The sequence below is a fragment of the Amblyomma americanum genome, chromosome 10 (assembly GCF_052857255.1).
Source record: "Amblyomma americanum isolate KBUSLIRL-KWMA chromosome 10, ASM5285725v1, whole genome shotgun sequence".
Classification (NCBI taxonomy): domain Eukaryota; kingdom Metazoa; phylum Arthropoda; class Arachnida; order Ixodida; family Ixodidae; genus Amblyomma; species Amblyomma americanum.
The window spans coordinates 44,659,902-44,796,021 of record NC_135506.1 but is presented as its reverse complement, the minus strand read 5'-3'; the positions used below and the strand labels follow the sequence as shown (position 1 = coordinate 44,796,021).

The window sequence follows — 136,120 nt, the reverse complement described above, 5'->3', positions numbered from 1 at the left end:
AACAAACTGAGCGCACTGAAAAATCTTGTCATGACTGTCTTTGTCTGGTGCTTTGCGTCCAGTGCTGCAGACATTGTTTGTAGCAGACAGGCGTACAGAGTAATCCTCGTGGCATTTCATGTGTGGAAGATCATCGCCAGCCGCAGCCTGACTGTGCCAACTGCAGGGCAAAGGCCTCTTCCGTGTCACTCCAATTAACCCTGTCCTTTGCCAGCGGCGGCAACCCTATGCCCTCAAACTGTTGATCTCATCCCCGTACCTAACTTTCTGCATTCCCCTGCAACGCTTGCCTTCTCAAAGAACCAACTCCGTTACCTTTAAGGACCAGCGGTTATCTTGCCTTCGCATTACATGCCCTGTCCAAGCCCATTTCTTCCTATAGACCTCCTTCACGCCGCGACATCACGAAGATGCGGTGGCGCTGATGTCATTAGCGAGTTTCGCATGGTAGGCAAAACCGGTTCCGCCTGCCCATGCCTACCGCAGCTGCCACAGCTACCGGCCGGTGGATCATTCCTGCGCACTGCAGAAACATCATGTATTGACCAGCTGCGCGTCACTGCTGGATCCGTATAGTAGCATAAAAGGAAATTTAAATTAGCCTCGACAGTTTCTCGTAGATAAATACCCCATTACGTAACTGGCTAACAGAGAATGGGCCGCGGTAGTAAAGCGCGAAGTCTGGGAGTCGATCGGCACTACCACTCAATGTACTTACTAGCATGCAAGTTACTGCGCCCATTAACCTGAACATCAGCATAGTGCTCTTTTAACTGCGCGAGGGAAAAGAGCACATATATCGGTGCACACGTAGTTATCACCTTGAGCCGGTGTTCGCAGGGCGCCGGCAGGTTCACTCATCCCCACGGATTGCGTTGTTTTGTTAATAGCACAGCACGTTTAATGGCGCGTTTTATGGCATTTATTATTTACTATAAAGTTTTTTTTAATATGACCGACATAATTATTTTATTCGAGCATAAAGAAGTCTGGTAAGTTGTGCCAATTATGCGCGGTCCCGTTGGCGTGCTTAGAATAGCGTATCTTAAGTGGACTAATAGCCACATGATTTCCATTGCAACATGCATGTGTCATGTTTCATGATGTAGCCCATGATCGCGAAGCTCGTTTGGAAAGAAGCAGCCACTGGCGTCCTACTAACAGACACGTGGCGAGATTAAGAGCTGACGCGGCTATGAAAAGCGTATTCGTTATTTATGCATGCGAGCTGTAGCTAAATCTGGTGCAAAGATGAAATTGCTACGCTAGCTTCAGTAATGCGTTTTATATTTAGCTATACCTTGTGCAGTTCTAGGGTGATTATAATTAACACTCTCGTTGGTCACCCCAAGGTCCGAAATAATTGAGTAAAAAGTGCGCAAATTTTTTTATGCCAGCACGTTCACAAAGGCCTGTTTTCTATCATGAGGCTATAAGTTCTTTTTTTAGATGATCAGTATTTATGCATGCATAGTTACATGAAAACGCTTCTTACAAAAATAACTAACATAGTACAGCACGTGTAGGAAAAAAATCCGAGAGATTTATTGCACTCCTCCTTGTCTCCGGAATCCCTTGTGACAAATGGAATCATTCAATGTCATGAGTTACACAATTACGAAGATGTGAGTGGTGCCTACCACGTTTATTCTATGGTTTATGGCCTGTTCGCTTGCGCTTTGGTCAAAGAAATGCGGTACTGAACTGAAAGAAAGCCTCAAAGAAACCAAAGAAACTACCTCACAATTTGGACGACCACGCATATAAAAAGCGTATTTTATAAATTTTACTGAATATTTTGCTATAACTTTTCGGCACGGAACACGAGACTCCAGGGCTAAGAACGAAAATAATTCTAGAAATAAAAAATTTTCACCAAAACGACCAGTTAAGTTTAACAAGAGGAGAGAGAACTCGGCCTGGCTGGTGCATGATCCTGCGGCTAAAAAAAGCGACTGCAGCGCCACCTCGTATGTGTGCAAACATGCAAAAGGTCGACTGATTTCGACATCCTCGTCAAACTCAAAAGGAAGGAGACAAGACCGCACAGAACGAAGCCGTCATTGTGTATGGTGGTATCTACATAAAATGGTTCAGGGTTCTCAGAGCACGACCAAAGCAGAGGTAACGTTTATAATTCGAGCGCAGAGTTTTTTAAAAACTTGGGGTGGTTTGAAATGCGCTGCCTTATTCTACTTCTCGTGAAGACTTGTCGAATGAAAACGAGACATGCAGCTGTGAATATCTGTTGGCGGTTCGTGCACTCGGGATTTATAGCAGCCTCCTTAATGGGGCACATGCGGGCCGCTATCGCTGTTCTTGCGAAGGGCTTTCCGGGATTGGCTAGTGATTAGCCTACCGCCAAGCTCAGCTTAAGCAATTCTGGCAGGCAAAGGCAGGACATGCGAGTGCTTCAGACAGTCTATTTTGGATTGACTTTAGGACATGAAAAGTGGCCTCAAAGGGAATAAATTTTGCAAAATATGCGAAGGTAGCGGCTGATTACTGTGGCCTGTGGCGTAGGGTTCGCCTAATTATAGTGCCGCCGCGGTGGCTCGGCCAGACGCGAAACACGTGGTTACGATCGCGGTCGCAACAGACGCACTCCAACTGAGGCGAAATGTTAGAGGGTCCTGTTTTGAGCGATGTCTGTGCGGGTTAAAGAACCCCATATGCCTAAAATTATAAGGATCATCCACTGCGGCGCCCCTAATAGGCTGAGTCACTTTGGTACACTATATCAGATTATACCAAACCTTATTTTAGCTTTTCTCTCGTTCTCCAGGCAAGCGCTTGACAGCAGAAGGCCACGTCTGATGTTGAAGACGGGCACACATTTGGTTACGGCGGAGTTCAGTCCTAATCGAACCGTCTTGAACGTTTCCAAGCTACCTTTTGCCGCTAAGGGTTAGTTAGAAGAGAGAGGACTTTGATAGCACTTTATATTCGCAATTTATATTCTGCACTTGTTCCTCAGGTACAGGTCTGATTTAAGAATCTGTTTGATGTTGGTGTTGCTTTCACGCAGTCGCGGTCTGTCACTACGGAACATGATCCACATATCCAAGTTCCCAAGGGCTGGAGACTAATACAATGGATGCGGTTGCTATGGAAATCAAAAGACTTTTATTGGTGTTGAGTGCATCTTCTAGAAAGTTACCGGTAAAAGAAGAGCTTTAGTGCAGAGGAGGTGACCAACTGCACTGAGTGTACGCCGCTTACAATACCACGTTGTTCCTTCGAATGTCTCGCGCTGTCTATTGACTTTTACGCATTTCCAAAGCGTCTTTTGATTCAAAAGAATAATTTACTTTAACTATTGGTGATTCCGCGCTGTCGCCGGATGAAACAACCCAACAGTGGGTGTACAGTCCCGGCCATAATATTACGGAGCACACTTCGGTGATTCAAACTCTTCCCACACCTTACCTAAGGAAAATTAAGAGGTACTTCTTACATAGCTTAGCACACGTCCCTGTCGCGTTCGCGTACGATCAGAAGACACACTTTTATCTCCTCTACAGAACACTTCAGAAAAATCTCAAACGCAGAATCATGCTGCCTAATATTTCGGCCGCCCCTGTACCTGTGACATTGGAATCTGTATGCAGGCTCTTATTCATTTTACCTTAAAAGCGATGAAAAATTACGGAAGCTCGTCCGAAGAATACGGTAGCATAGTTTAGCTATAGACTGTCTTCTTGCTTCTCGGGGCGCAATAATTTCTGGTTCATTTTCGTGGCTGTGCGAGCACCATTGTGCATACGTGCCAGTGCTTTGCAATGAAGCCTCCGTTTGAGCCAAAAGGTTAGCGTTCTCATAAATATATTTCGTTAGTGCATATTTGCGGCCTCCTTAATATAACCATTGACAAGTACTGCATTTTGAACTCCTCGTTTTCCGAAACGTCATCAAAACTACTTTGTACAGAGATTAGTTTTCACGTTTTGTGTTTTCCGGATTGCTAGGTCGCAGTAAGACAGAATAATCACACCCGCCAAAGTCGACTTTTGAACACAGTATGAAACGTACCCCAAAATCATTGGATGTGAATATATTCCACGGGACCACGTGTTAAAGTTAATACATGACCTATCGATGTGGCTATACAGTGCTACAGTTGTAAATGGGAAAGTCAGGGTGTGAAAAACTGGTTTGCTTCCTGTCAGAAAAGGTTTATTTATGCAGCCAACTCCAAACGTTTTGCCGTGCATGCCAGTCCACTGCTTTCTGCAAACACTGTTCTCATGAACATATGTTTGGTTTGGATTATGGGGGTTTAACTTCCCAAAGCGACTCTGGCTATGAGGGACGCCGTAGTGAAGGGCTCCGGAAATTTCGAACATTTGACGTTCTTAACGTGCACTGACATCGCACAGTACATGGGCCTCTAGAATCTCGCCTCCATCGAAATTCGTCTGCCGCTGCCTCGGATCGAACCCGCGTCTTACGTGTCAGCAGCCGAGTGCCATAACCAGGAGGCGCATGAATATAGTGAGTCTTAAACATCACTACTACTTGTATACGTCATCACCTCTTTTAAAGCTGAATTTGCTTAAAGGAGGCGAACAATTCTGCTTTCCAACACATTTTTATTTTGCACAGGAGGACCTTTCTCTGGACTTGAAACCAAGGCTGAGACAAATTCTGAGCGAACGCCTGAGAAAAAACCAGAAAAGGCTGAGACAAATTCTGAGCGAACGCCTGAGAAAAAACCAGAAACAAAACCTGAGGCTGAGCCTGAGAAAAAACGGTAAGGAAATTTTTACCAATATTTTTTTTGTGTGTTCTCCATTTCCAGCCGATGCACGCGTTATTTCAAAGGTGTCCCTCTTTCCATATAAAGTGCGCACGTACTCCAAATGGTAGAGATCTTACTGTGATTTGGAGCCAAAATACGACAATATTTATGTGCCCGGAGGGAGAATACTTCCAACAATAAACTCAGAACATGTATTGAATATTTAATTGCGGTAACGTTTAGGCTCGGTCTGAGCAGCCTTTCGTGCTTAAGACCAAAGGAGCTAACGCGGGGTAATCTGCCGGATAGCACAGATGGCGCGAACCAGGAGTGTTCTTTACGACGTGATAGTTAAGAGCGTTGTAATCGCAACTTGCACAAGAGGAGTACAGGTTTCCAATTTTGTGTCGTTTTAAGTGGTCAAAAACAACAGAGCTACGCTAAAGGTTATCTCGTTTTAAATAACTGATTGGCACCTTTTTCGTGACACTAAACCCTTTTAAGTTCGCAGCAGACTGCTTCACAAGAATCACCAATGAAATAGAGCGCATGATTGAGTTAAAGTCAAAGCCAAAATCAGTCAAATTTATTTCAATATCAACGTCAACTGTACACGTGCGATGTTGAAGAGCGGCAAGCAAAAACCCTAAGAAGGTTTGACAAAGGCCTGTACCCCGTTTGCAGTTGGGGGAGTGACGAAGAAGCTGATATGATAAAAATGCATGCAAGTTGCGCAAAATAACCAAAAAATAAAAAAGCACATGTCAGCAAAAAGAAAAACTATGCTCATCAACATTAAGGCAAGAGTTACAATGCAAGTTAAATAATGCCAAAAAATGTGTGGCAAAGCTGTCAGTAAGGTAAGGCTGATACGAAGGAATTTCACAGGATTGAAATCTCTAAAAAAGCAATAATATACATTTAAAATAGAATCACAGAGAGGTCATATAAAGCGAACAGGAGATTTTTGGAAATGAACATAATGTTCAGAAATTTAATACACTCGGCAAGGTGTACCGTAGCATCTGGTGACCGTAATTTCTCCGTTTGTGTGGTAACTGCCATCGTTCTGTGTTTCTTGTGTTATGGACACTGTGGCGTATTTCCATAGCTGCAAGTTATTTGAGATAAGGGTCCTCATTTTTCATCATGATCTGATAGCATGACGCAAGCCCTGAATTGTGGAGATGTGTTAATGAGATGAGGTTCAGTTTTTGAAAAATATGCTTGGTGTGCGCGTCGTGAACCTCATTCGAAATGATGCGCACTGGTTTCTTTTGTAACTTGTATATTTTATTAAGGTTGGTGGCAGTAGTCGTACCACAAAATAAGTAACAATATCTTTGTGCAGAAAAAATGAGGCTATGATAAACCATTAACTTTATGTTTTGGGGTAAAACGAATCGCAGGCGCGATAAGATCATAACTCTACGAGATAATTTAGAGCAGGTCTTCTGAGCGCGAGTGTTCCACGACGTTTTCGTGGAAACGAACACCAAGATTTTTCACGACGGATACCATTTCTACTGTGGATCCAGCTTGGCTACGATTTACGTTTACGTTTACTGGCTTGTTTTTGGGGTGCAACAGAACTCCTTTCGTTATAGAGACATTTATAATTAAAGGGTTTACCATGCTCCAATTTTTAACAGCATAAGCACATCATTGGCTTTAGATTCGAGCTAACTCAAACTAGGCCCTGGAAAGAATAAACTTGCGCCGTCGGCAGATACGATTAATCTAGTTTCGTCATTAATTTCTACTATGTCATTTATGTACATGTTGTATAGCAGTGGCCCGAGAATACTGCCTTGAGGAACACCACTCAGGAGATGCGTGAAATTAGATGTGTAATCATTTATTTGTACTTGCTGCTGTAGATTATTTAAGTAACTCTGCAAAAGATTGAAGAATGTTCCTCGAAATCCGTAATGTTCTAGCTTGGTTGCAAGAGTAGTGTGATTAATTCGGTCAACTGCTTTGGAGAAGTCCACAAATATTCTTAGCGCGTAGTATTGATTTTCGAAAGAGTTCAGGACAATTTCGATTTGTTTTAGTAACGGTGTAGCGGTTGAATGGTGCTTAGTGAATCCAAGCTGAAACGGTGGTAATATGTGGCGTTTAGCCTGAAAACAGTTAATTCTTTCGTGAATTAATTTTTCAACTCCCATAGAAATGACTGGTAACATCGATATTGGCCTGTAATTTGTATTGTTGTTTTTATCGCCTTCTTTAAAAATAACAGATACTTTCGCCATTTGTAAGCGGTGCAGAAAAAGCCCTGTCGAAAACATCAAGTTCACAATGTGTGCTAACAAAGGCGCTAAAATGTCAATGGCATATTTATTTGGATGGATCTGCAAGTCATCAACATCAACGTACTTACTGGGTTTCATAGACAAGAACACTTCTTTGACTTCCGGCACAGTCACCAGAAACAAAAATGCGCTTTCTCGTTCTCTGTTCTTCAAATAACTGATGCACTCTGGGTCATGCTTACTGCACGCCACCGAGGCAAAAAAAAAATTATTACAGACTTCAGCGAGCTCACGACTGGTGAGGACTCTCTCCCTGATAACAAATAGACTGGAAAGTCTCGATGGTATGAGTTACGGCTTAGAACAGAATTTCGTCGCCTCCAGATTTGGTCTGATCGCTTGGATACGTCATTATTGAGCAGGTCTTCAAAGTAATGTTGCTTACTTCTGCGAAAAAGTTTGTTCGTTTTATTTCTTTGTTGCTTGAATCATTTAAGATCTTCAGGATTTCTGGTCTTTAAGAAGTGCTCAAACGGAGAATTTTTTTCGCAGAATCGCCCTGAGACATTCGAACGTAACCCATGGCTTACGCTCTAATCGTGGTCGCATATTAGTCACGTACGGAAAACAGCTACTTTAGGACGCTTTTTTTTTCTATGAGATTATCATTAGCCTTGTCAGCATCTGTGGAAGAGTAAACTTCCTGCCAACAATTTTAGATAGGCAACTGGAACAAAGGTTCATTGTTCTACAATTTATATCTCTAAATGTGTTTACATGCGCCCCTGGCTCTTTTGACTGGGGCGGACGCCCTCTAAGCACTAAAAAAATTGGTAGGTGATCAATAAAGTGTACAGCTAAAGCACCAGAGCAATGCGGTGTGTTTTTAGAGCGCGTAATGAAAATGTCAAGCAGCGTTGACGTGTTAATGTTTATGCTAGTTGGAGTCGTGATAACATTTGTGCATGCATGAGCTGTTAATAAGTTTTAAAGCTGGCCTCGATGGCGTGAAGGGCTCAAAAGATCTATGTTTTAATCGCCACCTAGAATAAAATTGTAATTATTCTCATTATTCCAACCTAATTGTGTGTCAAGAAACAATAGAAAAGCCTCCATATTTACTTCGTTCGGAATGTATATAGTCGAAAAAAATACCAAATGGGCTTTTTGTTGCCAGCACTTCGCAGTCAGATGCAATTTTTGATATGGAGCTAACCACTTTGCAGTCGAAAACGTTTTTAATTATTAGCATAACACCACCGCCTTTTCCTTTACAGCGGTTTGAAAAGAACGACATATAGCCAGGTAGTTTTAACACTTCGCAGTCATCGCGATACCATGTCTCAGTGTCCATTAAAACATCGAAACGGAAATTAAATCTAGCAACGTTACGATCGTGTCTCCTTTGCTTCGAGCTGACTGAGCATTAATGTGCAAGCACGAAATCTGCCCTTTACTGGTGGTGACTGGTGCTATCAAATCATGCGGCGTCAGGAGGTCAGTAGGTACAAGCTTATCAGTAGACATGGAGTAGGATTTCAAAGGTCGTTCGTTTCTTCGAGGAAGGTTTACAAACACTTCCTCTAGTGTCGTTCAGCTTCGAAGATGAACAGGAGGCGAGCTTGTAGATGATGACAGCAGAGCATATATTTACAGCATAGATATACAGAGAGTTAAACTGGAAAAAGCAGAACTGAATTTACAAAAGAACAAACTGCGCTACTTTACTCATCGACCGGGCAGGTTAGAGCCTAAGTAGCATCACGTTACATGCTAAGCATGGAGCCCCAGCTCAGACTGGACTCGACTGCATCCGTTTACATACACTTTTAAGCACTTAATTAACAAAGGACTAAGGGCGGTCTTTTTCAGTGGCCCGCCCTAAGAATCAATTCTCCAACCAAAAATAACATGAGAGATGGGGACAACTCCTTGGGTTGGGCTTAGCCTCGAACACAGGGTCTTGTTAACAACACAACCTAAATAAAAAACAAATACGCCACCACTCTCTCTCAAGTGAGAGTATCCACACGCTCTCCCTTCGGAGCTAATCCTTGTCTCAGGCATACCGCCACCCATCATCGGTCCGCGTCGCCCGTCAGCAACAGAGGAGGGGTCGAAAGGGCCCACGATGCTGCCGCGCTACCAACGGCGGGACACAGCTGATACGCATGAAGGGGTTTGTCTGTCGCTCCGGGAAACCAGATTAAGGATCACCCCTGTCTTCCCACATTCTTGGTGAGCACTGACTGTCCGCTATGACAGGTGTCCGTCACGGCCCTCCTGTATTCGCTGTTGTTCACGAGGCACGGCGGGACGCTGCGGTTGCCTTCCCGGCGATAGCCCACGTCGTTAGGGGGGGGGGGGGGGGGGGAGGGGTCCGTGCGTCAAGCGACCATTTACGTTCCCCGTATGTACTAGGGGACTCTCGCTTATACTGGGGAGCGGATTCCGCGTGTGCCGGCGTCCTGCTTCCTGCAAAGGTATGCAGCTGGAAAAGAGGGGCGGCCTTACACATGGGTCCTTCTATTGAAAGAAAAATTGTAACGGTTTAAGCACTTCATGGTAGAAACAAAGGCAGTACGAGCATAAAATACGCCACCTTTGCGGCGGCATAGTATTTTAGTGAATAGCATGTTCATATTATTGTGCTCAAATCTTCTTTGTTAACTTGAGTTACTGTAGCACCTTCCGTCTTTCTGACCAAAATGCTCCCATTTCTAAGCCAGACAGCGGTATTTCTTTTCTTTTGCTCGAGTTTTCGCTTCCAGAGAAGCTTCTTTACAGCCGGTGTCAGTTTCTCGTTTAAGTAAATTTTATTATCTTTTTCCAAAGGTACAACTCTTTTCTTCCATTCATTTTTCCTTGGTTTCCCGCCTTAAAACCGTACTATTATTGGAGGAGCTGTGTTGTCTTCGTCTTTAATTCGGTGTACTGCCTCGCCGTCATCATGACTTGGAGCATCTAACCCGAGTTTCCGTCAGATCCTCAGTAGGACTTTGTTTTACACATTGAATCTTCAAGTTGTTTTTCTTGAATATAGCTCCAATCTGTCCTCTGTAACTTCTAAGCTAGCAATTTCTGCAGCTTTATCAAGTAGCAGACTTTACAAGTCGCGTCTTTTTTTTTTTCATGAGATCTTTTATGTCTTCCTTCTGAGAGCTTAGAGTGGACAGTACCTCATCATAGGCGTGCATAACAGAAACTACTAGCGGTTATTGCTTATGACGACTAACAGCGTTCATTTTTTCATATCGTAGAACTTTTTGAATTCATAAAACATTTGTCCAGGTCGGATGGAATGGCTCGTTCAAAAAGAGTAGACTGGGGAAAAAGAGGACATATATTGCAAAACGAAACAGTTTGTTGCTTCGTTTCACCGAACATTGCGCCAAATAAACAGAATAACTAACTTGCTGGCATAACCACCAAGTGGGCGCACGTGAACCCCTTAAACTCACAATAATGCATGACTTTCTACAAGCAGAAGAAAGGATTTTTGTTCTGAGCTTTGGCGAAACAAATTCATCGAAAGAGCTCGACTTTTTGGATGTTATTTTATTAAGGACTGTTCACCTCAACCAACCATACTTTTGAGTTAGTATGAAGTATTCTATTACCAGAATTAATTTGCGTAATGAAATTTTTAGGCGATTGTTTCGATTGTTTCGAACTAGGCGACGCGCTCTTTATGGGGAGTAAAATTGCTACATGGACCATGGGGCAGGCTCGGCTTAGGGTGACTAGCCCTCTCACTAAAGTGCTGATGTTACACCACTGTGAACCGATTCAAATCGCATGTATATTGAACAAGGACGAAGCGCAACAGCAATAGTTGTGACATTAAAACTGAAAAAAAGTGGCCATGAAAGCAGAAGGATAAAAACAACCAAGAAGCCGGCCTATACACTACCTCTGGGTGCAGCATTAGCTGGCCTTTTCAAATGTATCAATCATGACAGCAGGACGATAGCAGATAATCGTGCAATATCTCTTGGTTGATACCGTGAATCCCAGGAGGAAGGCAATGTTTTGGAAATATCTGTAACGTTTTGCGTCAGCCTCTTCCTTATTATGTTTGTTGACAGATATTTGAAAGTATGTTTGTTCTTTGTGCTTCGCATGCAGAAAACTTAGAGAAGCAATAACAAAAGCCCTCAAGGCAAATGACATCTGCAAGGACGAGGAGCTGCTGGACATAATGGAAGTCGTCGAAACTCTGGGAGTCAAAGTAACGCAGCACTTTACATTTCTTAAGACTGAGCACCTCGTATCAGAAGGAATTCCTCTGGTGACTGCACACGTGCTCATGAAAGCATTCGGTAAGTTCAGAAAGTAGGCTCTTTTTGTACAATAAATGCTACGAGCAGGTTGCACGCCTACAACGCATTTGCGTATTCTGAAAGGCGTGTTCCCGAGCTGGCACTTGTAGCTCAAAATTCCTAACTGGCAATGTGACAGCACAAGTGATACTGCGTGCAGGTGTTTACGCATTTTAAAAGAAATTTGTCAGTGGTTCAGTAACCGCTCCCATGGAGCACAATCACCTGCAATATTATGTCTGCTGCTCTCGTGGTTATTTATTTTTACTGCGTGTAAGCGAACCTTGAGAGTGTTCACCAGTGCCACCTTCGTCCATAGCGGTGGACGTAGCACATCCTGTATTACCGCGAGTGTGACGTGGAACGTCATCAAAGGGCGAGGGTGGAAACGCTCAAAGAAAATTGATTACAAATAAGAAGAAAAAAATTGGCGGTGGTTTAGCTTTCGTTAAACCTGGAGTGAAGCGATAGCTATCGCTGGCCAAGTGGAACTTGGTCACGTTACCAACGACGTGACGAACCACGTAATCAGCTACGGCGCCGAGCCGCCGGCAGCTGCTCCGCACCATGTGACCATCCACGTGACAGCGTGGCGGCGCCGCCACCGCCATGGCGCCCCCACGCTGAAGGCTCGAAAGGCTACCGTAATGTAACTATCGCTACAAAACCAACTTCATGCTGCTGCTAGGATCTGTACACACACAGCCTCCAAATTCCGCGCTAAGTGTTTACCAACTGAGCAACGGCGGCAGCTCTCCAATATACTGCTTTCGGGGGTATCTATGTTGCGTATGACCTAACCTTGCGAGTGCTCAGCAGAGCCACTCTCATCTATATCGGCCGACGTAGTACGCCCTTTGTCAAAAGTTTCGAGCCCAGAGAGTTTGCTTCCGAGCCACACCATGTGTCTCGATCGTAATGCATCCGCACCGCTTCAACTTGCCTGAAAGTAATATTCTAATTTTGCCCACTCCGATGAGTACGAGTCCCACGAACGCGACAGGAGCCCCTCTACACAGCTTTGAAGGGAGCCTCTTGGACTCTAATCTTCTGACAAAGGCTGCACGTACTTTATTAGCGTTAATCAACACGGTCGGTACGCCTAATAAAGGCCAGTTCGATTTCTCCGCAAATATATTTGAAACTTACATTTTAAATTCTAAGAAATTCGTGCTCTTTAAGTCTTTGGTGGTGATAATTTGTGTCTGGTCCTCTCAAGCGAATTATGTGGACACGTTCCTATCAGCGATGAGCACTTAAATCTGCGCAACGCTTGCTGTCTGGAAGAAGTGGCGGGACGCCGAGGCACGTGCAGTCTTCATTACAGCTGCGGGCATTTGTTGCCTGAATACAGTGTTTCCAAAATTCTTGACAGTTAATCAGAAGCTTCAGCTCGCTAAACTTTTTAAGCAGAGGTTCTCTCTGCGTTTCGCACGCCAGTTCGTCAATCGTATCTCGGTGCATGCTAGCGGCAGCCTTTGAGGCCAATCACAGCCCGTTGTAGCTAACGAAGGGGATTTCTCTTTTTCGGTTGACCCACTGGCGCCGGACTAGGTTTCATTCAGCTGCTACCACGTGGAGCTATAATTTCCGAGGGAGCCTTTTCCATAAGTAACTTGGCGTCAGGAGGCTAGAAAGAAATGTGCGCAGAGATCAGGCGACGAAGCCAGTGGTGCGCTTTCAGTAATACTGTGCAGTGCTATAGGAGCTGTCGAGATAGCGCTGCCAAAGGGTAGGCTGAGCTGAAATAATCGTCCTCGTGGCAAAATCTTCTTGTTATTTGGAATGCATTTCTAATAGATAAATCTCAAACGCGCCGCAATCTGAATAAGAGGTACAATGGCTGCCAAAAACAACATGTCTATTCCTACTGCCCTTTAAGCTATAGGAAAACTCATCCCTATGGCCAGGTGAAAAGACATGCGACAGGTTCGCGTTACGCATCACATCGTCGCGGCCGTTGAGGGCTGGTGACTGTTGTGTTGCTGCTACGCTGGAAGCCCGTTCACTCCGCTTCGCTCTGCATCCTGTCTGTGTCAAAGACGCTACATGTCGCCAGGTCAGCGTAGTGGGCGAAGGTCAACATCTTTTTCAGTGCGTTAAAAACCATGCACTCACACTGTTTTTGCCGATGGCTTTCCGAACTGGGCCGCTGATTGGCTCATTACCAGACAGCTTCTGGAGTGTTGGTCAACGGCGACAGGACATATCGTCGATTCAAAGAAAGTTCGGAATATGCCCTTGTTATTGTCAGAACGCATGGAAATTGTTGAAGTATATGTTAAACAAAGGCCCTCATAACTTTTTCGTTATTACGTTTGCTGAAAGGCATGTGTCCCCGTATCCGCTGAGACTTGGGCATCACAAATAAATGCCTTCTTTACGTGCACCATTCAGACAGTGCTTCACTAAGTTCCAGGAAGGTTGTTTCGATTAACGTTGAAATCCGTGCACAATCTTAGAGTGTTTTTTATGTCGCCCACGATTCACTTAGGCCCCCAGTGTATGAGGTTCTCATCGTAAAGGTCTCCATGCACAAAGAAACGATGTATCATTGTACGACTGGAATCTCGTAGTTTTAGCAAAAATTCATTTCAATTGAGATTTAGTCGTGAGCTATGAAAGCAAGCGCCAACGCGCCTAGCAACAGCCACGGCTTACGAAAGGCATGATTAAAAATCAGTGTTCTTTCTCCTCACCACCTGGCTTCTTCGAGGTGCACGTTGATTTGGCGTTGGACGCGTAGCAGGCAGCTACACGTTGGACAGGCAATTACACGCGGAGAAACAGACGGGCTGGACTGCGAAAATTTCAACTATACATATACATACACACACAGAAGAAACAGAAGATTCACTCTACGCTACCAAACCTGACTGAACTTCTCAGCTGCCCAAGCTGACAGAATAAGTAACTCCATAGCTCACTGCTCGCACATCTGGCGTTCTGAAAGCCGGGGCCTGTACACAAACCTGCCGCGTACACAAACCGAAAGTTCGTGTGCGCAGTTTCCGTGCATTCTTCTTTCGCGGTATGCACCACATTCGCGACAAGCCCGAGTTCTTTCGGCAGTAGTAGTAGTAAAGACTTTTATTCGACCATAATTTATAGGCCGAGCATGTCGACCGCCTGGGCGACCAGAAGCCGCTGTTCTTCTTCCCCTTCAGCGCCAAGCCAGTCGAGCCAGGTGGTGATGGATAATGTGGGAAGTTATCTGAGGGGTCTCTTTTGAGCACTACACTGTCCAGGTGCCGCACACAAGCATACACACAGGCATGCTCAGCCATGCGCAGGCGAGCAGGAACGTTCATATTCCTCGGCGCAACAAGACTCATGCTCGCATACAGAGCTGTACCTGTACACATGGTCAACGGAGTTGGGCAGGTCCATCGCGTTTTTCCTGTCGCGTGGATTTGCGTGCATGCTAACATTTCGCTCATCCTCGAAGGGAGAGCTCGACGCGTTACAGAGCGCCTCGGGTTCGGGTTCCCCATCACATGCGGTCGTTGACAATGCGCCTGTCCTGGCCCCGACTCGCCGTTCGCGATTTCTGCCTGGGTGGCTTTTAACGCACTAGAAAGAAAGGGAGACACATTAGCGGTCTTAATGCACGCGATGATTTCCGCTGCCTCGCCTTGCGCGGCGACGAATTGAGCCTGCATCGCAGCCTCATGCGTTCTCTCTTGTCCGCAAAACGCATCTGATAATAGCTCAGACGTCTCAAGTGGTGCGACGGCCTCTGCCACCACAGCTGCCATGGTGCCAACCGCGTCGTTCGAATTTCCGGACTGCGTTGCTCCGCACGCGCAATCCGATGCCCTATGCCCGACCGAGAGCGTCTCGTCTAGCTCTTCGACCGCAGTAGGTTACAACTGCCTGCTTATCGAGGCACATGTGCAGCCGTTCTATCCACCTATTTCCTCAACAGGCATTTTAGCGGTGTCATCGCACGCAGTCGCTTCTAAAACCTTGGCTGTCCCGGCACCCGTCGCGCTGCCGATGACACGACGATGATGACAAATGAAGAAAGGAAATGAACTTTGTGAAACTTCGATACCAATCGAAACAGATGCACACAGTAGAAATAGAAGCTTCACTCTCCGCTACCAATGCTAACTGAAGACTTCTCATCTACCGAAGCTGACACAATTAGTAACACATAAGCTCACTGGTCGCACATCACGGCTTTCCTAAAGCGGATGCCTACCTACCTGCTTCCTTCTACGAAGCCTAACCGAGGACTGTCTAACTCTACTCGATACGCTTTTAAAAAAACTAGAAGTACGCTTAAGGTTCTCCCTAAAGGTAGACGCGATGGCGCCTTTTCCTTCTTTTCGATTTTTTTTAATTACTATAACATCAGTGCACATCACCAACACACCTCAATCTCACGCACTCCACAACGCGTTCACTTGGCGCCCCTCAAATACGCTAGCACCAACGACTGTTTGTGGCATATGCGCTGCGTGCCCGCCTGTCCAGTAGTGGGCCTGAGCCCAAACCCCAGTGCCGGCGAATTTCTTTATTCATTTGAAACTTCCGGGAATATTTCCGTCACTTTTCTGTGGCCTTCCTGCCAATGCTAGGTCACGGTGACGGCTTTTCGACCGAACGAGCTGCATACGCGATCGCGTAAAAACAATGCCCACAATTTCGTGAAGCAGATGGAGCGCTGAGAAAGAGATTCGGCGCTATAGCATGCGTTAAGCCGTGTGTCCCTCCCCCTGTCTTCTTGATAGGGCTCAAACAATCTGGAACCTTGCTTTGACGCGCCACCGGGACGCACTTGCGGGAGAGCGCCCCGTTAAGAGCGTTCAGGAAAATTCGTTTCCTTCTTTTTAATGCGAAAGCCTTAAACGGCTCATACTGTTGTCCGTTCGCAGAGGGCGCACATGTTTAACTCGAGAACTAAAAAATGATAGCAGAAAAATAATAGCTGCTTCAGACAAAGGAGGAAAAATGAACCTAGAAGCCAAGTTTAATGACTGTGGATTAATTAGTTAATTAATTATAGGCAAAAATGTCGAAATTGCATTGAAATAGCGCGGACGTCGGTATAACTACAAAAACGTTGTGACGTCACACCCACCGGACGTCGTCACGACACAGTGAAAATTGTAACAAAATAATCGCAAAAACAGGATGTGTAATTGTGATGTCCGAGCCCCGCGCGTTGCGGGCGAGCGCCAGAGAACGAACAGCCAACACAGAGTCCGGTGAACGACTGACTTTATTCATGTTCGCGCGCTCCGCGAACTGTGCAGTTAAGCACAGCAATGGGGCGGTGCCGCCATCTGTTGGACTCTTGGCCAAATACGACACCCCTCCCCACCCACGCAAAGAAGGTAACGTGAACAGGCCTCACGGCGAATAGCGTACATTGGGCCGTCTTGCTCTTGAGCTTCTTCGCAACGGTGGTGTTTGCGGCTCACACTTGGGAAGCTCTGGATCAACCGGCACACCCAGTGCTGAATTATCCCTTGGTGGAGCCTCGTGCTGTACAGATCCGTCCTCGCTGCCGGCATTCAGGTGTGATTGCATGGCAGAGGTCTGTTGGTCATCTGCACTCACATCACGTGTACCGACTTGATGTTTTGCTGCAGCCGGCGGAGACACTTCTGTTGCGGAGAAATCATGTCGCAGATGTTCTTGATGATCCGTGACACCCTACTTTATCGCCGTAACTACAACTCCGAAGGTCGCAAGTGGCTGCTCGTTATTCCACGTCACTTACGCTCGGAGATATGCGCATACTTCCATGCTGCCCCCCACAGCGGTCACGCGGGCGTTTTCAAGACCTACACCCGCATACGGCTGCGCTACTACTGGCGCGGAATGTACACCTTTATCATGAAGTACGTGCGCGCATGCATTCCCTGCCAACGTCGCAAGACACCTCCCAATCGTTCTGCTGCTGAGCTGCAGCCGTTACCATGCCCTCCACGCCCGTTCGACCGCGTTGGCATTGATTTATACGGTCCGCTTCCCTACACTGCAGACGGCAACCGTTGGGCTATAGTAGCGGTGGATCACCTTACACGATATGCCGAAACTGCTGCCCTTCCGGCTGCCACAGCGACGGACGTCGCCTCCTTCATTTTGCACCGATTCATCCTTCGCCACGGTGCACCTCGTGAACTGCTCAGTGACCGAGGCCGCGTGTTCTTATCTGAGGTGGTGAAGGCGCTTCTCAAAGAGTGCAACACGATTCACCGAACTACCACCGCCTATCATCCGCAGACCAATGGCCTCACTGAGCGATTTAACCGCACACTCGGAGACATGCTCTCCAAGTACGTCGCTTCTGACCACACGAATTGGGATCTCGTCCTTCCGTACGTTACTTATGCGTACAATACCGCTACGCAGTCTACCACCGGATTCTCTCCTTTCTTCCTACTTTACGGCCGCCAACGCTCTGCTACTATCGACACTATCCTGCCTTACCGCCCTGATGAATCCGAATATCGGCCTGTTTCCGACGCCGCGCAACACGCCGAAGCCTGCCGCCAAATTGCCCGGTCACTCACCACTGACACCCAGCATCGCCAGCGCTCCCGCCTCGACCAAGACCAAACCCCACCGAACTACACTTCTGGTGCACTTGTGTGGCTCTGGATCCCTTCAGGAACTCCCGGTCTCTCCTCAAAATTTCTTGCGAAGTACCATGGTCCCTACCGTGTGCTGGAGCGCACCTCTCCGGTTAATTATATCGTGGAACCCCTCACGCCGTCTCCTGATCTCCGCCGCCGAGGACGGGAGACCGTTCATGTCCAGCGCCTCAAGCCCTACTACGACCCCGCCGTCTTGCCATCATCCTAAGTCGCCAGGATGGCTCCTCTTGTCCCCGGGGTGATTGTAAGGCTAAAGAAGAAGATGCGTCTGATGATTTGAAAAGACGAAGACGAGGTGACAGTGTTCTCGAGAGTTTTTTCCAGCGCTACGCTTGTGTGTCTTTTGCCGATCTGATCCCAGACTGCTGCCGTTGCCGTTCCCGTCGCCCCAGTACCTCGTAACAAACCCCCCGTTACATTAGATAGAAAATGTGTAATTAAGCGTAATTAACACAGAAATTTCCTAAATATGTATAATTTGGGTACACATATAGCCACAAAAACAGTGTGACGTCACATCCACCGGAAGTCGTCAAGGCATATTGAAAATTGTCACAGAATGGTCGGCTTTCGCCTCTCAACACTTTAGTTGCCAAAGTGTCTCCTAATTTTTCTTCGAAGGCCGTCCTGCAGTCGCCCTGCGGTAGTCATAGCGTCCTTACAGCACATATGGGCCCTATATTCGTACAAAAGACGTGAACACTACGCAGTAACGCGATATTGTACCGTCTTTGCAAAAAGTAACCGAACAGCCGTGTCGGCTTTATATTTTACTCCCTGAGTGCAGGCAACAAACGCCCCTTACGCTCCATTTCAATCAACAGAAGCCTGCTGCTTCTGAATTCTTATGCCTTCGAACATTGTTGCTCTATAATCACAAATATGCCTGAAGACAGTTCCAAACACTCGAAGGTTGATTTCGTTTAAACCAAGTCTAAAAGGGTTTTATAAACGTCTCGGCCACCTTAGCTGCGGTCCGGTGCCTTGAGAATCCGCCTCGTCTGTGGCAGGCGTTTTGATAGAAACCAGCCGTCGGGCACTGACCGGTAAACAAGCGCACAAGCGTCCTAAGACGTGGCACCTGGCGTGTCATACGTGTGTGCGCGCGGAAGAGGCTTCGCACACCTCGCTGAGTCATTTTGGTAGAAAACTCTAGCAAAAGTTTAAGCCTGTAAGGATGGTTTGTTGGACCGTGTTACACGGTGGCACCTCACTTCGAATTAGAGTTCGTGTGCTTCAACCATTCTTATAGCGACGCAGCGGTGGCCTTGTAGTTTGATCATTCTCCTTTCAAGCTGGAGGTACAAGCTTCCATCACGAGTACCGCAGGGTACCTACCGAATTTGTAATGTGTGCAGGCTTTTACCTTTACTGGAGATGGGCTTAGTCAGGGACTAAATTGCCCTCTCGCTCCAAGTTTTTTTTTTTCTCCCCGCCGCGGTGGCTCCGTCGTTAGGGCGCTCGACTACTGATCCGGAGTTCCCGGGTTCGAACCCGACCGCGGCGCCTGCGTTTTTATGGAGGAAAAACGCTAAGGCGCCCGTGTGCTGTGCGATGTCAGTGCACGTTAAAGATCCCCAGGTGGTCGAAATTATTCCGGAGCCCTCCACTACGGCACCTCTTCTTCCTTTCTTCTTTCACTCCCTCCTTTATTCCTTCCCTTACGGCGCGGTTCAGGTGTCCAAGGATATATGAGACAGATATTGCGCCATTTCCTTTCCCCCCAAAACCAATTATTATTATTATTATTATTAAGTTTTCATGTCTGCTTTTTCTTCTCCTAGGCAACTAAACATGCGCCCGAATGCTTGGACAAGAGGTGCACCAGAGAAATATCGGTTCGACAGTTCGGTTATTTAAGTGAATAATTTTCATCGATCTAATTTGGTATAGTCCAATCAGGCATTGTGATTAAGGAAGCTCGAAAAAGGGGTTTGCTGCTGAACTAGTGCAGCAGGGCTTGAAGAAGCGCAGAACATAAGTGCCGGGTCTTGTGAAGCATGCATCGACTGCGACAAATTACAAGTGATTACGGCTTATCATTTGTGCCACTGGTTGCTTCCAGAAGCCAATTGCTCTGTGCGCACCTTCTGCCGTCTAAGGGGCGCGTACGTGAGGTCAATATTACTCTTGCGATTGCTTGTCTGAAAGCGACACTACATTGTATTACTTTCTGCACGTTTCATTCCGGCTAGCATTGCAAGTTAGCAGATAACAAATGGGCAACGAGACACGGAACAGGAGCAGAGGGATATTTGCCTCGTCCTGTTTTGCTTTTCATGAGTTGTTTTAGGCGCATTGTACGGTTGTCAACTCACCAGGATCTTCGGCGATTGTGCGCTGCAAAGAACCTCGACTGTGATGAGATGCTTGCATAGCTTTGGCTTGGCCGTCTGAAGTTTTGTGTACTCAAGTATATAATGCAAGTTGCTTTGGTAATATTTGTTCGGTTATGATTACCATGAGAAGAAACGGAACAAATCTTTTCACATAAGCTAGCATCCAACCAGGAGTTACTCCAGGGTACTTAAAGGGGAGACTCCTCGTTTGGCGTGCAGGCAGACATTTTTTACTAATAAGTTGAATGACGCTCATGCGAAATAAGCCAGAGAACAAAGAGAGCCAAGTCTAACAATAACCACGGACACATTTACACACCGCTGTGGGTCTTAGCGCCATGGGGAATGTTCTCGACCAGATTATGATCACTTCCCGTGAGTTTGGAATGGAACAGGCATGTGGTGGGACAAAAATTGTCGCAGTTCAGATTTCAAAGTCATGGCTTTTTCCGGGGTCGTAGAAAGCAATGTGTATTATGCAGATGCTCTCAACTGGCTGGGGTCCGCTCGATGGTCCATATATTCCGCCTATCCGAGTTTCAAGAATGCCGGGCATTTACTGAAACGTGCTGCTAGAATTTACTGGAAATGAAGCCCCCGCCTTGTACTCACACTATTTCGTTCGAAGTTCGAGGATAACGACAGGGCTTCAAGGCAGAAGATTGCTTAAGTTTATGCGATCGACATCTGTTACAAAACCCGTTAGAGCTGTGCATCCCATCATGAACCTTTTTAGCGGTACACATCGCCTTGTTATTCTGAACTGCATCTTTTTTCTTCACGTGTGTCAAGTCTTATTGATGGTTCTGTTTCTGTAATGAATCTTCTGATGTACGGAAAGTTTATAATGAAAACCCGCACGGCCTTACCCTCGCAGAATTGAACGGTAACCCAGCGGAACTTCTGGCAACATGTTGGCATGAATGAAAACACAAATTCGCGTTAGCCTAAAAGAACTGATGCAAAAATTCGAAAGTGTGTACCAAGAGAGCTGCTGCGCTTGTGTACGTAGGGTTGCATTCTTGCCGTTCGACAATCTTTTTTTTTGTGCTTTCATCAAGCGCCATGGGCCTAACATGCCATTACTTGAGGCATATAGACGCGCAAGAACAAGTTGTGGGTCTGATAGCAATGCTTCGTTCGTACAGAATATGGCATTCCAATGTAAGCATTCGGCTATTCGGAGCTTCGGAGTCGCCTTGCACGGGGCCCATAAACTACTTAAAAAAAAACTTTTTGGGTTGCGATGTGATCTGGATAGCTACACCGCTCTAGTGTCAGTTAGTGAATTTAGGCTCATAGCTCTTGATAACTGCAAATATTTTATTACCCGTAACCACGAGTGTTTAATTTTCTACACAACCGACTCATTGACGTGAAGACGGCAGGGTTTAATGGTAACAACATACATTATCTTTTGCGATAGTTTTTCCATCATAGGCTGTTAAATTTATGCAGCCGCCCAAAAGCATTTCGACACGCAGAACCTCATCAGCTCTGAAGAAGAAATCTTGTCTTGAGAGCTGAGATCTAAACATTTATGACCATTTTAATGCGCCATAAGCACAGTCCTAGACTCTTCGGCTTCAAAAAGGTGATTTACTGTAATTCGAGATGCCTTTTTTTTTCTACAGGAGGACCTTGCCATGGGTCTGCGGCAAAGCTGGAGACAAAGTCAGAGGCCGAGCCAAACACACAGGCAGACGGACGGACCACTTCGAAATACGAACGCAGTATTTGGGGACTTTTCGGGTAGGAGGATATTGTTGCAAGCTTCTCAAATGCCTCTCATGCACCTCATATTCGTATGTCTCTCATTGGTCTCGTACTCATGTCTCTGATATCTGTATGTATATCATTCTCCTGGTACTCATGGACCTCTCGAATTTCCTTCTTCATTTCCATCCACTTTGCTCAAGTCTGTTTTCTGCCGTCTTCTTTCGTTGCGCTGGCCGGTTATTTGTTGCAACAGTCAAAGAATTTTACATATTCCTGTGTTTAGGATAAATTGCTGACACTAGTCAGCTTCATTCCTGGAAGATATGAATTCTGAAATTAAGGGAGCATATGCTGCTCCGTTTGCAGCCGCACCAAAATTGTCTACAGTTGTGCTTGCTATTCAGTTTAAGCATGTATGGTAGATGATGTCGAATAATTAAAGCTCTTATGTGCACCATTCCTTTTTATTTTTAGACAGAAGGATACTTAATTCTTGCACGGCTAGTCGCATGCATAAAGAATAACGGCCACCAGGCTAGCAGCTGCCAGCGCCAAAAGAAACTGGCGAAGCACGAGAGAATTGCAGTTGCTGCTTTTAATGTTGGGGGCAGAAGTAACAGACCCCCCTCCAAGTTCTTAACCATGCCCCATTGAATGCAGGCATGGTTCGAGACTTGGAGGGGGGTTAGGTACTTTTGCCGTCGATAGTGCGTAGTCCAGCGCCGGGCTACGCGGCGAAGCAGCGTGGCCAGATGCTTGTTTAAGGATTCTAGCCTGTTAGCCTGAGTGCTTTCAGGTTGGAGTTCTTTGCGATGTCTTCCCCATAAGCACGTGCAAAAATAAATCAAGCCAGAATATTTCAGTCAATAGTGCCAGGAACAAGAATATATACATGCATTTTTAATTGTTTATTTATTTGTACATATTGCGGTGCAATTGAGCGCTATGACCGGAGCGGGTAAGAATACACATAAATAAAAGCATCCAGTGCAGTGTTCATCCATACAATCCACTAAAAAAACAAAAAAATACAGCCTACATCTACAAATTATGTACAAGTAACGATGCGCATGAAACAACAAGAACAACAAAAAGAAAGGACAAGAAGAGCGGAATACATTATTACCGGCGGGTTGCAGGCATGAATATGAATGATTATGTGTCTTCAATATGGTTTCCAAGTAATGCATTACAAAATTCAATACTGCGTGGAAAGGCGTCAAGTTAAGCTGATGACTACTTGTGGCTGATGTTTTTAGAGCCATTGCTCCAGAAAGAAGTACATTGATGGGATGAGAGCGTGACTGAGGAATTTATTATGCAATGCAAGACTTTCACTGATTAGATGCGGTGACCTGCAGAAAGCTTCGTTAGTTTTAGGGTAGGAAGTGCCGAAGATAGCGTAAAATAGCGGCCCTAACGGCGAAAAATAACCCACCCAGTTTTTTTTTTGACGGCCTCGAACCTTTTAATCAGTGATAGTGTATACAGATTCGAAACTAAAGAAAAATAATCTAAAACTGGACACATTAGTGATCTATACATTAAAAGCTGTATGTCTCTAGGAGAGTCAGTTAATGTTCGCCGCAGAAAGCCTAACTTCTTAACTGAGATATCCGTGATATCGGCCGATAGTTTGACAAAACTTGTATCACCAGATTTATAAAGAGGAATCACTCTGGATAACTTCCATAAGGAACGAACTGTGCCAGATATCAAGGTCTTTTTTGAATATGACTGATAAATATTTCGATGACCACAATGAGTACCTTACCAGAAACGCGTTATAGATACCACCGGACCAGCGCATTTCTTTAAATTTAAGTTTAGGATAAACTTAAAGTGCCAAAAATTCTTATTTCTGTGTCTCCAATCGACTCAGGAGAAACTATATCAGTAATTGGCAGCATGAGGTTTTTATTGGAAACAAATATGGACTGAAAATTCATATTGCCACCAGATGCCCTGTGGGATTACCAGTTAATGATAATCAAAGGTTAATGTTTGCACATGCGCCCCGAGAGCTCTCCTGGGAACGCTGGCGACGAACGGTGTCTGGATCCTTGGTTCAGAGACATGATTTTGGTAGAGTGCGCCGGGTACTTTCCTGGCCTATGTCACACACCCATCCTTGCACCGCAGAACTCGGGGCTCTGCCGTTCGACGCACCAGTTCACCGAGTCAGTCGCCAAAACCTAGGACTGCGCCTCTAGCACGGTCAGTTGGACTCTACCTCGGCGGTAGCGCCTCGACCAGTCATTAAAAATACTAGTTATTACACCCTCCTGAACGAACGAGTACCGAAGTCCTTCCGCGGCACTCAGCTTGAAGACGTAGAAGTCGCGTTCAGTTTGAGCGCGTCGCCTCGTTATATAAGTGGGACGACGCCGCGAAGCTGCGGAGTCTTCTTTGGCCTGGAAGACAGCGTTCGTACGCGGTACAAAAACCGTGGAGACGTTTTTTACATCATGGAGTGAGTTCCGCCGTCGACTGCTCGAGACATAACCAGCCCGGATCGTCAGGAACAAGCTGAGCGGGCTCTGCAGTCTCGGATTGAGATTCCCAGCGAGACGGTCGCTTTGTATGTCGAAGACATGACGGGGCCTTTCCCGCGAGCTGACCAAGCTACGTCGGAAGCCAAAAGCTACGCCACTTAGTGTGCGGCGTTAGAACAGCTTTTCTCTGGCCTCGTGAGCAACCCCCTGCTACAAAAAATTGGTTGTTGGAGAAAGGAAATGGCGCAGTATCTATCTTACATCTCGGCGGGCGCCTTAACCGCGCCGTAAGGGAAGGGATAAAGGAGGGACTGAGAGAATCACAGGAGGAAAGAGGCGCCGTAGTGGAGAGCTCCAGAATAATTGCGACCACCTGGAGATCTTAACCGTGCACTGACATCGCGCAGCACACGGGCGCCTTTACGTTTCGCCTCCATCGAAACGCGGCCGCCGCGGTTGGATTCGACATCGGGTACTCCGGCTCAGTAGCCGAGCGGCCTAACCTCTAAACCACGCTGCGGGTACCCCACTGATACTTTCGCCGAGTTTTTGACAAAGGTGGTTACGTTGTAGAAGGTCCTTCAGCAGCGTTCATTTGTATACGACAGTCTAGTACTTGCTGCTTCAGCCAGGGAGCCCTTCCCGGCATTCGGAAGCAACCCTGACTTCCTCCAGGGCGTGACCCGCTCGATCGTGCGTGAAGAGATCCAGAAGTTTTGCTGTGCTTCGCGACCAACGGTAGGCTCCGTTGCCAGCGTCATCCGCGAGTAGGTGCAGCAAGTGATTAGACCTTCGTTACTGGGAGAAAAACCTCAGCCTTTCAGGAATGACTTCCAACGCCCGACATACGCTGACGCTCTGCGACGCCCTGCTCCAGCTTATGCGTCATTTGTTCCCGACCATCCCTTCCCACTACCTCCTGTGCAGTTAGCGCGGTACTTGCCGAATGATCGACCACATTTGCGTAACGCGGGCGTCTGGCGTTGCCCTGACAGAAAAGCGTTAGTGCTTCCACTGTGCAGAGCCCGGACATCTGTTCCGCAAGTGCCCATATCACAAGCTCAGCCTGTAGGAGTTCTCCACCGACGCGCTCTGACCCCCATTTGCTCAACGACCCTGCGATATTGCAGAGTACGTGGGCCTACAGCGTCTGCCATTTTCATAATGACGGCAGTCTAGATCGCCGTCACCTCGCCGACCGTAGCGAACACCGGCAAGCCGGCACTTCTCGCGACCGGTGCAAGGATGGTCGCCAAGCCCTCGCCAGAACAACTAAAGACAACGATTTCTAGAGGCCGGGTCGCTGGAACTCGACATGCTAAAGGCGGCCCCACGACGCGGACATCGGCTGACAATAATTTAACACATCGACCCCCACAAGCGATTCAAACTAAGATTTTAATGTATAGTTATTAGCGAAAATTGCTAAGTCACATTCTGTCCGGTAAGACAGTGGCTTTATAGGTAACAAGAAAGACTCTGGCCATAGATGCAATGTATCGGAAGGTAGCAGCTTATAAGTGCACATAAGGTACCTCGACGCCCCGATCGCATATTGGTGCCTTAAACATCGGGTTCCCGATCTTATTCATAGCGGAATTGTTTAGACTTGAACATAAGCATAAAGGTAACCACAGAAATAAAATTTTGCAATGAGCGTTTTCTATTTGGTTTTTCGCTAGCTTTTAAGAAAGGCAGGCTGCAGTTGTAGTTTAATGGCGGAATTTTCTGATGAAAAGCACTCGGCTAGGACATTAAGACTGCTTACTTGTGGGAAGGCGAAAGCATGTCATGTCGGCTGAGACATTTGGTTGCGGTTTGCGAATTTGGTTTCATCCAAGCAATCAGGCAAAGTTCAAGCACCACGAACAAACACAGACATGCGTTTATGAGACCACTAAGAACGCTGTACGACGAACGGTTGCACCGCAATTTTCGTATGAATGTCACCACATCAATGGCGCTTCATGAAGATCGGCCAGTGGCAGGTATATATAGACGAACGGCAAGTATAAGATTGTCTGAAGTGGCGGTGCTTGGCTTGCCGTACGCGTCCTTCGACAGCTTGATGACTTCACCTTTTTTCTGGCCATCGCTGAGATTTCCTGTACCATCTCGACGACACACACACACACCGTAGGCGTTTCTCGTAATGGGACTAGTACTTTACTGGCATTAAATAAACTGGCATTAAATCGGAATACAACACTCTCTTCTCTGCATGATCTATGGTAATAAACAATACAAGACGGCATCATCCCATGAATATACCATATGCAAATTTCGATCTGTACAAAATTCTTTTCAGTTGTGTTTTCTGTGTTCTGTAACATGTGTTCAAGGCAGCTTCGTGTTGGCAAAGGATAGCGCAATAGAGTTCTTCATTATCAGGGTGTTCTTAAACATTCAAAAGGATATAAAGCTTAAACATTCTTCAAATCATTGCCAAGTGGACGCAGAACATAGCGTCCATTCACAAAGAACACAAATAATTCGCATGAAATATTTCACTCAGTACAGTGAAAAAGCGCAATCACTCTGCCCCACTGCAGGTGCCAAGAAAACAGAATTCATTGGGCAATATGCACTTTTGTACAAACTACAAAACGATCATCCGAAAGTCTCATCTCACACCTCGCACTAAGCCATTATACGACACTTTCTGGCTGGTATAGGCACTCAGTTGCAAAGGCATACCGCAGTACCAAAGCTACAGTACCACCCTATCGTTGTAATTCCAGCGCAGTTGTTCGCACACATTCGTACGGAGCACCAGTTATTGTCGTGGTATACGCTCTTCGTCTCGAACAATACCGTCTTTCTGTAGGTCGCAACGTCCAAACTCTACGACTGGAACTGTGGATCGTATGAACAAAAAAAAACAAGAAAGTGCACGTTGCCGTCAGGAACGTATCAAGGGGGCAAAAAGTAACAAAACACTTGAAATTAAAGCTGATAAAAGGCGAGCAGCCGCACGCAACTGACTCGCGAGGTGAAGAGATACGCATGCCGGCAACTAGCGGTAAGCAAGCCGCAGAATGATAACGGTGGCCGGCATAAGAGTCGCTGCCCCTTTGCTGGCTTCTACTTTCCAACAATACCTACCCAAATAAAATACATTTTAAAGCAGTAATTGTAGTGGTGTCGAAACAATAAAAAGAGCACAAATGTAAAACCAAACATTTTTCTTTCATATCTGTCCTCCTCCTCAAGGCTGTCCACACCGACAAATTCGGCGCTTCAGCTCCATTACCCAGTTGATGTCGCTGGAACTTGGTTCTAGACTGCTATCGAGCTCTGCCTTCGCGACCTTTGTCAACTGACCGTGGTCCGGACTGCTGTCAAATCACGCAGGAATTTTACGGGGTTTGTACTTTGTACTGCCATGTGGGCTGGCAGCCTGAGCGCTGGATTTGAAAGGCATTGGGAAGTCCGCGAGGTGTAGGCGCTAAGCTTTTAGCGTTACGCGGGTCACTGAAAAGATTTTAGTGAAAACTGTTACAATATCTCAGTTAGACCTAACGCGCAGCGCTGAAAGTCTCTCGCCCTCACCTCGCATACATCACATCGCCGTTTATATCTATCGCGCTTTCTGCCAGGTCATGTCGCAGTACGATGCTCATCCGGGAATCACGCCGGACATGCTGTTGTGCTGCTACAAGCACTGATGTCTAAGACAAGTTTTCAGTTTCATTTCTACGACAAATTTTAAGAATGCATAAACGCATCTGCTTTCACAAGGCACACTTCCTGAAGCTTTATGTGGCAGTTTAATGGCTGTCAAATGTGTTAAAGGCTATGCTTTACTCAAAGGTCTGTTTATTTTTTCTTTCGAACCTCGTTCTTTCTGATTAATTCAGCTCAGTATTTGTGCTGTCTATCTTCCCAGTGAGGAGCTGTCACAAAACTTGTTAAGAATAGCGGGGTATCGCTGAGACTACTTTTATCATATCTCTGATATGCGTCGATATAACTGCAGGCGTGAGTAAATAAGATTAGAAACAGTGACGGGCCACCGGTGCGGCAGACAACAACACTCGACGCTGATGTTACAAACGAGCCGCTAACAATAGCACAAGAGTGCCAGACACGTTCGGAAGCCGTGCTGCCGCGTCAGCTACCCAGTGTTATTTCGCCGTTCCAGTGGCGTCATTTTGCTAATCACTCTTTTTTTAATTTTTATCACGCCAATACCTCCATCTTAACGCCGTTAGGAGGTCACGTGGGCTGAGTCAGTGACAGCTCTGTATCAAAGTTTGACCTTTAGGTGTTGAAGGCAGTAAAGAAAATGCACGGTTCAAAGAAGTGTTTCCGAGCTGTGACTTCTAACTCGGCTGATACTGCTCAGTTTTGCTGACAAAAATGAACCGAAGCTGCGGCTCAGTGAACTTATATGTTCCTAGTGTACAAGACACTCGGTTTTATTTGACTTGGAATGGTTATACAGTTCTTGATCATTGTCTATTCATGTGGTGCTATACTTTCTCAAGGTAATTAGAACCGCGCTTGTAAAAGAGAGGTTTCACTGTATTTTAAATAATGGCAGTGACCTACCTTGCCCTTGACTTTTTGTACATTTGAGGCGTTGCGCAAAATACCTGACAAGAAAATCAATGTCTGCCTACATAAAAAGACAGCTCTGAACACATTATGTAAAAGCCAGCAACCTGCTGATTGTTATTCAGGCATATTATCCATTGTTACTGTTATTAATAAAGGAATAAGAGAGTAAGATTTTTATCCTTCCTTCTTATTTGGCTTTTAGTTAGAAGATGAGAGTTAATTAACTCAGCATAGGAATTTGGTCCGGTATTGGATAGAGATAGGTTCACACTGGTTCTTTGTAGGACCAGCTTTTGCCAATATATTTCTAATATTGGGTCGCTTACCTGTGCTGCTTGGGAAGTTATAAATTGATGCAACGTTTCTACCACAGCAAAGCAAATATGTAATGTTTCACAAAAAGTTGTGAACATCTGTGTAGATAAAATGTGTACGTATTGTAGAAGCATGTCCTTTTATTGCTCTGGTTCGTAAAAAGGACCAAAACTTTTTTTCAGCCCTTTTAAAGCAGAAACGCATTTTCATTACCTAATCGCGAAACACTTGTCGCGTAGTTCTTTCAGCAGCGCATTCACAGAATTAAAGATAAGTTCTCAACATATTTGAGCAGGGTCATTTCAACTACGCTCAAAGTGTAGCAACCCTAGTACCTCTAGTCTTTTCATTCATTCACATTTTCCACTGGCATATACTCGTGTAGACAAATTAATGGTGGTTTTGTAAAATCCACACACCTGCGCGACATGTGGTTCGATTCTGAAGTGCATATTAGCAAAAAACAACAGCTCGTGCTGCAGCGCACGACCGCTTACTTGAACCTATGAAATTACTTCAGGAAGCCGTGCATATGCCATTTGCTGTCGGTTATTAATTTAAATTCGCATGCGGTTCGGTCAGTTGCTTGCTACTCTTTGAAGTGCAGTGCTGTGCTATACTTAGTGTTGTACATAAGTAGCACCAAATGAAAAAGGGGCGGCCGGGGAAGGCCAACATGGATGCGCAAGCATTCCACTTTCCTTGGCCTCTCATTTCCTTGTATCGCCGTTATACCACGTGTTAAAGTGAAGGTGAACCAGAATTTTTAAAAATAGGCTTTTCGAGGTACGGAGGTGGCTTCTTCAGCTCAATAATCCTATGTTGGCTAACATCAAAAAGCAAACGAATAATGTTAACTACTCAGTCACTTATCTAATTTCCAATGATTAACATTTAACTATTGGAGTTTGGTGCCTGGTTGCAATTAGATATTTGTAGTCGGTCGTTGCTAAACGCCACACCAGGTTTCAGAATTTCGAAAACGCGGTTACCCTTAGCGCTGTGGCTTGACAAATACCGGCTATTTCGACTAGTTACGTGAAATGGAGGGGTTGCGTCACCTGCATGCTCTTCGGACGCACATGTATTTTTCACGATGTAGCCAAAATTTATTAGGCCACAGTGCCGAATGTAATCGCGTTTTCGAAATTCCAAATACTGATGTGCGTATTACTAATCACGGGCTACAGATATATAATACCAACCGGGTTTTAACTTTATTAGTTCAAAAGTTAATTACGGGAAATTCGGTTACCGGCTAAATAGTTACCATTATTCACCTGTTTTCTGGTTGCCGCCAAAGCAGGTATTATTGGGATGCAGAAATTGCCTTCGTACCTCAAGAAGCCTATTTTAAAAATTTCTGGTTCACTTTTGCTGAAATACCCGATACATAGAAGAGGGTAAAACTTCAGGGCTTATGGCTGCTGGTTAAAATGTTGACTCCATGAAACAAAATGTAAAGTTTAGATTGTCAAAATTTTTAACATACATTTTCACTTTTGTATTCTTAATTCTACATGTTAATAAATGACAAGTGGAGCACTATGAATAATCCGCGAAAGAATGAGGGAGGGGAGGCATTCATTTTTTGTTGCAAAGCGACTTTTTGTTTATTTGCTCAGCCTCTTCATTCACCAACTCTCAAATGAATTCCATGCATAGGTTTAAATATAAGGTTAGGGAACAGCTATATCCCATTTCAGAAAAATCGACACAAGAACATGTCTTTTATGGAGCTGCGATCAGATCCCATCTAGGACATGGGATGTTTACACTGACGAGAGCTCGTGGCTGCAATGAGATTCCTCAATGATATAACGAGAAGAATGAAAAAAGCGTAGTCTCCGTACCGAAGAAAATGAGTTGAAAACTTACTGTCAACGAGAAATATGAGAATGTCATAGTTCTCGAGATTGTCGTTGTTTTTACTGACGCTATGATTCTATCTCATTCACATTTCAATGAGGATCTCATACGACTCGTACGACATAAAGATCTCGTCAAATACCCGTTATCTCTCATATTAACCTGTGCTGCTCATACCATTGTCATATGACTCGTACTTGTATTACACTGTTCTCATTATGATTTTTCAGGAGGCAGTCAGGGACAAAGGAAGAGACGAAGCAAGGGACAAAGCCAAAATCACATTTAGAGACACAGCCTGCGAATAAACCGTAAGCTTCTAGGAATTTTTATTTACCACAGGTGTCACCTGTTTGGTGGCCTATATATGTACAATTTGAAAAGCCTGCTTCTCTATTCTTTTTACTGCGGGCTCCAGCCAGCATCCGGCGTTTATATACCGGATGAATTACACGAGGATCTATGAAGAGGCAACATGTAACTTAATATCTTACTGCGGTGAGCGTTCAACGCTTTGTCAGCCACCACTAGGGCTTAAAGGGACACTGAGGAGAAATTGAAGTTGGCTTGTATCGATAGAATAGCAGCTCCTGATCACAAAAACGCCACTCTTCCTGAAAACAAAGCTCTTGTAACGTAGAAAATAGCAGGAACCAAAATAAAGGTATCGCCGCCACAGGCCAATCTCGCAAGTACAAGCGTGATGACTGGATGGATGGATGGATGGATGGATGGGTGGAAGGATGGATGGATGGATGGATGGATGGATGGATGGATGGATGGATGGATGGATGGATGGATGGATGGATGAATGGATGGATGGTTGGATGGATGGATGGATGGATGGATGGATGGATGGATGGATGGATGGATGGATGGATGGACGGACGGACGGACGGACGGACGGACGGACGGACGGACGGACGGACGGACGGACGGATGGATGGATGGATGGATGGATGGATGGATGGATGGATGGATGGATGGATGGATGGATGGGTGGATGGGTGGATGGATGGATGGATGGATGGATGGATGGATGGATGGATGGATGGATGGATGGATGGATGGATGGATGGATGGATGGACGGATGGATGGATGGAAGGTAAGAGCATCCCCTTTGAAACGGGGCAGTGGTTGTTGCTACTATGCTCAGTTTTTTCCTTTATTTTTGTTTACTCTGCTGTAAGTTGTTAATACAATTCGCCATTTCCTTTAAAAAAACGTCTTCCTACACTTTAAACCTTATGTCACCTCTCTGCTTTTGTGCCACCAATCCTCCGATCGCTTTTTGCTAATTTCCACCGCAGATTTATTTACATGACTATTGTTATCTCTAAACCCTAAAGCCTCAGGAAGAGTGAATGTGCCTGCATCGACATCGGGATGGATACCATCGCATTTTAGGATGAGGTGTTCTATTGTTTTACAGATTTACCACACACAGCACATATGTCATCTTCGCTAAATTTTTTTCTGTAGCTGCGCGTTCTAAGACACCCTGACCTAGCTTCAAAGAGTAGGGCACTGCTTCTTGAATTATCATAAAACGTTTCCTTCCTGATCAGTCTTTTCAAGCATCGATATAGTTCTACACTATGCTATGGTTAATTTCGATTCTGGTTAATATCAGAATCAGCCAATCTGGAGTTCTGTGCTGTGCAGCATAGAATGCACTAACCTTTCGTCATCTTTATCATATCGTAGTTAGCAGAGAGCCTGTAATCACGGCCTACACAGCAGTGGTACTGATATTTCATAGTGACAGTTTTTATGCCACAAAGAAAAGGCTTAAGCTGATGCTATCTCGTTTTGGACATCCGGGTCCTAGCTCTCTTGCAGTAATCTAAAGCTTTTCGATCGCCTTCTAAGTGCTTAGACTAACATGTAAACAGTTGCTTAAAAACATCTATGAAATATTAGGTGTACACATAAAAACTGGTGACCGTTATTGCACGTCATGTCTAACAGCTCTCCCTTATTTGATCACGTAGAACTGTTAGCGTTCCTAAAACTATTATTTGGAACGGCTGCGCAGATGTCATAAATTTCTTCAACTATATGCATGTTTTTTTGTCGCTTGTCATTTCTGCGCAGGAAATTGACAAAAAAAATACTCAAAGTCCTCAAAGAAAACGGCATCAGCACAGATGAGGTATTGGGAGTGGAGCTAGTGCTCGAATCTCTGGGCATCAAGTCTACGCAGGACTTCGCTCGTCATACTACAAAGGATCTTGTTTCAAGCGGAATGGTGCCCAACACTGCGCGTATCTTTATGGAAAAATTCGGTAAGCTAACCCAGTAAGCCGCATTCGCGAAACATTTGCGTCAAGAATTGAGTCCGGGTGTGTGAACAACAGAAGCGCTTTGGGGCGTTCTGAGAGACGTGCTTCCGAGATGGCACTTTTAGATGAATATCTATGGCTGGTAACGGGAGCCCGCAGGTATTATTCTATGCGACTGTTTGTGCATATAAAAAGGTTCAATTAACCTCCGCCTTAAGAGCATGACGCAATAGCGCTAATAAGTCCCGTCAGGGGAGTGGGGTCCCCTCTGCTTACCGCTTTGCAGATACAGGTCGTTTCCTACTTTACATCCATAGATTGCGGGTTGTCCCAATACAAGCTCTGGCGCAGTGGTACAACGATTGAGCGATGTGTCACTGCCCCGGCAGGCGGCTGTTTCAAACACAGCCACCGCCCACCACCCAGGTTGCTTTTACGACCAAGTTTCTCTCACAGGTTGCTCTCCTCGTGGTGGCCCTGGCGACTAAAGATTATATACCTCCTGCCACGCTGGCAGGTGGCCCCGTGGAGGCGTGACATTTTTCGCCCCAGTTGCGGGCGATGAAACCGACTATGCCGTTTTTTTTTTTTTGCAAAATGGGAGACTTAACACTGCCGCGTTAAAAATTTCTCAGCTGCTCAGTGGCCGCTCTTAAGGCTGAACAATACTTACATGTAATTTGCATGCGAATTCATTTCATGGAATAAAGCAGAGATTAGAACTAGTCTCCTTTTATTCGACTCAACCTGTTGAGTTATTACTTAATTTATCAAATATGTCGGAAGCGCTATTTTGCAGTGAAAAGCATAGAATCTGTGCATGACGCCCTGAGACCTGATACTGATGCATCCTCATTTACTTACACTTTTGCCTTTACGCGTCTTGAGCGTTTTAATAACGTTCACGTGTGAATTGCGCATCACCACATGAAGGCCTAAGTTACATGAGCGTTGCTGCAATGCCCTCGCCCAATAAAAAGGCAGAAAATTCGGCATGCCCCTAGCACGTGGCATGCAAGCAAGCGAAGATTCATAACAACCTAAAAGTGATGCAACAGTTGGAAAGCACTTAACAAGAGAACTGTCGGAACGCTGAACTCAAGATTGCTGATTTTGTACGCAGGCCATAATAAGTTTGGTTGGTTTTTGCTGACGTAGGAGCTCCATCGCACTCAATTGACTTTTCCCGATACATGGGAATTAACAATAATTAGCTACATTTTTTTATAGATATACCTTATTTGAATTTTTCTGCCGCCTTCCACACGCAACCATCAATATCGAGCTATTTGTTCTGCAAGCCTTTATCGTGTGCCAGTGACTACTTTCCCTAAATAAATTGTTGCATATTAAGCTCGATATGCAATAATGAATGAGACCTCTCTTCCGGTGCCCGGGATGTAGCCACCCTCGTAGCATGGGATAATTTCTTGGTATTTTGTTACACATCCCTACAAGTATTAAATTACCTCATAGTCGACTTCTCGATACAGACAGGCAAGGCTGGACGAATCCGTTCTATTTGCAAGGGGAATATTTTTTCATTGTGTCATTGTGATGATGTGGATAGTGCTACTGTGCGGCTTCGAGCAGACAACTACAAACTGTTGCCGCGAGCCGGGCGATGCGGTGCTCTGGAAGGCTGGAACTTCGGAGCTCGCCGTCAAGACAGTCTTGGCAGTGTGGGGCTGTGGCGCGAGACGTTCGCTTTGGAGTTCGGAGTTTTAAAAGGCCAGCTGGCCTGAACCGGCCGGGCCCTGAGGTCCGGGGTCTGGCTGCCCGCGCAGCACCAGACTACCTGCTGCAGGCTCACGCCTGCTCTTCCGTGGCCAGGCGGTCTCCCGACACGGACATTCCGTCGCTCAATTGCCAAACCATGTAAAACAACAAAAAGGCTCCGCCTCCAGTGGTGATGATCAAAATATGGGGAACGCGCTTCAGCCTTTAACGGGAAGGATGCCAGTTACGTAAACATTAGCGGCAGGAAAACACGTCTGCGTTTTTAGAGACACGGGCAGTAATGCTGTTGTTATCCGGCGGAGTTTGGTTCCGAAGAACTGCTTGACAGGACGCACAGGGACGCTATATGTCCAGGATGGTACCGCCACCCGTTTAGCCTAGGCAAGAAGGTGTATGCGCCATACTCCTCTGGCAACGGTGAAAGAAGTTTTCAGACCTCGTGCTCGGAAACATCCCAGGTGCCAGGGAACCTCATAACTCGAACTCAGACTGGATGAATGCCCCCGTTAGCAAGCATGACATGGCAGTAGTTTCCTGAGAACAGTATCTACCCGAGAAAACGCCGCGCTGTGTTACCGCCGTGGCCAAGGCACAAGAGGAGAAGTTATGCCCGTTGCATGTGACACCTATTCGGTCCTGTGACGTCGCAAAAGACCAGCTAGCTGAAGAGTAGCGCAAGGATGCATTGCTCAAACGGCTCTTCCCTAAGGTCTATAAAAAGTTCATAGCCGGCATGAATCAGAAATAGTTCCGTGAAGAAGGAAATATTCTTTCCTGGCATTACTCGATGGTAACTGTCAGGAGTGCCAAACAGGCTGTTGTGCCCCAAGCATTCAGGACGCGAATTTTAGAGATTGCCCATGAAAGCATTATGGCCGAGCAGCAAGGATTACGACGCACGACCGTGTACTAGATTTTTATTAGCTTGAACTACATGTAGGTGTCACCCGATTCGTTAAATCTTATGATGAATGCCAAATAACAAACTAGAGAAAAGTTTTCATTGCGCCGCTCGGCAAAATGCCACTGATCACAACTCCTTTTGAACGGGCTGCCGTCGACCTCATCGGGCCTTTCTCACCCAAGTCCGACAAAGGCAACCGATACGTGCGCGCCCTGACGGACATCGCGTCACGTTACACTGACGCCGTCGCCCTTCCTGCCATTGGCTCCATGGACGTTGCGGAAGCGCTCATCGAAATGTTTTCCCTCACCGGTATACCAAAGGAAATTCTGACTGGCCAGAGGGCCACGTTTACGTCGGACCTCATGAAGGAAGTCAGCCGTCTTCTCACCATCCAGCTCCTCCAGCCGTCACCTTGCCACGCGATGGCGAATGACCTGGTGAAGAAATTCAATGGAACTCTCAACACAATTCTTAAGAGAATGTTCCATGTAGGCCGTAGGTCTTGAAAAAGCTATCTGGCACCGTTGCTCTTTCTTCGCTCAGCGTGAAGTTCCAAAGGCGAGCCTTGGGTTTTCTCTGTTCCAGTTGATCTACGTACGGACTTCATGTGCGATGCCACTGAAAGTACTGAAGAAGCGCTCGCTCAACGTACACCTATATCATCGACCTCAGAAACCACCTGGAAGACACGTGCAAACTTCTTCACGAGCAACCGGTGAAAGCACGCCGGCCATGTTATTTTTCAGCAACTGATGGCAAGCGTGTTGCAACGCATGTCAATAAACTACTCTGAGCAAGCACGTTACCTTTAAGTTCTGCTATCTCAAAATTTAATACCTTTAAACGTTATCCCTTTTTAAAGCCGAATGAAGTTCAGAAGGCAATGATCGCAATTTTGGTATCTCGTTCTTCCAAGCGGACGCCGTTGATATGTGCTCGAAACAAATCCTGAGATAAAGCCAGGGACAAAACCTTATGGTAAATAGTAAAGCTTCTGTGTTAACGGGTGTTCCTCATTTTCTGACCGAACACATTCATTCTTTCCAAGGGCTGCTTCTCTGACCCATGAAAAGAGCTGGTTACGTCCGTTCAGTCACCTGTTAGTTCGCCCCGAATCCGATATTAAACAATACTTGTATACCGTAGGATGCGTAATGAGTTGACAGCAGGGTACCTGAAACAGAAAGACCGAGGAACTTATAGAGCATACGTACCGTTTCACAGTAAGAGAGGAAAATGCAAATATAAATGGAAAAGTAGGAGGCCGCATGAAAGTGTAAAAAACTTTGCAGGCATAGGTGCACAGCAGGATGTGAAAATTGTGAGCTGGGGTACACAGAGGGAGATCTTTGTTCAGGAATAAGAAAAACCAGATCATGTTAATAACTGTAAAATTGTTGATAATGACTGCGTTGAAATACTCTTTCATTGCAGGTTCGGCAGAAGATCCACCAACGTGCCCAAGCAGCGAGTCACACCTGACACCGTATCAGCACTGTGAATCTTGTAGCATATCTTGAATTTCTAGGCTAAGAATCATGAAAGATTATTCCGTATTCCATTCTATTTTCTCGGTGCATTGAAGCCATTGGTAATAATTATCTTTGGAAGAATACTTCAGGTCTATGAAAACCGGAGCTTTGGCTTGTTGGGGTTGCGTCTTGGAAGCGCGTTAATTAATGATTTCGCAATAAAATAGAACTCATACCTTTTAAAGGCGCCTTAACGCGTACACTTTGCACGAACTGCATCGCATGTACACGATATGCTTTCATGCAGATAGCATGAGAAGCCTGTCTGTGTTTCAAATAAACGTTTTTTTAAACTCAGAGGTTTTTGTCTCGGCTTTCCCGCCCTGATCTTTGGATTCTGGACTGATAACCAGATGTGTCGTTGTTTGGTGAATGATGACAGTTTTTTCTCTTAAATATTCTGTGCTGTATGTTCTTCTACCAACCTCAATATATCGCTGTTTTGAACAAGAAATATCACTTTGGTGTCTGTAATATCTCATGGAGAACACTTATTTTACATTCTGTGTTCACGTCTTTATGATTAACAACTCCTTCGTTGCACTGTGTACATGACGTATTATAATGAGGTCCTGTATTGTTTCTCTTGCTTGCCACATTGTGTCATTTCCATCTGATTTAATTAATAAAAATGCCTTATAATTTTCGTATCTATAAATCATTGATGTTACTGGTCTATAGAATTTCACCCTATGCTTTACTGTTTTAATGAGTACTGTTTGCTGTCTGTTGCCCTGTAAAGAGCTCCGCACCTAGTAAAAGTATTCTGGGATTAGCTTTTTGCCCAACGGCCTTTTTCGCCCTTAGAGAAAAAAAAATGGCGGAGGTTTAGCTCTGGTTAAACCTGGAGTGACTCGATAGCTACAGCTGGCCGAGTGGAACTTGCTCAGTTGAATTGCAAAGTCAGCCTTTCGCCGCTCTGTTTCCCTAGGCGTTCCTTCTTCATCTTCGTCCCACTTGACACGGCGCATGCGCACATCTGTGGCAGCTCGGTTTCGCCGGCGCGCGGCGCCACCGACAAGAGCAGCTGCTCCGCACCACGTGGCTGGTCACGTGACCAACACGTGACGAACACGTCATCAGCCACGGCGCCGGCAGCTGCTCCGCACCCCGTGACCAACCACGTGACAGCGTGGCGGCACAGCCACAGGGTGGGGTAGCCGCCTCCGCCACACTGAAGGCTCGAAATGCTACCGTAATGTAGCTATCGCTACAAAAGAATGTGTTCTTGTAGTTCTCTTGTTCGCTGACTTGTCGAAGCCTGACTAAACCACGACAGTCACAAAAGGTATATTTACTTGCTGTAAACCTCAGCGTGTTCCTAATAAATCCAACTCCCAACTTCTGAAGGTCTTCGACAGAGATCATTATTAAACACTACATGCTTAAAGCAACAATTTTCTGCAAACTACGCATCAATGATCTGCTGAAATGGCGGCGAAGCTAAGCATTAAAATAAACTTGCAATAACGCGAAACCTTTAGAAATGCTCCACACGAAGAGTATCGAGAAATAATCTTTACCAGCCCGTTGCTTTGAGCACCATCCGAGCCAACGATTGAGTATACGCGGTATCTTCGTTTCCGACAACTTTATTCATAGCCGGTGCTTTTTTATCTCTCAAGTTATTTAATAAAGCTTTAAGGCATACGGGTCGGAGCAAGACTGGGTGCCTGCGCAGCCTCTTTAGAAAGCACCCAGCTGATAACTTGCACTCCAATAGCATAAAAGACCACGCAGATAAACACAACCTAACTCCGCCACTCCTTCACTACCTCTGACTATATGTAGTTAATTAGATATATGACTGACTAATCATTATATCGCAACCGTTGCCGCCTTTCAACCGTTAGTTTTACGTTTCCTAGCGTCGGACCAAATGGCAGTCCGTGGCAGTCCTATAGAACAGAAGGAGTCAAGGGACACGAAGGCATGCATATGCTGCGAGTGGTAGCTTTAGGTCATCGAACATGAAAATGGCAAGGCGTCCAAGGCACCCGAATGTGTCATTGAGACCGAAGAAAAAAGCAAGACTGCACGATACCCAACAATTCTTGACAAAAATATTTTTGAGCGGGAAACCTTCTATGAACGCAATTTTTTCACATAACGTAATATTTCACTATAACAATCAATATTGCGGCAGATCACCCGGCGGCAGTCTTAATTTTTTCTAATAACGTTTTCACTATCGTTAAAAGCGTTCCCCGCTGGCTTTCTATGGCCGTCTTAACTGTTCGATGCGATCGGTGGAAACACTTCGAAAGAAATATTTTGCTACGTATAAGAAGAATTGACTATTGCCTTCAATATGTCCACAACAGTATCTTAGTATTTCCAAATTTTCACATTTTTTCTCCGAGAATGTTGGACATGGCCAAGCAGCCAATATGGGGCAGGATAGTCAACGTGCTGGCCAACCCGAATTCTAGAGACACCAGAACACAGCTGCACGACTAGGAGTACGAGCTTCGAGACGCGCCGAGGAAGCTTTGCGCAGCTGGTAGAAAAGCAGCCGATCGCGGCAGCTGCTCGAGCCACAAAAGCAGCCATAGAGAGGAAGCGAGCTGCCCAGCTGTAGTTCGAATACAGACTGCGACTATTTGTTTCACTTGCTTGGAAACGCCTCTTTATTTATCACTGCATCGGCACAGCTGATTCCATAATATATCACCCCATTTCTGATGGGAAGCAGCGATCGCTGAATTCGTTCACCCCAGAACTCGTAATATCAGCCAGTGACTCATAGGATTAAATCATATCCTACTTGAAGGAATGCATGAACCGCATACCTCGCTTGTTCGTGACTGCAACTTTGCGAGTCGAAGAAAGCGGGCAAAAGCCACTTCACGCTTGTACTTTTCTGCGCGCCCTGGTAGTACAGCCGCCTCGAGATTGCGCTACCATCGATGTGAAAAAGCAACCAGAGCTGAAAGCACACAAAATATAGCTATTCAGTATGACCTAGTGGGGATGGGTGTTGATCCAGGGCATGCAATGGTGCCGAAAGAATTATCATACTTTTTTTTCTCGGTTCGCGGTGTGCTGTCCCTCTCTTCTTCAGCAGCAATCGTATGCTCCCACCGTTGCTTGCTAGGTTCTGGCCGCTAAATGGTGACTGGGGCTCCTAGAGCCTGTCTGTTGTATATTTCTATAGACCAGAACAAGAGACAGATTTGGGAGCCGTTTTTTTTTTTTTAAAGCGCTGTGCCCTCATCTGTTGATCGCTGAGAGAAGTACCTGTTTGGGGGACTACTAGAGGCGAGAGCAGACAGGGCGCATATGGGAGCAGCGCCAAACGGCACTTTTCAAAACGTTGAACGACGCCATAATTAAAGACGTAATTTGCTGTCATGGATTTTATCATGATCAGACTTTCAGAGAGGCGGTTGTGTTCACTGGCGATGGTTATTGCAGGCCCCTTGTCTACCACCGCAACGAACGCCTTCGGTAAGGGCTGGTTAATGCAAGAACTTCGCGCGCAATTTTCTCAAACTACATATTAAAAGTGTGCGAAAACGATAAAGCTAAAAAACGATAAAGGCTTCGATAAAGCAGGAGCATTGCTACAAACTGTTCAAATGCTCGCTTTTGTGCCGTGTGTACAGATAGCAGCACGTCTGATATGGTTTTGTCAAGGCACGATCTGGAACCTTCCGAGGCTGGCACTTGTTGCGAACTATCAATTACGCACGTGTGGGCCCGCGGTGTTACAAAATTTGGGGCATACGATGATTCGGGCAACCTTAATTAAGCGTTATCCATTTATACAGCACTTGGGCTAGAAACGCAAGCGAGGCGGTTACAACCAATATTTATTTATTTATTTATTTATTTATTTATTTATTTATTTATTTATTTATTTATTTATTTATTTATTTATTTATTTATTTATTTATTTATTTATTTATTTATTTATTTATTTATTTATTTATTTATTTATTATCAGTGCCTAAAATGCCCCGAAATTGCACGAGGGATGGGCCGATTGATCATTTGAGGAATGATTCGATGGCTGATTTGAATTGAGATGGATTATAGTGGTGCGCAGAGTCGACTGGCAGGTTGTTCCAGTCCCCAGCAGTTTTGACAAAGAACGAGCAAAGATGAGCTGTAGTCTGTGCTGGAGGAGGGTAGACGGCATTGTGATGTCTGATGCGAATTGATAAGTGATGAGCAGGTAGATGACTGAAATATCTTGTGAGGAATGATAAAGTTTGTGAAAAAGGCAAAGGCTAAAAGATGCAATGTCTCAATTAGAGATTAGTAAGGTGTCTTGAGATTTAAGAGCAGTTACGCAGGAGTGATAAGTAGTCTTAAAATAGATCTAGCTGCATGATTTTTAACTGATTCGAGGATGTTGAAAAGGTTGATGAGAATCCCAGACTGAGCATGCAAATTCTTTAGCTTAGGCCGAAGAAATGTGAGATACGTTAACGTTTTAGTGGAGGCAGGGGTGAGGCGGAAGCTTCTAAAGAGATAGGCAAGAGTGCAGTTAGCATCGTTAGTAATGTTCTTTACATGTGCAGACTGAGTAAGTGCGCTAGAAAAGGTGATGCCAAGGTATTGATTTGAGCGGGCAGACAAAATTTAGGAGCCACAGATGACATACCTGAAGGTTTAATAGCACTGGCATCGATAAAAAGAGAGTAAAGACGTTTTATTAGTGTTAATGACATTAACCATTTCTCGCACCAGGCTTCAACACGTTTAAGGTTGCCTTCAGGTATGCGAGAGTCAGAACTGTTTTGATGGGATGGTAGATGACGCAATCGTCAGCGAATAGGCGGATGTGATAAACGATACTATCAGGCAGATCGTTAATGTAAATTAAAAAGTGCAAACATCAAAGTATAGTGCCTCGGGTAACACATCAGTCGAACAAATTAAACAGCCTTTGTGGGTCACCGCCACCATGATATTTCAGTGCGACCACATAGATGGATGCCGCCAGCGTATAAACACAAAAAAACAAACGGAGTAGGCGTGGGCTGCACTTGCAATTCTTGTGCTTTCGTTGAGAAGCATTGGCACAGACTTTCACTCGGTCAGTTTTGAGGTTACTACGGCGGATATAGGCCATCGACCAGCGTGACTTCGAGCATCGAGGCCCCGACCAGCCGTCACCACACGTGAAGTAGGGCACCTTTGCGGAGCACATAACCTCGCAGCAAGGAAACCGGCTTCTATACCAACAACGGAGACGTTTATTGACGTCACCCGCCCGCGACACACCAGCTGCCCCGTCCCGAATGTCACCAGCATGCCGCCATGTTCCCAAAACGCGGTCATTGAATGCTAAATATATTGCGATGGCCACGTAACTAGATCTACCGCTTCAAACACAGTACTGATTAGTGTTTTCGCACTTGCCTCGTTACTCGTTCTATGCACTGCAGCGATCTATATCTGGCGCAGGTAGGAAATTTTAACACCCGGTGTAAACGACGCAGGCTGAACTCTCCGCGGCGTCAGAGATGTCGACACATGTTGCGCACAGAGCATGCAGCGCTCCACAACACGGCTGCTGCTTTTCTTTTGGCTGTTACATGATACGTAAACAGCGCAGCGATGCCCAGATGACTTTTTGTACTTGCAGAAGGATGACAGGGCATATATAAACAGTCTCAGATGTTACAAAGCGTGCTTGTGCGTCGCGCAAAGACACTGAGGAGCGTTCCAGAAGCCCAGTGAAAAACGGCACCTGATGCCCAGGCTTGAGGGTATACGCGCGAACCGGTCCGTCCAGTTTTACTTCGCCTCGTCGCCAGTAGCCTCCACCTTCACTCGTGCCAGGAAGCCCACGTAGTGTCCCGAGGAAGGCATGACAGTGCACACCTGGACCGTACCGTGACGAATGGGTGAAAAGAACGGAGGTTTAAAGCGTTCGCAATGTGTGAACAGAGCTTGCGCTTATATTCGCGATTCACGCAAGCAGTGTAAACGTCGTGAATTTTTGTTAAAAAGAATCATATGTGTGTTTCTTGGGTTATAATGGCACATCGGCAGCTATGCCCACCATGCGCCAAGCACAAGGTATAATTCAATTGAATTGAATTGAAGTTTATTTTGGAATATTTATACAAAGAATGTTTTGTGCTCAATTTTATATAAAAAAGTGATCGGTAGAGTATATGGCATAAAACGTTGGTTTCAGTGCTAAAAGTTACGAAAGGGAAGTAATATTAAAAATGGCCACTAGTAAAAGCTTTAAAAAAATTAAGGTAACCCCTGAAATCATACACGGCTAGACAAAGATGTCGAGGCTACCAAGCAGTCAAATAAAGACCTCAGCCTTTTTCTCAAGACTGAGGGAGTGGTTGAAGTGCGATTAAAATGTCTGCTTAGTGTAGTAAGTGACCCTATGTTATCAAATACACAATATGTTTAAAATACCTGGTGCCTTTAACAACTTAAAAACCTGTGAAATGTGAACAAGTGCATGTTTACCTAAGAGTAAAGTTGGATGGAATGGTATATGTTCATTGTAAAAACTCTAACATGCTTTTTTCCTTAGTGTTTCGTGTTTTCTGCATGAACGTAAAATACGGTTTATGGTTAGCTCGTCTTCGCATAGTTCACATTGATGTTTTTCTTGCTTTCTTAGTAGAAAATTATGTGTGAGGTGTGCCTGACCTATACCAAGGCGGCAGATAATCACTTTGAAATGTTCCTCTTGGGACCAGGATTTCTATTCTGCTAGAACTAGTTTTACAACGTGTAGTTTGTTATTTTCTTCTTTGTTCCAAGCTGACTGATATTTTCCTTAAGTTAAGGTGCACGAAGTGCAAGCAATCTTTAAATGGTGCGTTTAGTTTTTTTATTTGCTTGTCACGATCTTGAGCAGCGCAGAAGTCTGCTCTCTCGTTGCCTTTAATTCTGATATGATTCTTCATCCAGCAGAGCTTTATCCAGCAAGTCCTTGAGCTGTGGCTGTTACAGTATTGCGCATGATGTCACCAAGTATAGGAATGATTGCATTTCTATAGCGGAGAGCACTAAGTAAGCTTAAGGAGTCCGAGTAAATAATGCTATTTGCGAGGTTCTCGTTTACTATGTGGTCAAAACACAGACGGCGTAATATTCGGCAGTGGAAATTGATGCGCACTGTGGAAACCTCACTATTTCGTTCCAGCTGCCTTGTATACAAGTTAATACAAGAATTTCTTGCGATTAAGGAAAAATACAGTGCTTTCACACCTGCATATGGCTCAGAAACAGATGTTTACGTTGGAAGCGCAGTGGGTACACCACTGCGCTATGTTGATGTGGAGTTTTTCTTTTACGTAACGGTGCAAGAATAAAATCACAGATTGCAGAAAGGCGGTACTATGGAGTCAGTGGACCTTACCTCCTAGCAATGCCAGGTAATGTGTCCAGTAGGCCGACGTTTTGGCACATCTCTTCAAAACGCAAGAGCAGTGGCCTAGCAGACTGCGGTATGTTGTTAAATAGCGTTCTGTAAGACTGGCCATCGGCTCCAGAATCTTCAGAGGCTGGCGCTTGACGAAGAAGAGGACGAGAAGCGCCGAACGCTCCGTCCCTCGGGCGTGCTCGGGACTGACCGCTGCCTCTGGTCTGTGCCTGGACTGTACCGCTGGTTGTTCGCGACGTAGTGCTTTGCCAGACGCTCCTAATTACAAGTGGTGGAGGTGCGGGGTGTATGGGCACTTTGTGACTATCTGGTGACAGGTGTGATTAGGTAGTGAGCGGATTTTCAGAAAACATGAAGACGTGAACATCGTTCTTCTGTCTGTAAGTGATGGCTCGTTAGTTTCTTCGTAAAGACTGCCTATGGGCGACGTACTGTATGCACCAGTAGAAAGGCGAAAGCCTAAATTTTGGATCGGTTCCAGCCGTTTAAGATAGGATGGTCTCGCTTACTCATACACTGTGCATCCATAATCCAGGGTAGCGCGTACTACAGAGCGGTAAATTTGTGAGGCATGCCCTGTCGGCACCCCACTGTTTTTGCGACAGCACGTTGAGAATGTTCAGGGACTAAGAGACTTTCTTTTTCAACGAGCTTATGTGACACAGGAAAGTGAGCTTTCTGTCAAGTGTTACGCCTAGAAAGTTATGTTCACTTTTCACGAGTAACTCTATTTCGTTCGGGTATAGGGTGGATTGTGTGTTGTATTTTATGGCACATAGGCAACTGAGGCCATCATGCGCCAAGAACAAGGTATAGGAAAAGTCTTTTGTTGAATATTATAGAAATGCAAAAATAATCCTTGCTCTAGCGGCCCTCAAACATTATTTTACCCAGTGAACACATATACAAATTTTATAAATGGCTACAAGTAAAATCTTTAAAGAGGGCCGGGTAACCTCAGTAGCCTTTCTTGGCTGCGGAAGGACATCGAGGCTCCCAAATTGTAGGTTGGGATCTGCCTGCAAGCCTCGTTTCAGTAAGAAAAGAATGGCCACCAATTTCTGTGGAGAAAAGTGGAGACTATTTTTGTCTGCCCATGTTGCCAGTTTTCTTATAGTTAATTGTATTTGAATATCTCGTGTTGATATAATGGAGGATGTGCAAGCTATCTGAAGGTCGTCCACATAGACGGAATGCATAACGAACCTTGGGATGATTTTACTAAGACAATTAGTTTTTACAACAATGAGAGTTGCACTAAAATACACGCCGGAGGTACTCCTTTTTCCTGAATGAAATTCACCGAAAGGGTTGCACCTAGGCGCACATAGAATGAACGGTTAGATAAGAAGTCTTTAAGGCAGTTCAGCATTCTGCCTCGAATTCCAAGCTCGGCGAAGTCTTGAAAAATCTCGAACTTCCAGGTCGTGTCTTATACCCTCTATAAATCGAAAAGTACAAGAAGACCGTGTTGTTTATGAACAAAAACATTTTGTACAGTCATTTTAAGACAAACTGGCTGAACTGTAATGGATTATTCTTTTTTAAAACCACATTGATGAATGTCGAGAAGTTCACAGGATTGAAGGACAAAAGGTAATCTTATATTCAGGACACTTTCAAAGGTAAGAGGTAAGGACTATGGGTCTATAACAGCTAGGAGAGGTTAGTGGCTGCCCGGGTTTAAGAAATAATACAACATTAGCTTTTTTCGAGGCTTCGGGTGTTTTTCCCGATACCCAAACTTTTTCAAATAATCTTAAATGTGCCTCTACAGCAGGCTGAGAAAGATTGGCCAGCATTTCATAGTGTATTTGGTCGGGTCCTGGAGCAGTTATTTTTCTGGCAGACAGTAGTCTGTATATTGTTATTCATAAATATCTATTGTATTGCTCATTAGCACCTGCACTTGATGGGAGTCTTTGTTTTTCGGCTATTTTTGTGTTTTGAAAAAGACTGCGTATAGTGTGACGACTGGGAACTTCAGGGAAATGTTCCCTTAAAATGTCTGCCGGTTCTGTTGTGTTTATTTGTTTGCCAAGTGTTGTCAAAAGAGGAATTCTGAACGATGAGAAATTGCCATTTAATTTTCTAACCTGTTCCCAAATTTCTTTAGTTGTGATTTGACTGTTTACTGATGAGACATAGCTCTGTCATGATGCTTTCTCGGCACTGCGACCGACGTACCGAGCTTTTGCTAAATTTACGAGGGTCTCTTCTGTCGGGTAGCGACGAAATGCACCCCAAGCTCCATTTTGTTGTTTTCTGCTTCCTTTTAGTCTTGTGTACACCGCACTTTGTCGTTTTGTCCCACCACTCCCGAAGCCTGAGGAATATAGCTAGATGTGCGGCAGTTATGGTACATTCTGTGAACTTCTCATTTATCTCATCGATACTGAGATTTTCTAAACCTATACTTTGTAAAATAGCTTGTGCTTTAAAAAGTTGCCAGTCTGCTAAATGAAGCTTCCAACGTCACGGTTTTGTTAGGATGATCCCCGATTTAGATGATAAGGTGGTTAGCCCAGAAAGGTAATTGCTGCCATATCGGTTGTTGATGACATCCCATTTAAAATTGCTAAAAACAGATGGTGAATTAGAAGGAAAATCTAGACACCTCATTTTTTCGTAGGTTGGCGAGTAGTATGTCGCCTTCCCCGCATTTAAAAGACAAACATTATCTGTGAGGATAAAAGCTTCTATAGTTTGGCCTCTAGAGTCACTGCGTTCGCTTCCCCAAAAAAGATAGTGAGCATTAAAATCCCCAACTACCTGATATAGCTCTGGAATTTCATCGATCAGTTCTTCTAGATCACAGACTGTTAGTAATAAATGTGAAGGAAGATATACAGAACAGATTATTATTGTTTTGTAGCTGACGATGCTGACAGCAACCGCCACAAGTTTTGTTTTCAGTTTGATTTCTTGAGCAGGGACGCAACGACAATCGCGACGCCTCCCTAGATTCTATTTCGTTGCTCGCGATCGCATCGGAATGTTATACCATGTCTCAGGATATTCACATGTTGCCGACCAAGGTTGGCTTCCTGAAGACATAAAGCTACAGGCAGCATTGACCCTGGAATATGTGTTGTCTCACTGTAATTACTGTGCAGTCATCTACAGTGGCGTAGCCAGAAATTTTGTTCGGAAGTTGGGGGGGGGGGGGGGGGCCTATGTTGCAGCGCTGCCTCCTCACAGAATTTGTGGAAGGATCAAACACAACAGTAATGACTGCATTGCCATTGCCGTTGACAATGCCATTGTGTATTAGATAATGCTACGCACTGTCCAGACAAGTCAAATATGTATTTCCTAAAATAAAAGAATGTGATCGTATCTCATAAATGTCGTGGCGGACATGATTACAAAATATAAAACTGAGCAGGGGACAAGAAAAAAGCGAGAAGCAAACAGGACGAGCTCGTCCTGTTTGCTTCCCTTCTGTGTCTTGTCCCATGCGCAGTTTTATGTCTTGTAATCATGTCATACCAACTATCCCCTTATCGTTCACTCGTGCCAGACATAACTGATACCAATGCTTCCTTGTTTTGCGAATTTAATAAGTAAAGAAAATATCACACGAAAACTAGAACTATATCGGTCCGGAAGCAGCAAAGCAGTGCATGCCGCTGATAGGAAAAACGTAAAGCCCATGAAATTAGCAAGTAGACGACAAGTATTTTAATGATTGTTTTTCGGTAAAGAACTTTTACATTTTTGTACATATGCAACGGCCAGAGAAAAATCTCAAGGACGCTGTCCCTCGTTCCAGTGTACTGCGCACCAGCAGCTGCCACCGGTCATGTACCTATTGCGAGTAATTGCACCGAAATGTTAGTCGCAACAGCGAGCCATCGATAAGCCCTTGAAAGTTAGTGCTAGGATGGGGCCCCTTGATTTACATAACTCCAGGTGCATGGGCGTTGCCACGAAATCCAACCCGAGATAGCAACGTTCACGCTAAAAGGTGTTTTCTAGTTTGAAAAAGACACTGTATAGGTGACGAAATCCAGAATGGCTTCCGGCGCCGGTGGTTGTTTTGGTAAGCGGTGCGTGACAGTGCGAAAAAATTTCTGTGGGGGGGGGGGGGAAGGGATGAAGCCGCTTAATCCCCCCCCCCCCCCCCCCCTCTGGCCACGGGCCCTGGACCTCTACACTGCCATTAAATCAAGCAGGTCATGTTTGTATGCTTTTTGGTGGGGATCGAAGGGATTTACTTCTTTTCTGGACCCGTTACTGGGGTACTGTCTTTTCTTCGCTCAAGAAGCCTGTTCCGCTGCTGCAAAGCGGGCGGACTGACAGTTACATGCATCACCACATCAGAGGTGCTGGAGGACCGCGAAGCCGCGTAAGCGTCAGTTTGGGGCCTTCCCGGTGGGGGAGGTCCTGCGGGGTGCCGACCCCTAGACCACAGGTCCCTGTTTTGGAGATGGCAGCGCAGCTTTCACTGTTCCTGCCTGGGGCGTGGATGGCCCTGCCATAACATATGTGACCCGGGCAGGTGGCGCGGTGTCACGTGGTGCACCGCCCCTGCGCACTACATCAGGAAAGTTAGTTTTAGAGAAAAAGTTGAAGCTGTTCTTTGAGTGGAAAGAGTCGCCGCGCTTCCTTAATTGTGATGTTTTGTTTTGTCATCATTGTAATGATCTCTTTCTTGTTCTTCTATGAGGGAAATAACCTTGAACACGCGGGGTAATCGCCTTCGCAGTTTGCGCAGCGAGGTGCTGCTCCTTCACAGTTTTCGGAAGCATGGTCTTTGGAGGCACATTTAGCGCAAGTTTCGCGGGCACGGCAGCTTTGCGAGCCATGATTGTACATTAGGCATTTGAAGCATCTTCGTGGATTTGGCATGTAATGTCTGACGTTTATTTTGAGATAGCCTGCTTCTATGGACTCAGGCAGTGTGCTCGAGTTGAAAGTCAGGAATAGATGTTTTGTGGGTATCTCTTTGTATTCGTTCCTTAATTTATTAACATATACATTTATCAGATATTGTTCTCTGAGACCCTCAAGTATCTCTTTCTCAGTGCGGTGGATGAAATCCGATTCAGAAATTTCCCCGCGGATGGCGTTTAGAGTGGTGTGCTGTAACTGAGACAGGGATTTCCCCGATGCACACTAGGCTGTAAAATTTTGAGACCGGGTTATGTCTCTTATTTCAAGCAGCAGGCCATCACAAAGCGTTTTGTATAGCTTGTAGCCTGGACCCAAGGTACCAGTTGTACACTTGGACATTAAGAATGCGGACATGGTTCTTGCGGTTTTTCTGTTTCTTCATTATGAAGAACATGGTACTTTGTAAATGTTCTTGGTTTTTGGATAAAATTGTGCATTTGCATTGTTTCGCTCTCTTTTGTGAGGGCAGTCGTTTTGTGGGAGAGGCAGAGCCATAAAATGTATGTGTTCGGCTGTGCTGCCAGCCACCCACCATGGAGCCCAACGAGGACAGGAACTTGCAAGTCCTGCCAACGCCAGCTGTACACCCCAACTATAGCCAAATATGACGCAGTCAGGGTAGTCGCCACACAAGGTTAACCCTCGCAGCCAGGAAAAAAGGAAAAACCAAGCAGGGAATAGGAGAAAGGACAGTTGTGGGAAAGAAGAAAGGAAAACGAAAGATGAAGAGGAGGAGAGGAAAAGGCCACTGCTGATTCCTCCCGGTCGGGTTAGGCAGGAGGTGTCATCTACAGAAAGCTGGGGCGAAAGTGGTGTTTTGCCTCCGCCGAAAGACCCTAAAGGTCCAAACTCTCGGCATCGTCTCAACCGCCAGGATACCTTTTTCCCCGAACAGGGCGATGCCACGCGCGGCTAGGCGCGGGTGCTCGGGTCCGTGGTGACGCAGTGTTCACCATCGCGCCCTGCGCGAATGCCAAAAGAGTCTGACGATATTTCCTGTAGACGAGCACCTGCGCTGCAAGCTTCAAGGCTGCACCTTGAAACTCGTGGAGTTTTATTATAAAGTACTATGCATATGTGTGATCTTAAGCAATTAAAAAAACGTTGGGGGCATTTTAATTTTTGCTAATTGCTTCCCCGAATTTCCATTCAGAGCAGCTTAATCAAGTCAGTTTTGTCAAATTAGACTGTCTTAGCGTTGCGATAGACGGCTAAAGGTAATAAGCCGGGTTCATTATAGTCGCAACTAGTTTTCCCTGCCGTCATCCCTTGCCATCACCTCAAGCCATGGTTCAGCGCTTCAGCATGCCACGCATGTGCCCGATATCGTTGTAATTTTGAATCTTTGGCTGGTAAAAGCTGAATAAAGCAACAGATACTCCTGGATGTTACCGAAATAAATTCAGACGCGAAAGGAATATTGGTCTTCTCCATGCGCCACTCAGTCACCGCAGTACCTATCACATGAACACCTGCGCCTCCACGTCCCATATCCTCCGAAGAGCTAGGTAGCCTTTCCCTCTAAAATACGGCCCGCGTTATTGCCGACCTGTGTGGCCCGTACGACTTGATTATTGAATAGCAGTCGTACCTTGACCAACCCCATCCTCAAAACAACCACTTAAACAAGGGATGCCCGCATGAAACGCATAAAGTTTTTTTCTCCCTTTATCTCCGGTTCTTTTGTCGGCCAGGATTACTATCGGACGCATTGCGAAAGAACTTTGGCCAGAGATAGAGGGTGCGTTGCCGCAGTTTTCAACAAAGCAAGAAAAAAACCAAGAGCAGGATAGTTGGTGCCAAAATTATCAGCCTTGCAAGCAGTGAGTGCAACTGCTTCGCCCGAGCGTCGTCGGTATCAATGAACAGAGTGTCCCAAGCCGATAAGGTCGAGCCGGTAAAAATCGAAAAACAGCCGAGGTCAGTGTACGAATCGTCTATTGCACTGTACTCAGGCAAGTGCAGTGCACTTGATTCATACCTGGAGACATCAGCTGACGACTGTTGACTCTGTCAGGCCGACGATAGCAGGCGAGGAGCAGACAGACGACGAATGCCTTGGACAAAGAGGGCTCAAAGCAATCACTAATACTGCCTGTGTATAGCATTCCCACCCTCCATGGCTAAGGAATTGGTAAGGTGAGCATATTTATTAAATATCATTTTTTAAATCATTAGTGTACAGGTGCAGGTAAGTAAACAAACTAAGCGTTATTTTGATATTCCATATTTTCGTTCAGTTCTGCTTAGCAATAGTCTACTGGGCAGCCATTAATATTGAAGCAAGCAAAATGGCGCGAAAATTTTTAGAAACGACGGAAGGGGCTCCGAAAATTATAACACCTTGCTAAAGCTTATGACTTTCAAACCCTGGTTGCTGACGGCGTGAGGAATTAGAAATGAGACTAAGGTAATAGAGGACGGTATCGAAATCTGTTCAAGGCTGTGTGACGAAGTCGTATATGTTGCAAAAGAAGTTACTGTCATGAGGACCGAAATAAGAGAGTAAGTGCGATGAAACGGGACATTTAAGTCTGGAGGCATATGTTTCTCACAGAGAAAGAGGCGAACAGTGTCATCAAACAGATAATATTGTAATTACCAGCCTAACGGAGGGAACTGTGAAATGTAAACTGCTGAGAAGAGTGGAGAAGGTCGGCAAGAAACACTCACTGGCAATTAAGCCAGGTGTTTAAGGGAATACTAAGGAGCTTACAAAAATAGGTTTTCTGGCGTGAAAATATGACTTTTGCAGAACAGTTTACCAGCGTTGGCGGAAAACAGAAGACTAGTGAAGTCTTTTAAGTAGTAAGCTGTTAAATAACTTTAATAATTAACTTTTTGACTATTAGACTTAGGTGCCTAGTTAGAATTAGAGATTTGTAGCCGTTCGTTAGCAATAGCCATATCAGTTTTTATAATTCAGAAAACGCTATTACCCTCGGCGCTGTAGCTCGACGAAATTTGGCTACATCGTGCCGAAAAGCATGCACTTTCGGGAAGCATGCAGGCAAAGCAACGTTTCCAGTGCACGTAACTAGACGAAAAAGCCAAATTTTGTCGAACCACTGCGCCAAGGGTAAACGCGTTTTCTGGATTATAAAAATTGGTATGACTATTACTAACGATCGACTGGAAATTTTTAATTACAAATCTGTCATTGCAACTAGGCGCCTAATTGTAATGATTAAAAAGTTAGTCATGAAAAAAATTAGCTAAGCAGATTACTAGCTAGAATGATTCACCGGTTTTCTGGTGCCCGCCGTCACTGGTAATACTCTGCTGAAAAAGCCATATTTGTACCTCAAAAAACCTATTTTGTGAGAGTTACTTAAAGCCTTCCCTGAAAAGCCTTCCCTGTGTCTCTGCTGACTTCGTTTACTTCGCATAATTGTTAAATTATTAATTAAACTGGAACAAAACTAGAAAGTATTTACTGTAAAATAAGGTATTATGAGAATAAGTTTTCAATGTTTAGAGGTATATTTTCATGGCTCATTGAGTTGGCACCACGTATTATCAGAGAATAAATTCTGCGGGACATATGAAAAGTAATTTTGGCGCATATGTGAAGAGTTTCTCACCGATCGCCTCTCTTCGTTATAACACATGGATGCATGCAAATCTAACTTTCACCTAGAGTGTAGCCTCGAGCCGCTGGCTAATAGCAGAGCTAGGGGATTCGGTTGCGGCTCACATGTGCCAGAGGCTGTTCTCCGCAATAAAACAAAGGCAAGTAAAAAAAAGGTTATCACAAGTGACCCATAACTGTAGGGCTCAATAGCAACTCGCGGCGCTGCGATTCAAGAACACAGCGATAACGAGAGTTGCAGGCCGTTCCCTATCATCGGTCTATGAATTTCAGCATACAGTCATCGCCTGCAAAGACTTCTCTATTTTTGTAGCGTAAGCTACACTGGCCGAGGTTGAGCAGTTTCGCGTGGTTCCTGGAGAGCCGTGCGGCGCATGCGCGAGGAGCAGTGACGTCACACGGCGCACAGCTCGCTCGCCGGAGCCGCCGCCACGCGCGCCTTGCCAGTCGTCGCATCCTCTGAAAACCGCACCACGTGACCAACCACGTGGCTGCTCATGTGACCAATCGCGTGACCAGCCATGGCGCCGCGCCGCCGGCAGCTCCTCCGCACCACGTTTGAGGCGGACGCGCTACCACTCTGCCACGACGGCTCAAGGTTTAACCGTGAATAAAAGTACATGTAGGGAATGCGCGCCTTTCATATATTAACTCTTCTGAACCAGATGTCGCCGCGCTTACGCTACGTATATCCTGACCTAGCAGAGCTAGGCCATCATCAATTTTTCTGTTGATTAAAGTCTTGGCTATGATGAAATAATGCTAAAAATGAGGATATCTGCTCACGCCAACGTCGCTAGAAACAAAGGCCATGCGCAGAGCGAAGGACAGTGGGCCAAAGTGTTTCGCAAAATAGTGGCACTGCAATGTTTTGGAATCAGTGCGCTTGCCAGCAATTGCTTCCTTCCGACCTTCCCTGCTGAAAACGAGGGAACGGCTTAGCACTGTCGCTAACAGCTTGTTCGTGACCCCAGCACCGCGCTGTGTACTTCTGCTCTTAGGGTCTCTTTAACTTGCACTAATCATTCTTTACTTCACCCGTGCATATGCAGCACCTATATGGGGGTTCAAAATTCTGAATTTTTCGTAAACAAACAAAAAGCAGTACACATGAGCAGTTTTTCTGACTTCGGTTATATGGCCCCAGGCGAGCAAGAGAGCAGGCGAGCAATAGCTTTCATTGTAAACGTAAAGATTAACTAAAATTCGTAATTAACTGCTTACTTTTATTCATCTTTGTAGGCCGCGTCACTTTTTCAATTTTAACTCGTGCGCACAGTCGCCACAAGAAAAGTGAAAATATTAAAACCAAGCATATTATATACCCCACAGGCAACAATCTTAACATCTCCGAGTGCAATTCCCTCAACTTCTGAGGCTGTACTGTTTTTCAATTTATGCACTGCGTTCTGTATTTCCATTGCGCTTTTCGGTTGCATAATGTTTTCCGTAGTCGATTTTCTTTATTCCTACTTTTTATCGTGTTCACTGCGTCACATATTACTTTCTCTTTATTTCTCAGGTCAGAGAAGAGGCTTCCATAGTACCTGAGTCAAGTTTTGTTGACACCAATTAGTAACATCCTTCTGAACTCTTTGCATGTTTCTTAAAAAGATGCTGATCATTACCTCGTACGAAAGCGCTAAGCAATGCGTTTTCAGTTTTTATGCTTAACATAGCTTTAGGTTTGTAATTGGTGGTGTAAATAAACAGGTGCGATTAGCTTTTGAGTGGTTTGTGGGCAAGCGCCCTGTCCGCAGGTCTGTCTAAGTCTTCAGCCTTATTTCTATTAACGGTGATAAAGAAAGAACGCAATAAGGATATATCTATGTTTTCCTAGTCTTCTTGCGTTTTAGTTCAATCGCCCTTAACGTAAATGCTAGATCACAGCAAGCGAGTATGTGCGTAAGAAAAGTGTTACGTGCCTTGTTCGCATTGAACGCCCAGTAGATGCCTCGGTAATTTAATGATGAAACCAGATATCTAAATTGTTCTATCGTATAGGAGTGTTGCTCGGGGTGGAAACCTTAATGATGCGTTTTATTTTTGCTGCTGGCTTGTGTGCATGTGACATATAAAACAGACAGATAGTCACCTTGGTCAGCACTGATAACACTTGTTGCTAAGTCAGCGTTAGGTATATTTGAAATACCAGTGTCACGCAGACTATCACCAGTAGGTAATAGCCCTTTTGGTCGGTTTATGTGCCTTTTGCAGCAGTGATATAGTCATGATCTTGTTGTTTCTATTGACCACGTTTCGCGCAACTTTGAATTAATATGTCAAGCAAGTTCAAGCAAGTGGTCAAGGAATTCACTAAGGCTTTTCTTGTCGGTACTCGATGGCTTTTTTATAACAGACTTAGTCATCTTTCCTATGTGAATATAGAGTGTTTTTAAACCCACAATAAATTTTAAAAACTCTTGAGCAACGGAAAATTAAAAAAATATTCAAAATAAGTTGCTCTCCTCCACACCTTTTTGTTGGCTTCCTAAGAGCTGCGAACGATATCCATGTAAAGTAGGAATGCTGTCATATTTAGTCAGCTAATTTTAACAAGACCGCGATGTCCCATTTATCTTCAAGTGTTTTCAATGCACAATAAAATTTATGTAGTTTGTTCTTTATACTTCATGGATCAATATGCATTGCTCTTAACTTTATGCAAAGGTTAACCATATTGGAGAAACTGTCAATGTCATAAGCCTCCAAGGGTTTTGAAGTTTGAGATGCCGTGGAGTAAAAAGAAAAAATATATCAACTGTAGACAGCTCTGACGGCACAGCAATTTGCATAACAGGTGTAGTTTCTATTTTGTATTCATACTTTGCAGCTGGACGCCGACGAAAAGTTCCAGTTTCCATACTACTTTTTTTTCGTGCCGCACTAAGAAGGATTTTGTTGGTTCAAGTCAGGCGTTCCCTAATGTAGGTCACATCACTTATCAGAAACACTAGTGCTGCGAAGTTAGGCATCTTTTTTTGTCTAAGAAAGCAGGTTATTTCTGTTTTTTTTTGTACGAACAAAACTGCAGTGTTCAGCAGACCAGCCTTCGGGATGTCAGTTTGGTGCAGACTTCATGGAAGAACCTCCCCAGTCCTTACATCAGCTTTCTATGCATCCAATTCTTCAAGAAAGGCTTTTATTTCAAGCTTTTTCATCCCTAATACTGCTCAAGTTCCTGCCATTTAGATATGAGCTTCTCATTTTCAACTCTGATAGCAGTACTCGTACTGGCTCGCTCTTTGGTTTCACTCAGCGTGGAGACAGCCGTGCAGAGACTTTATTTAGGTTTAGATTTCACGTTTGAAATTATGAATCCTCTACTGAGGTCTCTGAGGCCTTTGGACTCAGTCCACTTTTGTACATTTCGAGTGTATTGTGCCTTCTCTGCACAGAATTGTACCCATTTTAGTCTCCATTCACATCAGAACTGTACAAAACCCAGTCGCTTTCTCTGGCAGCTGTGCAGAGGATTAGCGAGCTTGAAGTTAACCTCCAAGCTGGCTTGTTTATCTTCAAATACAGTCAACGTGCAATAAATTGCTTACGGTTGTTGCCCTGCCGCGGAACTCGGGTTCTGCGTAAGACGCCAATTGCACGTTCGCCTTCTAGTTCGAACCGTGGCGTATGTCACGCATTACCGTGGAAATGTATGAGGAAGAAGAAAGGTTGAGCTTTATACCATGCAAGTAATGTTTCGCCTGAGTACACTGCAAGCGGTATTGCAATGGGCATTACTTTGTGAATGTTTGCATTCTGTGCAACAGACGATCTAGTCAAATAAAGGCAGGCAGACAAAGATAAAGGAAAAGGCTCTGCACTAAAAGCCTTTTGATTTGATCACTTGGCACTCATTTCCAAACGCCGAATGCGGTATAATTTAACCAGTATTATTGACAGGAATCCGTACTCGGTATTTTCTCCCCTTACTGGTTTCTACGGTAGCCCAAGAACAGAAAAATTTCCTTACTGTTTCCATCAGGTCTCCATGCTCCCCGTACATCTACGATTACGAAGACGACTCGGACATTCCGTACTGCAAAGAACTCACTCTTGTGCAAAAAAGGTGAGTTTACTGTGACTTCGAAAATTTAAGTTCACTGAAGTTAATTTTGTGCCTGTCGCGTTTGAATAAGTGAATGAAGTGGTAGGTAAAAAAACTTGGACCTCCTCAACAAAATAGAGCGCAATTTTAAGCAATGAATACTGCGTATGAGTTGTCTAGACATTTCAAATGTGTCCTTAATTTATACACGCCTGCCAGAATAGATATTTTGTTTACAATTCACACAGGGCCATACTGCTCGCTGTGCAACAGTGCCATAATTATTATGGCGATGGCCTGAGGGAGGACGAACGCCTTCGCTTCCTAGGAAGGTAAGCATATCATTCTTTGGAAAATTTAATATTCGCTGGCCAGCCATTTGTGCCAGACATTTGAAGGGTTAAAGAAGAAATTGCAAACTCTGCAAAAAGAAAAAAACTATTTCTGCGTGAAATGAACCTATACAGTGCTTAAAAAACAGACCGCCGTACTTATGAACTAAGATGTTACTAAAAATTGCCAATTCTTTCAGCGTAACGTGCGACCAACCACCCAGCTGGCCTGTCAGCGCCTTATCAAGGGGCCGAACACTAAAACAAGCAAGACTGAGCGGTCATGCTACATTTGCGCTTATTATCGCGTGTTTCGGCGCTCCACGTAGTGATAAGGCTCTGAGAAACCAAAGAATGGTTGATGGTCGCGAGATACTAGTGTTTTAGTTTAGCGTTTTCACGTTCTGCTCCGCTGACAGCACCATGCGGAGCCCTGATGGCAGAACCATTTTTAGCTCCGCGTTCGGCGAGTTTCTTTTGCATATAGTTCTTAAGGCGCCCTCTGTGAATGCAAATTGGAAGTGCTATATGTGTTTACCCATATTATTTCTTCACGAAGCAAAAGCATACCTTTTTTCTAGCCTTTTTTCATCTTGCACAAAATAATTTTGATGACTAACTTTTTCACTGAAGGTTAACTCATTTTGAAAACCGAAATCCTACGCCTGAATTCTTCACTTGCCTTTGTGCTGGGCAAAATTTTTATACTAGTCTGCTTTTATGCCTCCTCGATTCCATCGTCGTACCGAGTTGAGCAAATTTGTTCGCAGTTTGTTGGTCGTTCTCGAGTCCGCGTACCACATCTGCCAGAACGATGTCCAAGATTAGTAGCATCCTGAAAAACCCATTTCTCATGGCGGCCCTCGTGTGGAGAGAAATACAAGACTTTCTGCCCACGGCCTTTTCAGCATTGACGACCCAGCCGACGGATTGTTTCGCGCACTTTTTTGTTTTGAAAAAGACGACGTGCGAAGACTTCGACGTGTCATGCTGCGGCCAGACGTCGTTTATTTTGCTCAGAACGCGCCAGTACCCGGAGATGAGGCGCTGTGCATAACTTCGCGCCGGCTTGCCTACCCGAACAAGCTGTGCGAACTAGAGCGCACGTTTTGACGGCATTATACAGCGATATCAAGCGTGACAAACAAGGTCCTCGGCCACATTCATGACAGTTTCGAGGATCTCCTCGATGATGTACACTTCCACTCATGGCTTGGCCTTGGTGCTCTGGAAACATATTCTATCAGGTAACGCTTTCACCCTAGGTAATTCGCTAGCAAATGTTCTTGACTGGCTTCATGTTTTTCTGTGCAGGCCGTGCATTCCAAGGGGGCACCTTTGGATAATTGTTGGGCGTTTAGTGACGGCACCGCAAGAGCAATCCGTCTTCCATCACGGGTCCAAAAACAATTCTTTTCCGGCTATAAACGCACCCACGCGTTGAAATATCAGCCTGTCATGTGCCATAAAGGCATTATTTGTCAACTGGACGGAGGAATATGCTGGAAGTAACAATGTCTCTGGTAAGTTGAATATCTCGATCCACAAATTCTGTACCTCTGACATTTCTATACAAACGTGTACAAGCACAAAAACTGATAAAAAATCCAATCATATTGAAGGTGTTGCGACGTGCAGAAATGTGCTAGCCTGTTTTTGCCGTTGCGATCCCATCCGTAACTGGGCATTGTTGAAAATAATAATTACTCATTAAGATTATCCCTATGAAGCAAGAAATAGTGAACATTATCTCTCATTAAAGTTAAACCGTTTGCGGCCGCACAGCCCTCGGGTGTTTTTTTATGTTACCCAGCTACGGAGGAGGAAATGGATGGTTAGTATAGTTAAGTAGCGCTCAATCATTTATATTTCGCTTTATAATCACTAAAAAATTTTACAAAAATACATTATCTTTAAACTTGCTCATAATAGCTTATGATATTTTCTAGTTACCTGAATAACAATATAGCTTGTGAGCGCGTTGGTATTCCATTGTATACAGGCATTCTTTGAATTATATAGTGTTCCGGTGATATTTTTCATTTGCGTAATACATGTGTGCATCACAGCCCATACTTTTTCTTTTGTGCACTGTGTTGTCATCTTATAGGCTTGCGTATTGCTGCACGTGCCTCAAATACTGTTAAATTTTTATGTCATGTCAGAACCTCATTCAAATCCTCGTTCACTGCTTGGGAAAGTGAAGCTTCATAAATAAAACCTTACCTTTATTTTCTTTCTCCCTCCCTTCTTTTTCAGGTATCCTGAGGTTGAGTGAGGCCTGCGAGAAACTCGAGAGGCTGGTCCAGGGCACGATTACTGTATCTATGGCGATCCAGCATATCCCCTGAGACCTCTCTTGTTTAAACCTTATGGTACAACAAAATAACTATCCAGCAGCTGACATTTAACAAGACTATGAGTTCAGTGCGAAGGACCACCGAATGGGGGTTCGGCAAGATCGCTGGTAATTTTGCTTTTATAGATGTCCGGAAAAACCAAAACATCTACAAACAGAAACTGGCATGCAGGTACAGAGTCAGCGCCGTACTAGCAAACTGTCACACTTGCTCGTACCGGTCGCAAGTGTCCGACTACTTTGGCCCTCAGCCTCCATTACTGGAGCAGTACCTGTCTTGCCGACGTTGATGAAGCAGGCTACAGTTAATCGCAGCATAGTTCAGTAAATATATGAGTGTTTATTATAACTAAATGGAATGGCATCAAGTGATACCAAAAGCATGATGACCTATCTCTGTTTTCAAACAGACTAACTAGTATTTCCTCTTGATCCTCAAACATTTCTTTAAGGTGCTGCAGCAGGTGTTCTTTTTCTTCATCTCTGCAACGCACTCCATGGGTGTGCTTTTCTTTAAGCGAGATTTTTTGCTTCAGGGCATCAGTTATGGGCGAAGGTGTGATGAAAGATGTAGTAGTGAGTAAATTAATGGAAAAAGGCTAGCTGATTTGATGAAGTTCAGTATATAGAGAACAATGGTAGGGTCCCTGCGTCCAGGCAGTATATGAAGCAGGGTTGCGTGGTGAAATACCTGCTGCCTTCAGGTGCCGGATTCTTGTAGGCTTCAAAGCTGGGCAGTCCCACAGTACGTGATGAATGTCGGCTTCAATGCCCTCGTGTTTACATATCGGGCACCCTGGCCGAGGAAACAATTCTCGGTACTGAGGCCACTTCCGAGTGATGGCTGGTGTCAGGGAAACCCCGACCCGGAGCCTCCTAAGTGCAACCCCCTCTGCACGGGTAAGACCACGGGGGAGGGTTACCGCACACGGAGGGATGAGAGCACGTGTGCAGCGCCGGAGGAGTTCCTTTCTTGATAAAAGGAGGGTAAATCTGTCCAAATGAAGGAGCCGAGGCAATGATTAGCCTGGAGTCACGAGGCGGATCGCTAAATCTGCCTGGCCTTTAGAGGTCACCAGATGCCATGGGATCGACTCAATACGTACTGGCTGCGGGATGCCTGCCGCGAGCCGGTGGATGTCCTGACATATCGGTGGACAGCGGCTAACACGTCGTAGCAACCGGACTACTTGAAGGGCGTCAGTGCGGATGACAACGCGGGCCGTAGGGAGCATAGTTGTGGCGGCTACGGAGCCGAGTGCATCTTAAACTGCATCGAGGTTTGATGCAGGGCCTAGAGGTTTGATGCAGGGCAGATCTGCACGGGCAGTAGATTGCTGTTGTTGCTTCGCAGGCTTGTATGCTTGTGTCTACGTGGGCAACAATGGATCCTGAAGGCAGGCAAGCATCTTGTTCTTCAAATTTCTGGCGAAGCAACGATGCCGAATTAGCAGATGCTGGCCGGCGATTATCTGTTGGCTTGTTGTCGCTGAGCTGAAAAAACTTCCATGGAGGAAGAACTGGCGTTGGCGGCTGAAGAATGGAGTGTGACGTTGCATAGGTCCTCAGTGCATGCGTTGAATGCGATAGACTGGACTTAAGGCTACGCGCATCACGGTGCTGCTGCACCAGCTCATCAATGATATTGAGCTGCGCATTCTCTTATAAAGCTATGGCCGGTGTGATGCGTGGAAAGCACGTAATGGTCCTCATAGCCTCCCGGTTCACGGCTTCAAGGCGATCCCATTGGACTCTTGCAATATGTTGAAACTGGGCTTGATAAACAATACGTGGCTGCAGAACTGCCCTCCCCAATTGCCGTGCAACGAAGCAGCCTGCGCCACCCGTTTTAGGAGAAATTCTTCTAATCAAACCCAAAGTCTGAACAGCTTGCCTTTTTTATTGAGAAAGTCATGCAGTCGCTGATTTTGATTGGTGAATTGTTAGGGCAAGGATTTTTACACTGACTTTCCTGTAGTGGGGTGCCTGATAGACAAAGACGGATTGGACTTGCAGCAAGTTTACGGCATAACCAGCGGTTTTCCACCGACGTGTATGTTGCTTTATGCACGGAAAGCTGAAGTCCGATGGATGCTGCGTAATTAGAGGTAACATCCAAGGCACATTGAAGGGCATCCTCCTGTATGCACGGAAAGCTGAAGTCCGATGGATGATGCGTAATTAGACGTAACATCCAAGGCACATTGAAGGGCATCCTCCTGAGTACGCAGGTCATGGTGAGTACTCCACCACGTGATGTCGTCAGCGTAGTACAGTAATTTTATGTCACGGATGTCATGTAAGCGCCAAGCCAGCGGGATGAAAGCAATATTAAATAACTTTGGAGACAATGCTGATTCCTGGGGCACACCGCAGAGAGGAACAAACGCTCCGAACGCTTCGCCGCAGATGCGTTTTGCAAATTTCCTGCCTTCCAAAAATGATTCGACAAAAATACGCCCTCTCGGAGGGAGATGAAGCGCGTCAATGGAGTTCAGAATGGCTGCATGACTGATGTTGTCATATGCCTTTTCAAGTCCATTGCTAAAACAGTATGCACATTCCGGCTTCGGGTAGATGACAAAACTGCATATGCCAAGACAGCCAACGCGTCCTCTGTACCAATGAATGGATGAAAGCCACTTTGTGCGGGGTGAGAAAAACCATGCTGCTCGAGCCACCGCGACAATCGTGTGGCTAGCATTTTCTCCGCCAGCTTGCACAGCGTCGGAGTTAAGGAGATAGGTCGTAAGTTTGCAAGGTGCGTCGGAGGCTTTCCTGGTTTCGGGTTAGGAATCACGACAGCGGATTTCCAGCTCCCGGGCACGACGCCATTCAGCCACACATTGTTTATGATGTCTAGTAGTTGAGGGAGTGCAGCGCTACTCAAGTTCTTGTACACCTCGAACTGAATATTGTCCGGGCTGGCCGCTGTTCTCCGTTTCGCATAATCTTTTGCAGCCAGCAACTCAGGCATACAGAACGAGCACGCAATTCCATCTGAGTCGACATCAGTCGGCATTTTATATACATGCGCTGGGATACTTTCCATATTTAAAGTAGCGGCTGAAGAAGGCACAGCATCATATTTTGGAAAAAACTTTCGCGATGCTTTGGCGAAATAATCTGGTGACAAGTTAGCCGCGAAGCATGCGGTTGCAGCGGCGTCTGTAGAACGGCAACCGTGTTCCATTGTACGGAACGTTCACCAGAGAGAGGCATTCGAGGATTTTGCAGAACGTTGTGCTCACCACGCATGCCACTGCCATCGAGAGAGGTCGCGTTCATATTTGCGTAGCTTAGCTATAAGAAAGTGCAATCGCGTAAGTGCCTGCGACGAAGTAGGGTCTCGCGTAGCAGCCAGCTCAGCTTGACGGCGTGCCGCACACAAGTTAAGAAGGCCTAGGTCTGGTGCTGGTCGACCAACATCAGTCCAGGTGGTAGTTGTAGCACTGTTGAGCGCTGTTTGTATGTGCTCAACAAGGCCTGACGAAGAATCTGGAGAGATTGTCCAGACAGGAGCGAAAACTGTCCCAGTTGATCACAGATCATTTGTAGCGTAAAGGTTGTAAATGTGAGGTGTGAAGTCCGGTGATGATAGGGTGATGATCACTTCCTCAGCAGTCTGGCTCCATGTGCCAAGAGGGAGTGCCCGGATCCGAACGCCACGTCTAGTCTGGAGCATAGGAAGCACTGCGAGTTTGATGCACTGGCCGTGTTGCTGTCCCAGGATGGTTGAGCAGCACAAACTGGGCATCCGTGAAGGCGTCCCGCACACGCCTTCCACGAGGGCTCGAAGTGGGGTACCCCCAATCCTGGTGAGGGGCGTTAAAGTCGCCTCCGACTAAAATCGGACGCCCGGTATACTGCCGACGGACATTTATTAACCAGTTAAGATTAATACGGCTGGAAGCGGAACCGGCTGACCTAGCGTAAAATGAGACGGTCACAACGGTTGCCTTCTTGAATTTCACAGCCACTATCACTACCTCTTGATACGACGTGCACCAGTTTTCGAGAGCAAGGCGTACATGGGGAAAACGTGAGTCCACATACACCACCGCCTTTCCAGGGGGGAGCATCAGTTTGTACACGGCGGTCTAATATTGAAGGATACATGTAGGCAATAAAGCCTGGTATCGATGGCAAGGCGTTTGTTTCCTGTAGCAACATGGCCCATACTTGGAGCTTGTGAATTCGCAGTAGGGTCTCGAGCACTTGCACCTTGGTGGAAATGCCTCTGCAGTTCCACTGCAGCACATTAGCACGACTGGAACTTGCCATTTCCAGTTACTAGCCCTAGCGCTGTAGTATAATGAACGTCAGGTTGGTCATGACCATAAACCGGAGCAAAGAAGTCGCAGAGTTGTCCAATGGCATTGCGGTAATCTGGAAAGAGGCGGCAGGAAATTACGCTGGTGGGCGGCAGGAAGGCGATGTTGTTGCGCCATTGGTAGATGTGGCGGATGATTCCGCTGCCCGTCTACGTCGAGCGAGCAGTTCACGGTGTTGCCGGAGCTTGGTGACCTCCGCTAAAAGACGTGCGATTTGTTCCTCGACTGTGACTATATCTTCCTGCGGGAGTTCAGGCATACTGCGCTGTTTTGTTGGCTATTTTCGGAGGCGTTCTTTTCGCATAGTATCGTTAGAAGGCTGCTGAGCCGAAGGAACACGCAAGGTGTGCTCAGGAAGCTCCGGCCACTCGTCGTCATCCCACTGGAGAGCTGCGAACCGATTGGATGTCTGCAATGAAGTTATACTGTCATGTATTGGCCAATGCTTAGTCATTCGACAACGAGCCTTTTGTGTTGCCGTTTGTTTTGTCGGACAGCTTGGAGATGTCCAACATCTCCAAGTGGATGTGCTTTTCTCCTTGCAGTCTCAGTCTTTTGTCCTCAGGCGCAATGCGCGCGTTTCCTTGAGCGAAACGATCTTCTTGGAGACTTTTTTTTCATTCTCAAGCTTTTTCATTGTAATTTCATATTCGTGGTTGTCTCTTCTTGTCAGCATTTAAATGCTAAGGAGCCGAAGTCCACGAATGCCTTAAAAATGAGAAATAATAATGACACAAATCACTTTGGTACTGGCACTATAACTCGTGCGCACAATACTATTATGGATGCTAGTGTTCAATATGTTCTGGAAATATATAAAATAAACTTCACACTCCACATGTCTCTGGACTGGCTGCAATTGCAGCACAAAGATAAGTTACTGTTGTGGTGCTGGAGTTCCAACGTCTACATGGATAAAGAGAGAAAGCAAACGTGTGCAGTAAAACACTGCGTCTGGTGCAAGGCTAGGTCAGCTATAACATATTTAGTGAGACCTTGGTCATCATTAGAGGTGAGCCAGTTCGCCAAAAAACTAGACAGTTTTGAAACCAGAATGTGGCAGGGAGAGGGCGAGGGTAGGCAAACAAGTGTTCCGAATGTATTTACAGTGTCAGGGTATCTTTCACATTATTTTCAGTAACATATAGCATCTTTCCAGCGATGCATACTATTCTAAAGAATGCCTTGGCCTCCTTTGAAAGCCTGTACAAAACCTGCATGATTTGTCTAGTGATTATCCAGTGTGCTGCTACTAGCACCAGCTAGTGTGTACACTGATTTCCTCGCCATTAACGATCTGCATATGAGCAGCTAGCATGTGTGCATATTTGAATGGCTAATAAAGCAATACATTGAAACATTTACTGATGTCTGGCTTGCATCTTACCTTTGGGAGCAACTTGCCCCAAGTGTCTCCAAAATGGTCGCTGCCGGTGTATTGTGTCTTCGTACAGGTGGTTCGGGCGAGGTGGTGGTTCATCAGTGATCTCTGCAGGTTCTTCCAGTGAAACAGTAGTAGCCTCCTAGGGCGACGATGCTTCACGCTCCTGATATATCGCCAGCAGCCAAACGCTGGATACAAGAGAAAATAAATTGCATCTGTTGTTGTAACAGCTTAGTCCTGGTTCATGGCAAGGAAGTTGCTGAAGTCACTGAAGTCGACTTACTTGTTCTAATACCCAGGCAGTGAGACCAATGAGATTAGGTACTTTACGATGGACATAAGGTCGCCGCAGCCGACAAGGATGAGGTTGATTGGAAGGATATGGTAGAAATCTCTCTAATGCAGTGGATATAACGAGACAGATTATGATCACTTTTAATGAGCGAGAACTGTGCGACAGTGAGGCGCTAGTGCCTGTGTGCATGAGTCGTGTAAAGGCTATGAAAAGTTAGCCAGTTACGATACGCTTTAAAATTATTTACATAATAAATGGCCATCAATTCCAGTGGTGCACCTAGTGATAAGTAAGAAAAAATGCGCAGGAGGAAACAACAGGGTAGTAAATAACGCAAACCAAAGCCACACTAATAGAGGTCCCAATTAGATCCCAATACAGAATTGTGAATTCCAACCATTTGTTAAACGGGGCACAGAGAAGTGTGGAACACACTGCATGGTCGTTAATCTGTCCATGCATACGCGGCTTAACCATCATCACTACGTGCGTGCAGTCAGTGTGTTCATGTATGCAACTGTACAGGAGAACAAAACTCCACGACTGCCGCCTAGATCATTTAGACCCAGGGCAGGCACGGCAGCCCTCCAATTGATTTGGAGAGTGAATAAGCGATTCCAACAAGCCATGGAGTACCAGACAAAACACTTTTCACATACGCGACGAGTAGGGAAGAGATGTGGCATATTGCATTCCAAACAACACAGGAAGCGCAAGGCTCTGCTACATTGCTCTGTAGCAGGCTGTACCAGGCAGGGCTCTGCAAGCACGTTACCAAGCCAACACAACACATTCTTTTTACCCCCAAACTATGCGTTGAAAAGTGGAACTTGCAGTATACCCGAATGCTTATGCCACGAGTAACCGACGCCCTCGTAATAGCTTTGTTCTTGAGAGTGTGACAGAACTCAGTCGGGTCACTGTTGACTGCGAACAGCATTCAGACTTCTCCACATAGGGATTCATCCTGACACACACCACATGAGGATGCTGCTCGCATTCTCTTGGATCAAACTTAAGCATGAGGGGAATGGACAGTTCGAAATATTTTGAAGTCATCTTATTGCCACATTTGTGAATGATTCGTTACATTGTGAAGCTTGTTGATAAAAAGATTAAAGTAAAGAAGCCACAGGTTGGTTACATGTCGCGCGGAAAGGACGAAAGTTTTGTCCACCATCGGTCACGGGTCATTCCATGCCAAACGTCGCAGACGTTGCGGTCGACCATCTCTGATTTGTTCAAAAAGTTCATGAAAACTTAACCTCATGTGTGTAGTCAAAGCCTGAAATATTTTGCCCCAAAAAATTTATTCGTGAGGTGAGGGCAGCTTGAATATTTAGAAAAGACGACAACTTGGCACTGACCAATAATTAATAAAAAACTCGAATTTATAGAAAACAGTTCACATTTTGTTCATTGACATTTCAACAGATTCTGGCTTTCGATATAATTCGGAGCATGCAACTTTATATGGCATAAATATTTAAAAAATATATAAAAATTTTTACCATTGTGCCATTTTTGTCGTTTTTTATTTTAAATATCAACTTGCTCTCGGAAATTCTCAAATAGTCGTTTTATTTTTTTAGATGTCTAGTACATATAACAAATGTTACAGCTGATGAAACTGCGTACATAAGAGATAAAAAAATACTAAAGTTGAAAAAAGAGCGTTTCGAGCCATCAACACTCGTTAATTTTACCCTGAGGTGGTCCAAGTAAAAATACAAACTACAACCCGGTTACATAGAACTGTTTATTGCCTTTCATTCCTGAAATTTTTATCGAGGTAATTTCTGTTTAAAGTGAGAAAAGAAGTTTTGAAGTTGAGCTCTCGCGCCGCAAGTTGCGTCGTCTCTTAATGCCTCTTCACCGCAGAACACGGCCCCTGGAATGGCACGACACTAATGGCCAGATAAAAACTTCAGTTTGCTGTCATGCATTTTTAGGGCTGAAGCTAAACAAGATATCGTGTGAAATTTGGCGCATGGTATGCAATAAACGAGATCGTTTTCGCCTTCGAAGTTCGAACAGACCCGCTTTGGTGCGAGACAGCCAAGAAAAGAAAAGGAAGGGTATTCAGCGTGCTACCTTGCATGGACCACGAAGAAGGCTGACCAGCTGGCGTGGCAGGCGTATCACAAGTGCTTTATTCATTTCCGAAAAAGATCGTGGAGAGCGCGCCTCGAAGCACACGGGAAGGTGCGGGGTGTGGCTATGGCCATGCTGCGGGCTTGCGGCGAGTAACGCGAGGGGCGCTGGCAGTGAATGCAGCCCGCTCGCGCGTAGGTGCATCGCTCGCACGAAGGTGCTTCGCCAGCATAGTGACTCGTCTACAGTTGTCGCTGGAGCATTAATGCAGAAATTGCACTGATTAAATCAAATACAACAAGCACATCACATCGGAAACAACCGGGCATGAGCCTCTGACGGCCACGACGTGGTGCTGCTGCGTCGCGGATGGCTTCAACACCGGATCCTTCTGGTCACTTCCAGATCGGCGTCTCACAAGCTCATGATGCTGCTTACGTCTGTCATGGCGCTGACAAGAATGTCCGACTGCGACAGAACCACACCGAACAACTATAGCTCACTTGGGCATGTGCTGCCCTGGGAGCGTTAAGAAAATCTTTAACCACGAATACTGTTCGACAGCTCAACTTTCACATGCCTGCCTGCAGTGCAAACCTAACTTAAGAAAAAGGACTCTGCATTTCGTCTGACCAGACTGTCAGTAGTGCCGTGCTCTGCGATGAAGAGGCGTAAAGAGAGGACGCAACTTGCGGCGCGAGAGCTCAACTTCAAAAATTCTTTTTTCACTTTAAACAAAAATTACCTTGATAAAAATTTCAGAAATGAAAGGCAATAAACTGCTGTACGCAACCAGCTTTTGCCTCTATTTTTATTTAGAGCACATTGAGGTGACATTAACGAATGTTTTGGCTCGAAACGCACTTTTTGCAAATTTAGTATTTGTTTTTGTGCCTCGATGTACGCAGTGTCATCACCTGCAAATTTGTTCTAGGTACCAGACATCTTGTACAACAAAATAGATTTTTCAAAATTTCCGATAGCAAGCTTATATTTAAAACAAAAACAGAGAAAATGGTATATTTTCATACTTTTTTTCGATTTTTTAAGAATAAAAATCCCGTATAAGGCTGCATGCTCCGAATTATATTGAAAGCCAAAATCTGTGAAAATGTAAATGCAAGCAATTGTGAAGTGTTTTATAAACATTTGAACTTGTTATAATTATTGAGCAATGCCTGGTTTCTTGCCATTTTTAAATATTCAAACTGCCCTCATCTCACGAAAAACTTTGTTCGGCAAAATATTTCAGGCTCTGATTACGCACATCAGGATAAAGTTCCATGAAATTTTTGAACAAATTGGAGATGGTCGAGCGCACCGTCTGGAATGTTTGGCGTGGAATGAACCCCATGTGAACCAGCTTTACTAGAATTTACAAAAGCGGTATTGCAGCAGCTTTTCACAAATGCATTGGTGCTCCAGGTCGACAGCAGTCATAATGAGCACTGTCGACCTGTTCACGAAAGGAGACTGCAGGAGAGCTACTAGCCAAGGAAGCGACAGATTGCGTTTGCACCAAACATTGATAACCAAGCACGCAATACAACTCACTGCCATCCACTTGGACGGAGCACAAGCTTCATAGGGACAAACGCTTTTGTGGCATTACCAAATCTCCAAGCAGTCAGTTTCAAAAGCTCATTCAAAGTAGGTGCAACAGCTGAACACCAAATTTATCACAGAGCACATGAACACAGGTAGTGATGTCCGGAAGAAGTTTGCATTGTGCATGTCAGCCGAGCAAGCTTGACTTCTTTTCTTGTTTGTTATTTCGCCCAAGCAGCGCATTGCATTACTTGTAATCTTCTGCACTACTCAGTTATGTAAGCAGTACGAACAGATCGTAAGACGTATCCTGTAAAAATAATGTAATGTTGTACATGATAAATAGTCACAGGAATTAGTCAACATAGTTAAAGATAGCATCCAGTTTGCATTCCTATGAGTGGTAATTATGTAATCAACCCTTGGATACTTGCTCCTAAACACTTTCGTTGTTGTTGCATTGTAACTTTGACCAACAGGAGCAGTGCCAAAACATTGCTCTATAAATTTCTTGGTGTCAGCAAATTGGCTTCATTGTTATGTGTATTCTAACAAGACCTAATTTTCCTGTCCTTGTGCATCGCACTGTCATGAAAAGACACGGATACACTTAGCATGAGTATAGTCGCTGTCATCGTCTCCTGCATCTTGAAAGTGCACGTCCCTTTCGCACTCTACGTGCCTTTCTTCTGGCACCCGGCGCACAGGTGGCGGGCCTCTTTGTCGACTTTGCACCATTTCCTTTCCTCAGCATGTTTTCATGCTGTGACGTGCGTTCTGAATAATGTCAAATATTCCTTGAAGTACTCGTTACCTTTCAGTGTAATTTTCCTCTTTGCCTGACCTTAGATGAAAGAAATAGCGCTCACAGCTTAGATGAAAGAAACGGCCTACACAGCAAAGCCAGTTGCAAGTGGCACATGCAAGCATGGGATCGCATAGTTGCAACGCATTTTGCTTCATATAGATACATGTATTTGTCATTAACTTTCTCAAATTCATGCTGTCCTGCTGGTGAAAATATACCGCAAACAGCTCGACACGATCTCACACCACGCGCAGCGCCATTTCACGGCCTACCGCGAGCACCACGTCCTTTAGAACCTCGTTACCATTTTTCCAGGCCTTCGAAGGGCTTCTGGGCTGCCACTTCTTAAAGAAGAAGCAGATCCTAGTCGAATTACAACCGCTTATTCAGCTTCTGCTGCGAAGGTTCCGAACTGGCAGCGCAAATTATTTCCGACGCTCTTAGCACCCTATCGGCGCTGGGGGCGTCCATTTTCTCCGCTTGCGTAGAAAGACTCGCTAGCCTCGCTCCGCTAGACTCGGTCGCGAGCATGGCGAGAGGGGCGCTCCACTCGCCCGCTCACGGCCAAGCGCTCCGCACATGCGCATTTGCATTTCCGCTCGCTAGCTGAGCGGAGCGGGCCCGTGAGTCCGGTCAACTAAAATTGCCTACTGTTAAAGAATCGACCGGGTGCACCCGTTTCTGACTTATGTTTCTAGGTCTCTGATTACTGTAGGCAGTGCACCTACTCTATTACCATTTAGTAAATCTTCCTCATAGTCACCAGCGAAATGCTAAAAAAATGAACTGAGTAGCAGGCACTATCTTTTCCCTGATAATTGGTAATACTTTGTGTGCGAAAACCTTGTTGAGAGTAAGAGTAAAAGAGAGTGTTAAATAGAGATGTGCTCCAATTGGTTACCCTACACTCAGGGAGGAGTGATTTGCTCTCAGGCAGCAAGACAATGCCTTGTGGGTCTTAAGGGTACTCGACTGATGTGGCCATGGTCCGAAGATTTTATCGTCTGTTAAAGGGTGACTATCAATCGATTTGGTCCAGAGCACAACGCAGCGTATGTCTTTTGGTCGCAAAAGCAGGGCATTCACCCAAGAGATTGTCCAGTTCTTTCCTCGCAGCCACATATTTCTCAAGCAGGGCTGTAGGCTATCCCAATGCGGAATGTGTATTGATTTGTAAAAGCAACACCTAGACATTGGCGGCACAGCAATGTTGCTTCGCGACGCAGTATATTGTGGGATTTGCTTAAGGCGAAAGCGCAGTCCTGGGTCTTATGCCCTAAGCTGACGGTTGAAAACCTGGCCTGTGTTCCGCACAGGAAGTGCCTGCTCCATCGCAAACCTACGAAGCTTACATGCTCCTTCAACTCTTGATACAGGAATACTGACCTGAAGTCCGGCGTTGGGGGCAGAGCGGGCAGCCTCGTCCGCCTTATGCTTTCCTTTGACACCAAAGTGTCATGGCAGCCATCGAAAAATATCATGACCTTTCGATATGGCGCAGTGGTACACCGCGTGGATCTCTGCAGAGAGTTGTTGATGAGCCCAACGGCATAGACCAGCTTGCAGGCCTTGAAGGGCTGCTTTGGAATCAGTGAAAGCTGATCATTCATGTGGAGGTCCAGGGTCGATGTAGTCTATTTTAGCGGGAATGGCAGCTATATTCTGCATCCTTGCCTAAGTAAACAAAAATGTATTCAATACATACTAGGTAAATGTAGGTGAGATTTAACGCATCAAAGCGACACAGATATTACGGACGTCCGGGTGAAGGCTCGGTAATAATTGCGACCACCAGCGGTTCTTTAAGATGCACTCAGAGCCTACAGCACACGGGTGCCTTGCGTTTCGCCTCCATCGAAAAGTGACTGCCGCGGCTGAGACCAAACCTGTGTCCCCGGGTTCAGCAACCAAGCACTTTAAACACGCAGCAACCGCGGCAGGGCTCAATACGTAAAGGAATTGAATTACGACGTTTCCTATAGCAAGTTTTTAAATACACTTTACGGTATTCGCCATGCCAAAGATAACAATTGCTTGTCACTTTTGTTTCCAGCCTTTTTACATGGCCAGCTGTTTTGGGCTGGTGAAATCGGCACATCAAAAAAAAAACAGATGTGCTACATTCAGTGCGACCAATGCCCGTCACATACATACCCAGCAATTGAGGATAAAGGCATTTCTGAGCGGGAAATCATTTATGAACGCAACTTTTTCATATAACGTAAGATTTTACTATGACAATCAATATATCTTCAGATCACCCGACGGCAGTTTTTTTTAAATTAACGTTTTTGCTATCGTCAAAAGCATTCCCCATTGGTTTTCAATGGAAGGCTGAGCTGTTCGATTCTGCCGATAGAGACACTTCAAAAGAAACATTTTGCTGCATGTCAGAAGATTGGATCATTACCTTTAATATTACCGTAAAGGTGTCTTATAGTTTAGCGATTTTCTAAATTTTTGTATTAAATTGGTGGACACGCGAGCTGGGAACCATGTGCTGTCTACAACACAGATACTCTTAGACATATGGCAGCAATTAAACATGCATTATAATATGAGGCATAGATATATAGGAAGGAAGCAAGATTTGATTTTGAAGGACTTGAACAAAGCCTGTGTGGGCCAACTGCAAGTACAGACTAATGGTTTTCTAAGGATGAGCATCCAAGCACTGCCGTGTTCGTGGTGCCTAGCCCTAGTGTATATTGGGCTCGCTGGCTTCAAACACTAGTGTCTCCTCTCCAAATGCGGCTGTATATCTGTCAATTGCAGTGCCTCTAAAACGACTCTTTTTATGCGAGATGCCGTATTGCGCTTGTGACTCCCAGTTTGAAACAGAGCGCTGACAACACGGTGGTTCTCCTAATTAAATTTTGCCTCCCGTCGCTGATATGGCTGGAGAAAGTTATGTAGGAAGGAAGGAAGGAAGGAAGGAAGGAAGGAAGGAAGGAAGGAAGGAAGGAAGGAAGGAAGGAAGGAAGGAAGGAAGGAAGGAAGGAAGGAAGGAAGGAAGGAAGGAAGGAAGGAAGGAAGGAAGGAAGGAAGGAAGGAAGGAAGGAAGGAAGGAAGGAAAAAAGGAAGGAAGGAAGGAAGGAAGGAAGGAAGGCCTCAGACGTTGCTGGCACATACCCACTACGGGGGAGTGGCCAAGACACAAGCGGTTAATTGCTGAATGCAGCAAAGTTTTGACGGGAAAAAGAGTGGTAATAGTATGTAGTCTGATAGATTCGAAGACGGAAGGACAGGGGTCCTGTTAACTTCGAGATCGAGGACGGGACAATGGCTTAATGTGCATAATAGTATACAATGCCTGAAGTATTTCAATGTCGTACTGACTGAGAACGGGAAAAGAAATAAGAATGGGAGTCGCTGAGATTCTTGAAGGAAATTTTTCACAGCAGAGCGCACACTCCTGTCTCTTCGTCCAAGCAAAGAAGCGCCAATGGAAAGAACAACCGCGGAGGACACATGCAAGCCCAGTTGATGAAATGAAATTTGCAAATGACGGTTCCTCAAATAAGAGAAGTGGCGGCAGAACAGCAGGAAGTGATCTATTGTCTCAGGTTCGGCACAAAAAGGGCACAATTGGGAAGCCACCAGGCCAGATCTGTGAAGGTAGAAATTTAGAAGGGGAACCCGGCAACGCAAACGCGTGAAAGAGACCTCTAGTCTGCGCGAGCGCCAGTCTTAGCTACTCCAAGGATGCAGAAGATGCTGATATTCGGGAGATGATGTAGGAGCCGAGGCAGCAAATTCCTGAAATATTGTGTAGCTGCGAAACCTCACCTCAGCTGTATATGCACACGTTGGCAGGACAGCAACAATTAGGCCGCAGAGAGAGGCTCTTGCTAAGGAATCTGCAACCTCATTTAAGTGAAAGCCCATATGACCTGGTACCGAAAGCAACCTTACTGAATTTAGATGGAGCGGAATCAGGAAATTAAAGAGGCGTAATGCCCGAGACTCAGTGGGTGAGGATAATGAAGAGCAAATGGACAGAGAGTCTGTCATAACCACGACCTGGGAAACGGTAGTTTCTAATTTTCGTAAGGCGAAGATTACTGCTAATAATTCAGCCAGAAAAATTGGAGTGAAGTCAGGAAGACGGAGAGAAAAAGATCAATCCAGTGAAGGCGAAAAAATTCCCACACCTGCCTTTTCGCGATCCTGCGAGGCATCGGTAGCAATAAGAACATGAGAGGGAAAGGACATCAGGTGGTCCTGCAATAGACCCTCAACAAGCGGGAAGGGCTGCAGCTTTGCATTCGATGGGAAAAGGTCATCGAATTCAATCTGGACCGATGATGAGTTTTATACATTTGGCGGACATCTGTGAAATGAATATTTATGGGATCAAGAAGGGACTGCACGTAACATATCTGCGGAGTATGAAAATGAGACCAGGCGGCACTAAAAAAGGCGGAAGGTTGATTAAGAAATAATATACTGGAAGCGTGCAGAGGTGAATCGCACAATTTTAAAAATGTTTGAACTGTTTAAAGGCGAAACCTAGCATATAACAATAGGATTCGCACCTCAAGGTGCAGAACAGCATTGGCGACATTATTTGGAAGCCCCCGACAAAGGCGCAACGCCTCACGCTCCAACAGTACAAGAGGGCGAAGTTTATAGGCAGGAGCTCCTGAGAACAAAACACACCCGAACTCCAAAATTGGGTGGACGTATATTATATAAATAATCAGAAGTGTATGCCTTCTCATGCCTGACCTAGCACTACAAAGACTGCGTAGGATGCCAATGGCCCGAACTCCTTTTGCAGAAGCTTGCTCAATGTGGGGCCGCCAGGATAGAGTAGAGTCATATATTACTCCGAGATACTTCACTGCCTGAACTTGAGGTATTATGTTATTTCTATAGACCAGGTAGATATTTACAGGAACAGAAACCGGAAATACTAACAATGCGCATTTCTTCACATTGAGGGACAGATGAATTCTTCCTAACCAGTTGTCAAGAACATTGAGGTTATTTTGCAGGGTTCGATAAAGAGTGTGAAGGTCACCTGCTGATGCAAAAAATGAAATATCGTCGGCGTACACATAAGTTTTCACATTTCGAATGCATGAAATTGAGTTTAGAAAAATGTTGAAAAGAACAGGTAAGAGAACTGATCCTTGCGGTGCACCTCTTGTCTGTGGAAATCTCCTTGAGGAAACACCATTTTGGCAGCAGTAAAATGCTCTATTTTCCAAAAAAAAACAGAAATCCAGGCTACAAAATAGCTTGGGAAGTTCAGTTCCTGCAATCCTTGTAACAGAGTCGAGTAGTCCACGCTGTCGTATGCTTTACTGACATCCAAGGTGACAAGCGCAGCAAACTGTTTTCTATTGCGAGCTAATTTAATACGACTCTCTAGGTCAGTAGGAGCACACCAAATTGAACAACCCGGCCTGAGACCAATTTGACATGGATTCAAGAGAGCATTTTTCGAAATGAATGACATGACACGGCTGAGAAGGACCCTTTCCACCAATTTCACTAGGTTCGATGTTAATGAAATAGGGCGTGTGTTGTCTAAAGTTAAGCCCTCCCCTTGCTTTTTAAGCAATAGAACTATTTCCGCAAAACGCCACTCATGAGGTATCCAAGTACCTTTAATAGAATGGTTATCTAGAGCCAACAGGTCTGCAGGAGATTCATTGAACAAAATTTTGTTCATAGATGAAGTGACATTATCGGGGCCAGGAGCCGCTGGGGATAAGCGCAGAACAATTTGCGAGGCTCAGGCATAGAGACCTCTCTGAAATCCCTTGAGGTGCATGTGAATTTAGCAGGAGAAGGTAGAGAAGATGTAAAGCGAAGCTCTAGGCCACACGCAATATCCTCTAAGGCCTTTGCGATGTCAGCAGGGGACTGAACGAGGGATTCAATGTTGGCAGCCGGTGGAATCCCCTTGTTGCGCCTCATGAAATTAAACAAAGCTATTTTATTTCCTGATTGTGAAAGGAAATCATAATTATTTTTATTATACTCCTCCTTTGCACAGCTGACAGTGCGCTTAAATATTGCTGCAACATACTTATAATCCGACCAATTTTTTGGGCATGGATTGATGACAAGTTTCTTCCAAGCTGATTTCCGTCGTCTGTATGCACGCGTGCGCTCAGCATTCCACCAATTGTACGCGATTGCACTCTTGGTTCCCTTAACCAAAACTTCAGACTTTTGCCTTGCATGGTCCAGTACTGAACATAGATGTGCAGCCTCGCTTTCGGCACTTGTCTGAGGGCAAGTGTCTGAAGTTATTTGGAGGGCTGTTTTTAGCGTGTCTTTAAAGCAACTGTAATTTATTAACGTGCGCTAATGTCGCTCAGGAAAAGTTAGTTTACACGCAGACTTGAAACTAATCGGTATATTATCACTGTTTGTTGCACAGTCAACAGGCGCCCAAGACATAACACAGACTCCTGGGGAGGAAAAAGTAAAATCCAAGGCAGAGCGGCATTGACTCCGAACAAACGTAGGCAATCCGGAATTGTTGCAGATCAAGTTGTTGTCAGAAGCCCAATCAAATACTATAGAACCAAAGCTGTCTGTTTTAAACCTCCACGTCACATGGTGCGAATTGAAGTCTCCAAGTAATAGAACCTGAGATGGGCTACTAGACATGAGTGAGTCAAGGGGCCGAGTGTCACGCACACCAGACGGGAAATATGCATTAGCTACCGTAAAGGGCAGTTGACCTGGGACACCGAGGTCAACCGCAAGGATTTCACATTCATTGTCCGCATATTAGAAAGAAATGCATGCCCTGCGGCAAACATTTGTAGAGATGAGCACTAACAAGCCTCCCCCTCGTGATGACCGGTCAAGGTGGAACTGACGGTAATCCTTGAGATGATAATTGAAATTTGTAGTTAGCCAAGTTTCCTGTAAAGCAACTAAATCTGGAGAAGCTGATTGCATAGGAAATTTAAATCAATTGACGCTGAGAATATAGATCGACAATTCCACTGGAGTACACTTAAGAACCCTATCTTGGCGGGAGTGCCGCAGCCGCCACTGCCTTTTCTAGAATCCTAGTCTTAGCATTTTGACTTGCGTTACTTTTCTTTGTCTCTGACGGGGGGCAAGATGGACCTGCAATATTCAGACGAGACCCACTTCGTTTCTGTGCGCGGAGATCAGACGCCATATCCATGCAGTCCATAGAGGATGCGTCCATAATGCTGTTCGAAGGAGAGGGCTGAGAGGTCTTTTGTTGCTCACATTGTTCTTGGCCTTGTGGAGCGGAATCGATTACTACAGAAGGAGGAGTAGTTTCCGAAGCCAGTGAAAGCAAGAGCGGAGCGGTGGAAACCTGCAGAAGATTGTTCATCTGAGCAGCTATGACCTGCGAAATGCACGTGCATACGGTTTCCATAATGCGTTAACACGTTTTGGCGGGCTAGTTGGTTAGGCATCTTGAACAAACAGCGCGAACAAAGACGAGCACAAAAGACAAGAAAGCGAACGACACGGCGCTGACTAACAACTGAGGGTTTATTGCTGATCACACAAGTATAAATACATGGATGTCGGCAATGAGGGAAAGGTTTTCAAAGTGCAAAAAACCAAAAAACAAAACGTAAATGTGACAACAGCAACATAAACACGCTAGAAATCAGCAGAGATTATCAACCCCCAGGAGTGACAGCTCTTTTTGCAGAAGTGTTAGCGAAGGGGTACTTATACATGTATACAGTATAAGTACATAAGTATACAGGGGTACTTATACAGTAGCTGAGTCGGCCCTAAAGAAGAGCAAGTCAGAACCAGCTACACGAGACGGCCAGGGATCGGACAACAACCGCAAACGTGTCGCTGTGATTCCATATCTACATGGAATTTCACACTCCCTGAAAAAAGTGGGGAAAAAAGCAGGTGTTGATGTTGTGTTTTCCGCGCCTGATCGTCTGGCCGGTTTGTGCCGATCTGTTAATGAGTTCAAAGGAAAAGTGGCGAAGTGCACAACTAAGCACCAGTCACGCTTCGTTCCTTGTGATAAGGGGGTTGTTTATAACATCCCTCTGCCTTGTGGAGGGCAGTACGTTGGACAGACGGGACGTTGCATAAATAAAAGGCTGAGCGAACACAGCTATAAAGTGTCAAAAGTAGTTTCAGGTCATCTCGGCATTCATTGCCGGGATTGTGAATGGGCAAAGAAAGAGAAAAAACAGTGCGTACCGCTATATCATGAAACCAAGGTCATTGCCAAAAATCGGGAAAAAACTGCGAGGGAAATTATCGAGGCATACAACATATTCAAGCAGGGAAATGCATGTATAAGTACCCCTTCGCTAACACTTCTGCAAAAAGAGCTGTCACTCCTGGGGGTTGATAATCTCTGCTGATTTCTAGCGTGTTTATGTTGCTGTTGTCACATTTACGTTTTGTTTTTTGGTTTTTTGCACTTTGAAAACCTTTCCCTCATTGCCGACATCCATGTATTTATACTTGTGTGATCAGCAATAAACCCTAAGTTGTTAGTCAGCGCCGTGTCGTTCGCTTTCTTGTCTTTTGTGCTCGTCTTTGTTCGCGCTGTTTGTTCAAGATTCCATAATGCGATCCATTGCATTTGCCACAGCTTTATCAACTGCCGTTGTAATAGCCTGGGACCAACTAGAATCTATTATGGGTGGGCATTTGGCGGCCACACTAGAGCAGCCTGAGGCTTTCTCCTTGACTGCGGCAAAAACCTCTCTCCGCGTGCATCTGCGCTTGTCTATAAGCTCAAGCACCTGAACTTCTTGTGCTCGTGCAGGACAGTCAGGCGAATCAGTAGGGCGAGCACCACTACACAAACAACATTTCTCTTGCTGTTCAGGACATTCCTCTCTGCAATGACGTTCCCCCAAGGCACAGAAGCGTAAGGCCGATTTGCAGGCTTTGCCGCTGTGGCCAAATCGCCAGCAGTTTTGACACTGAAGGGGCCGAGAGTTAAAGGCATCTACTCGAAAAACCAATGATCATACCTTAATTTCTGACGGGCAAAATATTCCTGCAAATGTGGCAATGACGGACTCCGTAGTAATTTTTACTCCGTCAACCATCCTGCAGCATCGATGGACAGCAATAACTCCCGCAGGCGAGAGGCTCTCAAGCGTTTCCACAGGGCTCCATCGAGAGTCGACCCCTCGGACCAAGCCCTTGGAACATGCTAGATGAGGCGGAATGAATGCGCTCACCGGGTGGTTAGCGAAAATCGTACACTTTAGCAGGTCTTCAATACAGTCTTTATCCGATGACCTGCACAAAATAACACCCCTGCCGAACTGCCGGACATCGGTAATGCGCATGAAGTGCTTCGATGTTGACTGAAGAGCCTTCTGTACTGCATCCGGGTTGTTCAGTCGGATCGCGCCTCCATTGGAAGGCATTAAAGCGACCGGAATGCTCGAAACTCCACTGCGGAAAAAGAGATCAATTGGCAGCTGGTCTTGAGGAAGAGATGCCGACCAAGGGGAAAACCCCCGGCCGGGAGAAGAAGTAGACATCAAGCTCTCGTCACGCGCCCATTCACCCCAGAACAGGAGCAAGCAGGCACAGACAAAAAGAAGGAGAAATTTAGCAAGCTAGCGCAACACCGCCAGGTACTTAACCGCTACCCCGTAGCCTGGGTTGCTGGGCCACCGACTCGGTAGTTCAGTAGAAAGGATTTGCGATGTTATTCACGTCACTTTTTTCTCACATCGACGTCTCTCGCGAGACGGCTGAGAATCCACTGCTGAGAGGCTCGATAACATTCAACTACTGACTTTGCCAAAAGAATCATTTGCAAGCAACACGTGGTACAAAACGACTTCAGGCGCCCCTTACCTCCATTGGGTTACATGAGCAGCGTCGCGTGGTAGGTGTAATTGTTTACCGACTCCGCCTACACGTTAGCAATAATGTCCAAGATATACAGTGCACATCACCCCTTTGAGTGAACTGTGCTGTATGGACCTTAAAACATATCCATACATTGCGCGAATGAGAATGTGACATTGAAGGCGTCTCTGTACATGAGGGTTTCAAGTCACGCGACAAGCAGCGACAAAACTACTTCTGAGCTGCAAAGAGAACACTGTTTCAAGTACAGTGGCAGCGGAAACTTTTCTGTTTCGTTAGGTGACGCCGGTGGTGCAGCCGCAGAAGTACAGGGTCCTCCACTCTTAGTTGGAATGTCGCTCCGTGCTGCCGGCGCTCCGCGGGGCGAATCTCGCGGGCGCCGGAGAGACTTTTGCGCAGGAGCAGTGAGAGCTGTAGGCGGGGCTTCACGCGTCGTCTGCTACAGTTTGCTCTGTATTGCGGTGAAGTGGGCTTCAATTTTGAACTGCGTCCACATAACGCCCATCGAAGAAACGTGAGAAACAAAACACTGCTGAGAAGCCTATCAGCCGCTTCTATCCCTTTGCAGCAACAGTAGCAAAGCTTTAACTATTACGTGGCGCGCACTTTCTCCTGAGTGTCATTATTTGTAGATTTCAAATTATCCGTACAAGCAGAACACATTGGTACTGTTTCTCCAACAAAATAAAAGCAGCTGATAGGCTTCTTAGCAGTCTTTTGTTTAGTCAAAAACATTTCTCCGATCGGCGTTATGCGCACGCAGTGCAAAATTGAAGCCCATTTCACCGCTATACCTGTAGCAGACGACGCATGAAGCCCCGCCTGCAGCTCTCACTGCGCCTGCGCAATAGTTTCTAGGGCGCCCACCAAAGGCGTCCCGTGGAGCGCCGGAAGCACGGAACGACATTCTAACTAAGAGTGGACGACCCTGTACATTAAGTAATGCTAAACATACCTGCATAAGGCCAATAGCACCGCCACCAGCAGGAGGCAACCCTTATGGCGCATATAGAGCGCCAGAAAACAAGAAAGCCACATATCAGGCAGGGACAGGCAAACGCCTCTCGGTCACTGTCCGTGCACGAAATAACGATTTGCTCGTTTAATATACCTGATAAGTGCTAGATCGTTTCTACATGCCCTGTTTGTTCATTCATTCAAACAGGGACATCCTTCTTGCACTTGCGGGCAAGCTTTGTACCGACGAGGTCATCCAGAACCAAACTGCTTTGGAAGAAAGGTGAGCAGATTGTGGTTTAAAAATGTGTGTGATCACTGACCCTGTGCCAGCAGCAGTCACGTTTGAATGAAGCATGTAAATGCAAGCGCCTACAATAAATTAAGGGCACTAATGTAATAACTCAATAAAGACAACGTGTGCCGCGTTTTGTTATTTTAAATAATTATCCATCTGTTTCTAAACGCGATCCACTGATTCTAGGCCGCAAAACTTGGCAGTACAGACCCACGTTAATGACAACGAGGCCAGTGGTCAAAACCAAATTGCTTTGAATGAAAGGTGAGTGCACCATTCCTTAAAATTTTTTGCGGTCATTGAGATAATGTGGTACTAGCAATGTTTCGACTCAGTAAATAAAAGTAGTCGCCCGCCTCAAATAATAATTGTTTGTGTCGAAAATTTAATAAACCCCACGGATAACGTGTTCGCCCGTAGAATGGTTTTAAATTATTTGTTTCTACACCTGCTGCAAAGTACACAAGCCTGGTTACTTATTCCAACAGGGACCTGTTCCTCGCTATAGTGGAACACTTTCGCAGCAGGAACCTCATCGAGCCCTTTGAAAAGGACGCTGTTCTGGCAGACAGGCAAGCGCTTCATATCTTGACAACAGTTATGTTATTAAGGAGCGACTCACTCCAGCGGAATTTTGTGGGAGTAAATTTACCGGGTCCTTCCCCTAAGATGCTCTGCAGTTTTTAAAAATAGGCTATTTGAGTTATAAGAGCGTATTTTTATTTGGCTCAGCATTGTGAGCGTTATACCGCATCAGAATTAGACATAATAGCTAGTAGGCTAGTTAACTAAAATTGAATCGGTAAATTTTTAGCTAGTACTGATATTCCTTTTAGTTTTGAGAGGCGTGCCACCTCTCGATGTTTATTTAGAGGGGTGCCGCCTCTCAATAAACATCGCGCAAAAAGAAACATGAGCACTAAAAAGCAAACATTTCTCACGCCACAATACCGAGGGTAACCATGTCTTCGAAATTCTAAACGTTGATATGAATATTGTTTACGACGGGCTACACGCCTCTAAATAAGTAAGGGGCCTGATAATATTATTTAAAAAGTCCACGACTGTATATTAGTTAAGCCTCCTGCTAGTTACCTTGTTTTACCTGTATTCTCATGCGCCGCCCCGCTGACCCTACTATGCCGAAAAAAACGCTCTTCTAACTCAATAAGTCCATTTTAAAACATGTATAACATGATAGGTGAAACACCTGGAATGCAAGCGGCCTCAACAAAAACAAACATTTTTCAAGAAATATGAAGGGTTTACCCTTACAAAATCTTCTTCAGATCATCTATAGACTGTACATAGACTTCTGTCTATAAAATCTACAGAATCTCTTTAGACGAACCCTAGCGAACAGTCTATAGGCAATACAAATCCTATAGACAGTCTATAGACCATCTATAGATTTATGGCCATACACTTTTAGTAGACTTTCGTCTATACACAGACTATAGACCATGGATGGATAAAAAGAAATATCTATACGAGAGCAATAAGAAGTCTATAGACTGTCTACAAACCATTTCTATAAAGGTATATAGTGCACCCCGTATCATATTTCTTTATATGAACTCCGCAAAATACACAAGCTTCCTCACGCATTTGAACAGGCGCCATCTAGACGCATGGCCGTATCGCTTCGATGACAACGGGGATATCATGAACTGGGATACCCACGGTTCTTCGCAAGAAAGGTAAGACTATCCCTCATTAACAGTGCTTTTGATCAGTGTCCTGGTGTTCGCGCGAGTCGACAAAGGAACAAATAAAACAAAGTACATTAAAATTTGTAGCGTTGAGGATGAAGAAGCTGATGGGTTTTATTGACGCAATGGGCAGCTTTATTCAAGACCGTCATGGCGCAATGTATTTTGAGCTACATTGCTTTGGCCGACCCATTTCTCAACACCTTCACCCTAAAGAAGCCGAGAAGTAGGCTAGGGGAAAGCTTGTACCCACTGTATCACCGGTGGGTATCCGGCAGCACTGGGCATTGAACACCGCACCTCCAGCATCCGAGGCGATCCCTCTAAACGACTAGATCACCGCTGTGGTCAATGTGTGGTTTTGGCTTGCTTACGAGGGCGTGGGCTGTATTGCCTCCATGGCTTGAGTTATAACTCCTTTGGAGAGATATCATCACCATCATTTCTTCGATAACTGTTGTGCCTGTTTTGCAGCAGCTCACTCTTGGATTCCATTAAAATTTTCTTTCCTGTCACTGTGACCTATGATCCGCCAGCTCAGTCATTCACGCCACAGCTGGAGGGACATGACTTCCATGGCGCATGGTCGCATAACCACGAAACCCACCGGACGACGCGTGTTACATCAGCGAAACAAAATGTGCTCCCCGTGTAGAGCACATGTATACGCACTGCGTTGGATGAAAGAGAGCAAACGCGGAGCGCAGCGGCGAAAATTATGCGTGAGGAGACAAGCATAGATAGAGCGTACGGCGGCAGCCAGAAGACGCGGTACGCTGCAGCGACCAGCTAATAGATGGCGCCAGAGTAGCGCGTGTCGTGCCTCGATGCGGGCGCCCCCTCCGCCGCTCCGTGGAAAGTGGGGACAACCGCGTCGTCTGCTTTGGCGGCTGACATATTTGTGCCCACTCTTCATCGCGCTTCGGGAGCGCGCACAGGGGCCGAATGTGCTTCCTTCAAACTAAGCTGTTGTGTGCCGGTGCAACACGTGTCAATATAAATAGATGCTGAATGACTCAAAAGGTAAAGTATACTTTTGGCGAAGTCAAGAACCTCTGCGGCTGCCTATTAGGAGGCACTTATTATTCGGGAGCGCACACACACAAACGATGCAAAAGTGCGGTATTTGAAGTGTACTTGCGACATTCAGTATTATACCATATTTTGCGAAACCTGTTCATGCAAAGTCAGCATTTAATATGGCCTTAAAAATAATCATTGTAGTTATAGGAAGTGAAAGGTGCAGTAACTATGACTCTCTTTTAGGAGGACACCTCAACCGCGCCGTAGTTTAAGGAGTAGAGTAGGGAAAGACAGAAGTGCCGTAGTGGAGGGCTTCGGAATAATTTCGACCACCTGGAAATATTTAACGTTCGCTGATGCCGCACAGCACACAGTTGCATTTTGCGTTTTGCAAACCTGCCGCGGTGGGTCAGTGGTTAGAGCGCTGGGCTACTGATCCGGAGTTCCCGGGTTCTAATCTGACCGTTGCGGCTGCATTTCGATAGAGGCGAAACGCTAAGGCGCCCGTGTGCTGTGTGATGTCAGTGCTCACTAAAGACCAACAGGTGGTCGAAAGTATCTCGGAGCCCTCTACTATGGCACGTATTTCTTCCTTTCTTCTTTGACTCCCTCCTTTATCCCGTCCCTTACGGCGCGGTTCAGGTGTCCGCCGATATGTCAGACAGATACTGCACCATTTCCTTTCAAAAAAAAAAAACAATTTTCCATCGAAACGCGGCCGCCGCAGTCGGGTACTCTAATTTAGTAGTCGATAGCCTTAACCACTGAGCCAGTGCAGCGGGACTGAGTTGAACAGCATTTTATTAACGTTCCAAAAAGATTGCTGAAAGCGCAGCCATTAAAAAAAACGGAAGTGGCTTAGCTCGGCTATGCCAGGATATATGTAGCGAAATCAAGTGTGAAACTCCCCGGTTGGCCTTGTTCACATTTTCCACAACGTATGAAGCACAGGCTTAAACGTCCAGTATGACCTGTAGGTCCATGTTTGATTTCGGCACCGAAGATATCTAAGGATTGAAGGTTTGGCTATGAGGGACTCCGTAGTGAAGGGCTCCGGAAATATCGACCGCCTGGGGTTTTTAACGTGCACTGACATCGCACAGCACACGGGCCTCTACAATTTCGGCTCCATCGAAATTCGACCGCCGCGGCAGGGATCGAACCCGCCTCTTTCGGGCCAGCAGCCGAGCGCCATAACCACTCAGCCACCGCTGCGGCTAAAGGATTGAAGGGGTCGCGTCACTCTTACGCCTATTCTCTAGGCTAGCGGTACGTTGTTTTTCGGTTTATTGAGTCCGCCGCTGAAGTCTTTTGGTCGCATTCCATCAATCATCACGGGCCGTCTTCAGTGAAGCAGGACTCAGGTCTCTCCTCCGGCTACTTTCGCTGCTGCTAGCGGTCGAGACACCGGGCATTAAACGTGCCAGTCTCGCGGCGGCATATTCACGGCGGCGTTTAGCCAGTTGTTCGCCGCGCTGTTCGTCTGTTTCCTGGGCGATTCGTTTCCTCTTCATCTCCTTCCGCTGTCGATTGCAGGCCTCCTTCAGCTTATCAGAATTGTCGCCATCCGTACTGTCGCCTGAACTGTTTTTGCGGAGCATGCCAGCTCTCTTTTTCAATCCTGTGACATCACACATACCACGCAGCTTTACGAAGCGAGTGGAGGCGAGCGCAACGACGAGGAACACGGTGTCACGTCCTACCAAACGGATGCGGCGGCGAGCGGTGCGGTGTGACGTCATGCCAGATGGCGCGGCGAGCGCGCGAAGCACAGTAACCTTCCGCGGCGAGGCGCGCGTTGTGACGTCACGTGCCTCGATGGAGTACCGCCATGGTGAATTCGGGAGTTTGCGGCCAATAAAGCTTTCGCTTTAAAACTCCCAATCAAACGAACAATTGCAGCCTATTTTGCTTACTTTGGCAAAACGGTCGCGTCGCGTTAAGTGAATATTTTTTTTATACAGCAAACCACTTATGTGAAATCACTTAAAGAATACGTAAGAAGTATAGTGCAATGATAAAAAAGCTTTGCGACACAACTCCATCAATTTATTACAGTATGAGGAAAAAAAAATTGTAGGACGCTTAAGCTTCGCCTTTAAGGGTGGAACGCGACTGCGTGTCGCGGCGCTGTCAGGAAGTCCACGGAACACCATCGCCCGTTCGGCGCGACGCCTTGCCCGTTAGACAAATCGCTCTGCTACGCACGGTGAAACGCACGCGCGGAGCGGCAAAACACGTAGAAATGCTGCCAGTCGCCTTGCCGAAACGTGCGGGACTTAAGTTGCAGTCGTAGTTTATCGGCACATCATTCTCGACAAACCTGATGCCACGAACGCCAGCATAGCTTCCGCGCCGAACGAACGGGCAGCAAGCCGCATGCTTCGTGGTGAACGCGCTTTGGATGTGCGCTGCGCTTTTCGCCCCGCTCACCGCGTCATTCCTGCGTGCCCGCACGGCCCCACTGCGCCCGAACGAGGCGAGCGGGAGGCGCTGCCGTCGCGCGCTATCGTTTGGGGCAGCGGCGTACATTGCGAGGAGGAGGAGGGAGTGATTTTAGTGGACGCAGCCTTCCTACTCGGTTTTATTTAATAATGCTTCTGGGATTTTTTGCTCACTGCCGACGCCGACGACACCGGCTTTTTTGCGACACGGAGCCCTTAACGCTTTCGCGTTACTATGCAAATTCTCTAGAAAAAGTTATATTAAGTACACACAAGCTTTATGCACGCTTTGAAAATTGTGGTGTCACTTTAAGTTTACTCCAGCACACGTTTTGCTTCCGCGGTCGTTGACTTCGTTTTTTTTTTCAACCTGTCGCAGCTGACCGCATATACCTCATTCGGCCATAGGTGGAGATGAGGAACTTCTGAGCGGTTGCTTTGTGTGCTTGGCAAGCCCTCACGTTGAACTTTACCATTTTATTCATGCACGCTACAACAGCCTGCGAAAGACTGCACAGTAACAAGGCTTTCAATCCATTCCGTGATCCCCTCGAAAAGTTTCTCGCACGACTTTAGCATACCCATTCGTTCAGCACTGGGGTAATGTAGGTTGTTATTACTTGATCACTGGGGCAATCTAGGTTGTCGCCGTTCCGCATGTATTCCTTTAGCCTTGTCAGGTGTGAATGCTGACTGTTTATCGAACCAAATAGAGCAGCTTTGCGCTACTCGCAACTGTTTTTCTTTTTCGTAATGTCTTTCACGAGGAATCCGCCAATATGAAGCAGGATGCTACATTCTGTAGATGTCAGCTTTCAATGAAGAGTATCTCGGAGTGTTCGATTTCATGTGGGTATGGCTCACCTGGCTCAAGATCGACCAGATACTCCGAATCATCGGCATCATAGCTGGTTGTCTTCGGCGTGTTGCCACTTGCCACGTTTCACCTTTACAGTCAATGAGCCTTCTTTTCGGATCTCTTGGCAATGCAAACATCTCCAGTCATTCTGGGAGTAATTTGTGCTCGGAGGCACGCAACACCCCGGCCTGTCTTCCCCGTCTTGCGGCCGAGCAAAATTGCTATCGACGGGAAACAGGCCGCCGCACGTGCAAATCAAGCAAGCGGGACAGGGAGTGGGCACAAATATGGCACGCGCCCTCGACGAAGCGGCACTGACCCTTTCCGTTAATAATAATAATAATAATTGGTTTTTGGGGAAAGGAAATGGCGCAGTATCCGTCTCATATATCGTTGTACACCTGAACCGCGCCGTAAGGGAAGGGATAAGGGAGGGAGTGAAAGAAGAAAGGAAGAATGAGGTGCCGTAGTGGAGGGCGCCGGAATAATTCCGACCACCTGGGGATCTTTAACGTGCACTGACATCGCACAGCACACGGGCGCCTTAGCGTTTTTCCTCCATAAAAACGCAGCAGCCGCGGTCGGGTTCGAGCCCGGGAACTCCGGATCAGTAGTCGAGCGCCCTAACCACTGAGCCACCGCGTCAGGCCCCTTTCCGTTCGCCCGAGGAGAGGTTCAGCAGCGGCGGACCCCTAGCCCTAGCCGAAACTCAAATCCACCTCCGTTCCACTGTTTATGTTCCCTGTACCCATGATGTCAAATGAATCGGTCTCACTGGGGATTATTATTTTTCATTCTTTTAAGGTTGGCCCAGGAAATGTCTGTCTGTCAGTGCCATTGGCGGTGCGGGCTGGGCAGCAATATTTTTATTTCTTTTTTCTCTGCCCACACTAATATATGCCTGCCTGCCTGCCTGCCTGCCTGCCTGCCTGCCTGTCTGTCTGTCTGTCTGTCTGTCTGTCTGTCTGTCTGTCTGTCTGTCTGTCTGTCTGTCTGCGTCTGTCTGTCTGCGTCTGTCTGTCTGCGTCCGTCCGTCCGTCCGTCCGTACGTCCGTCCGTCTGTCTGTCTGTCTGTCTGTCTGTCCGTCCGCCCGCCCGCCCGTCCGTCCGTCCGTCCGTCTGTCTGTCTGTCTGTCTGTCTGTCTGTCTGTCTGTCTGTCTGTCTGTCTGTCTGTCCGTCCGTCCGTCCGTCCGTCCGTCCGTCCGTCCGTCCGTCCGCCCGCCCGCCCGTATGTGGTCGCCTACGAATGGAACACTGTAGCGCTGGTAGAGCTGCAGTGGGTGCCGGCTCTTCCGGGAACCCTGGAAACGAGGCTGCCGATAAATTGGCCCGAGGTTTGATTTGCCGGGCTCAGGACAGTCTCGATCCAGGATTCACGAGGGGGCAGGCGCACACCTTTGCGGAGCTCACGCAAATACGCCGTTTGGACCATCGGACTTACCCTCCTCCCCACCCCTCTCTTACGCACTCCCAATAGATCCTTTTCAGACGCCTCAAGACCCGCTCTCTGTCATCCGCTCAGCTGTTATCCCATTATTGTGGCACATCCCCTGCATGCTCCCTATGCGGTGACCCCCACGCCACACTCTCCCATATCCTTTTCGGCTGCCCTGCTGACCCTCCCCCGCGGGGACAGCACGCCATCTCGAGCTGGGACGACTGGGAGGTTCTGCTCATGTCTGCAGACCCGACATCGCAGCTTGCTGCGGTGACTCGGGCTGCCGACGTCATGTCCCGACATGACCTACTTGATGTAGTGCGGGATCGCGCAGTGGCCCAGGGACCCAGCTGGGTCTAAAACTCACTTGCTCAATAAAGTTTTTCTGTCTGTCTGTCTGCAGCGCTTGCGCTCAGAAATCGTATTACCGAGAAGCGTAATCATTGGTTAATTATTTCTTAAGTTCCCAATTGGTTTATGTTTCGCATAGCAGGCAGATTTAGCAGTGGAATCCGGTAAGTTCATTACCTTTATCCGATATTTTAAATTTCCGGCCATTACTGGGCTGATTTCTGACGTTGTTAAACTATTAGTTCATCTTCATTGTTACAAAGGTAGCTACGACCGCGGACATAGAGATTGTTTCACCTCGGACAGGGCTACATGGCAGATAAGGGACCACATCTCACATATTGTAGTTTCATTTCCTAGCAAATACTGAGCCCGAAGACGCGGGCTCGATTCCGGCCGTGGCGGCCTATTTTTGATAGAGGTGGAACACAAAGCGCCCGTGTGTTGCGCGATGTCAGGTCAGATTTAAGATGTCCACATGGTCGACATCAATCCTGAGCCCTCCACTACGGCGCCCTTCAAAGCCCATGTCGCTTCGTGACTTTAAACTACAAGTACCATGCCTATGCAATTCCTACTAAAAGCTAACCAGCCGATCCCGGAATAAGACTTGTAATAGCAACTGTGCTCCATTAGAAGCGATGCTTAGTTTATTTCTCCTGAATTGAAACGAATTTCCGATCTGCTTAAAAGCTCCTACCTGGACACAGTAGCCCTCTTTCAGGATTTCATGTATATGAACAACCGTCCTAAAGCCGCAGAGAGAAAATACTCTGCGATTAGAATAGAACTTGAGATCGTTTAGATTTTGGGATAATAAATGCACAGGATGCATGATTAAATTTTTTTAACCTTCGTGTAAATCCACGATGAAAACTATTCCTTCAGAACAGTAGATCTTTCAGAAAGAAAGCCTTACTCATATCAGCGGTTAACGATAAAACAGAAAATAGCATGCGCTTTGCAGTTCTTCCCATGCGCTTTCGTATTCCGCTAAAAGCTTTTAAGACTGCACGAAACAGGTTAAACGCCGAATTGAGGCATGAAAAAGAATCTACCTGTGAATTCTTATTTTCTGTTACCGCTGGACGTAACACAGACGACCGTCGGAGCTCTATAAACAGCATCCTTGGTTGCTAAAACGGCCGGCGTTTCCTGTAAAAAAAAAAAAAAAACTACCATGCTCGTGAGATATGTGCAACAGGTTGGCAGCACACTTTAATGAATACCTTCTTAATGTTCAGGATCGTTGCACCACCAGCTTGGTTTTACGCTTTGAAATAAAAAGCGCGGTTCAAATATTCTGAAGCCAATAAAATAATAAAAATAATACAATCAGGATGACCTTAAATATATTGTGCAGAATTATATGTTATTAATATACAAGTAAAGCAGGCAGAGTAGGTATTAGAAATTATTGGTAAGAGCCCTTTCCCACTCGTATTTATCTCTTGCTCAAAAAATGACTGTATACAGAACTTATGAAGTAGTCTAGATAATATTAAGGTATAAAAGCGATGACAGGAACTTAGTCTAGAACTACAACCTATCTGCTGGAACGAAAATTTTCTTCTGTTAATCTAATGGGCAGAACGGCACAACAAAATTAATAACGCCCAGTTAGCGTTAAGACAAATTGTATCCCAAAGCAGCTGGTCATGAGAGTTAACGGTCAATTAATGCCTTAGTAATCCGCTATCCAAAGATGACATTGTCTTCCTTAGTAACTCAGGGGACGAATTGCGAAGCCTGGTCAATGATCTAAGCAGGCAAAGGACAGTGCTAAGTCTAAACATTAATATGCAGAAAAATTAAAATAGTGTTCAACAGTGTCGGACGGTAACAGCAATTTACGACAGGAAACAAGTCTCTAGAAGTGCTAAAGGAATTAAAACATCTACTAAGGGCAAGTAGTGACCACCGATCCGGGCCACTAAAGTGAAATAACTAGAAAAAGATAGATTGGAGATCATTTGCAGGTATTTTCAGATCGCGATGGTGGTCTATCAGAATCCCTAAAAGGATGCCAACAGGCCTTATGCGCAGGGTAAATCACGAGCGGTTTATGTAATGCCACCGTCGTGCGAAAAAGCCTATGTCGGCCAAACCGGTTACGAGAGCACAAATTGTATTCCAGAACAAATATATGTGCTTAATAGCTCAATTCAGATCTTGTAAGAACTGTGCGCTGCGTTTCGACAGAGCAAAGGTTCTAGGCAAAAGCAAAGATCAAACCGCACGTGAAAAGCTGGAAGCTGGTCATATAGTGAAAAGGGGCCAAATGCGACCTCTTCTCAAGTTTGCGACGTCGATCGCAGCGCCGCTGTACATCGCCTAGCGAGATGTGTGAGCACTTTTTGGAGCATAGACCTTGGCTGAACCATTTCAGGCCATTCTTGTGAAGTGACTATCAGTATCAAATACACGATGTACTCGGACAGTGGTTGCAAAACGTTCGGGAAAGATATGAATCCTGGACTGTCGGCATTTTCTATCTGCATGCAGGAAAATGAGAGAAGACGTGGTAAAAGTCCTCAAAGCGAATTACATCTGCAGGAACGAGGATCTGTTCCACGCCATGGGAGTGCTTGACGAAATTGGCGTTAGGGCTGCGGTGCACTTTAAGCTTCTAAGTGTTAAATTTCTGACGAAATACAACATGCCACTGGTAGCAGCCCGCATGCTGATGCGAGAGTTCGGTAAGTTGCACTGAACACATTAGTTTGTGATGTGTTTTTAAAATAATTTCAGCAACGGGATTAATGAATGGCAACACTGCCCTACGCAAATATCGACCATATTATGGCGCTTATAATTTTAGACAAAAATTCATTGCTGCATTGGTAAGAACAGGTATGATAAAGACATACCAAGTTAAAAGCATTTTATTACAGTGTCATGTGTTGCAGTTTAGGTAATAAAACAATTTTCAGCACAATCGGTTGATTAACGGAGCGTAATAGAAGTACAGTCGTTTTTTGTTAGCTGACACACACCGCAGCGGTGACCATGTGACGTTAATCAAAAGGCGAGGCAGAGCAGGCGCTGTCTTTGGCTCTGCTGCTCTCAAAACTTGCGTTCTGACGCTAGAACTTGTTTCCGCTAATCACTCGCCGATACAAGGCTGCATCAATGCAAAGATCTAGACCTATGAATGATATTTCTGCACGCGAAACTCACAAAGATATGGTTTTTCCGAGAAGGATGCCTGCCTGGTCATAAACTGTGTATTGGGCACTCGCGACAGCCTACATAACACGGCAACCTCCTGTCACCTTCAAACTATTATGTTTCAAGTACGTATGGCTTGTTTGGTAAAATTGCACTTTCGTTTTGCCCGCTTTTGATTCTGGTTAGCTGTTTCGGCAGTGAATACTTTTTTTTTTCTTTTTCCGAGTTCTTTAACATCGCTCACTGTGGCAATAGCTTTACTCGACCTCGTAAACCACACAGGGTTCAGTGTGGTTTACCGAACGATGTGTTGGCTCTTCCTTTTTTATCGAAAAGCTTCGCTTGGGTGTATACACAAAATAAACTGGGCACAGGAATGTATAATCACAAAAAGGGAAGAAAATAACGCTGGCTTTACTAAGAATCATTAATTATCCAGACTAAAGCGTATGCACTTAACCCCAATGACAGATATCTGCCTCCAATCTACGCAAGATGACTGGCTTTGTTCATACGCCGTGCTTAAAAACAAGCAATACTACGTTTTTCCACATTGTGATCAAAGATCCCGTGGGGGCTGAAACGTCTTTCCGTCTCCATTCCTTTGGTCGGCGCCATCTACAATCTTCGTGAGGTACAACCAGTCCATACTGCTGAGTACACACAGGCAGACTCATTCACAGTCAACATATTAATGAGACCTGTCTCTGGAGAATTAAAGACAGTTTAATCGCTCGCACACCAAATCCGGCCCATTCCTAATGCTCGAAACACGCTGAAGGAAGAGGAATGATGTTCAAACGGCGGCGTCCTCCAGCCAAGCTCAAGTGGCGGGAACGCGGCCCAGAGTTGGGCTTTCCATCGCCCAGAGAAGACGTAGGCTGTCGCAACTCTAGAGGTGTCACTGGCGGTGGGCAGTTCAGTTACTGTGTTGTAACTCTAAATACCGGGGAGCAGTGGGCAGTCGCAAAGAGCTATCACCTTGTCAAGTCGAGAGAAATTTTATAGTTCTTTTTGGAATGGTATGTTGCGCACTTGAGGCTTCATGAAAACGTGCTTCATGCCTCGTTGCACAACAGGGTATAAATTCTTTGACGAGAAATTTACGCGCCGTCGCATAAAAAACATGAATGTGTGTAGCTGAAGCGGTGTTGTGCCATTGAAACAGCCAACAAACATGACCCATTGTCGAAACAAAGTATGCAATTAATTTCACTTTCATGAGATTGAATCAAGAGGCGAACGAAATATGGATCTCGCGGTAATATTTTACTTCCAGAGTGCTTCATAAAGCAATCCATCAAGAGTCTGCATGTGTCAGTTTTTTTGACATGTGTCATCTGTCAAACGCTGCCAGTCTAACGTTCAAGAACTGCTACTCATGATATGCTTTAGCGGTTTTAAGAACTGTCCTCCCAACGCGTGGTCAAAATGACCACGCTGTTATCCCTCTTTACTGCAAAAACAAATTATGTTATCAAGATATACTCAATCTGGATAGTATGATAAATGCAGTTCGAGTGGATACCACTTTAGGAAGATTTTCTTTTCATTGAACTTAAACTGGATCCTCCACAGGACGCCTGGAAGTCTGTTTTGAAATAACTTCTGCACACTAGCTAGAAATTCTGTTTCACCAAATATTTTGAAATGCACTCGTTATTAACCTGCATGCGTACTGCCTTCGATTAAGAATGGACCAATGTAGTGGACGTGGTCTGAACTTTCTCCCCGAAAGTTCCGGCACGGCAATGCTGAATCATCGCGGATCTTGTGAACATTTAGAGCGCCTTTAATTAATAGTTCGGAAGAGGGCTCTATACAGCTATTTTTATGCAGGCTTTATTTAGAAACGACCGAATGCACCACGTGCACGCTTGCCTTACTTTCAGTCTGAGAAAAATGTGCAGAAAGATGAGGCTTTCGAAGAAAATGAGACAAGTGCTGAAGCAGAGAGTGCATTGAGGTGTTCATTGATGTGAGAAGCCGTTGAATGCCAGCCAACCTACAGTTTCGGTAGAAAAGTTCTTAAAAAACACAGCAATTCTCCCACTTTACGAAGTTGGCAATGGTTACTGCAAACTTTGAAGAGAAACTTACTCGATTTTATATAGAAAGTAGGCAAATAATGCACGAAGGTTTTATTATTGTGATTGTTGCACTAAAAAAGATTAAAATGATTAAATTTTTATGGGGTTCACAAATTACATTAAGTGCCTGCGTGTCATTTGAAATAACCGAAATTTCAGTTGAGACAACAGTTTCTCAACGTCTAGTCAAGTTCAGTCGTGGTAGTTCCCTATTTGAATATCGTTATTAAAGTTGTGCGCGTGCATGTTATTGACAGTGTGCTTAAATGTGCCTGAAGGAAAGAATGCACCAAAGTTTTCGATTCAGGCCATAATGCATGCATCTTGACTAAGGAGAGACGTAAAAACGCCCAGAAAATGAGGAGGAAAAACAAGGAATGGCAAGATTAATGGGAGAAGAAGGTTGTGTTCTACTGTGTACCGAAGAAAGGGGATGAAGAGATGTGAAGGTTAAGGAGGCCACTACGACTCCAGGTAGTGAACAATAAACGGGGGGCCTCGATAATTGCTCTCTGTTTGGCGCACGAAGTTTCCGTTATCTAAATTTCTTGAAGCTCCAAAATATTCGCTCGGCGTTGCTAATACCTGCGGTATATCCTATCGTATGTGTCCGCAAAGGCCCCGGGTCAGAGAGGACCTCTGAAGAGGCTGAAGCTTCGCAGCAAAGGTGAGCTTATCATGTTCTAAAATATTTGAAAAATTTCTCAGTCGCTCTTTCCGGACATAAATCAATACTGTATTCACTTCAGCGCCCACTAAAAGGTAGTAATAGATGGGACGAACTTACGCTCCGCAGTAACATGTATGGCAGCGACAGCTCCAGTCTCCGCGACGTGAGAGAGAAAAATATTCAAAACGAAATCTATAAAATACCATACGACGACAATCTCGCAGCGCTGTAAACTTCTGTCAAACCAGCGCTCTTGCGCACTTATTGTTGCCGATCGACATTTCCCACCAGAACTTGGTCTCTTTGTGCTTCAATATGCATCATAATGCATATCGTAATTAACAATGCATAATTCATTTTTCATCAGCATAATCGTTCGCCGTCATACCTCCTTTTTATAACCTGAAGTCTTGCTATTACCTACTTGATTAAGCTGAGAGTATCAAATTATAATGTGCAGACGAAAGTTGCTGAAGATCATTAGTATGTGTAGTAGACCGATGTCGATGAAATAAGTATGAATCATAGACTCAATAGTGGTAGCCACAGGTTCCATCATAACACGACTGACGCGCCACGCGCCGCAATTTCAAATGGATTTCTAACAGTAAGGGAACACATGTAATTTCCATTTCAATTTCGTAACGTAACATTCAGAAAGCATTTGCACTTTCTTTGGGGGACTCTTGGGACCTCATGCTCAAACATAGGCTAGACCTGTCATGTTTCACTCTGTAAACGAAATAACCCCTTGCATAGACCCGAAAATCCCAATTTCTAGCACTCTTTTCCCGCGTTCGTTTTCGGAAGCCCACAAATTTGGAAAAAAAAAACGACAAAGTTTCACCTCTGAAAATTTCCTTAAAACCCGCGATTGTTGTTTTTTGCAAACTTCCACACCTATATTTCTCTGAAGAAAATGGAAATTCCCCGTATGGAGAATGACTGGGGTGGACAGAATAAAGAAGAGTGGTCCTGGGAGACGTCAGCAAGTTCCTGAGATATTGGCAATGGAAATCATGAGTAGATAGGACGTGACGCTTTTTCTAGGGACCACGACTTCATTATTACTAGCTTTCGATGAGGTAAGAGCTACTCGGCTTTTCTCAAGCAGTTTATTTCCTGTTGTCGACAAAAACAATTTCCTCTAGAATATTCGCCTCATCTAGCTCAGGCGTCTCCAGAATTGCAGGCCAAAGCTTAGGGTAGTTACATAGTGCCCACATCGCAGACGCATAGAGCAGTTCTAAGCTACATTGAAAGAGCAGCAGCGTGCTTCTGACAGTAAATTAAACGCTGGTTGAATGTATAAACAGCTCTCGTGTGAGCGTGAGCTTGAACGCACGAAATGACGCGAAAGCTGCGCCTTTCAAACCCCTACGAAGCCTGCCATCAAACACATAGCATTATCAGCCCTCCACGACATTTCTGCACACAGGACACTTAAATAAAAGCATCGGTGCGTATGTATTAGACGTGGTCCCTCAAATTGTTTCGCAGAGAACCTTACCATAGAATGCTGGGACTCACTGCTCTTAGTTGCCACTTCTTTAAAAAGCATTTCCACATCTTGTCGCTCCCGTCGCTTCCTTTCTGGAGTCTGGCGAAAATAACGAAGCACCGACCAAAAGGTGTTGTCAAGATGGAAGGACGTTTCGACTTCCACACGGAAGTCTTGTTCACTGGAGTGCAAGGACTCAATAAGGCACCTTCAGAACCAAGCCTTTTTTGCCCGTCGCCGCCTTGAACACCAATGTCCGAACGAGTTCGTCAGCATCCAGTTGCACGCGAACTTCGTAGCTAGTCTACAGTCTGGTCAGCGTGAGCGCACACACAAAGAGAAGCTAATCAGACTGCTACCTGGCCGTAAAGGGAGTCCGGCCAACAGACCTACACCCACCTTCCACAATCTGTCTTCAGTGTGAACAAGACTTCCGTGTGGAAGTCGAAACGTCCTCCCATCTTGACACCTTTTGGTCGGCGCTTCGTTATTTTTGCCAAAGTATTCACCCGACCAGACGAGATTTCGTCGAACCTTAGATTTCTTTCTGGAGTCTGTTGACACCTGCATTCGGGCTTACATTATGTACATAAAGAAGGCCGTATACTGCCTTCTACTTATGCGAGCGTGAGCGTAAATAAAAGGGAGGAACGCGGGACGGTGGACACCGCAGAGCCCCCTGGCTTACTGACTACCAGCTGCAGTTGTAAAATGACTGCACTGGAAAGAACTAAATAAAATACGTGAGATAGCTATTATCGAAATTTTCATCGAAATTATCTCACTCTGTGCCTTTTCGCTTCTCCCTTCTTCACCAAGGAAACTGAGAGATGACGTACGCAAAGCTCTGGCTGAGAATTGGATCTACGGAGACGAGGAGCTCTGGAAAGCCATGGATGTCCTTCAAGAGCTCGGCGTGAAAGACATGGAGCACTTGAAGCAATTCACGGCAGAACAGTTTATCTCAGAAGGGATGCCTACTGTGACAGCACACATACTTAATAATTTCGGTAAGTTGGCCAATATCGCTAATTGACAGAATATTGTTTGTGTTAAATGCATGCCCGGAAGCGGGCACACTGGGTGAGGGAACAAACACGGGTTAATGACATCCTAGTCGAAATCAAGAGAAAGAAATGGGCTTGGGCAGGGAATGTGATGCGAAGGCAAGATAACCGCTGGTCCTTAAGGGTAACGGAGTGGATTCCAAGAGAAAGTAAGCGTAGCAGGGGGCGGCAGAAGGTTAGGTTGGCGGATGAGATTAGGTTTGCAGGCAAAGGTTGGATGCAGCTGGCAAAGGATAGGGTTAATTGGAGAGACATGGAAGAGGCCTTTGCCCTGCAGTGGGTGTAGTAAGGCTGATGATGATGATGATGATGTAAAAACTCTCTCTTAAAATATGCTGCAGACCTTGATGATTTATATGAAACTCTAGAGCTCATACATTTATTATAGAAGTACTAAAGCAGACAGGTAGCCTCTACATCTGTCGGCTCCTGCATATTTATCGGTGCCAGAGTGTGCACTAAAGTCTTTAGTAGTAAATTGTGATGAATTTTATTTTGGCACCAAATCTGCGCAGTGCAACATTATAACACTGTAGACATTTGTTGTTCCGCGTGTCGCTTCACGCAAAATCCGTTCGAATTATCCGAACATAAAATTAAAAATTGCAGTTGCAATGTGAAGCGGTAATTACATGCTAGCATTACAAATAGCCAGCAAGGCCAAAACTCGGATCAACAGAATATTTCTGAATTTCAAACTCACACATCAGAGATGGCTTGAAGAACGATGCCCATCTGGTGATAAATTCTGTATGGAAAATCGCGATATCATTAGGCCCGTTAGACAATTTAAGGAAAGGAAATGACGCGTCTGACATTTCTCGATGGACACCCGAACCGGGCCTTAAGGGGAGGAAAATGAAATGAAAATTGGTTTTAAGGAAAGTAAATTGGTTTGGTTGGTTTTTTGGGAAAGGAAATGGCGCAGTATTTGTCTCACATATAAGCGGCCACCTGAACCGCGCCGTAAGAGAAGCGATAAAGGAGGGAGTGAAAGTAGAAAGGAAGAAAGAGGTGCCGTATTGGAGGTCTCCAGAATAATTCCGACCACCTGGGGATCTTTAACGTGCAGTGACATCGCACAGCACAAGGGCTCTTTAGCGTTTCGCCTCCATCGAAACGCGGCCGCCGTGGTCGGGTTCCAACCTGGCAAATCCGCATGAGTAGCCGAGCGCCCTAACCACCGAGCCGCCACAGGAAATAAGGCCAGTCTCACATTTCTCGGTGGACACACGCACCGCGCCGTAAGGGAAGGAAAAACCAGCCCCATATTCATAAGACACGCCTTCATTCCATGGCAGATGCCGGGGCTAGCAAATATCTTTTCCTTCCTTTTTACTATTATTTTTAATAAAACCACTACCACCACCACCAAGCCTTCATTCCGAACCATCGAGGTGGCGTGGCGGTGTGGTTAGCGTGCTTGTCTCGCACGCTGGAGGCCCTGGTTCGATTCCCCTATTGATTTATTTATTAATGCATCTGGGACATTTAGCTCACGGCCACCGCTGCCGACGACATCAGCTTTTGTGCGACACGGGGCCCTTAATGGCGTTAAAAAAGGGTCGAAGAATCCGGATGGTTGACTTTACACACAATTATCAAGGAGCGCGCATTGTACAGCGAGTGAGTGTAGCAATTTTTTTCTCCGTTCCCTGCCGCGTTGAGTGAACAAGCTAGCTGCCTTTTATTTACTATCGGTGATCTGCGACTGTAGCACCCGCCTTCTGTCACTGAAAAGCTGTGTGTAGTTGCGTAGAATATTTGTCTTATTGAAGTACACCTCCGGACTTTACGGTGGAGAAAAAGAGTATCTCAACTATTGTTACTATTTCTTTGAGTCCATTGGGCAAATCAAACCCTTTGCAGTGGGATCCGAAGCGCAACTAAACTTGTAGCTGAATTTTCCTTCTGTCGCATTGGTCGCGTTCCATTTCGCGGGGAAGAGCAATAGTGCCACTGGAGGTTTTCCTGCAGCAACCGCAACGCAGTGGCATCCTACCGCCTCGCACAGTCGCAACCGAACCGACCTCCGCTTCCGGCGTTTGACCAATCAGGCGTGGCCGCTGCGGAAGATTGTGACGCTTTCTACTATGACAGAAACTCGGAATACGGCCCCAGATTTTCCTACACAGCAATATGAAACTAGACAGCTCAAGGAACTGAAGCCCATTTATACTATGCCCATTGAATTCTTACATAATAAATTACAGTTTGTACACTAGGCACTTAATCGTAACCGGCACCGAAATACTCGGTCATGTCCTTTAGGATCGCGCAGTGCACGAATTAATAACGCCTGCTAATAAGGCGCCAATTAAAATACCCTCGCCAGACTGTTGTGGTACAAGACAGAGAGGTTGTCCAACAGGAGATCGATAGATCACAGTGTGGAGGCAAATTTTTTTCCGTCATCATCATCATCATCATCATTTGAAACTTCCTTTGAAACAAAAAGTGATAGGCCCGGAAAAATGGCGTCACAGATACTGACACAGAAAATTCAATGGAAAGTCTTCCCAGTGCTTGTGTTCAACATCTTCCTGGCTTCGTTCTGCCGTGTGGAGCTTATCAAAATGTTTTCAGTTGACTAGAGCGATGTTGACTCATCTTAGGGATAAGTTTTCCCACTTCACACTGGGATGCTGACAGTCGCATTAATAGAGTAGTTGTGTTAGAGTGCGAAACATATTGATCACTTATGTGACAGGGTACAAAATATGAATTATTCTTATATTAACTCTAGCAATGCGGCACTGTTCTGCGAGATGTACAAGGCCACTGGTAGAAAGGACCTTCCTACGCCGAGTGGGTTTGAGTTTTTGTTTGTCAGTGACAACGCAAATCATTAGAATGCCTTGTTCCTGCTGGGCTTTAAGGCCGTCCGTGAGCCCCAGTGAACTCTTCTAAGCTTCTGAGCCTTGTATTTCTGCCAGTGCCATGATAAGTGTGCCAATTTGATTCGTCGGCCCCATTTCAAGGCTTCGAAATATGTTTTCAAAACACCGCATGTGCAGCTGCCCCCAATCCAGTTTCCGGGCAGAGATGTCTGGACGTCTTGTTTCAAGAATAACTTCACGAGCTCTTTGTTCATGTAGAAAATCTGCATCATCTCTAAGGCACGACATGGCGCCTTTCAACCGATTTACGACAGTTGCTACCTTAACTGGAGCAATTGTATGGAGGTACGCTAATGTACAGTCCGCTATCTCGTACACCTGACAGTGAAGATACTTTTTATGGAAACCACTACTAAAATTAAAGCTGTAGAAACTGCGACGACTAAACAGTACTGGTGCTCAAAATATCTCAATGCTATTATTCCGCACTTTGTGGCTGGCTAACAACTTGGCAATATTTCGTGGAAAAATTCAAAAATTGGTTTTTGAGGAAAGCCCCGCCGCGGTGGCTCAGTGGTTAGGGCGCTCGGCTACTGATCCGGAATTCCCGGGTTCGAACCCGACCGCGGCGGCTGCGTTTTTACGGAGGCAAAACGCTAAGGCGCCCGTGTGCCGTGCGATGTCAGTGCACGTTAAAGATCCCCAGGTGGTCGAAATTATTCCGGAGCCCTCCACTACGGCACCTCTTTCTAGCTTTGTTCTTTCACTTCCTCCTTTATCCCTTCCCCTAAGGTGCGGTTCAGCTGTCCAACGATATATGAGACAGATACTGCGCCATTTCCTTTTCCCAGAAACCAACCAACCACCATCGCACAGCGCATGGGCGCCTTTGCGTTTCGCCTCCATCGAAACGCTGCCGCCGCGGTCGGATTCGAACCCGGGTACTCCGGCTCTGTAGCCAAACGCGCTAACCACTGAGCCACCGAGGCGGGCATCGTGAGGCACCGCGGTTCGGTTATTCTGCTGTTGGTGATGTCCATAAAGGTAACGATGTCTGCAAAGGCGGGGGATCAGTGGATATGGCGTCTGGCTCCCCTGTATGAATTTGCTGCTTTGATTCCGGTCATAACGACAGTATTTTGATGCGGCGTACACATACGAAAGCCTGTGTAGTTGCAATAATAATGCGAAAGAATTATATGGCTCATCCAACACGAAAACCGGTGTCGGCGTTGCCCAGCAGCGGTGGTCCCAAAAATCCCAGATGACGCCGCCTTGGTAAAGGAAAATAAAATTTCTGCCGAAGGTGCGACAAACTTAACTTGGAAGTTACAGATTGCGAGGCGAGCAACCAATAGGCCACAAAACCATGTTGCTTTTTGAGTAACAAAAGTGAACCTAGTGTACGCGTTGCGTTACAACTACTGTATGCTAATCAGTAGGTGTATTATTAGAAAGGAAGAGAAAAAATATGAAATAATAAAAATTTAAAGGGAATAAATATAGAAACATTGTTTTGGCTTCGAAAGCACGTAAGTAGCCTTAAGCGCCCCCCCCCCCCCCTCCAATATTTTTTACCTAAGAATAATACCATGCAAGCCCGGCTGCTGAGCTGAATGACGCGGATTCGATCCCGGCCGCGGCAGCTGGATTTCAATGGGGGCTAAATGCTGGATGTTCATGTACTGGGCTTTTTCAGTGCACGTTATAGAACCCTAGATGGTCGAAACTATCCGGAGCTCTACCAGACGGCCCCACTCATGGCCTAAATCGCTTTGGGATATTAAGCCCCTTAAAGAAACAAACAAAAAGAATGCCATGCAATGAAAATAATCGAGAGAACTGTGACATTGCGCCTCTCATCCTCCACAGGATTGTTGTGGCGCGAAGAAAATTTGATAGCCACAATTCTTTTTGAACACAAATATTGTGCTCGCGTTGATAATATCATATAGCACATTTTGCATATATTTGTACAGAGCCGAAGGCGGCGAGCGACACTGAAGATCGTGCGACGCCTAATGAAAGGTGAGGATATCATCCTTCATGAACAGTTCAGATCATTGGCGAGAACAGTTTTAAATAAAAATAATAATAGCTCAAAACAAATGCCTCTTCAAATTTTAATGATTATTGAACACTTACGTAACACCGCAACCTCCATCGTAGGAACACACTTGGCTAGCTGAAAATACTATAAAGGCAATGTCTATAGCACCATCCGTTGGTGATACTCCTGCCCATCGCACACTGTCAGATTGCCCGTCCTCGGCACCTAACGTTGCAGTTCGGCTCTTCAGCAGTTCTGCGTCTGTGTCTATGATCCTGTAGGTTTAGCCGTCGGCACATGCGTTTGCATTTTCACCAAATAGCATTCAGAGCAGAGTTATGTGTTCTGTCATTAGAAAATGTTTAGAAAATGACCAGTACATGTAGCGGATCGGCGAGGATGAATGAAGGACGAATCGCAGATTAGGGCAGCTGTATATTCTGTGCCTAGTCGATTCATACGGCGCGCGGAGTACAGTTTCGAATTGCTGTAACGACTGTTGAAGCTGCGCACTGTCATTAATGGTATACCCAGTTATTAAATTAGAATAGATTTTTTCCTCAAAAGCCATGAAAGACAGGCGGGTACGGTCTGTGCAGATTGCTGGTAGGTCAAGGCGCACCTCATGTACCTTGGAATGAATACAAGAAAAATGAACTAATACAACAAAACATTTTATTTATAAATCTAGGGCATAAGATTACATTGCCAGATTGAAGGCATTCAGCATTCAAGGGGGGTTGACTTCATAAAATTCCTTAATGAGCATCCTGTTTTGACATTTCGAACGCACAAAATACATTTATTCTGTTAAAATGGCTGTCCCGCGTTTAATACTGATAAAATTACGTCGTTGTGTCTGGTGTCCTTACGGCAGTCAGACAAATCACACCAAAATCTCAACTATACCGAAATACGTTAACGGCACTCGCACCTCACTCAAATGACATTTTATCAATCTGCAACGCGAAAAGCCAACTTGAAGAGCTTTTAAAACCTTCCTTTGCGTTGAATATCTCAAGCCACGATGCCTACTTTTCAGATTGGGTTCGTCTTCGGTTGTGACGACCTTCAATTTCGCAATATAATCCTGCTCTTTATAACCTAAAATAAATAGTTGTATATTTTAGTTAATTATTCGTGTTTTAGTGCACTTTGTCAAGTACATAATGTTCGCCTTAGCCTGATACGAATCTAAAGAGACCGCAATAAAGGAAGTTTCATGGCTTTTTAAAGAAAATGTGCATTGAATAACTGAAAAACCCCGGCAAATACGACGTAGTAACCAAGGAATGGTACACAGATTATAACATAGCCGAAGTAGTCATCACCTTAATGGTAAAGATAATGCAGGCAAAGAATTTAATATAGCGGCGGTAATGAAAGGGTCAGTCAAGGAAGCTTTCAAGCAATGCAAAGATAATTACCGGCAGGTGGATCAAGTAACTAACCGCAGCTGTGTTGAAGGACGCTGAGGACGTCGCATTACAAAAACTTGCTACCCTGTAACGTATCTTCGTCTTGGTCGCAGCGTTGTAGTGATGTAGACTCGAAAGCATCCCACGAGAAACAGAAATATCCCGAGGAAAAGCATCTGAAACCGTTCCGCTTACATTCTGATCATAAGTATTCTCGTCTTTCGCCCTCTTGATGTGTCCTCCGAAGACTTCTGAAGAAGACCTGTGTTGCGTATGACTTATTATTTCTGTTTGCTTATTTTAGACTTCCTTTCCTCAAACCTCTAGCAGATGTTTGAGATGTTATCTGTGGTCTTTCGCCTTTCTTTAGTCGAGCTTTGCGTCCCGTGTTCTAAAATTTTTTAATATTTTGTGCACTCCCAGTGCATTGAATTTATCAGAACATGCGACCACGATTCTTGGTTTCTTCAACCGGATAGAGCAGATTATGTCCTTACACATCGAAAGGGCTGATGAATGCACTGATATATGCAGTCTCCTCTTTGAGTGCCACTTGCCAGTAAAGCTTACAGAGACCATTTTGGCATAAAGCTTTTTTATTAGCGATCACATTAACGCGGAGCACAGAGGCAAAAGGATAGGTTCGATTATTTCTTGGTTGCGCCATTACTTCTGTGCAGGATAATAAATCTGCCCTTTTTCCGCACAAAACTGGAGGGTGGCACAAGTAATGGTGTTGGTGAAGTGGCAGTACTTCCTTTCTATGTACTGTACTTCGTCTTTAAGCCAAAATTATCGTGCCTGAGGCACCGTTGCTACTTTATGGAGATGCTCTTGTCTGAAAACTTCTGCTGTTAGAGAGGCTATATAACAATCGGTTGGGATGAAAAAATCTATATGTTGCTCATTTTAGAGAGCCGAGTATCCGCCCCGGACTTGATGAAGTTGAAGTGACCATCAGACACCCAGATTATCTTAGCTAAACGCCATCTTCGTAAATTTCGCGTTCGCTTAAGTACTCCCATTATATTAATAGCTGCAGCCATCGTAACGGTAAGCCTGAGCTCGCATTCCAAAACATGGAACTACGTGTCTACATCAACCCAGCGTTCTCCAGCATTGACAAGACCAGATCCGGAGCCTTCTTCGCACTTACAGGCACTGTTTTTCTTCCTCAACAAATGTCCGGCAAACATCTGTTGCAAGACGTTGCATTATAACCATGAAAGGCACCCGACCCCTGCGCCAAAGCCCCTACTGTGTCTTGCGCGACCACCTAGCCATCCGGGACCAAGCGTAGGAAATGCTGCGCGACAATGTAATTCAGCCATCGAAGAGGCCCTGGGCAGCACCGGGCTTCCTACTAAAGAAGAAGGACGGCAGTGTCCGGTTTTGCGTCGATTACCGCCAAATGAACAACGTTACGACGAGAAATGTCTAACCTCTGCCGGGCATCGACGATACCTTAGACCACATTTGAGACCGCAAATACTTTTCGTCCATGGACCTAAAAACGGGTATTGTCAAATCGAGGTCGACGAAATGGAACATGCAAAGACCGTCTTCACCACACCCGACGGTCTTTGCGAGTTCAAGGTAATGCCTTTGGACTCTGTTCCGCACTAGCAATGCTTCAGTGCGTAGTGAACACACTGTACTGGCAGGCCTCACGTGGCAAATTTGTCACGTATACTTAGATAACGTCGTCATCTTTTCCTCGACCTTTGACGGCCATATAAAAAGGCTTCTAACTGCGCTAGAGGCAATCAAGTCATCAGGGCTCTCCCTGTAACCACCAGAGGAGGAGGAGGAAGAGGAAAGGCAGAGAGGTTTACCGGAAGAGTAAATCGGTTTGCTGGCCTGCACGGGGCGGGGGGGGGGGGGGGGGGGGGGTAAGGGGTAAGGGGATAGAAATGTGAAGGAGAAAAGAGAGGAACAGAAAAATGAAATCGGTATGCAAAGTCAGCAAGTGTTCGGTAACGTCACAGCCTATTGTGCGGGCCACATGTTCTCAAGAAGCGGCGCAGTGGTTTGGAAGACTTCACTGCCGACAGTCGCCGCGGCCAGTAGCCGAGAATCTTCATTTTCTTCAGTGGACGTGGATCTAGATGTTCCAGCGCACAGAGAGAGTCTCTCTTTCAGTCGTGCAGGCACGGCATTCACAAAGAATGTGGGCTGCACTCTCGTCTCAACCACAAAAGGCTGTCAGCCATACCGATTAAGAAGCACTAATGGTTGGTGAAAGCAACACTAAGCCACCGGCGGCACAGCAAGGTTTCTCTACGTTGTGGTAGGCCGGATGGAAGCTGGAGCTTCAGATCACGCTCCAGGAAATTTAAACGTGAATTCGAAAATTGGCCTTAATTCCACGAGGCAAGTGTGCTCTCCAGCGCAAGTGTGCGGGGCCTGCCCGTTGCGTATGATCTCGAAAAGAGGATCGGCACATGATCGCCGTTGTGCTAAACAGTTTGCGAGACCTCGTGAGGGCGGTGATTCCCTGCTATGCCACTGTGTCCTGGTAGCCATTGGTAGATAATGTCGGGCCCTTTATTGACGCCAAGGTGATGTAGATGTCAGATTTCCGCGACCAGTTGTTCATGCGCTCCACGGCGAAGAGCAGCTTGTGAGCCTTGGAGGGCTGCTTTGAAATCGGTGAAAATAGACCGCTGTTGAGGGCCCTGCTGCTTTGGCGACACAAAGAGCGGTGAGTTGTGCACCCGTCGAAGAAGTCTGACGAGCTATCCCAACTCTGATTTCTGTAGCCCTTGTGGGGATCACCTCGGAACCCTGAAGAACTGAAGGGTTAACCGTGCCGTCGGTGTAGACGTGCACCCGGCTTGCTCGGTGTGCATAGAAATATTCAAGAGTGACATTTTTAGTTCTGTTGATGACAAATAAATTCTCTTCATGATGCCAGGTTTTGAAAGAACAGGGGGTTTGTGAAGGCTGCAAAGTGGAGAGGACGGTCCAGAGGAGGGTGTAAACTGGGACGGCAGGATGGCGCGATATGCATAAATGGGATTTGTAAACGATGTGCGCGGCCTGTTAATGGGAAGACTGGCAGGATGGTGAGAAGAAACCCGGGAGATCTGTCGAAAATATGCCCTCAATGCGTCGACTCTTAGGTGGGTAGTAATTGGTGCTTTTGGGCTATGAGTATGGTTGCGGCCGTACAGGAACATTTTGGCAATCCTAGGCAGGTCCGAAGCGCTTGAGCTTGAACTCCTTGTATACTTCGTATGTTGGTTTTTGTGGTGTTTCCATGTGAAAGAGGCTTTCCCGAAAGAATCCCGTGAATAATGCGTTCTATAGCTCCATCATCGACCGCACTGACGCTCCCACGACTTCCCCAATGAAAGGCGAGAACGTGATCAGTCGTTGTCTCTCTTTTTCATGAATGAAATTTGTCGAGTTCATGATAGATTTCGGTCGATGATTACTCCCAGAAAAAGATGGTTCCTTCCGTAGGGCACTGCTCTGCCGTTTATAATATGGTATAATGAGACATGTTCTTGCGTGTAAACGAAAAAAGCGACACTTTTTGGTGGTAATCAGAAGACCTTGCAGGTGGAAGACAGCCGCGAAAATACCTGAGGCCTTTTGAAGTCTCCCTAGAACTTGCGGGCGCTTATTTCCGGATGTCCAGATACAGATGCCGTCCTCATAGAATTAGAGTTGCGCACACTGTGGTAGTAAGTCGACAAGCCCGACAAATGTAAGGTTGAACAGCGTTGGACTTATAACTTCACCTTGCGGGGCTCCACAGGGAACTGAAATGACAAGATGATGAACCATGCTCAGTCTGCACAAAGAGAGATCTGTTGGATAAATAACTGCATATCCAGCAGAATACCCGAACACCAAGTCCGGCAGCTTCCAGAGCGTCCAAAATAGCCTGATGAGTTACATTGTCATATGTTCCCTTTATATCCAGGAGCACCGCTTTAAGTAAAACGCTTCAAATTTTTTTTTGGCGTTGTACAGATGACACCAGGTCGACCACGTTGTGATTTAAAGAGCACCCACGTTGAACCTCGATAATATAGCCAGATATATACGGTAGCGCTCCAGGTACCACTGAATACGTACAATCATCCTTTGTAGTAGTTTGCCGACTCAGCTGGACTGTGCCATTGGACGGTATGATGGCAAGTCAAGAGGAGATTCGCCTGGTTTCCGGAGCGGAACTAGATTACTGGACTTCCACTCGTCTGTAACAGTGCCCCTCATTCCATGATTTGATGCAATGCTCCAAAAGGACACGACTAGCATCTTTTCCCATGTTTGCAAGTGCAGAGTATCGCGCACCATCGGGTCCTGGCGATGATGACCGTCTGACACAAGCCAGCGTGGCGTCAGGTTCCTCCACGGAAATTCAAAGGTCCGTCCGTGGATCCCGAAATGCGGGAACGTCACTGCACTGCAACGTTTCGGATGATGTCAGTGGTCCTGCTACCCTGGCGCAGAAATCTTCAGCTACCTTGACCTCGCGACGTCATTGGTAGACTGCGAGAGTCTTGAATGGGGGCAGCTGTTCTGGGGATGTTCGAAGGCCACGAATGACATTCCAGATGCAAGACAAAAGCTTGCGTGGATCAAGCGTTTCACAGAATGACCTCCAGCGTTGTGCCTGGAGGGCTTGAATTCTGCGCTGAATTTCTTCTTGCATGTGCCTCGCATCTTTGAGGTCGAGGCGCGAATTTGTGCATAGGTATCTATCCCTCCTTCGCAGTGATCGCAGGCTCTGCAATTCCATATGAAATTCGGTGGAATTTGTAATTGGGGTGAAGAACTACGTCACGCTTTCTATAGCCTCCTTACTTTTAGCTTCAAAATCTGCGGAGAAGCCTTCTCTGCAAGCATCTTCTTGAAACGCTGACCAATTGATTTATCGCATACGTGCGGTAGAGGTGCACATAGAAAGGCCAGTAATGATCAGATATGTAGAGATATGGTCGCTGCCGTGGGTTCCTATATGCGAAAACCACCGAACATTGCGGGTAAGGAATCGAGAAACGAAAGCCAAGTCAAGGCAGCTGCTGTAAGTTGGCCCTCGGATATGGGTCGGGGAGCCGTAATCTAGACACTGAAACTTATGGTCAGAGGCGAAGGACACAAACTTTCGTCCCCTAATGTTCATTCTAACGCCTCCCCGCATGGCGTGGTGAGCGTTAAAGTCACCCATGACGTTCCAAGGACCAGATATAACCGCCATGTAGTAGGGCGTCAAATCCATTTGATGTCGACATATACGCACCCACAAGCGTAAACGTGAGATTACGCCCATTCACTGTTAGGCAAACGTATTGGGTGTCGACATTTGGAGGAACTGGATGAACAACATACGTAGGGTACGCCAGCAGCTCTTTGTAAAAGGATGGTGCTAAATATTCCACGACGGAAAAGGAGCGCCTTGCGGTAGTGCGGGGCATGTGGCCTTTCAAGGTTGTGCAGCAGGCCTTTCAAAGTTGTGACAGACCATCACGCGCAGTTCTGGCTCGCCCACTTTAAAGACCCGTTTAGCCGCCTCGTTCCATGAAGCTTACGAACTGCAAGAGTTCGACGTCACCTTCGTTTACAAATCCGGACGCAAGCAATTTGAGGCCGATTGCCTGTTATCAGCATCTGTAGATGCACCGCCACAAGACCACGACAACGGCGCCTTCCTAGGACCTATAAACACTAGCATTTTTGCACAGCAGTAGCGCTCGCACTCTGAGTTCCAACGCCTCATGGAGGTGAAGGCAAGGCTTCTTCACCACCAGCTTCGTTCAAACGAAGATGGCCTTCATTGTGCGTACAGAATGACGTCCTCTAATGAAGAACTTCGCCGCAAACAGTACAGCTTACATCCTTGTTGTACCTGCAAGTCTTCGTGAATCAGGCATCAGACTACGAGCCGGCGGCTGGAAATTTTGGATTTACTCGCAATTTCTGCCGCATTTAAGACAGGTATAACTGGCCCAGACTATCTTCCGATGTAGCGCGTTATGTGAAACCCTGACTAGATTGTGAGTAACGGAAGACATCTGCCACCACAACAGAAGGATTTTTGAACGCGATTGAACCTCCGTCAAGACCCTTCTAACAAATCGGCATAGACCTGCTTGACCCTTTACCGAAGTATTAACCTGGAAGCAAGTGGAACATCGTAGCGATCGACGACCTGACCCGCTACGCCAAGGTAAAAGTCCTGTCGCACGGAAAAGCAGCAGAAATCGCCAAAATTTTTGTGTAATGAATTCTTCTGCGACACGGCACTCCGAATACATATCGCAGACAGAGAAACAGCGTTCACGGCGGAGCTGACGCAAGCCGTTATGCGCTATAGTATACAGTCAATCAAGCCCGGAGGACTACTGCGTACTGTCTGCAGAGGAACATACTTACGGAGCACTTGAAAAAGATCATAGCAGGCATAGTTGTCATGTATATCGACGCGTAACAAAATAATTGGGACGTCATCCTTTCTTACAAAAACGCAGTTCAAGAGTCCACCCAGATCGCAGGCTCTTCCATGGCAGGGAGGCAATCACCACGGTCAACGCCATGCTACCAAACATCACATAGGAGGAGAACATCGACGTCGCCGCCTACCATCAGAGCGCAGAAGCCCAACACACACGAAGGTTGTGCCAACATCCTTCAATAGCACAATCGCCAAGGGGGATGGCATTTGTTAACAAACAGCCCACGTAGTTGTTAATAAGCGACACGCATGCTCAGTAATGGTTCTCGCTTTCTTTAATATTTACGGTTCCGTGAAATAAAGTTTCAGCTGATAGTTAAGCCATGTCCAGTCCATGTCTCGTTTCGTCCTTGCGTCCACTCAGCGTATTCAAGCTACACTGCAATACCAACTAGCCTCTTTTGTTACCTTACTAAGTTTAATTTCGAGTGCATCGTGCTTAAATGGTCCTAACATTTCACCGCCTCATTGTATCTGTTTCTTTGTGGGAGCCATCATGGAGCAAAGGCTACATACCAGACTCCTCACTTACGCCTTGACTGCGGGCTTAGCTTCACAGGTGCTATTTCAGTCATTGGACCTTCGAATCCTCCGGTAAAGCCAGAAGACTGCAAAATCTTGCGTGCACGGGGTAGCCTGAAGACAGGTGCGATTTTTCCGGCATTATATTGCGGCCACATGTGAAGCGACGCTCGAACCCGCTCATGCGAAGCGTATGGTCACGCACTTCTATGTCGCAGAGAAGAATGATGAGTGTCTTTAGGGTGTACTGTATTATTTCCTGCCGCGGAAAATGGGAAGAAAAGCTCCACCGGGTGGCGTTCCCAACTTGTGGTTGTTCTACCTGAAAGCATTAGACAGACGTTGGAAAAAGGTGCAGAGTTTTCCATCCATCCGAAAATCTAACCGGTCCACTTCCTTACTATGATAGGGTCTATCACTGTCCTCATCACGGATTAGACTCGAAAGAATTCCATCGGCGAGGCAGTAAAATACAGCGAAAGTTCCGTCTCTGGCCCTAGGAGGAAGGACGACATAAATGCGGCGGTAGACTTTCCCAAGAGAAATCGGCTAAAGCTTTTGGAATCCGAGAAGACCCGTGCATTCGTCGCTATCGATGGGCAGTCTTTCGGCACCAAGGCCCTTAAATCAGTGCTAAAAAACTTCGAGGCTGTCAAGTTGAGCGAGAGAGACGTTAGGAAGAGACGCCATGAAGTAGCAAGGGCCTGCAGGTTGCAAAGGTTGAAAAACTCGTCGTGGCGGTAAAGGACAGCTGTGTGCTGACGTTAAGGGCATTTCTCAGTGTAAAAACGCACAAGGAAGACAGTCGAGGACAAGTGCTCCTGGCAGAAATCAGTGAAGAATTTCCGGAAATTGCACCTCAGCGTTCTCCCCATTCACGACCCGTTCGATCTAAAAGATTCTGCCGAGCTCGTAGACATCTTGAAGACGGCATCTCCTGTGAAGTGCATTTCCTCGGATGCTTCGAATATGTATTGCAACATTCCGCATAGTGCTTTGCAGAGGTTGGTTGAAGCTGCAATAGAAAATTATGGTCCTGCCCGGTTTGAAAACACATGCTGCACTTCAGTGGCAGCATTCCTTGATCGACTTCTGATATATTTAAGAACCTTATTTGTTGAGCATGATGGTGTGCTGTACACTCAATGCAAAGGCATTTGCATTGGGTCCTGCACTGCGCCAGTGGTTTCAGATATCGTTTTGGCGGTGAAGGATCGGTTGTTTTAATAAAAGTTTAGAAGCCATGAGGTCGTCAAGGTCGTCAAATGCTTCCGTTACGGGGACGATTTCTTAATCCTGACACCAGTAAGCCTTGCGATCGAGCCGGAAGTGATGTTGGGGATGTTTGAAGTTGCGCACGAAGGCACGTTGTTTTCAGCGGAGGTTTCAATGACAGGTTGCTTGCATTTCTTGTGCTGGCTGTATAGGTTTAGAAGCGCAAAACCAATCCTGAAATCCGAGTCACGACGTTATAAGATTGCACAAAAGAGGCATTGCAAAGGCGTGCTTGTTAACAACGACGAAAATGTTTTGCCACCACCAGGTGAATCGAGCATTCATCGAGAGACTTCCAGGCTTATGGAAAGCGGCTACACACAACATGAGAACGGTAGCCAGAGAACTGCCTGAATGTTTTAAAAGAAAAGCCCTCCGATGCGGAGCAGTGCATAGGAAAGAAAATGAGCGGTTGTTATTCCGTATGTACATAAGGTTTCGCACCACGTCAAAACGATTGCAGATAGGCATAACGTCGAGGTTGCCTTCTCTGTTCTAAGAAAATTGAAGTCGATATGTGGGAAAGTTAATCGTGCTGAAACGCAGGCCAGCCGCTGCTTTTGTGGTTGCCAGCATAAGGATAGGTTTGTGCGTTGCCGAACAGAAGGTATCTACTGCATTGATTTGTCTTGTGGTGCCAGCTATGTTGGCCAGACTGGTCGTTGTCTGAATGTTTGATTGCAGGACCTATAAAAAAACTAGTACTCATCAGCGCGTCTGCCACTCTCGCAACAAAAGGTGTGAACCGTGCCAAAAAAAGAAGCCTGAGTTAGGAAAAGCTTGTGTACTTGACCAAGTGCAATGACAGGGTCTGCAGGGAAATCATTTCAACTTTTTCTAACGCCAACAGACGGCAAGGTTCGGTCAGCACGCGTTCAATACCACTATCGCTGAGGGAGAGGGTGTTTGATAGCAAACAGCTCCCGCAGTTTTTGATAAGTTACACGCATATTCAGTGATGGCTCTCATTTCCTTTAATATACACGTTTCTGTCAAATAAATTTTCAGTGGATAGTTGCTCCACGTCCAGTCTTTGTCTCGTTTAGTCCTCGTACCCACTCAGCATTCAAGCTAATATGCAACACCAACTATCCTCTTTTGTCGCCTTACCATATTTGGTTGTACATAAGCTTTGAGCCCCACTATGGCTTTGAAGGAGGTGAGAGAATCTTTGAGCTGCTCAATTCGCTGCTTCTGCATTTTTGCGAACGGTACTACGACACTTCCCGAACTTTTTGTAGACCATATAGTGCGTGTGCCTGCAGAGCTTAGTAACGATTCTTTCGTTACTGTCTACTTCGCTTCAGTAGTGGAAATTCCCTAATTTTTTGTAAAGCGGGTACCTTGACTATGGATTTCTGAAACATCTGCGCTGCTTGCGGATGCTCCGAAGGAACTTCGTTGAGCGACTCATGCAAAAGAGACACAAATCCTCTCCTCCCTCTTCCCGTTTATATTGAAAAGAATATACTGAAGGGCTAGCTGGTCAGGCGTTACGTTCAATGGAAACGTATCGTTTTGCACGGTATAACCGGGGTATCTTTCCGCCATGCTATGAACAATGGCTTAGGGCTCTGAAAGCCGACTCTGTAATTTTTTATTACATGCTGCAGTACATAGCAATCACGTCGGCTCCTTCGATTTTGCATCGTGTGTTTGAAACATTTTTGGATTTTGCTCTATCTATCTTGGTCCTGTTCACAAAATATAGGTTATGGTTCTTTATACGGAGGGTGGACGGGGGTACCAGGTGGTAATGCAATAAAGACGCCGCATATCGTCAGACGATCCTACTCACATCTAATCAAATAATGTCTGCATTATTATAGACATCGGAGAGCATATTAATCTAGTGAAGCGGCTAATCGAGATTTTCTCGGTCGGGAGTCAGCAGCGCAAGGCCTTGGTAAGAACAGCTTTGTCTAGGAACAAGGTGTCACCTGGCTTGCCTAGTGGTTATTCGGAAGGACGGAACGGCGATTAAGTTTACGGTTGACAGCGTCCTTCCTGGAGAAGAGACCCACATGTCCAACATTCTCCGACAAAAGTTTTGAAAATTGTAAGACTGAAAGATACTGCTATAGAAAGGTTGAAGGCAAGAATCTTTTCTTCTGACATGTAGCAAAATCTTTCTTCCATAGTGTTTCCATCGATCACAACAGGCAATTGAGACTCCCATAGAAAGCCAATGAGAAATGCTTTCGACGATAGCAAAAATATTAAAAGAAACAAATGCAAGACTTCCGTCGGGGGACCTGCGGATATATTGATTGTTACAGCGAAATATTACATTTTATAAAAAAATTGCGTTCGCAAAACATTTTCTCACTCAAAAATGCTTTTCACCAGAATTGTTGGGAATGCTTTATCAAGCATATGGCAGACGCCTGTGTCTCGAATACAACTTCATGTTGTTCCTACGCCTTCATTCGGTGCTCAATTAAACTTTTATGGCCGGTTGGAAAGTAAGAAAGCAATCAAGCTTCTGTCTCAACAACGCTTTGTGTCTCAAAAAAGACCCCGAAAATGACCATGTTTAGAGTGTTACGGGACAAAAGCTGGCATGTGCTTTACACCGGATGTTTTCTACTGCCAAAAGTGTATCGACTGCCTTGTGACTGAAACTTGAATGATGGTTCATACTTCATTCGGAGCTACAGTTAGTGCCTTTTTGTTGAATGCTCTGCCGCCGAAGCATAACTTTTTGCTTGTTCAGTTTCACTCTAAAGAGCGGTAAGAATCGTTAGAAAATCAGTGTTGAAATTGCGAAAGATGTGTCTGGTGAGGTTCGCATATTGTGCACCATAATGAGTGGCATCTATGGTATGGCGCACGAGTTCCGCCGCTGTGAAATTATGAAGGTATACATTACTTGGAAATATAAACTGATTGATTCAATAAATAATTGATTCTGATGTAAGCGTGGGACCGCTCTGCGCTGCGAATGTTGAGCTTCTGAACGCTGCAAACAGTTCGCCTACAAAGACCAGACACTATTAATAGTCCTCGATACAGCTGCATCGCGAAGACTACGGAAGTTACTGAAGCGACCCTTGTGTATTGGCCTCTAGCCACTAAAGTGTTTCTCAAAACTAGTTTAACTCAGTATTCGGAGGCGTGTACGTACCTCTGCCATATTCTGAGCCTGCTTTTGCTTATCTTGTCACTCGATAGGTACCACAGTCGGCTGCCGCCTGCATTCGCGCTCGTCACATAGAACGCAAACGTCCGTAGCATTCATGTGCTGTCAGAAAAGAAGTGTATCGGCAGCTGCGCGAGCGCAAGCACAAGTGGGAGAGTGGGAGATTGGCAGGGGTGCCCGTGGATATCGCAGAACCCGTTGTCCTACAGAACATCAGTGGTAGTTGCGTGATCAATCCACCGGAAAGAGCTGAATGAAAAACAGATTGCAGGGAACAAATAAGCTCCAACTTAACGGTGTGACGCGATAGCGTAATGGGTTAATTTCCATATAAGCGGAATTTGTCGTTCTCTACTTCACATTCACAGATCCCAGCGGGTCCTCATACCCCTTCTGGCGCAGTGGGACATCGGAAAAGCGATGTGCCACTGCCCTGAGTAGGCAGGTGCTCCCAGCGGTGGGCACTGTTCTGCCTATGTTGCTCGCGAGTGGAAAATCATTAACTTCTACCTGCCAAGGATATGATGACGTCGCAAAGTCACGTGACCCAGGTGGGCCACCTGCCTCATAGGTTGCTTTCTGGAGACCACCTGCCAGATCCATGATTTTGATTGTTCGCTCGAAACGCCGACGCCAACAAAAGCTAGCACTTGATTTTCTTGTGAACGGGGCCTTTAACGTTGTCGCGTTAATACTGAGGTACCGATCTCGGTATGCTTGAAGAATGTCGTCTGACTGTGTCATGTTTGACATGTGCTTTCTGTGTGCAGAAAACTGAGAGACCAAATAAGTGAAGTTCTCGAGGCGAACGATATCGACGGTGAGGAAGAGTTGCGGAATGTCATGGACGTGCTCAAAATTCTCGGCGCGAAAAGTACGAAGCACTTTAAGCATTTTACGACTGAAGATTTGGTCTCGAAAGGTGTACTGCGGGTGACAGCTTGCATACTTATGGATGAATTTGGTAAGTTGGCAAAATGTCTTATTTGAACTCTTCTTTGCTGTAAGAAATTTTAGAGCACGGATAAACAACAATACTTGTGTTGCACATGCCGCAAAAACATGCTGCAGGTTTGAAGCTTTTGACTGAAAGTATGTAGAGGGTACACGTGTTGCGCAAGTATTAGACCTTGCAGTTTGTCTTAAATCTAAACCCTGATGCGTATTTGACAGCTCAGGAGCAGGCAGTCTCGTTAATTAAATTGAGATGGACAAATTTATTCTGATGAAAAATCTGCCAAGGGCACCGCGAGCGAATTTCAAACTGCTTCTTTTATTCAAAACAGTCTGCGCACAGAAAAAAAAAACAGTCGAATTATGCGGACATGGAATTAAATGCCGACCTCAATATTTGAAATGATATTAGCTTTAAACTGTCTTTTGGTAGCGGTATGTATATGAAGATGTCACTGCCGTGGTGCCTGAAACGATTCAACTAGCGGTATAGGCTGTGAAACATGGGTGACGCTCTTGTTCAACACATATAAATCAGTTCCTGAAGTCATGTGCAGTCTTCTCTAAACCCTTTGACTGGGAGCCACTGCTCTGGCCAAATTTGTAAGCGCAAATATTCACGGCTTGCACCCGTCTAAAGAATATAGCGAACCGCTTTAAAATTCCGTTCTCATTTATTGGATCTGTTGCAGGCTTCTACTCAGTTGGCAATATATTTTGAGACAGAAACATAAGACAACAAATCAAAATAAACATGAAACCAGATACCCTTGTCGATACTGCGGTCAAATACTACGCGCAGATAGGCAGAACCCATTGGTTATGTCCGCTAATCAAACGGCAGTCATTCGGAACCTCTGCGAGCTTTGCAGTAGCAGTCTTTGAAGGAAAATAGCTGTTGCAGGAACATGACTATTTTTTAACGAAAACTGCGGCGTTGTGACTCGTGGATGAACGGACTACATTTAGTCGAGGCCTGTAAGTTGAACATTTTGACAGTGGACTCTACAGGCAAGAACTATCAACCTAAGCAGTTTTCTCATGCAAAAGTCATTCACTTAGCCGTTGAACGCCAGAAGCTGGAGTTCTCTTTCGGAGCGCGCAGTATAACTCCAGTGAGACTGGTGGTTTCTTCCAGCGTTTGGCAAATGTTTGGCCACGATGTTCATGAGTCCACCCACTCTAAATCCTCTGGATTTTTTTTTTTTGCAATGCCTAGAACAGCGCCCCTTGGGTTCTCATGAATATCTTTCTTGATAGTATCAAGAGTCTTTGTTGTTAGTATCAAGAGTAGCGACCTTACTACGCCTTTTTTACTAATCGTTAAAGCGTGTTGTTCATGTCTACAAGTTATGACAAGTATGCAATTCAGAGGTGTAACTGATTTCTTCAGACATCACTTTTTCCACTAACTGTTCGTCAATGTGAACCTCTGTCTTCATTTTCTCTTAACATTACTGATGACAAGTCATTTTAATTGCTGTTTCTACATTTCCTTTCATTTAATATAACCCAGCCTTTCCACCTTATATTATGTAGCATGTGTCTGTGTGGGAAACAAACTTAATAAATAAATTTGATTCCAATTGACTTATGTTGTCCATTCGCACATCAATAAAAGCTATTGTTTGTACTTTTATACTATCAACAAGTATCACATATTAAGTGCAATTACTACACCAGGCTAATTACAACAGTTGCACTTTAAAATTATCTAAGGCTTGAAACATTGGATGAGAGGAAGCCAGCCCAGTGACAGAGTCTTCAGTTTTCTCCGACTACCAAGCAGGAAGCTGCCTCGTTAACAACGGAAGACTGCTGGGCGAGCTGGTGCAAATTTATAGCCATTATTCATCTCTCTGAACTTCCTCTGAAAGCACCGCCGCCTTGCCGAGTACTACATACGAATCTTTACTGAGCTCACATCGCCTGGGAGCTACACGTTTTCTTCGTAACGATGGAAACCTAAGCCAGCCGGCGTAGCTTCACCGCAAAGTTACTGTGCAAAGGAAGTCAGCGCTTTCTTTCCTTCTTCTTAGGTTTCTTCGGCGCTGCTATCTGTTTTTTTTTTAAACAGACTTCCACTAACGGTTCGTCATAGCCTTGATAGAGTCAGAATGATCGGCCTCTCAGGTAATGCTCTTTCAACAACAACAACAAAAAAACAGCTAGACCTAATTGCTTACGATGCTGTCGCAATTTGCGCAAATACTGAAGCAGGCGCTCCCACGCAGGGGCTAAAACACTGATAGACATTTTGGATTACCATGCCTGGATTTTTAAAGGCCCGCCTCTATAATCACTTTTTCTTCCATTAACCCATTTTCTATTCCTTCTACTCCGCTTAAGAGGCGTAAGGCTGAGTAATGGTTTGAACCGTGACGCATTGCAGGCCACAGCGGGCGTTCCAGTTAGTTAAATGACTGAAAACCGATGTAAACTTGCACTGAAAACTTCAGCGTGGAAGCTGCCCTTGTATTCTTTGTATAAGGCTACTGCTGTACATTTTACAACACGTGTTTCACCACACAGGCCTAAAAATTTCTTTCATGAAACTGCGTTTCCTTTCGAACTCCACTATTCTCTGACTTCCTAGGAAAAAGAATAATACTCTCACACGAGCGAATGCTATGTGGAGAGACATGAGAGAGGCCTTTGTACTGCAGTGGCTGTACTCAGGCTGATGGTGGTGATGATGATGATGGTAATGATGATGATGATGCTCCGTTGAATAACTTGATGCAATTGCAGTCGGAGTTGCACACTCCACGACGCCTTCATATGAGTGCGTATACTTCGAGTTGTCAAACAAGTGTCTTCTTTATATCGCTTCATTTTAATAGGGCCTAAAAAAGAGACGACCAGCTCTTGGGCTGAGTCAACCGGGGTGGAGATTAGGCCAGAGCTCGCCGTCGATGCGCTTGAGACAGAATCAGTCTACTATAAGTCCAAGGCAGTACCGGTTGGCAATGAACCGGAGACGAACCAAGAAGGTGAAGAGCCTGAGAGAGTATCAAACTGTCATGAGCCCATGACAGTGCCGGTCGGCGATGGGCCTAACACAGAGCAATCAACTGACACTCCTCAAACACAGCATACTAATGAGAGGTAAGCAATTCTGTTTTTATGTGGTATATTGATGCCCTTAATTGTCGACCAACACGTGTTTAGTTCAACACTCGCGTTGCTATTTCGTGAAAGAAGTGGGCCGCACTTAATGCAGCGCTTCATACGGTGTCCCTCTGTCTCCTCTATCCCCCAATCACCTACCTGGACTACCCGAGTTTTTTCTGGGCTTGGAAGCACCTGTGAGGAAGAAAAACTCCTCGAAAAGTGGTATGCATAATTTGGAGGATGCTTAAGCTTCGTCTTTAAGAGTGGTTCGCGTACAGCGCCGGAAAGGACTCCACGGAACGCCATTGCCCGTTCGGCGCGACGCCTTGCCCGTTGGGCAAAACGCTCGGAGTCTTTAGGAGGCTTCTCAAAACACGGACGCTTCTCCACACTAGCGCTCGTATAGGGCTGCGGTTTTATCACACGAACGACACTACTCCGACGCAGAAAGGTCGCCTACGCGCGTGCCATCTGCCGGGCCAGCACCGTGCGTGGCGGTGGGGGTTTTAGTGGGTTGCACACGATGGCGCTGCTACTGCACACCATGCATGGTACTCGCTTAATTCCGACATCAGTAATTTACATGTTTATAATCACTCATGTACGCTTCAGTACAGATCTGGGAGATACTTTCCCAAGAAACCCGTGCATTCACTAGGCGCGCCTTTATTCATGTCCAAACGTCGCTCCGTCGTGCCAGAATTGAAGCGTCCCCGTCTCGAACGCCAAAGGCTCTGGTTCGATCCCCAGCCTTGACCCAGGTTTTTTTTTTTTTAAGCGCAAAACTTCACTACGCTAGGTAAAGCAGTCGTCGCGTAGGCAGTAGAATGATTTAGAACGACCTTCAGCCCAACCGCATTAGCGGTATATGGCCATATGTGGTACAGTAATGTGTCCAACCTTTGACCCCTGCTTGACCCTCACCGATTACCTATAGTTGACCTTTGACATTGGTGACCTTTGGGTTGATCTTTGAGTTTAACATCCGATAGGGTGGTGTGAAGCCATGTGATGACATCCGATGGGGGTATCGTAAGACCATGTGATACATCGTCATAGCCACGTGGGCGTGTGGGTATATGTAGAATGGCTATCGCTAGCGTGTAGCGGAGATGCCATGGACGAACTTCAGACGCCTTGAAAGCCTCCTTGTTTTTCTCTAAATTCCATGGCTAGCCAAGTTAAGCCGCTGCCAATTTTGATTCATTGAGGGTGCGTGCCCTCTAATTTTTACGCAACCCCCGGATATTTTTGACGCGCGGTGCCGGCAACTACAACTACTACTACGACGCCCACAGCTTTTCGGCCGAAGGAGCTGTACATGCTTTCGCGTAATATGAGCGTTAGCACAGGAGCAAGTTGGTGACATTGTGAAATGAAATACACGCTGGCTACTGCTATCGTTGCAGGCTGCGTGATAACTTGATAAGCTTGCGTGATCGCTACGCCGCCACTTTTCTTGCCAGCTCTCTATCACAACTAATGTCTTGCAATTGCCTTCGTTTACGTTGTAGAGACTGTACACAAGTAATTTGTACCCAACTGAAAACGTTATAACGTTACGAAAACATGGAGCACACGCGATGGCAGACTGACTCATGAGCGTGCTCATTTTGCCTAAACAACACTTGCATCTGTTTCAATGTAGATATGCTCCTGTGACTGCGTGATGTTTCCTTTTTTTATGGGGTTTTAAAGTCCCAAAGCGACTGAGGCTATGAGGCACGCCGTAGTGAAGGGCTCCGGAAATTTCGACCACCTGGGGTTCCTTAACGTGCACTGACGTCGCACAGTACACGGGCTTCTAGAATTTCTCCTCCATCGAAATTCGACCGCCGCGGCCGGGATCGAACCCGCGTCTTTCGGGTCTGCAGCCGAACGCCGTAACCACCGAGACACCGCGGCGACCGACTGCGCGATATGGTGGTGAGCGAGTAGTTTTGAATTACAGGGGACGTGAGCAGGAATAAACATGAGCCCCTCGACTCTGGATACATGTGTTTGAGTGAGCCCCTGTGAGGTCGAGAGGCTGACAGTGTGAGTTGACGTGAACTACTGCAGCTGCGAGTGAAAGCAAAGCCCCGACACCTTTGGGTGTTAGCAGAAGTGAGGTTTTGCCAGTGGGTAAAGAATTGAGTTGGAGTCCCTGTCAGTTTGAGTGATGTTGTTAGTGTACCTGGCCTTCTCTGAACGTGAACGGAAGTAATTGAGTCAGCACACTTGCACTGTTATGAACGCGATCATGTGTCCGCATTACGGAATGCTTGTGAACTCCTGCGAATTCGAGTGGATGTCATTTTATATGTGTGCTAGTGGACGAGAAAATGACGGAATGTGAGTGAGGCCTTGTGATGAGTAGCTATGAGCCCATGTAGACGTGTGCGCATTGATGGGAAGGGCAAGTGAACTTGAGTGTTCGGTTGTAGTTCAGAAATATTCGTCAATGACGGTGAGCCACTTCTTGTGGTGCCTAGGTGTGCTCATAGCTCTGTTCAGTGCCTCCTGAAGAACATGCCTGAAGCGTCTCCTCGAATTCAATGGGCCCCGAGATCGCCTCGACATTGCGCAGACTGGCCGCTAAGCGGCGCTAAAAGATGACCCTCAATTTCGGTTTCAATGGCTGGGATACTGTGATGCACGGAGCCCGATCATGCTGTTTCATCCTTTTTTCGGGCTTTGAGCAAATGTTATTTTGTTAATGAAAAAACATGTTTTTGAATGTCTCAGAGTGCAGCAAATGCTTAAGAAGTCTGAGCTGACTTCCAACTAATACCGAAAGAGGATCATACGTTTCGAACTCGAAATCTGAGAGAATGCTGTGCACGCCGTTCTATCATGCCGTTAGGACCTTTTATCTGCTGCATAACCAGCAACTTTTGGACGGTTTACAACAAAATAAACATGTTCGAAACATCCATTTGCAGAAAGTTCTTTAAGTGGCTAGAAATGCCGCAAAACAAGTATTTACACTGCATGGTGCATGTTCGTATATATTGTACTGTTGCCAAAGGCAAGAAATAAACGACTTAGGACAAGCGAAAAGGGAAAATAATCCATGAGATAGATTAAGGTCAGGAGGAAGTCAGGAATTACCTGAGCTCTCAACTGTAGCCAGGTGACCAGTGGCAAAGGAGGACTGCATATGGCGTTCAATGGATGGAAGCTGAGACGTCGCGGTAACCTGCCTGGGGAGTCGCTGGCCCGCAGGTGGCACAACCCTCATATCTAATGTTCTTAGAACTTTGCGAAGTGGGCGTCTGTTACAATCTTGCTGCGGAGCATTGCGAGAGATGTTTCGATCGAGTGAAGCAGATCTTGTAGGGCAGCCTATAGCTGCGCTGTTTCTGGTCATTTTTCCGACGAGCTTTCGCCGAGCAGTACCTCCTTGAATTACGTTGACAAATTTAAAATAAACCCATGCCCCTTCTCTCTATTATTTCCGCTAGAAACAAAGCTCACTAGGTTCCTATGTGATGCACAAGCGCACAGTGACGTCGGGAGTAACACAGCAGGCCTGATTGACCGGATCTCTCCAAATGGCAAGCACGTGTGTTGATGAAATGACAACTGAAACAAGGGGAGCATCAGACATGGCGAGCAGCGTGTGAATATTAAAAACTGCGCTTGAAGGCACAGGCACGTGCGCACTTTCAAGGAAAAATGGCATGCGTCGGGGCAATGAAAGCGGCGGAAATACTTCCTTGCTGCAGTTTCAAGAATTTTCGGGAAAGAGGTTTCTTGTTGTACATCTTCGCAACGGCGTTCTTGTCTGTTATGTAAAGTGCATAGTTTGTTAGCAACGGCTTGATGAACTTCTTGCATATATTATGCCGCTGCCCTTGTTCTCACAGGTGAGGACCGGCAAACCCGCAGTTTTATGCACACTGTAGAGCAAACATGTGTCCAGTGGCCTTTGAAGATGCGTTCGGTCTTTCAGCATGATATTGACAAGCTTCTTGAGGCCTTGTAACACTCTTAGGAGCGCTGACGTCGTGTAAAAGAGTCCACTCCAGTCTTGGTGGGCAGTCAAACTATCTACAGTAGCATTTTCTTGGCTGGAAAGGCAAACTAAGAACTGCAGAATAACTTGACGTTGTGTTTGCCTGCCAGTTTTTTCTTCGAATTACCTTGAGCCGTGTTTTCCGGTGTTCTAAGTCGGCAGGAATTTCACGGAACGAAACGTCCGGCTTCTTTTTTCGCTGACTGGACATTCAAAACGGAACGCAGCAGCAGTGCATTTTCGCTCGCTACTCCCTCCAGCAAATGCAGTCATCGACGCGTCACTTGTCAAACGGTAACACTAAACACACCACACTAATAATATAAGAAACAGCGCACCAGAAGGCATACTTTTTGCTGTAACGGCAGTCACAAGAAAATTCTGTGCCGCCTCCGTGTCGTCTGCAAGAGGGTCATCTGACAGCGTCGCCTTACGGCTGACGCGCGCTCTACGGCGGACAGAAAAACCACTGACACTTCAGGCATGTTCTTCAGGAGGCATTGCTCTGTTGTTCAGGAAAGCAGGGAACGTAATGTCTCCTCACTGCAGAAAACGGAAGTTTGAGCGACCAATTTATTTCTCACAGTATAATCGCCTGTGGGAAATACAAATTCGAAATAGATTCGTTTGAGTGTTCACGCTGTCTCAAAGATGAAGCGAAACGGTAAGGGTCCTCACCTTATTTTGTAAATTGAGGGAGAGGGAGACTCACGGCATAATGATGTATGCATTCAGAATTCGAGGATAGAGGTGCGAGTCTTGTATGCTCGAAAACTAAGCGCAACGAAAGGTATCTAAATGTGCACATTTTTAAATTCAGGAGACCGTCTTGGATATGCATACGCCGTTATAATCACGCATTTGACTTTGATACTAACGCAGTATTGAACTTGAGCGGGCTATTCTGATATAGAACTTTCTAAAAAATGTAAAATCTGATGGATATTGTATTTAACCGATTAGAGGAGAGATGTGCCCACGGCCTTGCACTTGCATGTCTAGTCGACCTATTTTGGCGCCACTAATAGCTGTTCGAAACAAATCATTCAGGTCTTTAGTGAAGGTACAAAATTCGAAGTGGTTGGTATGAGACTGCCAACAGCTGATCGAGGTAGTGCAGGAAAACTCTAGATTGAGAGTTAATGCAAAAAAATATAAATGTGCATGTTACAAAACAAAAGCTAGTTAACAGAATCGTAGTGGAAACTAGTAGACGAAAATGAAGTGGGTAGTCACTTTTAACGTGGTTCTGATGGCATACACGGGCGCAATAGCAGACTCTAAACAAGCGAGTTGGCAGGTAATTCAGACTGCTTAATGGGTACCGGCAATAAACTAGTGTGAGGAAGAGATCAATTATTTCTTTTTGTCTCAGTCTACTCTTTATTTATTGCGCCAAACTGAGCCGGAAAAGTGGGAGCGATTCGGCAGCGGCGAAGTCAGCAAGTGCACTCGATAGTCATCGGGTTCGTACCTGCCGCCTCTCTCTGGAACGCGCGACGGTCATTCCAGTTATGGCGCCTGAAGTACCGAAGACACTCCACAACACGGTAAAACTGCTGGAGCAGTTACGGTCACTCGAGAGCAGGATTGGAAGGGCATGCCCACACCATGTGGTAGGTGTCCGAAAACTCCTCCTCACAGTGTGGGCACGCGCCCGAGAAAGAAGAATTGAAGTGCTTAAGTACTGCCGGGCACAGTACAGTATTGGTATAGAGGCGGAGAAGCCAGCGCTCCTCCACCCTGGTGAGGCCTTTACAGGGAGGGGGATAGAGATCATGAAAATTTTGATAAAGAGAGGTGATCTCTTTAAAGGTGATGGCCGGATTGAAATTGAATTCCGGATCAGGCTGCCTACCCACCCCACCTCCACCCCACTCGAGGGGCCTGGGAAGCTGCCCTGCGCGGCTGCTCCGAACTCCATGCCCAACAGGCATTGGTAGCTAGAGCCCGAGCCGCTGCGGAAGCTACAGGGATCCCGGACTAGGGCTCCCTCCTAGTGTTTGTAAGGGACGGGCCCTTCCGGCTCGCCCCATCGACCTCTCACTGTAAATAGAAATAAAAGTTTTCCTCCTCCTCCTCCTCCACTCGAGAGCAACCTTGTTGCGACTCGCGTCACAGTGTGATTAGGTCGCGTGTTCCAGCGGTGATGAAAGAAGATGTAATAATAAAGAACGGCTTACAAAAAGCTCTTTCTTTATAGAATTTTCCGCGCAGACAGCCCACGGTGTACGTGTGGCCAAGAAAATGAGGATGTGGCTCACCTATTATTAGATTGCCGTGTGCATGACAACCTCAGGTCGCGACTAAAGAGAGACTTGAACGCTCTTGGACAAAAGACCCTTAAGTCTGCAAAAGCTCTTGGGCCCGTGGCCGACATGTGAACTCCAAAAGCGAGCACTTGTGGCATTGATGACAGCGGTATCCTTGGGAAGTATTAGCTTTGTAGAATTGGAGTTAATGCTAGAGCTGTTACCTCTCTGCACGTGGGTGCTTCAAAATTTTTATTTGCTTTAGCTGCGTTTGCTGCAAACAAACTCGTTTTTGTTTTTGTCTGTTTTTTGTGTGTGAGTGCTTAATAGCGTTCTTATTTACAACCCCAAGTGGTCGAAATTTCCGGAGCCCTTCACTACGGCGTCCCTCATAGCCTGAGTCGCTTTGGGACGTTAAACCCCCATAAACCAAACCAAACCAAACTTCTGCTGTATGTACTGTAAATGCGCTTATTTATTGTTCTTCTGTCCTTGTTTATTCATATCTCTTATGTATATTGTATTGTGTACTGTTCTCTTAACATTCAAGGCGTTTTTGTTCTCTCATTATTGATACTTTTACTGACGCTTGTACTTTATTTTATATGCTATGTACCGATTGTGTTATGTTATGTTGAACTGTACATCGTCGGACCGAGTGGTTGCTTTGAATTAGTAAAAATGAGTAGCCGGAGCCGCTATGTAACACCGACCTCTCCTTTACTGTTCATGTAAAAAAAACGCTTCATTACAATAACGACGACAACGGAGATTCACGGGATGACAAATGTATCAGTATTTGACCGAGGAAGTCAGGCGCAGTGATGAACTGCAGAGGATCAGGCAAAGGCGAGCATAAAGTATTTGCAGGAACCGAGTGAGAGCCGTAGGGGCCGAGATAGGGTTATATGCTCGTCTTAGGAACAGCGCGCAGCACATTTATTCCGTGTGTTGACGGAGAATACAACAGTATGATGGGTATGATACTAATGGTTATAATGTTTTCTTTTCTTGCAGGTCATGGTACAATCCTCTCAAATTGTTGAAACTGGCACTGTATGATGCTCCCACATCTGTAATCAAGAAAGTGTTTTACTTCTTCAGAGTAAGTGCAAACTTTTGTCTACCTGAGCCAGTTCGTAGTCGCATGGTCATCGCATCTGCACTTTCCGGTGCAACTTAAAGAAAGAAGTACAGTAAATTTCTTATTTCCGTGTCTTACCCATTTGATCATTAAAATCATTGAAACCGAAATTATAAACAAGCCAAAATGCCCTACATGAGATAAATCAAACTACTTCCGCTGGGATTCGCAAGGCGTATCCTCTAATTATTTTTATTCTGCCTTGGTAAAAACTGAGCGGAAGCAGCTAATTTTCCAAGTTTACGCGATCAAAAAAGCATGAAGAGTAAAGTCGTACATATCTTAAGAAACTGCCATTTTGGGTGCTTGCAACAAGATACTGCGTAGACAATTTAACATACCAACGGCATAGATAGCTAAGCCAGAAATACGATGTGACATATCTCGCTCATTATTCGGAATCCTTTTATACTATACCCGCTTTTCCTGATGCGGCTTGTCATTTGCGCTAGTTGCAAGATACGCGACGGCTAGGGCTGACTCGTCGGGCGTAGCGACGACGCGTATTGCACCACTTTGGGGCGTGAGTGGTGTTGACAAGCGCGCATCATGCTTCAGCGTGGCACGTCACGTCGCAGCCCGTGAGTTGTGAGTGACCACACCATTTTTATGCATAAACTTATAATTGCCATTTAAGGTGCGTTCCATCACTCCCTCCTCATGTTATCAGTGTCGGTCATCTCAATCGCGATGGCAAATCAAGACTTTTCCAGCACCTCTTTTCAGCCCGTCCCCGGTCACACGTTTCGCTTCATATCCCGGTTTAGGCTGGTCACCTGAGGCGTTCTACATGAGGCTGCCTGATTGCGTCTTGTCGCGGATTCTGTGGGAGACAGCGCGGCGTGGCAGTGTGGGTAGCGTCAAATGGGGCTTATGAATTCGCTTAAATATTTTTTCCACGGTACCACATTCTTCATCTCCTCGGTACTGGACTTAAATATTACACGGTGAACGCCGCCTAACGTTCCAGCATAATATTCACTTTTGCTGTGCCCTGCGTAGCTATCAAGGCAATTTCCTTATTATAAGTGGTAAATTGATGTCCTGCGGAGTCCATACAGTCGGTCTCAGGAATATCGTGAACGAACACTAAGAAGAAAGTAAAAAAGAACTCCGTAACTGATTTTCGTAGTATCTTGTGCTTATATGCCGTTGCTTGTGAACAGTACAGACGTTTTGCATGGCAGCCGCTGTAGCTCAATATCTCTGCAAACGTTGGCGCTTGCTATCCTCGCAACGCTGGTCTTACTGCTGTCATATACCTTCCTTCCCCGGCGTCGTGTTAAAGCGGGTTGCATTTCTCTGAAAGGTATTGTAAAGGCTATAGGGGTCCATACACAAGCGCGCTACATCGCGGATAACCAGCGAACTCGGCGTTTGCACCGCTTCCATTGGAGAGTGGATGATCTCGCATGGAGCCATATTAGTGCGGTGCGTCACCAAGGCTCTAGGGAGCGCCGTGCGGCGCCTCAGCCTTAGTGACGTAGTGTGGGCGCCAACCGAAGCTCTCCACAACTCGCCGTATTATATGCGGACGGTCAGTGATCGAGGCGACTGCGCTGTTCCAATGAAAGATATGATGATTTTGCAGCCATTGATAATACAAGAGACGCTGGCTCCGTTTATAAAATTATGCCGGTGCCCATACGGCTACTGAAATTGTACAGCAAAGTCCTGATGGCTCTCCCGCCGCTTCTTATGGGCAAAGAAACTTGTTGGAAGCCGGTTGCAGCCCTTAGTGAATCAGAATTCTCCGTTGTCACAGTGACACTACGGGCTTTCAGGTGTGGCGTTACCGCCAAGCAACAAAGAGATACGTGCAGCGAGTAAGCTGCACTGCACTTTCTTCTTCGGTATGCTTCCTCCTTTTTTCCTAGTAAACTGAATATCGTTTAGAATGATGCAGTACAGGAGGTTAAATTTGCTACGCCGTCTACAGCTGATGGGGAAGGGTAGCACTAAGGGCAGGAGGTGGATCTATACTCGTGCTAATGGAAAAATGGGCGCTGGGCCGTGACTTTGCATGCGTTGTTTGAGAGTATGTCTTCGAGCACTGAAATGGCGATACCTTTACGTGACGTTGTTTTGCACTTCGTTGGTTTTCTTATAAGAGGAGCAGCGAGAAAAGGAAAAGCTGCTCGATTAAAGCCAGAGAATTTAGCAGCTGCTAAATAAAAATACCAGCAGACCTTGCATGCAACTCCTAGTGTACCTCATTGCTAACTGCGCAGCGGAATGCATTTAACAACGATCGACAACTTTCAAACTGGAAATTTCTTTCTGAACACAACGGTTTCAAATGTAGGCAATTAGGCTGAGCAGATAATTAACCACCCAGAAATAAAAAAAAATTGGCGGCCGATTAAACATCGCCTTAAGAGTAGACGCGATAGCGCTTCCAACTCCTTTTTCCTATTATTGCTTTTCTCCTCAGTGGCGTTCACTCTTTTTTTTTGTTTCTCATTCATTCTGTTTAATTCTCAAGTTGCAGATTTGCAGTTTCAAAGAGTGTCTTAGTAGCAGTAAAATTTTACAAAATACACAGAAAGAGCGAATGAGGTAAATACACGTCGCGTAAAATAGCAGGGAAAGTCCTGTCTTAATTTTTAGCTATAGCCAGCCCAACACAGCCATATATATATATATATATATATATATATATATATATATATATATATATATATATATATATATATATATATATATATATGTATATGTGTGTCCCCCATTTCTTTGGTGTCGTTTGCTGTGTGGTGTTGCGACTTGCACCAATTACCTGCACACCCAAGTGGCTACTGATTTTATGCTGGTCGTTACCAAAGTTCACATGCTGCCTTCTGCTGTTTCTTCTCACGTGAACTTTTACTACACTAGTGGCAACAATGTGTAGCACCAGACCTCCTTGATCGCACCAGCTGTGAAATCTAACTTTGAAACCTGACCGTTCCCTGTGGTCAATTTTTAGAGATTATCGGGTGGAGGTGTCAGCTGGGAGTGGCATATAAGAACTTTCACTGTTTGTTATCATTAATTTCACAATTGCTCAAATATATTGCTTGTTTTAGTCTTTTATCTGTTAAATTGTAGCTGTGCATTTTTTGAAGCGAAAAGCTTCACTACACCAGCTTTTCAGTGGGTCCACAAGTTTGGTCAGGTAATCCTGTCTCCCGATATGTGTCCAGATATGATGATACGTGCATGATTTCTCGCTGGTGACCACACCACGTGACAGGGTAACGAGGGAGAGCTGCAATAATATTTTTTCCGAGAACATGCGGTCAGTAATATTTTGATCGTGATAGTGTATTGTATTATGTATTATGTTATGTATTTCATTCAGCCATGCGAAAATGAGCGGTACGGTATTTTATTCTTAACGTGCTAAACCTTCGGTGATGAGCTGCAAATCGCAGGAGGATATATATATATATATATATATATATATATATATATATATATATATATATATATATATATATATATATATATATATATATATATATATATATATATATATATATATATATATATATATCCTCCTGCGATTTGCAGCTCATCACCGAAGGTTTAGCACGTTAAGAATAAAATACCGTACCGCTCATTTTCGCATGGCTGAATGAAATACATAACATAATACATAATACAATACACTATCACGATCAAAATATTACTGACCGCATGTTCTCGGAAAAAATATTATTGCAGCTCTCCCTCGTTACCCTGTCACGTGGTGTGGTCACCAGCGAGAAATCATGCACGTATCATCATATCTGGACACATATCGGGAGACAGGATTACCTGACCACGCCGAAAGAATATTTTTGCCGCACACTCGCATCCCGTAAACTTCTGATCGCGATAGTACATAGTACAACAACACAAAACAACACATAAGGTTCCTGATTCCTCCACCCCGTGTCGCCATTCTTTCTGCGTAGCTGACGATCACCGCATTAGGAGACGTGAATTTCATGAATTACATTACATTAGGATACATGAATTACACCGCATTAGGAGACGTGATGATCACCGCATTAGGAGACGTGACAAGCGACCATCTTCAAAGTTATTTATACTATCATTATCGTCATCAGCCTGACTACGCCCACTGCAGGGAAAAGCCTCTCCCGTGTCTCGCCAATCAACCATGTCCATACTATACGTTACCAATATGTATGGACCCGCTCATGGTTCAAATCTCTTTAGCGTGAGAGCGCAATTGTGAAAATTCTCAGATTTATTGTGCCATGGCTTGTAGTCTGTGTATGCTGCTGTTGTTGTGTTGGGTTTAATGGCGCAATAAGCAACTAAGGCTATTATGCGCCATCTAGTCTGTGTACAGTAGAGTGCACTAGAGGTTGGGAATAGCATCATGGTTCACAAGCAGAGGGTGACAAAAAGACAGCCGAGTTTATGGTGGATTGCCCGCTTCGAAATAAATTGAGCTTCCCATGAAGGCAACGAAGTTCATGGTGCCATAAAAGCTCTACACTTTAAATTTACTAACATGCCAGAGCAAAAAAAATTTTGATGGCTACCATTTTTAATCCATGGGTACGAAACACAATTAAATCGCGTACACTTATACAGCTTGTCGATCGACAGGGGTAACACAAATAGTTGGTAGAATAAACTGACCCCTAAAAACCTTTTAGGGGACAGCATTTACAACGAAAGGTCTTGGACAGAGAATGGGACAAAGGGACGAGCGAGGCATGATTAAATGTTACTGTTCACTGAATGCTGGACCATCAAGAAAGACAGCTTGAATGAAACAACAAGCGCGAGTTGATAACTTGATAGACTAAATTAAACGGATGCTGTGGACGTGTGCAGGACATGTAACCAGACCAGCAGCTATCCTTGGAATTATTAGAGTGACTTTGGGTGAAAGAATCACACCGGAGGAAGGGAAAGCAGTCGTGGGCGGAAGTTGGTCTAGTATAAGAGGCAGATAATTTGTAGGCGTAGAGTGACAGTGTATGGCAAACTACACGTTGCCTGCAGATTATCAAAACGGAGCTTCATGCTTGTAGAGACTGCTCAGATTATGGTCGTCATGACATGATGCTCATATTCTTTTTTTTCTTTCCAGGGTGTGGTGCAAAAAATTCTTGGATGCTTTTCATGATTGACTTCTAGGATGGTCCAATTTATTGGCAACAAAGATCTGGCTCATTTTCAGCATATTTTTCTTTGCTTGAAATCTGATAGCATGGAATCGGAAGGAGAGCTACTAGAAAGTTTCGCGATTTATGCTTTGGCCTAGGTTGGTTGGTCCAGAACCAGTGTACGCTGAAACGAAAAAAAAAGCATCCGGATACAGAAGATCAGCCTCGGCTTAATCCTGGTATATTCTCCTCGCATGTCAGTCTTGCCACCACTTTTTCAAAACTCAAATAAAAACTGCCGGGACAAAACCTGTCTGCACGTTTATGTGAAAATAAACCGCAATTCCTGCTGTGTCCAAGTGACTTACAGCGAGCGTTGGAAACCATTCCCTTTATTGCATGGTGCAGGAAAAGTCATGAAGAGAGACAAATATGATACGAGGGGGGGGGGGGAGGCAGGGCTGTTAACCAGAAAGGCTTCCGGTTGGCTACCCTGCACTGGGGAAGGAAAAGAGGGGTTTAAAAAGGGAAGAGAGAAGTAACGGGAAACAAAGACACAAGCAGTCGTTCGTAAAAAACAAAACAGTGTCTTGTAAGCGTTGATGGCAGTCAACTGTTGTGGCCACGGACCGAGGATCTGGTCCTCTGTGAGAGGGCGAGGATCAAGGTGGTCAAGAGCACAACGCAGCTTACGTCTTTCCATAGTGTCTACTGAGCCCATTGCTCTCGTATATACGCCGTATTTATACTTATTACTGTACAAATGTGTTAATATATTGCATCATGCCACTAGATGAATATTTCTTGAAAGCGTTTTAAACGAAAGATGAGAGCATGGAATAACTAAGGACTTTACTGTAACCATGAAAATGTAGGCCAGTGAACGCCACTAGTGCATTCGCAAGCCGTCTCCGTGAATTTCTTTTTTTGCGAATTCACAAAGTGCGCGCACAGGTAGCGCACTCTGAATAAGACCAGGAAGCTTGTGCAAATATTTAGTTCTACGTCTGTAGAGTCGACACACCATGATATGTCGGGCGATGGAGCCTGGCTATGTGGCTGGAAAGGAGTTTATCGGCTCCACTGGTGCTGTCTGTGTTGTTCTTAGCTCAACACAGAATATTGTGTACGTTCATCGTCTCCCTTTAGAACCACCCTCTAGCGCCTGTGCCGCTGAGCTTCTAGCCTTTCATTCTGCTGTTGCTTATGCTATTCATAACTATCTCTCTACGACCGTTCAGTTTTACACTGATTCTCTATCTCTGCTTTCTGCCTTGTCTTCAGTTACTTCATTTAACTCGACAAATATTTCCATTACGAAACACCTCTATCTTTTGTCTTCTCTCGCCCTATTTTTATTATTTCATATCCGGTGTCACTCCGGAATTTTCGCTTACGAGTTCGCCAGCCAAGCTGGTGGTAGTGGAGGGCATATAGAAGTTTACGCACTTCAACCCTTTCTGGTCGTTGCGTGCATTCCCGTTTACATCAATCTTCTCTCGTTTTATGGCGCTCTTCATGGGGCAAGAATAATGGCGGCACCGAATTATTCAATTGGGTCCCTGATGCACTTAATATTTGCCCCATCTGTCTACCCAGGAATCTTTTTATTGCTTTACTTACTGGGCATCTTAGGTTTTTCTATTTTTTTCTATTTTTGTCTCGCTCTATCTCCAACCTGTTCATGTGGAGAGTTATGTGAAGACCTCCGTCACTACTTCCGAGATTGTTCCCTTCCTGCACATTTCGTTTCTCGTTTAAAATCTTTCTTCACCACAACTTACACCTTCTACTTAACCCTCCCTTCTGAGAGGCCCTGCTGCCTGTGCTCTTCTCCTTCAAATTGTTCACCTCATTACCAACAGAATTCCTAATTACCCACGTTGATTTCTTTCTTTCCTTTCATTTCTAGTCCCCAAACTCTGCACTGAGGAGGGCTCCATGCTCCTTTCTTGGGCATGGGTGCCTTTCGTCGTGGCATGCACACTGTGCTTTGACTCTTTGTTACCCTGACTGTGTCGGGACATTTATTTTGCCTCTTTTGTTTTGATTATGTTTCTACTTTTCTGACTTTCGCCGTGGCCTGCACTCTCTGCTTTGTATGTGATTGTTGCTGAGTCTTTGAATATACTGTGACCTTGGTTTTCTCACATTTTGTTGTTCGTTGTGATCAGCACTCTATGCTTCGTCTGTCTGCCTTTGACTGTGGCCTTGACTGTGACGTTCCTTTGTTTCCCCTTCTGTTCAGTTTTGTCTTTTTGGTATTACTGCTCATTTTAATTTAATTTTATGTTGCTGCATTTAGCTCCTTTTCATTTCTTGCCGTTAAACCTGGCAAAGCGTTGCTGATCCGGGATCCCTTTTTCTTTCTTTTATGTTGTCGTTTTACATTTTCTGCGAGGAACAATAAAACGGTTCGGGTGCCGACATAAGTGGGAGTATCCAAGCATCACTCTTCCACCAGACCACCATCGTCGCGACCGGAGGTGGGCATCCCCTGGTGGAACGGTGAACGTAGAAGCTGCGCGAGAAGCCTTTTATGTTACCTCCATGCTTTACTTGGTTTCGTTGACTGTTGGCTTCCTTCATATTTATGTCACAACGAGCCCCTCATTTTCCTACGCAAGTGTGCTCTGTAGATTAACAAGCGTCTCGGTTCTGCCAGTCTTAGTGACTGAGGTAGCATAAGAATGTTCTCGCACAGCTACCATGTTCTTATTTCGAACACGTTCCAAGTGCCACTGACTCTAATGCATGACGTACGACGTCTGCCGCCATGGACGAGGGTGGCGCTAATAAAACTCTCAAGGTTAATTTACAAGCAACACAAATACTCTCGGAAGTAAGACCAGATAGCAGCTGCCGTCGCTCAATTGAGCACTATACACGAAATTCGGAGACCGTAGGTTCTGTTCCCAATGGCGGCATGTGGTTGTTTTTCGTCTACTTTAAAAAAAATTATGTTTTAGCCATAAAATATTCACACTTAATTTCCCACTCATCAACAACGCTAACTAAGGAAACACAATAGAAACATTCTTCTATGTGTTTCTTGCTTTCATTTACTGTTGAATTTCTTCAGTTTCGGTGTCATAATGAGCCACTGATTTCTCTGCTTCTGTGTTTTCAATGTGTGGATTCATAATGCGTAATAAAAGCTGTCAGTCGATTTGCGCGTGTAGGCCAGATGCGGATATGTGCGCTAGCATGATGCGAATTATCTATTGAAGCCAAGACCTACTATATGGTGCCAGGCTACCGGGAGCTCGCTGCGAAGGCGGTAGTTGCGGGGCCGACGTTGTCGAACAATGAGAAAGGGTCGGAGGCGCAGCAAGCTGATATTCAGAGCACGTCCGAACTCAATAAAATTGAGCCTGTAGCGTTGAAGGCACCAGGTACTGGAGAGGAAATGCCCGACACGGGAAAGTTAGAAGAGCTATCTGCAGATTTGCTTATCGCGCCTACGTCAGATGGACTTAATAGGTTGCTAAAAGTAAGCCGGTCGGCTTTGATAGCCGAGCAAAAAAAGGATGGCAGCCTAGAAAACATGCGCTGCAATGTCAAGGAAGGTATCGCCAAGAAAAATGCTCGTTTTGTGGAAAGAGGTGGGGTCCTGTACCGGAAGTATCTAGACCGCAGGGG

The 136,120-nt window shown here is 45.6% G+C and overlaps 3 protein-coding genes across 3 annotated transcripts in view; all 3 read left to right on the top strand.

Annotated features, from left to right (window-relative positions):
* TAF1C-like (TATA box-binding protein-associated factor RNA polymerase I subunit C-like) overlaps nt 1–11,338 on the top strand; it is an 11,862-nt gene extending 524 nt beyond the window's left edge. Inside the window, exons 2-3 of the mRNA XM_077641512.1 lie at nt 4,606–4,753; nt 11,128–11,338. Of these exons, the coding sequence (XP_077497638.1) occupies nt 4,606–4,753; nt 11,128–11,338 (359 nt within the window). The remainder of the gene's footprint in view (nt 1–4,605; nt 4,754–11,127) is intronic.
* A 40,733-nt stretch (nt 11,339–52,071) lies between these two features.
* Nucleotides 52,072–83,065, top strand: LOC144108232 (uncharacterized). The gene is made up of 7 exons (XM_077641511.1): nt 52,072–52,113; nt 57,552–57,635; nt 57,863–57,946; nt 81,771–81,845; nt 82,047–82,124; nt 82,349–82,432; nt 83,062–83,065. Exons 1-7 carry the CDS (start codon nt 52,094–52,096, stop codon nt 83,063–83,065), a joined length of 429 nt encoding a protein of 142 aa, XP_077497637.1. The 5' UTR covers nt 52,072–52,093.
* A 429-nt stretch (nt 83,066–83,494) lies between these two features.
* Nucleotides 83,495–132,756, top strand: LOC144107602 (uncharacterized). Its single transcript, XM_077640701.1, has 9 exons — nt 83,495–83,560; nt 92,194–92,387; nt 95,568–95,616; nt 97,940–98,130; nt 103,007–103,055; nt 116,674–116,867; nt 119,701–119,965; nt 127,241–127,328; nt 132,463–132,756. The coding sequence occupies exons 1-9, from the start codon at nt 83,526–83,528 to the stop codon at nt 132,496–132,498; spliced, it is 1,101 nt and encodes a 366-aa protein (XP_077496827.1). The 5' UTR covers nt 83,495–83,525; the 3' UTR covers nt 132,499–132,756.
* Nucleotides 132,757–136,120: the final 3,364 nt, after the last annotated feature.

What these genes read in the sequence shown, in the direction of transcription:
- LOC144108232 (XM_077641511.1), top strand. Translation starts at nt 52,094, where the DNA reads ATGGCTAAGGAATTGGTAAG. An exon ending in ATGGCTAAGGAATTGGTAAG is followed by an intron (nt 52,114 to 57,551) that starts GTGAGCATATTT and finishes TGTTTCCATCAG; the next exon opens with GTCTCCATGCTCCCCGTACA. An exon ending in CTCACTCTTGTGCAAAAAAG is followed by an intron (nt 57,636 to 57,862) that starts GTGAGTTTACTG and finishes CAATTCACACAG; the next exon opens with GGCCATACTGCTCGCTGTGC.
- LOC144107602 (XM_077640701.1), top strand. Translation starts at nt 83,526, where the DNA reads ATGAACTGGGATACCCACGGTTCTTCGCAAGAAAG. An exon ending in CATGCTGATGCGAGAGTTCG is followed by an intron (nt 92,388 to 95,567) that starts GTAAGTTGCACT and finishes GTGTCCGCAAAG; the next exon opens with GCCCCGGGTCAGAGAGGACC. An exon ending in ACACAGCATACTAATGAGAG is followed by an intron (nt 119,966 to 127,240) that starts GTAAGCAATTCT and finishes CTTTTCTTGCAG; the next exon opens with GTCATGGTACAATCCTCTCA.